We start from the raw sequence: 144,179 nt of genomic DNA, 5'->3' as shown, positions 1-144,179 counted from the left end.
CTTTGCCAACAAAGGTCTGTCTAGTCAAGGCTATGGTTTTTCCAGTGGTCATGTATGGATGTGAGAGTTGGACTGTGAAGAAAGCTGAGCATCAAAGAATTGATGTTTTTGAACTGTGGTGTTGGAGAAGACTCTTGAGAATCCCTTGGACTGCAAGGAGATCCAACCAGTCCATTCTTAAGGAGATCAGCCCTGGGTGTTCTTTGGAAGAAATGATGCTAAAGCTGAAACTCCAGTACTCTGGCCACCTTATGCGAAGAGTTGACTCATTGGAAAAAACTCTGATGCTCGGAGGGATAGGGGGCAGGAGGAAAAGGGAACGACAGAGGATGAGATGGCTGGATGGCATCACCGACTCAATGGACATGAGTTTGAGTGAACTCCAGGAGTTGGTGATGGACAGGGAGGCCTGGCGTGCTGCAATTCATGGGATCGCAAAGAGTGGGACACGACTGAGCAACTGAGCTGAACTGAATATACCTCCTACAAAGAGACTGTACCTTTTCTTTTTAATGGGTAGTCAGATATGGCCTCCTAGAAAGAGTGACATTTGATAAAAGCCCAGTAAACAGTGAGACAGCCAACTCTGGAGATACTTGTGGGAGGGAAGTGCATGGAAGCAGATGGAACAACAAGTACAGAGACTCTGAGGCAGCAGTGGATCCAAACGTTCAGAAAACAGTTGAAACTTGTAGCAGAATGAGGATGAGCAAGGGACAATGACACAGGGGCAAGATCAGAGAGGTGATGGGGGAAGGGATAGCCAAATTGGTAAGGTCTTGTAGGCCACTGTGATGACTTAGGACTATCTTAGGTCTGTTGGACAGTGACAGATGAAACAAACACTGTTCCAGCTTTTTCAGAGACTATCGGTGATTGTGAAGCTGTAAGCAGCCAACAAACTATGTGCAGTGCGAGAAATGTCATAAGTGAGGGAGGGGTACTTACAGGAGTGATGGGTGAAAATGTCATAAGTGAGGGAGGGGTACTTACAGGAGTGATGGCTGAGTCAGCAAGAGACTTCTTCCAGCCCTCCATCTTGGACATCTCTCTCCTGAGAGTCTGGTTATTTGCAGGCATCACTCAGAAAAGTGTCCGACCTCCCCTCTTTTCTGCCCTTGCGCATGCAAGGTAACCCTCTTCAGTTGTGCCTGCTTTTTTGCCTCTGTATGGACCATAGCTTACAGGCTCCTTTGTCCACGGGATTCTCCCAAGAATACTGGGGTAGGTTGCCAAGCCCTGCCCTAGGGGATCTTCCTGACCTACGGATTGAGCCCACATCTTTTATGTCCCCTGCATGAGGAGGATATGTCAGTCAAGTTCTTTACCACTAGCGCCATCTGGGAAGCCCCTTTTTGTATTTAATGTAGCTTAAACCACTGACAAACTTGAGAAACAAGAAATATAAAAATGGACATAGAATTTAACATGGTACAATTTCACCTCTCATATTGGTCTAAAGAAATGTAACTTTATGTTGTTAAAAAATATATGATCCTCTGATTCCCTTGATTGCTTTTCTGCTTTTACAATATGTAATCATGAAGATGGTCAAAAGGTACAAATTCCAGTCATAAGATAAGTAAATACTAGAGGTAAGATGTACAACATGATTAATAAAATTAACACTGCTATATGTTACATATGAAAATTGTTGAGAGAGAAAATTCTGAGTTCTCATCACTAGAAAAATCTTTTTCTTAATTTTTGCATCTGTATGAGAAGATGGGTGTTTACTAAACTTATTGTAATAATCATTTTGTGATGCACTTAAGTTAAATCATTATGCTGTATACCTTAAACTTATGCAGCGCTGTATGTCAATTAGGAAAAAGTGGAAAAGAAGAAATTATTCATATTAAATCTTTTTTAATTAAAAAATAAAATATGTAATCAGATGATTTTATTTGTTTTGGGGAGAATATCAGTTTCTTTTAGTTGTTTCCAGTTTTCTCTGCCATTTGTGCTTCTCTTTTAAGTTCAGTGTTTCAAATACCATTTGTTTTTAAAGATTTTAAAATACCAAAACTGTAACTGAGTACGGTGGAATTTGTTTCTGATATGATGTTAATATTATAGAAGGAAATGTTTACAGCATTGTTAATTGGATTACTGACACATACAATAGGTTTACAAATAAACTATGGTGTTGATCCAAAAAGGCAGGGGGTGGTGGTGGTGGTCTGGAGGAGACCTCTTAGGAGGCAAATGGTGTTTCCAAAGATGGACAAGGCCAACGAAAGAAGGAGACAGAGAGGTCTGTCTGACTCTGAAGACTTTTACAGTGAAGAACCTCCTGATTGCATCTCCCCACATCCTTACCCCCAGTCTCTATTGGAAATGCCAACTGGAAAGGCTAAAAAATGAAATGGGATTTGAGGTCAAGGTGGGAGAAGGTAAACATAATACCATATCATAGAGGTGAAGGATCAACTTTTTTGGGAAAAACTTACAAGTCAAAACCAGTAAAAGAAGGCATGCGGTTCCCACAGGTCAAGGCACCATGGATCAGACTATGGAGTCATGCTCTAAGGAAAAGATGCTGCTTCCAGTACAAGCAGAGCAACACGGCAACAGGATAAACAGGCCGACCCAGGTGCCAGGCAGACTGCATGTAAATGCCAGCTGTGTAGGCAGTTATCTAAGAGTGCCAGCTGTTAGCACCTGGAAACTTTGTGAAAAGGTAGATTTGGGCTGCTGGGAGAACAGGGACTCCAGTCCCATAGAAAGTTGAGTTAAAACCCAGTCCCTTCTGTTAGAAGAAGGGAGCTCTTGCTGTCATCGGTCCATTCCCTGGCGATCTGAGCTTCAGGAAACATCCCTGGACAATCTACTTGTCTCTCCTGTTGGAGTAAAGACAGACCCTGAGCAAAAAATATGTCTTTTCATACTGTTCTGTTCGTGGGGTGCTCAAGGCAAAGCTATGTATTTTCCAGTAGTCATGTATGGATGTGAAAGTTGGACCATCAAGAAAGCTGAGCATCAAAGAGTTGCTGCTTTTGAACGGTGGTGTTGGACAAGACTCTTAAGAGTCCCTTGGAATGCAAGGAAATAAAACAAGTCAATCCTAAAGGAAATCAGTCCTGAATATTCATTGGAAGGACTGATGCTGAAGCTGAAGCTCCAGCTGCCACCTGATGGGAAGAACTGACTCATTGGAAAAGACCCTGATGCTGGGAAAGATTGAAGGCAGGAGGAAAAGGGGACAACAGAGGATGAGATGGTTGAATGGTATCACCAACTCAATGGACATGAATTTGAGCAAGCTCCGGGAGTTGGTGATTGACAGGGAAGCCAGGCATGCTGCAGTCCATGGGGTAACAAAGAATCAGACACAACTGAGCAACTGAACTGAATTGAGCAAAAATTACTGAACCATAGCAGCAAGAAGACTGATGCTCCCGTAGCATCTTAGAAAGGTATAGACAACCTTGTGATGGAAGACACTTTAGGAAGCTCTGTGTAGTAAAGGGGGCTTCCCAAGTGGCCCTAGTGTAAAGAACCCACCTCCCAATGCAAGAGATGAAGGAGACGTGGGTTCACTCCCTGGGTGGGGAAGATCCTCTGGGGGAGGGCATGGTAACCCACTCCAGTATTCTTTCCTTGAGAATCCCGCGGACAGAGGAGCCTGGTGGGCTACAGTCCATAGGGGTTGCAAAGAGTCCGACATGACTGAAGCGACTCAACGCGCAGGCGCATGTAGTAGAGAACTATGCAGGGGCCAGAGTACCACTGGCTTTCATGCCAGAACTGGTTCTTAGACTTGGAGAACATCATTTCACTGTCTGGCCAGCCAACTCTTTGCCTTTCAAATAAGGCTTTTCAGGCTCTGGGTTTAGAAATCCAGGGGCTCCATTAGAAGTGTTCCCTGCGGTATAAGAGGAGGCCTCAAGGGAGCCCCCTGCAAGCATTTGGAAACAGCGCTGTCTTCCGTCCAGAGAAGTACTACTTTGCATTTTCTTTTTCTGTGGAAGTTTCCACCTGAAGAGATGGTTATGATGGATTTTTAAAAATAGCTTGAAAACTCCTGAACTATGTATTCATGTTCCACCCTTTCCCCACCCAACCACTCCTGCCACATCAAAGCAGTGCCATGCTTAACCTACTCATCCCTTTGGCTGAGAGTCCTAAAGAGAGAAATGTCTTAACTTCCCTATGCCATTAATTCCATCGTTTTTCTGCCTGGTTGAAAGTTTAGCCTAAGTCTTTCCTGCTACAGGAACACTAAAATTTGCTGGAAAATTGCCACTGCTTTTGTCTGAAACACCTTCCTGCTGATCCCTCCCTCCCATCTTCACTGGTTAACTTACAGCCACTCTCCAGCTCAGTATAACTGCCACTCCCTACAGGATGGCCTTCTGGGTGGTCCCTGGGCTCCTTCCCCCATACATTGCACTCAAATCACCTTTATCTTTAGTTCTCCCATACTAGACTGTGATTGTTTTGAGAGCAAAAAATAAATGTGTCTTAATTATCATTGCCTACCTAGCCCAGTGATTGCCATGTGCACGCGCGCTCAGTCACTTCAGTCATGTCTGACTCTTTGCAACCCTATGGACCAAAGCTGGCCAGACTCCTCTATCCACGGTTATATTCAATAATAGTATTTCTGCAATAATACCTATTTATCTGTTAAATTTAGACCATATTCCAGGAAATGTAGCAGGCAAGTAACACTCACTGTTTTACCTACTTATCACACCAACCCTTGAGGGTAGGTATTATTTTATAGATGAACAGACTGGTTTCAGGAAGCTTGAATGGACCTATCCAAGGTCACCAATGAATAAACAATATCATCATCTACATCTTGGCTTTTGAAAGGTCTTAAAGAGCAGGATCTAATTATTTCCACACTCTTCTATTCTCCAAAGTGGGAAATCAGGCCAAGGTGATCCATGTTTAGGCGAGCGTCTAGGGTAAAGGCTAGTGGTAAAGATCCCGCCTGCCAGTGCAGGAGACATAAGAGATGCAGGTTTGATCCCTGGGTTGGGAAAAATCCCCTGGATGAGAGCATGGCAACCCACTCCAGTATTCCTGCCTGGAGAATTCCATGGGCAGAGGAGCCTGGTGGCCTACAGCCCACGGGGCCGCAAAAGGCTGGGCACAGCTGAAATGACTTAGCATGCCCACATGCACTAGGGTAAAGGTTGACCCCCTTACTCGAATGTAAGAATGCGGGTGGAATTTTAGTCTGTCACTCACTGTTCTCTGGAGAATAAAGAAGTGGAACAGAGAAATCCTTGAGGAGTTCATAATGAACATGTGGAACATACCTAGCAGTCTTGAGAAGATTTCCAGAACAATATACCAACAATCATTCTTTAGCTCACAATAGAATGCATGAACACCTGATATATATACACCCCAGTTCAGTCAAGTCAACCAAATATTTAAAAATCACTTTTAACAAATGAGTCACTGAGGACTTATTCAATTAAATAAACATTTCCTGCAGCCGCAATAAAGGCAGGGCACTTTGCTCTGTATTACAAGATACAAAGGGGCTTCCCTGGTGGCTCAGCGGTAAAGAATCTGCCTGCAAGGCAGGAGCAGTAGGAGACACAGGTTTGATCCCTGGGTCAGGAAGATCCCCTGGAGGAGGGCTTGGCAACCCAGTCCAGTATTCTTGCCTGGGGAATCCCATGATCAGAGGAGCTTGCTTGGTACAGTCCAGGGGATTGCAAAGAGTGGGGCACGGTTGAAGTGACTTAGCACCACACACAGGATGCAAAGGAGACCGAGCCACAATAACCTCCCTTCCTGTGCTTCCTGCAGCTCCACGTGAAGACCTCTGGCTCTACTCCAACATGCTGGATTGTAACTGGGCCTTTTTGGCTTCTCTTCCTCCTTCAGAGCCAAGTCACGATGTTACACACCTCAGTATCCCAGGACCTATCGTGCGTGCTGCACAAAGCATCGGTTGAATTGGATAAGGCAGATCTCAGCCCCCAGGGGGCTAACAAGAGAGACAAAACATGGATCAAGTTTATATTCAGGGCAGAAAGTGATGGTCTTCCAGAGAGCTAGAGCATTCCCTGGAAGTCCAGGGACAATGCTAACAATGGGAGACAGGGAGAGCCATGGTTGCCGCTACTTAAGCAAAAAGAATGGTGGAAGCAGGGTGTGGAGATTGTATGCAGGGTGAGGACTGCATGGGCGAGGCAGCGGTGGACATGGAGGACTGACTGGAAGACCCTGCAGGCCAGAGCAAGAAGGCAGGCTTTACTTGAGGCAGGGGATCCTGCTTGGTTTTGAAGAGGGAACACGGCACGGGAGTCTTGATGGCTTAGGAGGGTCACTCTGCAAACAGTGGGCAGGGTGGGCACAGCACAAGGAGTCTGGGTAGGGTTGCTGGTTGGTAAGCTACTGCAAAAGAAAACAAGAGCGGTCCTTGCAGGGAGGAGAGGAGGGACAAAGGAACGTGGAAGTGATAAGAGGGGAACTGTGGTCACGTCAGCAGACTTGACAACTGGCTGAGTGGGCAGGGCAGGAGAGGAGGCGAGAAGAAACATTCTGCTCTAAGGTTTAGCCCTGCCCACAAATGGGAGAACTGTGCTGGACAAACGGGTAAGAAAAAGGCAGGCTTACACAGACTAAGGTGGGACTAGGACGCATCTGATTTTATGCGCCTTGACTTGGAGCTGTCAAACGTCATCTTAATTCACCACTTGTGACCCGTATGAATTTCTCTTTGTCTTAGTCTCTTTACCTGTTGCTGTTGCTTATATGCCAAGTTGCATCTGATTTTTTGTGACCCCATGGACTGCAGCTTTCCAGGCTCCTCTGTCCATGGGTTTATCCAGGCAAGAATACTGGAATGGGTTGCCGTTTCCTTTTCAGGGGGTCTTCCGGACCCAGGGGGCAAACCCATGTCTCCTGCATTGGTAGGGAGATTCTTTACCACTGACCACCAGAAAAGCCCCCTTTATCTGTTAAATGAGGATAATATAGGATTTATACACACGCTTGTGGTGGGAAAATTACACACAGGCACACCCACCCATGCATGTGCCTGGCACACAACAAACAGCCAATCTGCTAGTATTGTTAGTATTGCTGTTAAGCAGGGGGACATGTCCAGCAGAAAGACAGAACTGCAAATCTGCTGCTCAGAACTAGAACAACTCTTCGTGAAAGGATTTATCATAAGATTGCTTTAAGTAGAACATCTCTAGGCTTTTAAAAGGATTTTTTTTTTCATTTTACTTATATTTCAGAAATCTATTCAGTGCGTTAAGTGAGGCACCCCCCTAGTTAAAATGACACCACTTCAATTCCTCAATGAAGACATTCTTTGAAACACATCCCCTCTTGAAAAAGTCAGCCAGAACAGTGAGGAAGGTGAGAACTCCTCAGGGCTGGTGGCTTAGAGAGAGGTGGATGGCGCAGGGGCGGGTGGGGCAGGAGTAGCTAAAAGCCCTTTTGAACAATGAGGACCTTGGAGGGTCTGGTGCCTGAGAGAGAAGGAAGAACCCAGGGGAAACCCAGGGGAGCCCACCCCAGGAGAAACATCAGTGTTCCGGGTCCCTCCTCATCCACAAAGACCCGATCTGTCTACATATGAGCAGGAAGTGACTCCTAAGAACACAAGTCACTCCTTTATGTATTTATCCTCTGATAAAGTACCTGCTTTGTTGTTCGCTGTTGCCGTTTGCTAATATTGCTTGGCCCAAAAGTTCATTTGGGTTCCCAGAGGCTGTTACAGAAAAACCTGAACGCACATTTTCGCCGACCTAATATAAATTCTTATATGTGATGTTAGTTAGAGAGGACTTCTTGGAGGAGGTGGCTTCCTAAAGGAATAGAGACAGGAAGGGAAGGGACTGGTGGTGACGCTGCAGCAATCGGGAAGTCCGCGGACACCTCCGGTGTGGGAAAGAGGAGCCGGTGGAGACTACAGCAGGGACCTGGGGGTGCTGGAGGCTCCTGTGCCCTGTGAGGTCGGCTGGCAGCACCCAAGGGTTAATGTGGGATGAGAACTGGGCAGGGTGTGGAAGTCTGCGTGTTCCCCGCCCTGGGAGCTCTACAGGAAACTGCCTAATAAACCAGCCCAGAATCCATCTCCTGTTGCCTATTTTCTTGACTTGAAAAAATTTTTTTCATCACTGGACTCCCACAGCCGGATAGAATATAAAATAAATAAATAAAAAGACTCCAAGGCAAACCAAGGAACAAATCAGCCCTGTGACTCCAGCCCCTCTACGCCACCCCTCCTGGCCTCCCAGTCACAGTATCCCTTCTTTATTTCCAGCTCTCCCTCCCTAGACGTGTGAGGTCTGATTGATCAGGAAGGATTGTAAGTGTGAGATTTATAGGAAGAGGGAGACAATTTATACCAGAAAAGTTTCTATCTGAGATGGAAGTGATTTATAAGTTTATTTTTTAAAAAACAAACATGAAGACCCTTGTAAATAACAGCTTTATATATTAACTTTCTGATGCAGCCTCCTACCTATGAATGAGTGAACAGCATTAAGTTCCCATTTAGGAAACAAGAGCCTAAACCCGCTGGATTGAGGGACATGATTTATCAAACGCAGCCTGCTCCATTCATCAGAGCCCAGCTCCAGGATTCAGTGGCAGTAAGACTCTGCAAGCTGCTCCAGGGTTTCCTCTTTGGGTGGTATCTCTTGCCTTCATCTTTATTTATTTCCAAAAGAAAAAAATGTTGCAACTGATTGAACTGACTGATTGATATGTCAGTGCTGAGATTTATGAGGCTGGGCCCAGCTTCCAGGGCTGTCTCCTTATCCCGAGTCTTCTCTGATATAAGCTTGGCCCCTCACCAAAGATTTGCATGTGCCATGCTCCATCTTGTTCACCGTCTAAATCGGTGTATTTCTGGTCAAATCTTCCCCTCCTCTGAATCTCTTCCCAGAGGAGAGTTCCAGATTGGCCCTCCAAAGTTTTTTACCACCAAAATATCCTATCAGTGATGGCTATGGGAGGCTAAGAGCCCCAGAAAATCAGAACTGTAAAAGGCCAGCAGGAACTCCTCTTTTCACCAGTGGGGACCACAGCTCAGAGAGGTGGAGAGGCTGCTCAGGGTCACACAGCAGTCAGGGGCCAAAGTGGGAACAGAAAAAGGTGGGATGTGCATTTGTTGATACCATGTCCAGCCTTCTTCCCACCACACTGAGCTTCACCAGAGAGCACTTACTTCAGGGTCTATGAAGGAAACTTCCCTTATAGCTCAGTTGGTAAAGAATCTGCCTGCAATGCAGGAGATCCCAGTTCAATTCCTGGGAGAAAGGATCTGCTGGAGAAGGTATAGGCTACCCACTCTGGTATTCTTGAGCTTCCCTGTGACTCAGCTGGTAAAGAATCTGCCTGCAGTGTGGGAGACCTGGGTTCAATCCCTGGGTTGGGAAGATCCCCTGGAGAAGGGAAAGACTACTGATTCTAGTATTCTAGCCTAGAGAGAATTCTGTGGACTGTGTAGTCCATGGAGTTGCAAAGAGTTGGACACGACTAAGCAACTTTCACTTTCATGAAGGAAGCTGAGCTCTCTGGAAGTTTCCCCAGATGAGTGCCAGAGTAGGGGGCAGGAGCCTGAGCTTTGGGGAACTGTCATTATTCACAGTGATGTCCTCCTCTGCCTGCACCCTGACCCCTGGTGACCAAGGCTGGGGATCCCAACCATCACTGCAGAAAGTCTCCCCCATTTGTCCATGCTGATCTCACAGGGACTCCCTCCCCTCCACAACTGATCTACGCATGGTTCTCAGACTTGCTCTTGTCCCAGGGCCTGAGATAGTATTACCCCCTCAACAAGCGTTGTTTTGCCCTTTCGTCCTTTCTTATCTGCCCTCCTCTAATCTCTGACAACACTTGTCTCTACCCCTCAGTAGACACTTGATCACTATCACACATAGTATCCGCCCTGCAATTAAATGCTTCACCAGGTTCCCCCTATGTGTTGGCTTTTGTCTTATGGGTATGCCAGGCACTGTGCTCACCAACTGACCCTTGCCAGCCAACGATCCTCGCCACTCTTGAGCGGGGCCATGTAACCGGCTCTCACCAATGGACTGGCCAGGGCAGTAGGAGCTGGCACACCTCTTCCAGCTCTACCTGCCTCCCTGTGATAGCCTTGGACACCATGAGCAACAGAAGACACAGCCCCAGAATGCAGCAGAGTCCCCTGGTCCCCTTCTGACCTTGCATAAACAATCAACAACATTTCTTATGCCAAGCCATTGAGATCTGGGGGTTTGTCACTGAAGGATATACCTTCCTCTACTAATTAAATCAGTTATTGCTGCTAACCCCAGTTCCGCCACTAGTGAACAGTCATTTTTCCACTTCTGGGCCTCAGTTTATTCACTTTTTTTAAAAGAGGCCATTAAAATGTCAGCTGCTGTATATTTTACACGTGCTATATCCCAGGCCATGTACTATGTACTTTATAAGCATTAAAGCACTGACTGATAATGACTGTGTGAGCTAGATTTCATTGTACTCTTGGAATGAGGAATTTGAGTTAGGGTGGCGCCGGGTGCAGGATGGCAGGCACCTCTTCCAGGGTTGCACAGCTACTAAGTGGTGATCTGAAGTCAGAACACAGGCAATCTGACCCCAGTGCCCCATATTCTTACCACCATGCTTTATGACCACTCAAAATCCCTCAAGCACAAGTCTTCCAGAATATTAATACTGAGCCCTCACTCTCTGTTGGTATGCATAACTTACAAATCAAATTGTTATTTATTTGAGAATAGAAGTGATGGGCTGTAGCCCTCCTCCTGAGCCTAGAACCCGGTGAACGTGGAGAAGGTGTCTCTCAAATCCTGCTTGAATTGAATTGCACAACTCTGAAGTCAACTGAGATAAACATATCTCCTGCTTGGCAAATCTGACTCCAACCGTGGGATCGCATTAGGACTAAGACGATGAAAACTAGAGTCATTCAGCCTGATGATTTGATATGTGTCCCTCATTCCTCTGGCATACAGCAGACGTGCAGCTGCTGTAGAAAAAGTCCTGGGCAGGCTGTGAATGCAAGTCACAGCCTCTGCTCGCTGCGAAATTACAGTCCTGCCAGACAGTGAGCTCCACCTGAGAGCACCAAGGTGACGTGTACACAGAAGCATTGACCCCCAGGTTCCAGAGACTACTGCTCTCCACGACCAGCAATGTTAAACCCCTGTTTGTTTCTGGGAGGAAAGAAAGCCCTAATCTGCGGCGTTAGCCCATTTCCACGGTGTAAATACTCTTACCATGACTGATTGTTGTTTAGTCACCAAACCACGTCTGACTTTTTTGTGACCCCATGGACTGTCATCTGCCAGGCTCCTCTGTCTATGAGATTTCCCAGGCAAGAATATTGGAATGGGTTGCCATTTCCTTCTCCAGGAGATCGTCCCAACCCAGGGATCAAACCAGTATATCCTGCATCTTCTGCTTTGGCAGGCGGAGTCTTTCCCACTGAGTCATCTGAGAAGTCCACCATGGCTGATTTCGAGCTACCAAAGGGATGTCATTGAACGCAGAGTTAGACGAAGCACAGTGAACTCTGGAGATGTCTTCATGAGCAAGATCCAATGCCTACTGCATACAACATGCAAAGGGTTCTTCCTTCCATCTCTATTGAGATATAAATCAAAGAGAGAATCATTTGAGAGCAAGTGGAATACAGATGAGCGCTCAGAAACAACTGTCTCAGGGTTGAGGAATATTAGATACTAAGGCTATACATGAAATGTCCTTCTGTGTGTGAAGGTTTTTGAAGGCAGGGAGAGAGAACAGATTCTCATCTGCCTCAGCTGGTTTATGTCCAGGTATGCCTGCAGGCAAATGGCTGGACCAGGTGACCTCTAAATGTCACACTCAGCCTAAGGATTCTGTGATGCTGGCAGAATTTGCTCCTAGCCTTCTTCTGCCACTAGAGACATGCCAGGCTTTCTGGGGACCAGAGTCAGTAGTACCAGTATACCCAGTAGAATGCCATCAGCAAACATTCCCTGCAAAGTTGCTGATCTAGTCTTGAGCAGGTTAATTGTGGCCAGTGGGGTGCTCAGCTGCCAGGGGAATTTCTAAGACTCTGGAGTCCACACTGCTGGAGAATGCAGACATACCAATGACAGCTCCTCACTCCTAAGGATGGCTAACGGGTCTCTCTGTGCTGGGCTTCTCTCCCAGGAAGCTCAGACCCTGGGAAAAATCCCCCAGGCCAGGCCCTGGCTAACTGCACCCTGCAAGGCTGGTCCAGCCCAGCCCATCGTCCTAGCTCAGCAGCCCCCGTGTCTGGCACAAGAGCCCTCCCCGCATATTTATCAATCTCAGGGCTCACAACTGTGGTCCGGAGTCTCTCCTGGGAGAGAGCAGATAATGTCACAGGCTCCTGGGACCTCACAATGACAGGAGACAGCAGTCTGCCAAGGAGGAGGGCGGATGTGGATGGGAGCTGTTCACTTCCCATACCCAGGAAGCTTCTAAAAGAGGCCGACTAAGCCTCTCTGCAATGAGCTCCCATGCAGAGGCACCACTTCCCCAGCTGGGAGAGGCTGGTGCCAAGGAAGGGCTCTGGTGAAACCTGTCCTACAGACTGCACACATTTCCAGAAGCAATCTAGAAGGGCCCAGGGTCTACTCCTGCTTCTAAGGGGTATGGCTCCTACATTAATGGCTTGTCATTCTGAAGTAACTGAGAAATAAAAAGATGGGTTAATTTTCCTCAGGTCAAGTCTCAGGACGCAGAGTCAAAAACAGAACCCAGCAAAATGGCCTGGCAAGCACCATTAACGCTTGGAACAGAGGCAGAATTAGATGCTCAAGTTCACAGCAAGCTGCTTATGAAGGCAGATTTAGGAATCAGGCCTTTGATCCGTGGTTCACCACTTACATGGGCCCTGGTAAATAATATTCAATACGAATGATGACCCACTGGAAGCATAGTTTTTCTTGGAAGAGTCTATGGATTAATTCAGTGGCAGAAGGAAAGCTGGGCTCAGCGGTTGTCTGGCTTTTCCTCTGGTTCTCTCCCCTACCTGATCAAAGATGAGCTTTTGTAAATGCCACACAAATTTTCCCCTGAGCCTGTCTCTCTCCTGCAATCTCGATTTCTCCCAGATACCTTAGTTCTACCATCTATCCATCCACCTATCACTTGTCCACTCATCCCTTCATTTGCCCATCACTCATCCATAAACTCACTCATCCATTTAATTTCAATTTATTGAAATTCTACCATCAGAAATTCTGCTGGAAACTTGGGATGCTTTAGATTCTGTAGTGTTTAAAACCAGCAACCCTGGAGCCAGATTAACTGAGGTTACAATACAGACCCTGTCGGCTTTCTAGCTGTGTGGTCTTTAACCCTTTACTTGACCACCCAAAACCTTGGTTTCCCTATCTGTAAAATGGGAATAATACTACTCTCTATTTAAGGTTATGCTGAATAGTAAAGAAAATACAGGGCTTCCCAGGTGTCACAGTGATAGAGTCTGCCCATCAATACAAGAGATGGAAGAGATGTGGGTTCAGTCCCTGGGTCAGGAAGATCTCCTGGAATAGGAAATGGCAATCCACTCCATTATTCTTGCCTGGAAAGTTCCATGGACGTAGGAACCTGGAAGGCTACAAGCCACAGGGCTGCAAAGAGATGGACACAACTGAGCGCAAAGAGAATATATATGCGTATAAAATAGTACAGTTCCTGGAGACTAACAGTACTCAAGAGCCTGTCCTTACATGCTGCGGGAGAGAACAAGGGAGATGGGATGTAAACCTTGCCTTAGGGAGCTTTGAGTCAGACTCCAGATCCACACTGGCGAGTTGGATCCTGACGACTGAAGGAGCCAGAACACTAGCTCCTCGTCTCTCAGGCTGCTCCCCTTTCCCCCTTGGCCATGGCGTCTCTGCACGTGTCAGATCAGCTAGACCAAATGAGCCTCATTCCCCAGAACTCCTCTCTGTGTGTTTCTGGTTAGACAAGCCACGAGATGCATTTTCCTTAAAGCGTTGGTGGGCAGACACAGAGCCACAGCCACGGTGGTTTTGACACTCAGAAGCTGGGACAGGAGATCTTTGGGTTCACTCACTTATCTGCTCTCACCTCTCTTTGATGCTGGGCACCTTCCTCTGGGCCCTCCCTTAGCTCCTCCAGCGACTGGATCCGGTAATTTTTTACCCCATCGTGAGAGCAGCCACCTTCGCTGTGGGTTACCTATTTCTTCATGACTGGAGGCGGCGAGAATGGGCACAGATTCCAGCGGGTCCATCCTTGCAGATTACAGCTTTTCTTGGAAGTTTGATTTGTCCTTCTTTCCCACGTTATGTTTTTCTTCCCTTCATGGCTTCCCTGGTGCCTCCGACGGTAAAGAGTCCACCTGCAATGCAGGAGACACAGGCTTGATCAATGGGTCAGGAAGAGCCCCTGGAGAAAGAAATGACAACCCACTCCAGTATTCTTGCCCGGAGAATTCCACGGAACGAGGAGCCCGGCAGGTTACTTGGGACTGCAAAAATTCGGACACCACCGAGCTACTTTCACTTCCTTTCCCTTCATGACTGCCTTCCTGTGGACATGAGGCTCCAGCATCAGATGAAATTTAGCAGCCTTACAGTGACTAAGCAGTTCCCACAATTGTGTAAGGTCCTACTCTTGTAACAAATCACTTAGACTTGTAGGTTGATAGGTACATAAATAGATGGGAAGATAGAGATGTGTAGATATAAATGCATATATATGTATATATGTGCATATATGTCTATAGGCATGTACATAAGTACATACATAAATGCATGTATGCACACACACACACGCACCCCTCTTAATGGTCTACTTCTCTGGCTAACAACCATCATCTTCAAGAATCTTCTTTCACATAGCAGCCATGTCTACTAATATACCTCTCTCCTCCCCTGGGGGTGGGGAATATCTTCAGACTGATTCCTAGGGCCCTGCAGAAGGAATTCTCAAGAGAAATATTGCTTCATGCCTTCCCTCTTCCATTGCTTGCCCACTCACCGCCTCCTGGACAACCGGCGGCTTCCATTCTGGAGTCTGTCTTGACCTCTCTGTGGACTCTGGCTCCCTTATTTCCTGTCTTCTCTTGTCCTGCAGAGGAATAGCAATGGCAAAATTAGATCTTGAAAATGACTAGATAGCCCCAGTGCTGGTCAAGAGCTCCCCATTTATAGGAGCTACGGTGAGGCAAAAAGGCAGAGTGCCTCCTGAATAATGGCATCTCCGTCTTAGCCTTCTCATTTTGCTTTACCCTCTGCCCTTACTGGTCTCATCTGCTCTCCTATCTCACAAGGAACTATCTGGAGACTCAGGCCCTTGCAGGAGTTGTAGGTCTTTCGAGACTGGAACATTTCATTCATCCTCCACACCCATGGCCCACTCTCAGTCAGTCTATCTTTGTGGCAGTGTTACTTCTGGTCTGTTCAAGGCTCAGCTCATGGTACCAGTTACCAGGGCTAACAATATGGGTGCCATCTTTGACTCTCTGCCTGAGTTAGTGGCCCTCAGTATTCATGCATCATATCCAGTCAGAAGCCCACAGTCCTGCATGTTAATCTTCCCTCTTAATATCTCTAAGAGGCACTTATTTCTCTGCAGTCCCACTGCTAGACTAATTCAGGTCCCTAATTCAGACCTTCCTTCTCTCTCTTGTGTTTTATTTCAAAAGCTCCCCAACTGGTCTTCTCAATTCCTGCATGTCTCCAATTTTGTCCTTTGTAAATTCTGCTGCCGACTTAGTTCCCCTGAAATGTAACTGGTACCTTACTCTTCCTCTGATTAAAAGCTTTGAATTATCTCTCCATTTCCTAGTGAATTCATCCACAACTTCTTTCAAGAAGTTCAAGACCTCATGCAATTTGACCCCAACCCACCCTTTCAGACTTCTTTCCCACTACTCCACTGCGTGTGCCTGATACTTCCTCCCACCCAACTGAACTGTCCACCCTACACTGAAACTTCCTCTGTTTCCCTATCTCCCACCACTGTGTTTCCAATCTCTGCCTATGAAATCCGACCCATTTTTCAAAGCCCACCTCAACTGCCCCCTCTTCAGAGAGTCATCTGAATCCTCCCAATTTGTCCCCCATAGCACTGTGCCCTCCTGCAGGACTGTTCACCTCAACCCTTCTGTCATGTTTATAAACCAGTCAGAACCGTGGTTCTCTTCATTTTTAGTCCCACAGTGCATAAACGCTTGTTAGTTCAACCAAGCTGCTGCCCCCACCAAGCCTATACCCACTCAATCTCACTTCATATGTCAAGGTTGTCAATTTTATTACCAGGAAATCATCTGCATATTCCTGCCTGCTTTGCTCACCATGCTTTATACCTCAGATTAGAGGTAAGTTAGACTTCGGACTGGCTTTTAAATATCCCCAGCTGATTCTACTACTGCAGCCGATGCCTGTAACATTTATTTATAACTTTACAAAATTGGTCGTGGTTAAGATATATAAACCCGAAGGGGACTCGTGCATTTCCAATACATTAAGGTATATTTAAAACATGCTGTGTCTTATCAGAGGCTTTAAAATACACATTACTGCAGGAGCTGGAAAGACAGGAGCAGGGTAATTGGCTAATGAGAATTCTGAACAGTGACTGGAAATATGGCAGAACTGCCCTTTGAGAACTGTGCTCGCACCTATTAATGAACTTTATCCAAGGCTCTAAAACACAGCCCTGTGTTTCAAACACAAGCCCAGGAGGCTGTGCAGCATGAATGCTGTTGCGTTAATTCACACCTAGTTACGGTGACTGGCACCAGCCATCAACACTGGTCAGAAGAAAGCTGCTGAGAAACCCTTGAATAATTACTAAGGCTGGGTTTATATTATACCAGGTGCCAGGTGTTAATAAGGAAGAACGTGTTTTTCTAACTCAAAGCTTGTACGTATGTTAGCAGGGATGTGGGGATGTATGTGTTTACATGATCACAATCATGCTTGAGCATGTGACTGTGGACACCACATTCTGCCATTTAGGAAGGACCAGGATGTAGTAGAAAGAAGGATGATGTGGAAAATCCAACAACTTTCCATCCTGGGACAGAACTATAGATGCCAGATAGAGCTTCCCATGGCTCACAGTCCTGCAGTGAATATTCCGATTAAGAGTAGTTCAAGTCTAAGCCATGAGACTGTAAAGGTGGCAAACAGTTGACCTTGTATTGCAATGAACAGCCATTCCCTTCACATTAGGAGGGCAAATGGCAGCTTCCCACTGAGCCTCTGCAGTGATCATCCAGAGCACATTGCCGTGTGCACTTGCCTTATTGGGGTGCTGTTTGTTCAGCTTGCCAGCTTGCAATGAGTTCTCTGAATGCCCTCCTGTCATCTCTATGGGTGGCCTCCCCACTGCCTTGTTTGTACATCAGCCCAGTGCTTTGGTCACAGACCATTGGACTGAAGAGGACACTGGGCCAATTCACTCAACTGTGCCCCATTGTTGCAAATCCCACTTCTCTACTGCTGGTTACAAAACCTGTATCTCCATCCCATCTCTCTCCCTACAAGTTCATTTTTGTCCATGGTCCGTTGGACAGAGAGATCTACCTGATGTGCCTCAGGTAATAACTCATGCAACCAGTCCCAACATAACATATCCTTTTCCTTTAGTCTTAGATCTAAATACCTACGTCTGTTTAGCCATTTAGGCTCTTGACATGGATTCCTGCAACAGCATCCTGGCCCAGCTCCCTGGCTCCAGCCTCGTGTCCCTCGAGTCTGTCTTCCATGAGGGTTTAAGCACAGCTTTCCCTAAGGGTTATAACCTGAACATTAAAACCCATTCCCTTTATCAGTGTCTCCCTAGCATTTATAAGCTCCCCTTTCAGGCTTCAGCCTACTCCTCTACGTTCTTACCCCCACTGTGTGCTTTGCCTTTTGATAACACAGGACTACTTCACTTTTTCCAGGTGCTCTTTCACCATGAAGCCCTAGGCCTCTGAGACTGAATTTTCACGTGATCCCTTCTTTATCTCTCCATTTGACTAATTCCATCTCAGCCTTTCAGACTCCGCACAGTTACCATCTCCTGGGAGACTTGCATGACTCCCAGGCCCCTAGAAGCTGACTAGGGGCCCTTTTTCTGTAGCCTGGTTACATCTCCATCATTGAACTAAGCACATTGTAATAGAATGATTTTTTTGTGTGGCTTTTCTGACCCAATAGACTGTTAGTAACTTGGGAATAGAGACTATATATACAGTTCTTTTCCCTTTGTATCTTCAACCCTTGACAAATATTTTTGAGTAAGTGTATGAATAAATGAATGGTGTGTGTGCATGTCAGAGATTGCTCCATAGCTATACGAGGGGAGAAACAGCATATGTCAATGAATATTTTTGAAGCCATTGGACTCCTTGAATCTTGATTTTAACCCTGGAGAGAACAAGAAGGAAGCAAGGTTATTTTTTTCAGTTTTATTGAAGACATAGTTGATGTATCACATTGTTTTATCCTAAGCTGTACAACATAATGATTTGCTGTACGTATATTTGCAAAATGATCACCATAGCAAGTTCAGTTAAGATGCATCACCCCATATGGTTACAATTTTTTTCCTTATGGTGAGACCTCTTAAGATCTATTCTCTTAGCCACTTTCCAATATACAATAGAGATTATTAACTATAATAATCATGCTGTACATTACATCTCTAGGATATTTTTTATTTTATAACTAGAAATCTGTGCGATCTGCTTCCCAGATGGCGCTACCAGTAAAGAATCTCCTGCCAATTCAGGAGAACCAGGACACACAGATTCGATCCCTGGGTCGGGAAGATCCCCTGGAGGAAGGCATGGCAACCCACTCCAGTATTCTTACCTGAAGCACTGCATGAACCAAGCAGCCTGGCAAATTACAGTCCATAGGGTCGCAAAGAGTTGGACATGACTGAAGCTACTCTACACAAACACACACATACCTTTTGATAACTTCCACCCATTCCCCCCACCTTCTACCCCTGCCCCTGACAACTACCATTCCCTTCTCTGTCTCTACAAGTTTGGTTTCTTAGATTCCACATATAAGTGAGATCATACAATATTTGTCTTTCTCTGACTTATTTCACTTTACATAATGCCCTCAAGATTCATTCCTGTTGTCACAAATGGCAGGATTTTGGAAATTACTTTTCCTTGGCAATTCTGGAAACGGAGGCTTCTGACCATCTAAAAAGTAACCAGTTCCTTGTTCTGTGCTTGGTGCTACCCAGGCAAGACAGAGTTTCCTGTCTAGCGGGGCTGCAGGGAGCCGTGCTGAGAGTGGGATGCGGGAGAAGCCCAGGGCTGAGCTGACACAGGTCCCATCACTCACTCTGCCAGGGTGAAAGTGAAAGTCACTTAACTGTGTCTGACTCTTTGCGACACCATTGACTATATAGTCCATGGAATTTTCCAGGCCAGAATACTGGAGTGGGTAGCCTTTGCTTTCTCCAGGGGATCTTCCTAATGCAGGGACTGAACCCAGGTCTCCCACATTGCAGGCGGATTCTTTACCAGCTGAGCCACAATGGAAGCCCAGGGTGGTGGTGGTTTAATTGCTAAGCCGTCCAACTCTTGCAACCTCATAGACCGTAGCCCACCAGGCTCCTCTGTCCATGGGAGTTTCCAGGCAAGAATACTGGAGTGCATTGCCATTTGCTTCTCCAGGGGATCTTCCCGACCCAGACCTCCTACATTGCAGGCAGATTCTTTACCTATTGAGGAGCCACCAGGAATGTCCTCTGCCAGGAGCACTTTGGCAAATTTCAGTACCTCCTTAGTTTCAGTTTCCTCATTTTGAGTTAGAGTAATAATTCTTGCCACTCAGGGTTGTTTTGAGAACTGAGTCAATGAGTGTGATGACTTAGCACTGTACTCAGTAAATATTCAACAAGTAGCAGATGTTATCATGAATTGTGACATCAATTTTAAAAATCACCAGCTCCTCCTCTAAGAACAATATCCTTGCATCAGAGTTTTCTCAACCTCCACACTTTAACACTTCAGATAATTCTGTGTCTTGGGAGACTTTCTCTTGTGCTATAGGAAGTTTGGTGACATCTCTAGCCTCTACCCACCAGATGCTGGTAGCACTGTGTTCCCCCGGTAACCCAGTTATAATGACAAAAATATTTCCAGGCGTTATCAATATCCCTTGAAAGCACAACGACCTCTAGGTGAGAAACACTGCTTTAAAGAGGGAGGTAACGTCTGTTGCTTTGATTTCGGGCCTCAGTTTCCCTATCTGTAAAGTAAGGAGAGCAATGTCAAGTCTTCTGTTACCATGGGAAGCAGAAGGAAGATGGCCCCATTATAGAACCAGGAAAATGTCTACCATAAAGCTAAGCCAACTGAGCTATCAAAGTATTTGGTGGAAGCGGAGTGATCCCTGGGCATAGATGGAAAGGCAGAAGACAGCAAGACAAGCAACTGGTAACAACAACAGAGGTCCGTATAGGCCGGATAGTCAAAGCTGTAGTTTTTCCAGGAGTCAAATGAGAGTTGGACTATAAAGAAGGGCTGAGTGCCAGAAAATTGATGCTTTTGAACTGTGGTGCTGGAGAAGACTCTTGAGAAATCAAACCAGTCAATCCTAAAGGAAATTAACCCTGAATAGTCATTGAAAGGAGTGATGCTGAAGCTGAAGCTCCAATACTTTGGCCTCCTGATGCAAAGAGCCAACTCATTGGAAAAGACCCTGATGCTGAGAAAAATTGAAGGCAGGAGAGGAAGGGGATGAGAGGATGAGATGGTTGGATGGCATCACCCACTCAATGGACGTGAGTTTGAGCAAGCTCCAGGAGATGGTGAAAAGGATAAGGGAGCCTGGCATGATGCAGTCCATGGGGTCAAAAAGAGTCAGACACAGCTGAGGGACTGAACAATGACAACAACTCTAGTTAACTTGATTTTTTAGATTAGGTAGACTTTCAGCCAGAAGCACTTACATGCCACAAGCCAGAGGCCTGATATACAGCCACACCTCCCACAACATTCCCAGCTGGTAGGCACAAGGGTACAGGAGGGTCTCCCTGTTCCAGGCAGCATCATCCACTAGAAAACAAAAAAGGTACAGTAAGTGCCACTGAGCTCCTCCATTAATTGCTAAGTAAGGGCGGGGGGGGGGGGGGCGGAAAGAGAAGAATAAAGTGCTTTTACCTGCTCAGTTGGATAATTAAAAGCTGCCTGAAGCACTGCTAACCTTTTTCATTATGGCAGTGTTCATTATAGAGCCAGAAAGAATTAACTACACTGCATTATCAGATATCGAAAAATATTAATAGCAAAAGTGAGAAAGGGAAAGGAGGAATTTGGGGCGAGTTAATTAAACCACACGTCCTCAATGACTTATTAAGTGACTGGTCGAGCTTCCTGGAGCTCGGTGAGTCCCAGAGAGCTTGCAATGTGCCCCTGGCTCCTCAGGAAATGAGTTTTCAGCCCGTGAAGCTGTATTTTTTTTTTTTTTATCCTCTATTGCAAATTTTTCTTTCTTTCTTTCCAAATCTCACCAAGTGTGTCAAGTCTTGGATGGGGACCGTCTTGGAGCCAATAGCAACGGGAGCTCATTGAGAGCTCATAAAGGTCACTACTTCGGAACTGCTTCGCAAGCCAGTTCACTGCATTGTTCGGCAAAACGCTTTCAGCTCTTCTGTAACTGAACAGGTGAGAACAGCTTATAATGAGGTCCCTTTGCTGCTTCTGTAACCAAAGCCCATGAATGAGTTCAAGACAGGCCCGCCTCACCTATCGGATTCCCTTCTACAAGACACAGTGCTACAGCCTGGCACAGTGCATGGGGTTGGGATGGGACCCTGGGGCCTTGAGAGCTGCTTAGAGTAAGTGTGCCACTATTGACTCCAGAAAAATTGGAGCAGCCAATAGTTTCATGGAGCAGTACATGTTAGGGCCCTGCGCAGTGGCAGAAAGTCCTGCCGAGCAAGGTCCATTGTACTAGGAAATCTTTGGGGCATTGAGATGGCATCCTCTGCAGTTTAAATGCTTATTACAGAAAGGCATACCTATGACACCGTTCTCCATGGAGCTCTTTGAATGAGCACAACTGACATGACAGTACGGGGTAAAGATAGTACATGTGCAGAGAAAACATCTTTGATGGCACAGGGAACAAGAAAGGGAATAAAAGCATTTTCATTTAGCAAAAAGCAAAAATTGATGAGGAAGAAAATGTAGTATTGATTTCTTTTTTCTTCCTGCTGGCACTGGGGCTTTCAATGAAGTCATAGAACAACTGGGACTCCAACTTTAGTCCTGCTTCAGCCTAATCTTGTTTTAAGAGTTTAGTTTGCATGATTACTGGAGACAGGAAGAAGGTTCTCTTTTAGCAGAGTGAGGGTATCTTTACTCCAACATGCCATCGTGACAATCAGACATTGTTTGGTTGACTCCCATCCTGCCCTTGACTCTGGGCCATACCTTGGCCTCAGTATGCGCTGCTCAGAAACTCAGCAAACAGTGCCACTTGCCCACGGAAGAGCTTTCTAGGAAGTGGGTGTGAGCGATGGTTTATCAAGCTGCAGCCTAAATGGTTCACAGGGACAGGAAAGCTTCAGCTTATACATGAAAGAAAACGAAAATGGCTACAGGGGCAGGAACAAAATGTTGGGTGCAATTAATAAAGTCTTTGACATGGGCCCAATGCTCATGTCTCTTCCTGACCATTATTAAGAGCTATGTTTGCACAGATAGCTTCTTGCATTTTGCCAGCCCAATGTTTGTTTGTTTTCATTTCTTTTACTGAAGTGTAGTTGATTTACAATGTTATGTTGATTTCTGCTATACAACCAAGTGATTTAGTTATACGTCTACATACATTGTTTTTCATATCCTTTTCCATGATGGTTTATCACAGGATACTGACTGCAGTTTCCTGCAGTATATAGTAGGACCTTGCTGTTTATCCATTCTATATATAATAGCTTGCATATGCTAACCTGAAACGCCCCTTCCATCCCTGCACTACCCCACCGCCCCTTTGGCAACCATCAACCTGTTCTCTATGTCTGTGAATCTGTTTCTGTTTCATGGATAGCTTCATTCATGCCATATTTTATACTCCACGTATAAGTAATATCATAGGGGGTCTGTCTTTCTCTGTTTGACTTACTTCACTTAGTACGAGTGTCTCTAGGCCCATCCATGTTGCTGCCAATGGCGTGATTTCCTTCTTTTTTATCAGCCCACTATTTCTAAGCTACAGGCAATGAAGGCTCAAGATGTTCATCAACAGTGTCTTCTCCCTGTTAAATGAGTTGTGGATGGAAAGTATTGAGAACAGTGCCTGGCACTTAGTAAGCACTCAATAAACATTATTGATTCTTCAACATCCTGTATCTTTATCTGGAACTTTTCATGAACTTTCAATATCTTGAGATACTCTGAAAGAAGAAATCCTAAGATTACACAGAGTAGGATATGAACACTGAATTCTGACAAATTCTTTGGAGGCAGATTTCTGTATGGAATGACACAGGCATATTCCCCATATTGGCAAGAGTCTTAATTTTCTGGTTTCTAATCTATCCTTCGGGGGGTGTGCGGAGTGAAGAAGCTAAGAATCGCTTGTAAGTGATTTCCAGATTTGAGATCAGGGTTAAAGTGAGTCACCTCCGTGGATGTGAGCCATTCCACAGGGTCTCTTGATCACCCTACCTTTTTCTAAGGAATGAACATAAAGATGGACTCCTTTACTCAAAGGTCAAGTGAAATCATTTGGCTTAGGGCTGTGTGAGAAAACTTTAGAATTCAGTGACTTAGAGCTTGAAAGTGAAAGTGAAAGTTTCCCCTTTCCAGTTGTGTCCAGCTCTTTGCGACTCCATGGACTATAGAGTCCATGGAATTCTCCTTGCCAGAACACTGGAGTGGGTAGCCATTCCCTTCTCCAGAGGATCTTCCCAACCCAGGGATGGAACCCAGGGATCTTGAAGGAAGTAGAAAAGAGGCTGCCCAGGGCTCTTCATGACCAGGCAAGGCTTCCAAACACATCATGCTTATTCCCACCTCCTTAACTCAGCTCACTTCCCACAGATCCCTTATCCTTCCTTATATCTTTCAAGTACCATCTTCCAAGTTCAGCACAAGGTCTACAATCCCAGAAAGTCTTCTCTGAGTGAACCGAGTCTTGGTTGACATTTTTCCCTCTTAACTTCCATAGGATTCTCTGAAATGTCCATACCCAACTACTCCAGATTGGTCAGTCTGTAAGTTTAGTCATTCTGGAGAATTTGACAGCTATGATATAAATCTCTTTTCCATCCTGTTGGACTCTGGAATGACCATTATAAGTGCCTCTCTGGTTGGGTCCACTGAAGTCTCACTATCTTTCATTCATGCCATATTTCAGCAAGTATTTTACAGTGTTTTAGTGAGTTATTCAGCTGTTGTCCATTCTATTCATGAGCACTTGGAGGGAAAGCATCATTTATTTATCGTTATATATTTATCATGCCTGGAACAAGCACATTCAATACGTGTTTGTTGGGTCATGGTGAACTGAATTGAATTGAACTGCACTTGTTTTTTTCCATCATAGGACCAAATTCAATACTGGGCAAAGTGTGGGCACATACCAATTATTTGCTGCTGGGCCTAAATTAAACCTCTCAATCCCCCGCTCAGCCCCTTGATACTGTGACTTCATGAGTTTATAATGAAGAAGCACACGGTTTTCCAGGCTTCAGTAAGCTTACTTGGACTTCCCCGGTGGCTCAGTGGTAAAGAATCTACCTGCAATGCAGGAGATACAAGAGACGCAAGTTTGATCCCTGGATCAGGAAGATCCCCTGAAGGAAGGCATGGCAACCCAATCTGGTATTCTTACCTGGAGAATCCCATGGGCAGAGGAGCCTGGCAGGCTATGGTCCACAGGGTTGCAAAGAGTTGGACATAACTGAAGTGCCTGAGCATGCACGCACAAGCTTACTTACCCTAAACCTTTCTGGCCACCCGCCAAGGAGACAACCCTAAATAGTCAATAGCTTCTATTTCCCCTCTCATCTCTATAACTTAATTTACTTCTGTATTCTTGAAACCACATCAGTTCAGTTCAGTTCAGTCGCTCAGTCACGTCCAACTCTTTGCTACCCCGTGAATCGCAGCACGCCAGGCCTCCCTGTTCATCACCAACTCCTGGAGATCACTCAGACTCACGTCCATTGAGTCAGTGACGCCATCCAGCCATCTCATTTTATTTCTCCGCTGACATATTGGGCACCTACTGACCTGGGGAGTTCCTCTTTCAGTATCCTATCATTTTGCCTTTTCATACTGTTCATGGGGTTCTCAAGGCAAGAATACTGAAGTGGTTTGCCATTCCCTTTTACTATCTAAAAAGAAAATACAGATGTGCTTTGCAACTCGAGGTTTCCAGGCATTCTGTACAAGGGAGCTTTCCTCAATTGCCTCATCACCCATGTGAAACATGGAGACAGTCCACTGATACCTACTTCAAGCATGGAAGGTATCGCTCACTTCATTTGTGACTTTGGACAAGCAATAGCCTCTCTGGGCCTCCTGTCTCTTTCTACGAGGTTAAACCAGATCCTCTCCAAGATCATCACCTTCCTGTTCTAATACCAGTTGCCTCTGACACCCTGTGGAAAACCTGGTTGGTTTGCTCACACAGACATTTCTAACTCCTTTCCCTCTTGTCCTCTAACCGCTATTAATGTTGAAAAAAGACAAAAAAAAAACAGACCTATACTTATTCTCTCGGGTGCTCACACAATATGAGCAGACATGTGACGAATTCTCAACAGGGGCTTCCGGGAATTTTCTTTTTTTTTTTCCAAGGTAAAATGGACAGATGTGATGTCCTTTCTTTCTTCTTCCTGTCATGAGTGAGGAGTTGTTAGCTGTGTAATGATAATGAAGTGGCAAGAATGAGGATGAAACATCAACATACCAAGGACAGCAGCATGCCTAATTCCTTGTTAACACATAGACACAGAAATAGTTAATGAAATGATAATACCAAATTAAAAGTGGAACTGCCTTAATTCTTTACATTATTTTGAATGTACAGCTATGGTCCAGATCTGCATGTGACTAGTATGTTTACACTGTGACACACTTCTAGCTAGTTTTTTTTTTTAATTGAAAAGTAACACTTGCACATGCTTAGGAACAATATTTCAGAACTATATGAAGTTGTGGGATCATCTCAGTGAAGGACTCTCTTGTGCCTTCAAGAATTTAAATTCCTATTTAGGCAGGAATTTTGCTGAAAGTTTTGCTGAAAGCCTCTCTGACACATACCAATCTAATTTCTAGTCAAGTGGGTTCATGAGATTAATCACTTGATTCCTTTGGGTCCTCTCCATGAGTATAACTCCAACTTGACCAAGTTCACAGGAACACACACACACACACACAATTTGCAGAGTGCTTTATATCACACAAATTTCCACGTACATTATCACATTTGATTCCTCTATTAGTCCTGTGAGATTTGTGGTTCTATAATTCCCCGTTTTGTACATGAGGAAACTTAAAGAGAGTTCCATGATCTCACTCAAATGCAATGAGCTTCCCAGGTAGCACTAGTGGTAAAGAATCCGCCTGCTAATGCAGGAGACTCAAGAGACACAAGTTCTATCCCTGGGGAGGGAAGATTCCCCTGAAGAAGGATATAGCAATCCACTCCAGAATTCTTGCATGGACAGAGGAGCCTGGTGGGCTATAGTCCATGGGGTCACAAAGAAACAGACATGACTGAGCATGCACGCACTCACCCAAATACAATACTTTTACATAAGTCAATGGCAACTCAGGTTAAAATTGTGCACCCCGTATCATCAACAATGGAAGCTGCCAGCTTTACCCTTTCCCTGTGCTGGGGCTAAGGCTCAGAGTTTTTAGAACCTTAGAGGAAGCTCCAAGGACCATAAAACCCCATGGGAGGCATCATGTCAGAGAGGGTGATTCCCCTGCCCCATGGAGCTCAGCAACCCTCGGTGGGAAGGAAGCAAAGCCTGTCCCCACTCCAGGGCCTGGAGCACAGGTTAACTGCGGAGCTGGACAAATGCAGACTGACGGCGGGCTTACCTTCCCTCTAACCTACGCCTCGGCTAACATGAGTTGTACAGCCAAACCCGGCCTCCTTGGCATGTTGTTCCTTCTCATCAATAAATAACTGCCCGAAACAATTACACTTCAGGAAACTAATCTTATTTTTCTCTTTCCCCCTGAAAGCTACCAAAAATTAAAAGCAAAAATGCTTAAATCAACTGGAGGACTTCTGGGCAGACGTTCCTAAGTGCAATCTGTCTAATGGGAAAGAGCTTTGTGGGGAAGGGCTGTCACTCTGCAGCAACCCTGGGCAGGCCCACCAATAGGTAAAGACAATACACGTTTCCTTCATGAGAGCCTGGCCTTCTGCATATCTCAGGATCCACCTGCCTAACAGATGCAATTTACCTCCTTATTCTAGCTCCTTCTGGAGCTGCAGGCATATGTCATTCTTTTTTTTTTTTTAAGCCAAAATAGTATCATGAAAAGATTGCAACACTTCAAAATCAAGCAGTTCCAAGTTTGAGTCAGAATTGTACCATTTATCAACTTTCATTTAACCATTTTGTATTATTTATCTATTGTCGCATAACAAAATACTCCAAAACTTAAGTGGATTCAGACAACATGCTTTTATTATATTTCCATTTCTGTGGGTCAAGAATCTAGACACAGCTTAGCTAGGCCTCTGCTCAGGGTTCCCCAGGCTGCAATCAGCGTGTCATCTCTCGCATCTCCACCAAAGAGGACGTGCATCAAAGCTCCCTCACGTGATTACTGTCAGGATGCAGTTCCTTCCAAGCTATTGCCTGGAGGCCTCCCTCCGTCCCTTGCCATGTGGACTTTCCCATAAAGCAGCTCACAACAAGGCGGCAGGCTTCCATCAGAATGGACCAGCAGAAGACAAGACGGAAGTGACAGTCTTTTCACGACAATCTCAGAAGTGACACCCCATCACTTCTGCTGTATTCTGTTTGTTAGAAGCAAGTTTCAAGGTACAGTCCACACTCCAGGGACACGTGTTATACAAGGACATGAGTGCCAGGGAGCAGGGATCCTGGAGAGCCACTATGGTAGCTAGCCACAGCATCTCCTGAACCACGGTTTCTTCATCTGTAAGGGAGCATTGTAATAGCTCCCTCAAGGTGGGGAGAAAGAATCAGATGACACAGTGTTGAGAGCAGTGCTTAGAAGAAGGCACGGCACACTGTCAGTGACTTCCAGAAGTTAATTGCCTCACCTCTCCTCAGCCTGTCATGTCTCAGTAATACCTTTAGAGATTTATGTGCAAAGAAGGCTACAAAGTCTCCACTTCCAAGGATGAAGCAAAGGGATGCAGCGAGCAAGTCAGAGGGTCCCAGAAACAAAACTGAAGGCAAGAGGAGCATTTGAGTTCTCTGGATGTGTCAGAGGCAGGTCTTCTCCAAGGAAGATGTTCAGAGGGAGTCTGGCTAAGGGGGCTGAGACCTCAAAGCCTGGATGATGGTGAGGGTTTATAAACAAGGACCAGACTAAGAGCAAACAGCCTCATGACAAGGACCCCTGACTCCCTATCACTAGCCTAGCCCACCGCCCTCCCTAGTGGTATCAGATAACTCTATGAACATTCTAAATTGGAGGTAGGGCCGGGAAGGGGGGTCCAGACATTCCGAGGTCTCCCTTCCCCCAAGGTCAGTGGACTGTGGAGCTGGCTCCGAGCATTGATCACTTACAATTTCCTCCTCTAATTCTCATCAGCTCATTAAAGCTTGACCTTCTGGGCTTCTCTGGCTACTCTGGATGTCCAGCCTGAGAGACCATTATATTTTAAAGGCTGTTAAACTGTCCAATGATATTTTAGCTTCTTTTTTTTTTTTTAACTTGATAGCGAATCATCCATCACCTGTGTAAACTTCTAAGTAAAAACTCGGAAGAAAAAGATGGAGAGTTATATAAAATTATTGTGGGATGAAGCAGTTAAATTTCTCTCTATCAGCTGAGGCGAGGCAAGGCGAGGTGAGATGATGGTCAATTATCTTTTTCCACTCACTGATAAATCGCCCGCACCATTGAGACTGTCAGGGCCTGACTCATGACAAGTAGAGGAGGGTGTCAACGTGACCAGAGGCCCGGGAACATGGAACGGTCTTGCAGATGGCTTTTCAGCTTCTTCCAATCCAAACCTTGACTTCCTGGCCAGGAGTACTAGTCCGGGGCCTGACCATGTCCTGGGAGCCCCCCACCCACTTCTGACCACTGCCCCAACTCTATCCTTCCACCCTCTCATTATGCTCAGAAAGCAGCGGCACCCACATGAAACTCTTCACCAAAATCTCTCAAATTGACCTCATTATTTTTCTCTGCCTTTCCTTATCTGACTTAATGGTACCATCACTCACCCAAGTTATTAACTAGAAACTTCATCATAATCCCAAACACCTCCCTTTTCCTCACGTCCCACCCCCCTTGCATCCATCTCTGAGTCTGTTCTGTTGTCTAACACAATGATTTGTCAACTCCGGCCCCTCCTCGCCATCCCTGCTACTGCTGCCTGGTCCAGACCCTCTCATCTCTTCTGTAACCTGTGGGAAAAACCTCTTAAGTCTTTAGTGTTTCCTCACAAACACACGAATACTTGGGGCTGCCCAGGTGGTGCAGCAATGAATCCGCCTGCCAATGCAGGAGACACAGGACAGGCAAGTGAGATCCCTGGGTCGTGAAGATCCCTTGGAGGAGGGCATGGCAACCCACTCCAGTATTCTTGCCTGGGGAATCTCACGGACAGAGGAGCCTGGCAGGCCACAGCCCACAGGGTCACAAAGAGTTGGACACAACTGAGCACAGGACACGACACAAATACCCATGCATACACGCCGCACGCCTTTCAGTGAGCTTTTAAGGCACCTTATGATTGCATCTCCTTTCCACAGACTTCAGGAAAAGGCCGAGACTCCTCACCCAGCATGTGATCTCCTGACACCCTCGTGCCATCACCAGATGGCGGAGTCTGTGGTTTCCCTCACATGCTCTGTCTTATGTCCACGGCTTTGTCAGTGTTTGTTCCCCAAACCGAGTTCTCTCTCCTTCCTTTGTAGTCTAACTGCTCAACTTCTCCCAGTCTTTGAGATTCGGCTGCAAAGCCACCCCCTCCACCAAGTTTCCCTAACTTTCCTCTAGCAGTTAGCCAAGCTCCTCTTTGTGTTCTCACAGAACCATGCAACTCTCCCACTGATTTATGGCTTTGAGGGATATATATCTCCCCGCTCCTGGACTACAGGGTCTCTGAATAAAGATCATGGCTTGTCTTCCAGCACCTAGCACCATTGTTGTCTCAGGGGCCGGTGAGTGTCTGAAAGTGAAAGTCACTCAGTCATGTCTGACTCTTTGTGACCCCATAGACTCTACAGTCCATGGAATTCTCCAGGCAAGAATACGGGAGTGGGTAGCATTTCCCTTCTCCAGAGGATCTTCCCAACCCAGGGATTGAACCCAGGTCTCCCACACTGCGGGCAGATTTTTTTTACCACCTGAGCCACAAGGGAAGCCCAAGAATACTGGAGTGGGTAGCCTATCCCTTCTCCAAGGGATCTTCCCAACTCAGGAATTGAACCAGGGTATCCTGCATTGCACTGATCAGTAAATTGCCAAGGACAGTGGAAGAAGAGAAACCAGATTAAAACATTGCTCTACAATCTATCTGTGGCCTCAGGAAGATTTCTGTGTCTCTGAGCTTCATTCCTTATCCATAAGTGTAATTGATATCTACAACTTATGAGCATGGTAGAAAGAAAATAAATATGCCTTAGGAAATAAATGACTATTAGGAGAATGAGAAAACAGGAGGTGTTTGAGATGAAGCTGAAATTTCTATAATGACTTGGGTGAATGAAAGTACGATAGAGGAGAGAAGAAATGTTAGACCGGAAATAGTGTAGTAAAGAACTCAACACATAGTAGGCATTCAAGTCTCCCTTCCTTTTGGGAGTCTATCAACTGGAGAATAGGAAGAAATAGTGTGTCCCTTACATGTCCACCATCTCATTTCTTTCCATCACTACCAGTCAGTGAGTCAGTTCAGTCACTCAGTCATGTCCGACTCTTTGCAGCCCCATGGACTGCAGCACGCCAGTCCTCCCTGTCCATCACTAGCTCCCGGAGTTTACTCAGATTCATGTCCATTGAGTCAGTGATGCCATCCAACCATCTCATACTCTGTCGTCCCCTTCTCCTCCTGCCTTCAGTCTTTCCCAGCATCAGAGTCTTTTCCAATGACTCAGTTTGTTTCCTTTTAATGACCTGGATGGATGCCAAGGCCTGTGGCTGGGGCAAAAACCCCTCTGTTTGATATTGCCATCCCTGATAGACTCAAACAAACTCATTGAGACATCTGATCATCTCCCAAAGTGACTCTGAACTTGTCTGGCACTGTATCATGTGTACACGCAAACACAGCTGTGCAGGCAGGTAGGGAGGACACGCCATAAGCCAGCCCCTGCCAACATGACGCCGGGGGACCCCTCCTGTGACAGAAGGACGGTGCAGCAGACACACGAGTGACAGTAGCTGATCTTGGACCCCCAGTTTCTGGCCCTGACACAGCTGGACCTGCCCCCAGTTAGGAGTTGCTGCCTGGGGAACAATGTGGGGCAACGTAAGAAGTGCCAGCTGAGAAAGCAGGGCATGGAGGTAGAAGGGTTGGATCAGGCTGGAATGGCCCCATGAGCAGGCAGCAGTGTTCAGAGAGTTCCAACAGTGGAGAAAGAAACTAGGAGGACACAGCCCAGGGCCCAAAGACAGAGAAAAAGCAGGAAGACCAGATAACCCTAAGAGCAGAGAGAACCCATGTGTAACATGGAGTGTCTGGCAAAGAAACAATCCAAATGCAGAATTTGGTGGGCTGAATGGGGCAGAGGATACTTACCTACAGTTGATGCTGAGTCTTTCAGCCTTTTTTTGCAAAACAGACAAGCCCTGCCTGGATTGATGATTTAAAGGCACTGGACTGAACAAGAGAAATGGCAGTACCTTCACCCATGAGGGTAGGTCCCACCACATATAAGCATCCCAATGAGTGTGCGTGTCAGTCTCCACTCAGATCCACAGGCATCAGCAGAGAAACTGGCATAAGAGGATTTTGATTCCTATTGCATTACAGCTTGAGAAAGCAGCTGGGTTTTCTTTTTAAATTTTTTTTTGTATTTATTATTTTATTGATGCATAGTTAATTAACAATATTGTCTTAGCTTCAAGTATACAGTAAAGTGATTCAGTTATATATAATCTCTTTCAGATTATTTTCCATTATCTGGTTACCACAAGACATTGAATATAGGTCCCTGTGCTTTACAATCAGCCCTTATTGTTTATATAGGTTACATACAGTAATTTTATCTGTTAAAACTCAGCAGTGGCCATAGGACTGGAAAAGGTCAGTTTTCATTCCAATCCCAAAGAAAGCCAATGCCAAAGAATGCTCAAACTACCACACAATTGCACTCATCTCACACGCTAGTAAAGTAATGCTCAAAATTCTCTAAGCCAGTCTTCAGCAATACGTGAACTGTGAACTTCCAGATGTTCAAGCTGGTTTTAGAAAAGGCAGAGGAACCAGAGATCAAATTGCCAACATCACTGGATCATGGAAAAAGCAAGAGAGTTCCAGAAAAACTTCTATTTCTGCTTTATTGACTATGCCAAAGCCTTTGACTATGTGGATCACAATAAACTGTGGAAAATTCTGAAAGAGACAGGAATACCAGACCACCTGACCTGCCTCTTGAGAAACCTATATGCAGGTCAGGAAGCAACAGTTAGAACTGGACATGGAACAACAGACTGGTTCCAAATAGGAAAAGGAGTACATGAAGGCTATGTATTGTCACCCTGCTTATTTAATTTATATGCAGAATACATCATGAGAAACCCTGGGCTGGAAGAAGCACAAGCTGGAATCAAGATTGCCGGGAGAAATATCAACAACCTCAGATATGCAGATGACATCACCCTTACGGCAGAAAATTAAGAAGAACTAAAGAGCCTCTTGATGAAAGTGAAAGAAGAGAGTGGAAAAGTTGGCTTAAAGCTCAACATTCAGAAAATTAAGATCATGGCATCCAGTCCCATCACTTCATGGGAAATAGATGGGGAAACAATGGAAACAATGGCTGACTTTATTTTTCTGGGCTCCAAAATTACTGCAGATGGTGACTGCAGCCATGAAATTAAAAGATGCTTACTCCTTGGAAGGAAAGTTATGACTAACCTAGACAGCATATTAAAAAGCAGAGACATTACTTTGCCAACAAAGGTCCGTCTGGTCAAGGCTATAGTTTTTCCAGTGGTCATGAATTGATGTGAGAGTTGGACTACAAAGAAAGCTGAGTGCCAAAGAATTGATGCTTTTGAACTGTGGTGTTGGAGAAGACTCTTGAGAGTCCCTTGGACTGCAAGGAGATCCAACCAGTCCATCCTCAAGGAGATTAGTCCTGGGTGCTCATTGGAGGGACTGATGTTGAAGCTGAAACTCCAATAGTTTAGCCACCTCATGCAGAGAGCTGACTCATCAGAAAAGACTCTGATGCTGGGAAAGATTGAGGGCAGGAGAAGGGGACGACAGAGGAAGAGATGGTTGGATGGCATCACCGATGCAATGGACATGGGTTTGGGTGGACTCCAAGAGTTGGTGATGGACAGGGAGGCCTGGCATGCTGCGGTTCATGGGGTCGCAAAGAGTCAGACTTGACTGAGCAACTGAACTGAACTGAACCCCATACTGTTAATTTATCCCTCCCCCTCCTTTTCCTTATGATAACCATAAGCTTGCTTCCTATGTTTGTAAGTATATTGGTGCTTTGTAACCAAATACATTTGTAATTTTTTAGATTCCATATATAAGTGACATCATATGCTATTTGTCTTTTTCTGTCTGACTTCACTTGGTATGATAATCTCTGAGTTCATCCATGTTGCTACAAATGACAACATTTCATTCTTTTTTATGGCTGAGTAGTATTCCATTGTATGTATATGTGTGCGTATATTATATATATAGAAGGCAATGGCACCCCACCCCAGTACTCTTGCCTGGAGAATCCCATGGATGGAGGAGCCTGGTAGGCTGCAGTCCATGGTGTCGTGAAGAGTCGGACACGACTGAGCGACTTCACTTTCACTTTTCACTCTCATGCACTGGAGAAGGAAATGGCAACCCACTCTATCTTATATCTTCATCCTTCCATCTGTTGATGGACACTTAGATTATTTCCATGTCTTGCCTATTGAAAATAGTGCAGCTAGATTTTCTTATACCTCGTGTCACTGCCCCATCACATCTTGTCTACTAACTCTTAGGTAAGCAGAGGGCTAGAAAATAACATATAATTCATCTCATTTTACAGATAAAACAAAGTTTCTAGAAAGATTAAATGACTGCTCAAGCTATTATGACTAGTTTTTGATAGAGAAAGAACTGGAATTCATTCTTCTAATATTCAGTAGAAATTTCTCCCCACCCTACCAATCAGTCAACCATATGTCAATGGGAATCCACTGGAGACTGGAACTTAACTTTGGGGGGGAAATATACCTTTGTTTGGAAAAAAGTCATCAAAAGAAACATTTTACCAATGCAAATTTAATACAAGGACACATTAAGATTCTTGAAGAAGAACTGGGACCTATAAGGTAACCCAAAATGTTGATGCTTCCAATTGAGCCTTCAAGTTTATTTACATACATTTATAGTAATTATACATTTATAGTAATTGATTACATTTATAGTAATTGATTACGTTTATGGTAATTTAATTTACCCTAACCATTTCCCTACATATTTTGCTAGAAAATTTTTCTTTGTCTAAATCTAAATTTCAAAAGAGAAATGCCTGAAAATTCCTGTTTGTGTCCTTATGGAATGATTTGCTCCTCAAGGATTAAGTATGGAGACTGAAAGTAGGAAAGCATAGACTTCCAATTTGAAGTGAAGGATAGAACTGGACTAAATCTAATACAACACAACTTAGACTAAACTGGTTGTGTCAACATATGGCATTATATAATACTGAACAAAATGGACTTTGGTTATTGCCTTGTGGAACCACTGTATTGGTGCTTGGGATTATGTAGACAGAGGCAACCTTGTGGATTTCTTCTGAAAGTCAATCTTGGGATAAGAAAAAAAAAAAAAGACTCAAGTGGAAGAGAAAATTCGTCCTTTACCATTTGAAAAATCAGAGTCAGTTGGTCTGGAATCAGGAAAGATGGGAAAGACATGCACCTTCCAGGGAAACAGAACAGCAGCTTGTCAGGAGTCTAGCCGAGAACAGTGCTATGAAGTTTGGTTCATGCTCATGGATTCTGAGGACAACCAATGCTAGAAGCAATGAACTGCTATTATTCAGGGGACCCTGAATTTTTGCTTTCGTCAGTTGCCCACATATCGTAAAGGCCATCCCACTACCTTGCCCTGTGAGTTTCCTTCAGTGTGGTGGCTTACTCCATCAAGCCAGCAAGGGAAATCTCTCTCCCAGGGGACACCTTATTGTTGTTGTTCAGTTGCTCAGTCATGTCTAACTCTTTGTGACCCCATGGACTACAGCATTGCCAGGCTTCCCTATCCTTTACTATCTCCCAGAGTTTGCTCAAATTCATGTCCATTGAGTTGGTGATGCCACCCAACCATCTCATCCTCTGTCACTCTCTTTTCCTCCTGCCCTCAATCTTTGCCAGCATCAAGGTCTTTCCCAATGAGTCAGCTCTTTGCATCCGGTGGCCAAAGTATTGGAGTTTAGATTCAGCATCAGTCCTTCCAATGAATACTCAGGGTTGATTTCCTTTAGGATTGACTTGTTTGATCTCCTTGCCATCCAAGGGACTCTCAAGAGTCTTCTCCAACACCACAGTTCAAAAGCATCAATTTTTTGGCACTCAGCCTTCTTTATGGTCCAGCTATCACATCCATACATGATTACTGGAAAAACCATATCTTCGACTATACAGACCTGTGTCAGCAAAGTGGTGTCTCTGCTTTCTAATACACTGTCTAGGTTTACCATAGCTTTTCTTCCATGGGGACAGCTTAGCTTCTCTTTTAAGAGCTTTTACCTATTGAATTTAGAACCACTCCCTTCTGATTAACTCCCAATCCACTGATTTGTAACCTTAATTACTTCTGCAAAATCCCTTCACCTTTATCGTGTTCCACTGACCAGAAGCAAGTCACAGGTCCTGCTCATGTTTAAGGGAAAAGGATCATACAGAGCATAAGCCTGAAGGGGTGGGTATCATGGGGCCACCCTAGGGTATATCTGCACAGGGACTTGGAACCAATGAGATGGGTAGGGAGTAAGGCTTTGATCTCCTTCTTAACATGCATATTCTCCCACATCTCACCTTTTCTCATCTTCCTACACACAGGTCACAAGATTTCTTGTCTCCTCCATGTAGTAAGCTCACCAGGGCAGGCCAGCAGTCTCTCCATTTTCTACCTACGACTAGGAAATTTCAATCCAGGAGGGAAGGAAAGAAAACTCATGTTCCAAACTTCATTAAGCCTCAGATCCAAACTTTATTTTCCTATTCAACTTTACCACCCACAAAACCGATATATTGATCCCTGATTCCTTTCCACTGGTTTCAGAACTCAGAGAGGAAAGTTCTGATTTATTAGAGTCTGGAACACCACTTGTTATTCTGAGGTCTGGCACCAAAGTCGTGAAAACCATTCTCAGTTAGACAGCCACCCTAAGATGCACCTCCCCTACGCCCTGACAATTTGGATGTAGAGGAAACAGATAAAGGTTTTGCTAGTTGCAGGCACCTGACACTTAGGACACTTTAATATAAGGGAGGAAAAGCACAAAGCGTGTCACTTGTCTTGGAGATTTAAAGGCTCCTTTACACCTCATTTTCACCCTGATTTTGGAAAGGGTATAGCTGCTACAGCAAACAGCTAAGGTATTTATTAATGTAAGAAGGCCTTTTCCTCCATATCCCATCCAACCATAAATTCCCTCCATCTCTGTTTGTTTGTGTGTTTTTTTGATCCCTCCACCTCTTCTTACAATAGGGAGGACTAGGCGGTGTGTGGTGGCCACAAGCACTCCTGCGTCTGTCACAACTCCAATACCCTCTAACGTTTCCTGGGGCCACAATCTCAACCCATCACCCCGTCCCACAAGTCAGGAACAGGTTAACTGAGAATGAGGCAGTTCAGACTCTAAACCTGCATCACTATTCCCCAACCAGGAAGAAGCAAATTCACAAGAGCCACCACATACAAGCATTCTGAAGAGAAACTGAAGCACAAAGAAGCTGAGTAACTGTCTCAGAACACACAGGAGTCGGCACCCAAGTGGAGAGTTGGATTTGTTTGTTTGTAGCTCCTGACACCACGTAGCTCCCTTAATACAGAGCTGAGGTGTTCAACCCCCCACATGCTTAACATCTCCTGAGAGACGGGCTGCTGATGTAAATAAACCAGGAACCCAGGGGCTCTTGGGGGGTCAGCTCCTGGGACACTTTAGTTAAGGCGGTTAATAACCACAGCAACATGATTTATTACTTAGCACTCGAAGGGAACCGGCTGTCACTGCAGTACCTCCTGCCCCAGTCCAGCTCCTTCATTTGCGTAGGTAATGGTCATGTTATTAACAGCTCATTAGTGTCAGGCCCAGGTGACCAGAAAGACAGACTCAGTGGACCAGAGGGAAAGAGCCTCTTGCATTTCAAAGGAAACCCTATCAAGAGTCGTATTCCAGGCCCAAGAAGGGGCTGGTATGACCCAGACATGGCTGGGGAGGGTTCTAAATGAGGAGGACGCTTTCTCAGTGACAAGGTATAACTCCAAATAGCATTGCGTGCATGCACGCTCTGTCACTCAGTCGTGTCTGACTCTCTGTAACACCATAGACTGTAGCCCGCCAGGCTCCTCTGTCCATGGGATTCTCCAGGCAAGAATACTGGAGTAGGTTGCCATTTCCTTCTCCAGGGGCTCTTTCCAACCCAGGAATCGAACCTGCATGTCCTGCACTTACTGCATCTGCAGGCAGATTCTTTTCTACTGAGCCACCTGGGAAACCCTCCTGCTGCTGCAGCTGCTAAGTTCAGTCGTGTCCGACTCTGTGCGACCCCAAAGACGGCAGCCCACCAGGCTCCCCCGTCCCTGGGATTCTCCAGGCAAGAACACTGGAGTGGGTTGCCATCTCCTTCTCCAGATAAAACCTAGGGAAATTCAAATAAACTGTGAACTTCATAATAAAAATTTGTTAATATTGGGCCATTAATTGTAACAAATGCACCGTACTAATAGAAGATGTTAATAATAGAAGTAACCAGGTGTGGGTTATGTGAGATCTCCCTGAACCATCTTTTGTGTAAATCTAAAACTGCTCTAAAATAAACAGCTTGGTTTTATAACTCTCTTACTATATGTGATACAGTCCAGCCCAAGCCTTGTTATTGTTCAATCAGTGTTGGTCCTCGATGCCTTAGTAAGGTAGGGAGAATAGATATCTTTACCTTTTCTTTACAAATGAAATAACTGAGATCTAGAGAAATTAAGTGACTTGCCCATGATCACATAGCTATTAAGTGTAAGAGATTAGTTTCATTCTCAGGCCTTTCAACTTAAAATGAATGTTATCATCTCAGAGAGAACAAGGATAAAGGAAAAAGACAGTGCAGGTTTCTCTCTAACAGCCAGAGCAGTTGGCAGTAGGGGCTGTTGATAGGGACAGATGAAAGGTCAAGGTCAGCCAGCAGTTGATGGTCATTCTTACAGGTCTCATATTATGAAGCATTAGAGTGAGAAAAAAAATTCTATGTATCCCTCTTTCTTTCTCATCCTTTCCCAAACCTCCCCCACATCCTACATGTGGAAACACAATCCAGAATACTTGTGGAAGTATTTTTGTTGACCCAGAAAAGAAACTGACATGATGACCTTTCATCCTCTTTCTCTTTACTTGACTGCAAAACCTCATCCCGCAGAATGTCAGTAACAGAAAAGAAGTGGTCCAGGTTTGCACAAAATGAGTCAATGGGCAATGAGGACCCTAAATCTAGCTCCATGTCAGCCTCTCATACTTTCCTCCAGCCCCTGCTGTTTTCTAATCCATCTAGAAGCAAACAGGAGAGACTCGGCTGTGAGCAAGTTTGGAGACGTGGAGAGAGACATTGGTGACTAGGCCCTGCTGTTGCCCAAAGAAGAAAATGATGTAAGAGGAAGAAAAGAGACTGACTGTACGTGAGGCAAATACACTGCAATGCTCCTGATTTTGACCCAAATCCAAACCAGTTGTTGGCTTTGGGACAGGTCATTTTCATCTCTCTGTGACCCAATTTCCTCTTCTGGACAATGACAGATGTGGAGGAGCCAGTCTCTAAGCTGCCTCTGAACTTGGGCCTTCTGAGGCCTAGCTCACGATCACAGATCTCATTCTGCTGATTAGGCTGGGCTCTCCTGGACTGGAAGAGAAGCCGATGAAAATGCAATCAGAGGGTGATAGACACACTGAATCAAAGTCATAATGTGCTTATTTTGATGAGGGGGAAAGTCCCTGGTCCCTTCTCTACAAGAAGAAAATGTTCAAGTAACCATGAAACTCACCACAGATTATTCAACAAATGCCCACTGCCTTTATTATGCTATACTGCACAGAGGATTGGAGACGAAAGGGGTATTGGGGACGTCAAAGAGGCATAATCAATTTTTTAAGAGCTTACAAGCTCCCCCCATACAACCCAACCCAAGAATTACAAATATCAAACTGTCTGCTGTGTCCTATACGTAAATATTTTGTAATGAAGATGTACGTGAAGGTGGGGGAGGGGAGGATTGGGAATCTGGGATTGGAGAAGTAAACTGCTATATATGGAACGGGTAAACAGCAAGGCCCTTCTGTATGGCACAGGGCTTCCCCTGGTGGCTTAGAAGGCAAATAATCCACCCGCAACGTAGGAGACCCAGGTTCGATCCCTGGGTTGGGAAGATCCCCTGGAGAAAAGAACGGCATCCCACTCTAGTATTCTTGCCCGGAGAACTCCATGGACAGAAGATCCTGCTGGGCTACAGTTCTTGGAGTTTGAAAGAGTCGAACATGACTAAACAACTAACACTTTCACATGCTAGGGAATATCAATATAAATACATACTCAATATCCTGTGATAAACCATAATGGGAAAGACTATGAAAAAAGATATACATACATATATGTATAAGATATTTTGTGTCTATACAGTACATATACACAACTAAGTCACTTTGGTGGATAGCAGAAATTAACACAACATTGTAAATCAACTACATCTCAATAAAATCTTAAAAAGATGGACATGAGAGTACACATGTGAGCGTATGTGCTTGGATGGTTGTGTGCACAGTCCTCCTGCCCTGACTCACGCAGTATCTCCACTTGCCTTATCATGAATAATCTCCTGGAGGAAGTAAGCCCTGCGAGATGAGCATTTATCCTCTGGGATGCACTCAAGCCGAGTGAGGCCTGAAGCTGCAGGAGATCTGAATATCTGATGACGTCTTCATCAGATCTTGGCCTGGGGAGCTCGGGGTCAACTGATAGTGGTGGGGGCCTGGGGGGGGGGGTCCCCTGCTCTGCTCTGTGTCCCTCCCTGAACATGCTTTCCTCCTTACTTTCTATTCCTCCCCCAACCCTGCTGCCTGCATGCATTTCCCTCCTCTTCTGGCTACATACTGCCATGTCCCAGACTCTCCTAAGGGCAACAAATGACTCCTATCATTTTTAAAATGTAATCAACTGCATTTGATCCAGCAGGTGCTTTTGTGAGTATGAGTTTAAAAAAAAAAAAAGCAGATTGAAAAAAGTGGATAAAATATAAATTAAAAAAGAAGAATGGGTCTGGTTACAATCAATAACCCCAGAATTATTGACTCCTCTTCCCATTACACTGTGATGCCTCTGTAATCTTGCTGGCAGATTCTATAAAGGACGCATCTGTGCAAGATGAGATGTCCATTGTCAAAAGTTATAATTCTCTCCAACACAACTCCCATAACAGCAGTCGGGCAGTTTCTGCAGAGCGATCTGGTGTCTGGGAACCACATGACATCACTCTCTAAAACCCATTTTGTGTCTCTGCCCTGGGCCCTCTCTGTCCTCAGCAAGTTGGCAAGAGGAAAGGAAGCAGAACCAGAAGCTGCACCTTGGCCCAGTCTGGTGTCCTGAGTTCATGCATTTCAGGCTCTCCTTGGCCCTTCCAAAGCCCATTTTGGAGAGGCATATGCCTCTACCCTTAGTAGGATGAAGTCCTACTGGAAACGACTGGATTATGCACTGAGAAAAAGCTGAAGCTAATCTCTATTTCCCTGTACAAATTCTGCACATGAGACTGTGGCTCAAAAGAACAATTTGGCTGAGGGGCAGAGTTTGGAGTTGGTTACCATAGGTTGCTCCAGGGCAGGTGAGAGCAGGTCATAGTCATATATCAACTAGGAGAAGTAATTCGCCAGTACAAGGACCCAGGAAGCCAGACCCCTTGACAGGAGGGCCCCAGACCCACCAGGAGTCAAAGAGAATCTCCAACTGGGAGCCACAGACCCCGGCAGGCAGCCGCTGGCCCAAGGGGTCCTTTGGCACTCCATGTTGACTCCCCAGGAGACGGTGTGGCCGAATGTGAAGGGTACTGGTCTGGGAGCTGTGTGACCTTGACAAAAACCACCTCTCTGAGCCTCAGCATCCTCACTGCAGAGGAGAGTGTTGATGGGACAACCTCACAGGCCCTTCCAACTATGTGATGAGTGACTGTCTCTCCTTCGATGCTGGGTGGCCGTAGGAGCTGGAACTTCCATCACCTCTCAGCCTTCCCAGCCTGCTGGCTGATGCCCTCGTTCTGACTCCAGGAAGAGCCCCCTTCTTCTCCCCAGAGGGGTTGGGGAGTCCCCCTGCTGAAGCAGGACACTGGAAAGTCTGGGTGGGCCCTGCCCTCAGGGACGCTCTGTCCAAACGGCAAGCAAAGCTCTGCTGGTTTTGATGATGAAGATTTACAGCCAGAAGTGAGTTTCCCTGGCAATATTGTCTGCTGCCTTTATGAGCAGCAATTACATAGCATTTGGTACCTGGGAAGGCAACCGGCGAGAGCTGAAATGGTGAAATGCTCTATCACTCCAAGGAGCACAACGCCTTTGGTAATAAATATTGACGTTCATTAAGACAAAGCCAGAATTCAATCTGTTCCGGGGAATTCTCTGCTTCCGGCCTCCAGAATGGCCCTTATTTACAAGATGTCCCTGAGGGAATGAGACAGGCTGGCTCACCTTGCTCCCCAAGATACATTTTATTCCACCGACTTGTCCTGGGCAAACGTGCATCTGACAAGCCAATTTGAAAATGAATTTGGTGCATTGTTTGAGTTGATTATTTATTCTGAAAATGAATGCCTGCTCTGGTCAGGCTGACAGCTCTCAGGATGAGAGAACCCATGCTCCCAGCTCCCATTCCTTCCTTCTTCCCCAAGCAAAGGGGCACAGAATCCAGAGACCCAACTCTCCCAGCACTGGGGCAGGTGGGCCCCTCCAGCCTCACTCACCAGTACCCAGCCCAGCCTATGTTCATGCTGCTGGGGGAAAGCCAGTGTGCAGAGCCCAGGCTTGTGCCTGGGAGAAGTGGCATGGTGTGAAAGCTGGGCAGAGGGAGGGGGTGTCTACCCGCTCTACCCTCCTAGATGGTTTGATTGGACAAACACTTGACTCCCCCTGCCTGGAATCATCATGAGGTCCCCAGGAGAGACCCAGGGACAGGGTGTGGAGAAGGGAGGGTCTTTCTACACCATTTAACTTCCAGTCTCCCTGTTCCTTACTTTCATCATTGCCTCTAGACCTCCATCGTATCAAGATGATACCTTGGCGAATTTCACTCAAAGGTAACATTTTAGAAGGATGAGCTGAGAGGGCACCCCTTCTGTCCCTTCTCCTCCAGGTGTGCTTCCCAGAACTCTCAGGGATCCTGGCTTTCTAGTATAGTCCTGGAAGACTTCCTGTAAAAAGAAGACTGTGAGGCAAGGATGTAGCAAGCATGTTTGGGAGACTCTGTGCTGCTTGTGGCTAAAACCTCCCTGAGGGGAGTTAAGGTCATAGAATGCAAGGCTAAGAAGCCTGGACTCAAAATTTGCCAAGGTAATTAGGTAGCTTTTGCTCAGTGGCTTTCAAGTTACTTCAAGATCATGAGACTGTTTGTTCTAATGTACATTTTTCCAGAGCCTCAATGTGCAATGTAGATAAAAGTGAAGCTATTACAATTAAACAGATGGAAGACCCAGAGATCTACCCTTTTCCCTCACTCAGAATCTGGTCCCATTAATATCAGGATCACTTGAGCTCTTTGTTGAAAATGCAGGCTTCTAGCACCCTTCACCAGACCCACTGATTCATATCCTCTAGAGGTGGTGCCCTGGAATATGCATTTCTTTGTACCACTCTTGGTGGTTGGCAAAGTGCATGGAAGTTTGAGCATCATACTCCCTGGCTTGGCAGGACAGAGGATAAAAACAGATGTATACCTGACTGGCAGGGAAATCCTCCCCTTGGCTTGACTGTATCATGACCTGTGTTACCCACCTCCCTGCCACACACTGGTGAGTGTGTTCCAGGGCCTCATGTAGCTGTTCACGGTGCTGAATCTGGAAAGGCAAGGAGAAGAGGGAACAACAGTTATGAAAACCCCACCAACCCCTTAAACCCACACCACTGCTCAGGGCCTCTGTGACACTAGACACCACAGGCTCTGAAAGCACATGTTTTTAAAGCACCTTGAAATCTACACGCCCACTCCCAACTCCTAGTGTGAAAAGGGTCATCCATTTCACAGCCCAGCTGCAAATAGTTCAGGAGGTTGAAATCAAAGAACCTCAAACCAAAGCTCTTCAGAGATCTACTCTCTATCGAGTAGGTGGGGTGGGGGGGCGGGGGTGGCCAGGCAGATCCAAGGGGCCCACACTCAGGGGTGCAGCATGGCTGGAGAGCCATTTTTCCAGAGCACCAATCTCCAAGCCAGAGCCTGCATAACCCCCACCTGCAAAGGGGCAGCTCCTACCCGCTCTGTCATGTCATTACTCTTCTTTACAGATGGAGGGTGAGGGGAAGCGGCCCTGAGCAATTAAGTGTCTAGCCTAAGGTCACGGAGCAAGTCAGCTCAGGCCCTCAGAAAGCACCAAGTCCTCCTGTGGATTCAGGCAGCGAGTGGGCAACGTGCCCTCGGGCATCTGCCTCACGGCACCTTCATCTTGCCTGCCTCAGCAGCCCGGGCTGGCTTTGCCGCTGCTCCCACACGGCTCAGCCAGCCCATCACTGCCCTGATCTAAGCCTCCCCTGCCACCCCCAGCCTGGGGCCTCTGGAAATCAGGAGACACCTGCCCAGGTAGGTGATGGCTGTCACGAAGAGAGCCCAGAGAGGAGGAGGAGGAAGAGGGGAAGCCACAGTATTCGGTTTCATCTTTACTTCTCAGCCCACTAATTGGGGCAGTGATGGGAATGTGAGAAATACAGGCAGAGTCTCACTAGGATGACAGGACAGCTGTAAGCCCAGTAGCTGGGGTGTCGTTGGACAGCCTGTTGTTTGGAACTGACCCCCCAGCACCATCACCTACCGCCATCAGTCCTCCTCCTTTTGAGAAACCACTTCCCTGCCACATCAGCTGTGTAATTCTAATGGGCTGTTGATAACCCCAAAGAGCAGAGATGGTGTGCAATCCAGGTCCAGCCAATTACAGCTCCTCATGCCCTTGGGCATAGCGATGGTTTAAGGACAGGCCTCGGACCACGTCTGGCCTCGGACCATGTCTGGCCACTGTTCTTCCCTGGGATTTCTTCCAGTCCAAGTATTGTGGAGGAGGGTGTAGCTAGAGATGGGAAACTTCCCTGACACCTAAAAAAGACCTCTCTGCAGCAGGAAATAACATAGCCAAGCAGAGACAGGTAGGGTGTAGACATAGAGAAAAAGAATCCTGGTGACACTGTCTGAGTTCCTTAATCCAGTAGAAGCTGAGGTTCTCAGACACATGTGCCAGTAAATTCCCTTTGTTAAAATAATATAATTCAAACTGAGTTTCGTTACTTGCATCCAAACAGTCCTAATACATATAATGAGCGAGAACCATAGGGCCGGCGGTCAAACATAAAACGAGCTGCTGAAGTTGGCATTGAACTGACCACAGAGGATAGCAGACAGCAGGCCTAGAAGAAACTGATTCTGAGCTGCACCTGCTTTTATTACTTGGGTGATGGGATTTCTTGCTCCTTGAGGTTTCACCAAAGGTCAGTAGCCCCAAGGGCTCTCTTGTGCCCTGTGGAATTGGAAGAGGGAGTGGGTAAGTCTAGCCAAGAGCCAGCCATGGAAGGAACAGGGACGGCGGAGCCTGGTGGGCTGCCCTCTATGGGGTCGCACAGTTAGAGCCAAAAAAAAAAGGGGGGTGGGAGAGAAATCTTCAAAAATGGTGCATAAGGATTGAAAACCCCTACTCTAATTTGAGGCCTGATGAATGGAACTGAAATAACACTCCGCTGCTCATTGAAACTGCTCTTTCCAAGGTCAACAATGACAATCTAACTGCTTAATCCTACAGCACAACATCAGCTGCAATGTGTCCCCACCTGTCTACAATCCTAGAGCATAATTCTCAGTACTTCCTTTCTTATTTTTAAAAATATTTTATTTATTTTTAAAAAATATTTATTTATTTCCCTGGTGGCTCTGCCTGAAGAGCAGAAAGTGCCTGCGATGCAGGAGACCTGAGTTCAATCCCTGGGTTGGAAAGATCCCCTGGAAGAAGGCATGGCAACCCACTCCAGTATTCCTGCCTGGAGAATCCTATGGACAGAGGAGCCTGGCTGGCTGCAGTCCATGGGTCACAAAGAGTCGAACATGACTGAGTGAGTAACATACACACATACATTTATTTATTATTTGGTCTTAGTTGCAACATGTGGGATCTCTAATTGTGACATAAGAACTCTTCCTTGTGGCATTCAGGATCTTTGATCTCAGTTACAACATGTGAGATCTTTAGTTGTGGCATATGGGATCCAATTCCCTGTTCAGGGATCGAACCTGGACCCCCTGAATTGGGAATGGAGAGTCTTAACCTCTGGACCACCAGGGAAGTCCCAGTGTGTCCTTCCTTAAAAGCCCCTCTCCCTTGAATTCCACACTCTGTGCTAACTTAATCCCCACAGTGCCAGGACCATTCTTGTGTCTCCAAGGATGGCTGGTTTTTCTTCTCCCAACACTAACGTATAGGCACTGCTCCAGATCCTCCACTTTTCACTTTCATGCACTGGAGAAGGAAATGGCAACCCACTCCAGTGTTCTTGCTTGGAGAATCCCAGGGACGGCGGAGCCTGGTGGGCTGCCATCTATGGGGTCGCACAGAGTCGGACACGACTGAAGCAACTTAGTAGCCAGATCCTCCCTTCCAGCCTACATTTCTGCAGAAGCCACTCCTTCTGGGCCAGAATTGCTAGCCCTGGTCCCTCTTGAAAGCACCGATTCCCACTCCTAATTCAAAGACTCATCACCTTTTATCACATCCAGAGCCTGCCCAGAATTTCTCGGTACAGAGAGTGGACCCACAGCTCCCCCAGTAACTCAGGTTCCAAACTTGAGAGCCAACAAAGACTCTTTTCTTCCCTTCTCCCTGCACAGCAGGTCATCCTGGTCCGTAATTTCTTCCGTGAATGTCACAACCTTCTTCCCAGGCTCTTTATTTCTCACTGTTAGTTCCTTAATGTCTTTATCACCTTGTACCTAGACTTTTGCAACAATCTTTTCTTTGCTCTAGTCAAACATTTTATTCAACAAGCATTTACAGTACAGGGTGCCTTTTATAGACCAAACCCTGTGCAATCTTCACATTCTCTAATTCATTCCAAACACTATAACCAAATTCATCTTCCTCAAGTACTACTTTGATCACATCATCCTGGGGTGCTAAAGCCTTCAGTGGCTCCCCATTGCCCACTAAGTACAACTCCCGTTCATCAGTCTGTCATTCAAAGTCCTCCATAATTTGTCCCCAACCTACCTTTCTGGCCTTATTCCCTACTATTTCCTCTACATAGGCCTTATACTCCAGTCAACCTGATCTATTTATTTTTCCTTAAACAAGCATTGCAATTTTCCACTTCTGAGTTTTTGCCTACTCCATTTCCTCTGCATGAAAGTGCCCCCCACCTGTCCTGTGTCTGCTCTTATTCATGTCTCAGAGCTCAGTTCAAACATGATCACCATCTCCTCTTAACACACCTGCCAGAAGTGATTGCTCCACCCTTTAGAATCCTGTTTTTAGCATTTGGATTTGATGCTTTGCATTGTGGATCAGTGACCTGTGTTCTGATTCCCCATCATCAGAGTTCTTACCTGAAACATCTGTATGAGAATCACAAAGGGGCTCGCTAGAAATACAGGCTCTGGGTACTCCCCTGAAGGTCTAGTGGTTAAGACCCTGTGCTTCCAGTTCAGGGCATACAGGTTTGATCCCTGGTCAGGGAAGCCAAGATCCCATATGCCATGTGGCATGGCAAAAAACCAAAACAGGCTCTGGCACCATGCCCAGAGAACCCACATTTTCAGCATGTACCCCAGTGACTTGTGCACCCAGATCTGACAGCAGCAGCCCTGTGAGACTGTAATTTCCTCAAGGGTAGGGACCACATCTTACCTGGCTGCATAAACATCAATGCACCTGGAAACTCAAGTGGAAGGGAAGCTCCAAGATCACTGTGTTCAAACACCAGTCCAGTGCTTGACTATCCTCTCAACATCCCTACTAAGTTAAAATTTACTAAACTTTTCTAACAGCATGAGTTTTCATAAAGAACGTTCATCAGTGTTTAGTCTAAGATTACTGTGGAGAGCCTATTTTATTAGGAGAACCTAGGTCAAGACACAGAAAAAATCTGTCTCTAATATTGGTACCTTAATGTTGTAGTTTTCACGAGAAACTCAGATTCATTTTTGTCTCCTGGATACTGAATTCTGTAATTAATTTCATTCCCTTTTTGTGTTGACCATCGGATACCCGTGGTAAAATCCATGACCACCACCAACAGATAGATGGGACTTCATGATCCCACAGGGAACCTCACGTTGGTCTCATCACCTTCTCCTAACCTTGTTTTACTTTTTATCTTCTTCTTTTTTCAAACCAATTTTTTGTTTATTTTATCTTGCCATATCATTTGCATCTTTGCAAACTGTTTTAAATCCTTTGGTAAGAAGACAAGTTACAAATAAATAAGATAAATTCCTGAATCTATGGATGTGCAAATGCTTTGTGATTATTTTTTTTTTTAAGATGAGGAGAGAAATTGGGTTGAACGATGAGTCCTTGGATTGGCACTTCTGATAGAAAGCAGGGCCAGAAAGAATATATGGAGTAAGTGATGCTCTAAGGTCAGAGTTGTAAAATATTAGGACTTGCAGAGAAAACATGGATTCAGAAAGGATGGTGAAGTTTTAGAACAGGAAGAAATGAGAGTGGTTTTAGAGTATAGTCATAAAAGGCAGAAGGCAAGGAAAAGCTTTTAGAGCAGGAAGAAGTAGGTAAAACAGGGGCAGTTACAGAGAACTAACTGTGGGGTCTTTATACCCAGAGAACGGAGGTCCTAATGCAGTGTAATTCTGAGACTCCAGTACAGAAGGATGCCTGGTGGGTTCAGAAGGCTGTGTGGAGGAATGAACTTAGGGTCCAGGGAAAAAAGACCTTACCTTCCCAATGATTAAGAAAACAAAAGGAATGCTTCTGGGCTAGAATTGGAGGTTGAAATAAGAGTAAACAAGAAGGAGAGTCAGAAACAGTAATAGGAATCTGCCCCATATTGAAGGCATGCCAAGCGAATTGAATACGTGTGCCTGTAACTTTGGTATATTGAGGTCCATCTCAGCATAATTATAAACTGTGTGAAGTTGAAGTACTAGAATAGAGGTGGAGAGAGGGAGCAAAGCAGTTATAGGAGAAACTTTTTTTTAATTGAAATATAGTTGATTTACAATACTGTGCTAGTTTCAGGGGTATAGTGAAACAATTCATATATATATGCCATGCTGAGTCACTCAGTCATTTCTGACTATTTGTGATCCTTTGGACTGTAGCCCACCAGGCTCCTCTGTCCATGGGATTTCCCTGGCAAGAATACTGGAGTGGGTTGTCATTTTCCTCTTCCAGGGAATCTTCCTGACCTAGGGGTTAAAACCATGTCTCCTGCATTGTAAATATATTTTGCAGATAATTTTCCTTTATAAGTTATTATAAGATATTGACTATAGTTCCCTGTGCTGTACAGTAATTCCTTGCTGCTTGTCTATTTTATGTATAGTAGTTTGTTAATTCCATCTCTCCTTCTCCCTTTCTTAGGAGAAAGTCTTGACTTCAGAAGGGCAGAGAGTGTCAGACTATCACCTGTGTAGCATGGAAGATGCCTGGGCCCATGGCCTACACTCCCACAGATACTGGTAACTGCTAAACACCTTTGGGCTGCCCCAACTCAAGATCACAACACTTCAAGCAGGCACCTCAGCGGGTATAAACTAGTCTTCATAAGAGTATCTGATTCCAGCTCACAATCCAGGGCCCCAAAATATCATCAAACATAAGAAAAAAGAAAAATATTTATTGAATGGTTGCTCCTTTTTTCATTCAATACTTATTGAATATTTAATGATTACTGAGCACTGCAGTAGGGAATGGAGATATAAAAGATACTAACACATATGTCTTGCCCTTAATAAGCTCCAAGCTTAGGGAGAAAATCTACATGTAAATAAAGTATTACAATGTGTGGTATGATTAATGCCAGAGTTATACAAAATGCTACAGTATAGATAAAATCACAGAGGATGGAACAACTAACCCTGCCCTGGGAAGGTAGAGAAAGGGGGCATTTTTAACCAGGGTTTTGAAGGATGAGTAGGAGTTGTACAGATAGAACAGAGGGAACAGCAAACACCAAGGTACAAAGGCCTTAAAAAGAAGGGGATGTTTTTGAAACTCTGAGAAGTCTGAAATGATTAGAATAGTGTGGAATAAGAATAGCAGGAGATTTGACCAACTTTGGAGCTGGACTGTGATATTTCCTAATATGATATCTGAGAGTTTAGACTGTCTTTCAGGCAGAACAGTAATCGCAGACATGTTAAAAAAAAAAAGTGACCCTCGAGTAATTAGCATCACCTGCTGGGAAATTTCCAGGATTCTGATATCTCAGAGGGGCGGGTGGGCGGGCGGGGTCCACCTTGGAGCTACCATCAGAGTGGCAGCCTCTGCATGCTTGAGGTCCGAGGGGAGGCAGAGAGGCTTAAAGGGAACAGGCCAGCTGCAGGGTTCACACTGTTAATGTAGCAGAATGTAGGGTGGGGTGTTTTCCCTGGCTGGGAGCCAGGAATGGGCTGAAAACCTCTTGGTTCTGAAGCCCCAGTGTGGGCCTTCAATCCTTGGGTCCAGTTGCTTTGCATAAGAGCAAGAGTGAATTCGCATGCCAGGGAAAAATGAAAGGCTGTACTTCCTCCTTGGAATCAAGTTGTTATTGTTCAGATGCATTATTAATGACCAGGGCTGCAATCATTTATAACACGGTCATCACAAAAGCAGCTGTTACCATTTACACATAGCTCTCTGCGAGTGTGTTATTAAGGTAATATTTTACCATGCATGCGACTTGCTCAGGGGCTGCATGCCTAATGCTCAGCTTGAACAGAACCCCCACTCCCTTCTCAGAAGTAATCACTCCTTCCCCTTCTTAATGGAGACGCCAAATGCCAGGGAACAGAGGCAGGAAAAAGAGATGAAAACAGGGAGCCCTGAAGAATGGAAGCAGAGAGGCAGGCCATGTTTCCCCACACCCACCCTCATCCTTTTCTCCTCCCCTGCCTTTTTTTTATTTTTTCTTTTGAATGAAAAATAAAAATGCAGAAAACCTCAGGAGCCTTGTAACTTCCCAATTTTTATTTAAAAATAAACCCACTGTCGCGGCTGTCACCACCCTTGTCCGCAGAGTGTGAGTTCCAACCCCACAGCCTAATATTTATATATAAGAAAGTAAATGCTCTAAAGAGAACAAATAAATCAACTTAGATTCTGCAAAAGGAGTCAAGAATTTGCCAAAAAGGAGAATTTGGCTGCCAGCATAGTCCTTGGAGGACCCCACCAGGCGGGAGACCCAGGGTGACAAAAGGTCCTGGTGGCAGGTGCAGAAGAGCGTGGGGAGTGTGTGTGGCCTCCCCAGGCAGGGCGAGCCTCTGAGCCTTTCTTATTCCAATAGGACGGACCTGAACATCTTCATCGAGGGTGCTAGAAGCACTGGTTGGGAACAGCCAGGACAGACCACAAGACTCAAGAAAGAATTCAGGCAGCAGGGAAAATCCTAGAGGGAACCACACCCTAAGGGCAAAATAGGGACGGAAAACGCCGAACTTGCCTGAGCTTTCGCCTGATCACCGAGAGGGTAGCCTCTTCCCCGTTTCCAGCCAGGAAAATAAGGGCATCATGAGAGGACCTGAGGTGTGACCCTCATGGCTGATGGTTGAGTGCGTGATGAAGGGGTAGGTCACCCAACAAATGGTGCAGAGTGGAATACAGGGGCCAGAGTGGTTCTGCACACTGGGGGAAAGCTAGCTGCATGGCACAGACCTCATCTGATCTGAGAGATCATGGAAATTTGATGCAGGTCAAGAGCTGGAGTAGAAGGTTAGCTTGGCAAACAGGAGAATAGCAGCCTGTGCACAAATCCTGGGGCAAGAAGACTGAATTAAGGAACTGAGGGAAGCATATGCTGGGGCTTGAGAGGTGAGGGGAGAATAGTGCATGATAAGACCAAGGAAATAGTCTGACCAGCTTGTGCACAGCCTTGGTAAGGATTATGATCTACATTTTAGGAGCAATGGGAAACCAATGCAAGATTTCAACCTAGAAGGACAGCATGGCCAAAGTGGAATTTTGAAAACTGCTCTTGGACCACAGGATGGAGAACAAACTGGAGGGTCAGCCTGTGTGAGGCAAGTACAGAAGTTGTAAGCAGCGGTTCCATCACCAAAGGTGGTGGCCGAGGGGAGAGGAAAACAAAGAAATAATGTGGAAGTCAAGTCAGCAAGGACATGGTGATCAACTGGATGAGGGTTTCAGAGGGGGAGGAGTGCCCCAGTTTTCCGGCTTGGATGGACAGAATCCCAGCCTTTCTGTACGTGCAGAAAGAGAAGAGTGGGAGAGGCCAAGACTGAAGACATGGATTCCAATTTTGAAAATGTTGAGTTAGAGCAGCTTTGAGACAGCAAAGTGGAAATTCCAAGTACACCACTGGAAAGACAGCTGCAGGAAGGACAGAGAAGTCTGGATTGGAGGCCCATGAGGGAGCCAGTGCACAGAGATGATGGCTGAGGCCAATCCCATGGGGAGTCAGAATAGATAGAGTATAGAATCAGAAGAAACCAGGGCCAAGTCTTGAGGAGTAGGGATGGCAGGGAAGGATGAGCCCAAAGAAGAGATGGCGAAGCCCCTAAACAGGAGAAAGAATCCAAGTGAACACAGCATCACAGGGAATGGGGGCAGTGTGTGCTTCAACTAGAGAGAGTGATCGAGGGGGTGGACTATCACCAAGAGGTCAAGGGAAACAAGGGGCAAAGCATATCCATCAGACAGATACAACAACACCAACCAGTGACTCAGACCATGGCCTAATCTGCTGCGTATCAAAGCATTCAACACAGTGACAGGCATACGTGTGTGCTTAGTCGCTCAGTCGTGTCCAGCTCTTTGCGACCCCATGGACTATACAGTCCATGGAATTCTCCAGGCCAGAGTACTGGAATGCATAGCCTTTCCCGTCTCCAGGGGATCTTCCCAACCCAGGGATCGAACCCAGGTCTCCTGCACTCCAGGCGGATTCTTTGCCAGCTGAGGCACAAGGGAAGCTGGACAGGCACATAACCAGCCCTCTATAAATGTTGGCTCTTGTTAAATTCCCTCTCTCGGGTCTTTAAATCTAATATTCTCCTATTCTACTGAAGGGGGGCAGGATAGGAGGAGACATAGGCTAACATTTTAACAGGAGAGCTTTAAGATTTAAACCCAAAGAATTTCCTGACAGGAAGGCCTGTAAAACACCCATAAAAGCTATTAAAGAAGATGATAGAATCCTGGATGAAATTAGGATCAGAACAGATTCCTGCGTGTCTGGGACAGGTTGGACACAGCCCTTTCTTGAAGCGGAGGGCAAATCAAAATCTCAAGACAGGTCACTTCTTCTCTGAGTGGCCCCCTGCTTCCTCCCCTGCCCCCAAGGAGATGTGAAGCGGAGCCTTTTCATTTCAATAGGCTGGTGCCCAGGTTAACGTGACCACAGCCACCAGCAGAAAGAACCCAGAGGACAAGCACCAAAAAAAAAGAGGCTTGAAGGGTCACTGGGTGGCCAGGTTTACAATGTAATGCCAGGCCTCGGGTCAGTAATGGGGAGGTATTAGTCATCCCTTCAGACCTCGGCTCCATTATTTTTGCCGGAAATGTGAGAATAGCTCTCACTAATAACGTGTGGAATCACTTCCAACTATTTGCCTTTCAAGTCAGCCTCCTCAGGTCGGGTGACATATCTCGTTTAACAGGGGGTGCCATTAGAGAGAAGATTTAACGTGCGGCTAAAAGCATTTGTAGCGGGAGCTGTGGGTGGGTTCCTTTTTAAGCTTCTGTGGCTGGTAACTTGTGTCTCTTCCCTCCGTGCTGTTGGGTTTTGTTACCGGAGCCTTTTTCTTATCTGAAGAAGGTTGGTCATTAACCCTCCCCTGCCCAGCGCGTCCCCTGGCATGGCCAGGGCAGGTTGAGAGCAGAATTAGAAAGCTCGCCCGCTGTCAGCCAAGCCTGCAGTAGGCTCCAGGGCTGGCAGGATGACTGCAAGCATCTCTCCCTCTTTATGTCCCTACCCCTCATCCTGTTTGAATGACCTGGTGTCTCCTTTCCCTGACCTCTTGCAGAAATAACTCCAGCTTTGCAAACAGAGCCACACGTCCACTGGCCCACGGAATTTGTATATCTACCCACAAAATGAATCATGCCTTTTGCCACGCACTGACAGGCCCAAAAGCCATGCCAAGAACTGCAGGAAGGAAGGGGTGAGACTTTAGAAGAGGAACTTGTCACTTGATTGAACTTTCTCTTTTTTACTGAGACTTAATTTTTTTTTTAAGTCAAATCCCCAACCAAAGTGCCTAAACAAAGAGGGAGTTGGACTGTGAAGAAGGCTGAGCACCGAAGAATTGATGCCTTTGAACTGTGGTGTTGGAGAAGACTCTTGAGAGTCCCTTGGACTACAAGGAGATCCAACCAGTCCATTCTGAAGGAGATCAACCCTGGGATTTCTTTGGAAGGAATGATGCTAAAGCTGAAGCTCCAGTACTTTGGCCACCTCATGCGAAGAGTTGACTCATTGGAAAAGACTCTGATGCTGGGAGGGATTGGGGGCAGGAGGAGAAGGGGCTGACAGAGGATGAGATGGCTGGATGGCATCACTGACTCGATGGACATGAGTCTGAGTGAACTCCGGGAGTTGGTGATGAACAGGGAGGCCTGGCATGCTGTGATTCATGGGGTCGCAAAGAATTGGACACGACTGAGCGACTGAACTGAACTGAATGTTTTTTTTTCCTCCTGAAGGTAAGGAGCCTTTCAGACCCTACCTGAGCTTCTTAAATCTTTGCCTCCCTTCCCAACTCCTGGAGTCCTGACCTCTCGAGCCTCAGATTCTTCATTGGAAAGATGGAAACAGTAACTGCCACCTATCAAAATAGAGGCTGTAATTAAAAATAGTGAGCACAGAGCTCAGTTCAGTTCAGTTCAGTCACTCAGTCGTGTCCAACTGTTTGCAACTCCATGAACTGCAGCACGCCAGGCCTCCCTGTCTATCACCAACTCCCAGAGTTTACCCAAACTCATGTCCCTTGAGTCGGTGATGCCATCCAACCATCTCATCCTCCATCATCCCCTTCTCCTGCCCTCAATCTTTCACCACATCAGGGTCTTTTCAAATGAATCAGCTCTTTGCATCAGGTGGCCAAAATACTGGAGTTTCAGCTTCAGCATCAGACCTTCCAATGAACACCCAGGACTGATTTTCTTTAGGATGGACTGGTTGGATCTCCTTGTAGTCCAAGGGACTCTCAAGAGTCTTCTCCAACAGCACACTTCAAAATCATTAATTCTTTGGCGCTCAGCTTTCTTTATAGTCCAACTCTCACATCCATACATGACTACTGGAAAAACCATAGCCTTGACTAGACAGACATTTGTTGACAAAGTAATGTCTCTGCTTTTTAATATGCTGTCTAGGTTGGTCATAACTTTCCTTCCAAGAAGCAAGCGTCTTTTAATTTCATGGCTGCAGTCACCATCTGCTAAACCTATATCAATTATCTCTCTTTTGGCTACATGTTACAAGGGATCAAATCCCCAACCAAAGTGCCTAAACAAAGAGGGAATGTATTGGATGATGTAACTGACAAGCACAGAGCCTGGCTTCAGACACATAGAGGGGGACTTGGGGACTGTCCCCAGGACAGTTTCTCACTCAACATTCCATTCCTCTGTCCTAGTTCCATGTCATACAAGACCTGGTGGCAGCAAGATGGCAGCAGCTGCTTCAGAATGGCACCCTCAGGATCCCAAGCCCAACAGAGAAGGAGCTGTTCTTCCCCTTAATGACTCACCTAAGACCTGAGCTGGACACACGTCATGTGAGTTGAGTCATTCCTGAGCCAATCACCATGCCCTTGGACTTGGAATGTGATCACTGGTAAACTCCACCAGGAGGGGAAGAATGGTGGTGGGAGGGAGCTCTACCTACGTCAAAGCACTGAGAGTTGCATAAAAGATGTTTTCCCAAAGGAAATTTATATCATTACCAAAAAAAGTGAAGAGAAGAATAAGCAGGCAAGGAGGACATGAGGGGTTCAAATATAGGACTATTCACTGCAAATAATAATTTTTCATCCTTCTCTGTGTGCAAGAGAAGGATTATTTGATAGCAATGTGTACTAAAGGAAAGCTCCATGAAGTTCTCCCCCTCCCCCTGAAAAAAAATTATTCAGCAAAGAACCTCCTTCTCCATATACTAGTAATATATTGATTACACCCTTTGTGGCACTTTTCTCAATCTGCCTTCTATTAGAGTTACTTACTCCAAGTGTCTATCTGCTCCATTGTAACAGAGCCTCTCAAGCTAAAGGACTAGGTCTTATTCACCTCTATACCCCTCACAGCACCAAGAGCATAAGGGGACATCTGCTCGCATAGGAGATGATTCCAGACCCACACTGGCTCCCAGGGTCTGGCTCACTTCTCTTCTCTTCCCTCCCCTCATCATTGCATCTGTGTGGAGGAGGGAGACTCACAGAGACTATTGGCCCAGTGAACTCAAGGCAAAATGTTCCCTGAAGCCCCCTCTTCTGCTAGAATGTGCTTCTACTACAGTTTCTCTCATATTGTACTCAGATGGTTTTCCAGATTCCCCACTACAAAGAAAAATCTCTGGGAGCAGACAGGACCTTATCTTTCCATTTTCTTGATCCTTGGTACCTGGAACAGCATCTGGCACAAAGAAACTGCCCTAGTAAGTGGTGTAGCTACCCCAGATCTCACTCACCATCACCCCCAGATTCTCAAGAAGAACTTCATGGTCAGAGCTACAGAAAGGGCAGGTACCCATCCAGGTGAGGGCTTACAGAGCTGGAGGAACACACAAACCACGGGAACAGAACAGGCAGACACAGAGAGGGTACAAGAAGCCCAACAGGCTATAGGGTGTAAACTGAGCCAATGGGAAAGGAGGCGAGGTAGGGTGGATGTGACTTGATTCACAATCAGGTTGGTATTCATGGGGAAGAGGGAGGCCTAATTAGTGAGGAGCTGGCAGTAGAGACCCTCAAAGGCAGATAGATAACACAGCTATGGCTTCGGATGGTCATCCTGGTCAGAACAGAACCCCAGTGGCGTCAGGAAGGCGAGAGGAACAGGCTCAGCTCCCTGGGATGGGGGTGGTAAAGGGTCAGAAAGGAGGTCAGTCCTAGCATCTGTCAGGTGAGACTGAAGCTCTGGGGCAGGAGAGCTGAGAGGGAAACTGAGCAGAATCCCAGTGGTATGAATCGAACACTTAAGTAACAATCAAGGGAAGGGTGTTTGTTCCCCAGTGAACTGGATCCTGGGCCTGTGGGCAGACATCTGAGCACATCTCTCCTGCTGGTAAGATGGAGATGCTGGTACCTGCCAAGCCCAGTTAAGGCCTGACGCACCTCAGGAGAAGGCTTGGGTGACTGCGCCCTGGGGGGCTGGGGAAGGCAGGACTGACAGGCTGGCCTGGGTGAGAAAGGCTTCCTGGCAGACTCCCAGACTGAGCGTGTGTCCAGGGCCAGGGACAGAGTCACTGCCAGCAGCATCTGACCTCACGGATCCCCCTAGTCAACAAGGAGCAAAAGCAGGAGGCTCCAGAGGCTCCCTCGGCTTTGGAGAAAGCTCTGCAAACAAAACTCAGTTTTTAGGGGTTAATCCGCAGCCCCAGGAGGAGGTGGGGGCCTCCTCTGCAGGGCAGAGCCAGCGAATGGGCTGAAACTAAACGAAAAGCACGGGCTGCCGGCCTGAGATTAGTCTGGCAGCAGCTCCAAAGACCAGCCCTTCAATCACCGGGCTTGTCCGAGCCCTCAAACGCGCCGGCCGCCTCACACCAGCCCAGCTAATGGGGCTGAGCTGCGGAGGCCACCACCTCTGTCTCCCGGCTAACGGTGCTGGTTTGCTGCTCTGAATCACAGCTCCCCAGCAGCCGCAGGACCCCGGACTCCGTCTAGTCTGTGGGCCTGACCCCTTGCATGTTTCCTCAGCGCCTACCGTGTGCAGAGCATCCTACCTCCTCATTCCCCTGCGTCCTGCCACTCGCACCAGCCTCAGGGTGAAGGGCTGGGGCCAAGCTCAGACAGCCCTTTGTGCAGCCATTGATTTGGGCTATAGATTCTATGCATGGTGGGGGTGCCAGAAGTAGCGTGCCCAGCGGTGAGAGGAGAGGAGAGACAAGACGCGGTCTACCTTTTCTCCTAAGCCCTGAGGCCCTGTGCGTGGGTGCTAAGTGGCTTCAGTCATGCACGATACTTGTGACCCTATGGAGGGTAGCCCACCAGGCTCCTCTGTCCATAGGATTCTCCAGGCAAAAATACTGGAGTCTGTCTCTACCTGCTCAGGAACACAGGGAGCATGGAATCTGAGCAGTTCCCATCCCATTTGAGAGACCACACACACACACACACACACACACACACACACACACGCAGAGCCAAGGGCCCCCAGGGCACGGATGGAAACTGAGATTGAAATGTACCATTTGCTCAAGCACGGGACCAAGCTCTGGTTTCTCTGGGTGCTGGATTTCTAAAAGGAAGGGGGGGTCTCCTTTGCCAGGCCGGGTGGCCCCCATCCCTCGACACCCGCCGCCACGCCAGCCCTTCCCTGGTGGGTCCCTTGTGAGGACGCACCCCACACATCTCCGCCAAGGCCCGGAGGCGCCCTGGGACGGGGTGTGGGCAGCAGAGGCGGTAGGGGGGCGGGTGGGTAGCGAGGAGGGGCTGCCTGGGCGCCGCTGTCCCCGAGGACCTCCCCGAGGGAGGGAGAGAAGCGCCGCAGAGGGAAAGGGGGGCAAAGGGCGCCGGCGCGAACAGGACGAGCAGCCGCGGCGAGGCTGTTCCCTCGAACCGGCAGGCGGCTCCGCCAGCGCTTCTAATCACCCACCGCGGCGCGGGCCGCTCGCCGCGCTCCGCAACCGGCCCCGCGGACCTGTCAGCTCGCGGACACTGACGGCCCTCGGACGGGCGTGCGGGCCCGGCCGCCGGCTCCCGGGCAGCCCCTGCCGCGGCCGCGGTGCCCGGCTGCCTCCTGCCGTAGTGAGCGCCCGGCGGACGCCGCATCCGTCCCGGCGCCGCGTCCAGGGCGGCGCGCGGGAGAGCCCCTTGTCACCCCGCGCGCCCAGCCCGCCCGCTGCCTTCACCCGCCTTCTGCCCTCGCCTCAGCTCTGGGAGGGGGAGCCCCGTGCGACCTCAGGCCTCCCCTCAGGGTCGGTGCCCCAGCCCGCCGCCGCACACACAGATCGGCTCCCGGGAGGAGCAGGGAGCGGCCGCAGCAGGGAGCCGAAGCCCAAAATCAGGTGGGAGGCGAGCTGGAGAAAGGGACACAGGGAAACCCGAGGGAGGTCCCTCGGCATCCTCGGGAGGGGACAGGAGCCCCGCCGCCCGGTCCGGCATCTGCTCCCCGTCGCTGAAAAGACAGCTGATTATCGGCAGCCCAGTAGGGAAGGCCACTCTCCTCTCTTCCAGCCTCCCAGCTCGCTCACCCTGTTGGACCCCCTGCGTCCTGCTCCTCCCCTTGCCTATGGGCAGCTATGGCCTCTTTGTGCCCCAAATTCCGAAGGTTGGCGTCCGTGCTCAGAGTTCCCAGGGGGTGCAGATCAGTGATGTCCCACAAGGTTCTTGACAAGGACAGACAGATGCTTTCTCAAGCTTGTGTTAAGCACAGCTTGGACCTAAAGGCCTCTTATCACCTTCCCACCAGATTGCCTGGCCTCAGCTGCTCTGAAGAAATAAAGGCACCACTGCAATATTAGCCAGGTCTCCCAGCTCTTGAGGAAGACCCCAGGGCACCCATCTTTAAGGACATTACCTCATGCTTGCAGCCAGTCCACCCCACCCCAGCAACTCACCCACCTGGAGGACGTACCTGGTCACTGCAGTCCACAGGGATGCTCCCCTAACCTATGCATTGATGATCCGCTGCTCAGGAGGCCATGCCTCTACAAGCATATTCTAGCTTTGTTCTCCAGGAGTTTCGAGTGCCTGTGTTTGACTCCCCCAGGGAAAAGTAAGGTCCTCACAAGCAATAACTGCTGCTCTGCTTGTTTTGATTCCCATGAAGCTGAGCTTAGACTGATGTAGCGTAAAGTGAAAGTGAAGTCACTCAGTAGTAGCGGACTCTTTGCGACCCCATGGACTGTAGCCTGCACCACATCTCTCCATCCATGGGATTTTCCAGGCAAGAGTACCAGAGTGGATTGCCATTTCCTTCTCCAGGGGATCTTCCCGACCCAGGGATCGATCCCAGGTCTCCTGCCTTGCAGGCAGACGCTTCACCCTCTGAGCCATCAGGGAAGCTTAAGCACTTCCCTGATGTAGCGTAAGCACTCAATAAATGCCCATGGACTTGGCTGATAGATGCATGGACTTGCAAAGGGGGCACTGTACCCTCGAGAGAGAAAGATGGCCTTACTCTTCTCTTCCCCACCAGGAGTAAACTAAGGTCATGTGTCCTCGGGCTGTCTCAAAAATCAGCAGAGCCCAGCCCTCCTCTCGTCCCTGCTTCCCTCCAGCCACCTTGGCCCTCTGAATCCCTGTGGGTTTAGAGAGGCCAATGCTTGTGGCTCTTACCAACATCAATTTGCAGTCACCAGGACGTAACTTCACCCTATGCTGCGTTCATAAATTAATCTCCTGGGATTAGATTCTGTGTTTTAGTAACACTCCTGAGGCATTGTATTTACACATTAATAATAAAAGAAAAGAGTGAGACAAGTTCTGACAACTTTCAATAACATTCAGAAATAAAGTGTGAGGCGAGGAAGTGTCCAAAGTTAATTAAGACCATTTGGTGGTGACGGGGGTGGGAGGCAGTGCCTGCCGCTCTCTGACAGGTGCTATTTCTGAAACCCGTTTTCCCTGTCTGCAGTGTACCTGATGCCTGCAGAAAAGGAGGTGCTGAAATAAACAGAACTACTGGCGTGAGCTGGGACTGCCTTGTGTGTGGTTTACACTGCTGTGGTCTACAGTGTTGTGGATACTTGGCTGGAATTTGTGGAGGGTCCCTAGGAAAAAAAAGGAGCGCTTTGGCCCTTCCCTGTGGTTAGCAGATGGTGTGTCCAGACTGTTCACATCTGCTCCATGTAAGTGGGGTCCTAGAGGAAGTTAAGGGGTGCCCTATTCCTTGGAGAAGGGCTGGCAGCTCATTTTCCCACTTTTAGTTATAAGAGCCTTCCAGACACTGACCTAACTAGAACGTCATCCCAGAACAGGAGGGGAAATGGCTCTAGTACCGAAAAAGAGAGACTCCTAAAATCGGGTATGGAGTGGAGCTGGACATTCCTGCATAATAACAAGTATGATTTATTGCACAAATGCTTGTATTTTAAGCCTGCATGGGTGCATCAGTCACCCAGTCACGTCCAACTCTTTGCGTCCCTATGGACTGTATGTAGCCTGCCAGGCTCCTCTCTCCATGGGATTTTTCAGGCAAGAATACTGGAGTGGGTTGCCGTTTTCCTCCTGCAGGGGATCATCCTGACCCAGGATTGAATCCGCATCTTCTGTGTCTCCTGCATTGCAGACAAATTCTTTACCTGCTGAGCCATCAGGGAAGCCTGCATACACCGTGCATTGTTGTTGCTCTTGTTCAGGCGCTCAGTCATGTCCGACTCTGCAACCCCATGGACTGAAGCACGCCAGGCTTCCCTGTCCTTCACTATTTCCCAGAGTTTGCTCAAACTCATGTTCACGGAGTTGATGATACCATCTAGTCATCTCATCCCCTGTACGTTTTTGTATTTTCTTCATTTCCCTTTTAGCTTCTTTCAGTTTTAGAATAGGTCCTTTTTAAAAAATGCAGAGCCTTTCTTTCATAAAGGACTTAGAAGAAGAGGAAGTAGAATTCTCTTTGTTTCTTTCTTGAGCCCAAATGGACCACTGTGTGTTGGGCCTGACAGGGACAAAAGGGAGATGCTCAGAGAAATGTTTCCAGTGCTACCTATGGGGCCCCTCCAGAGTGGATCTTCTCAGAGTTCTTTTCTTCACTTTCTCTACAGTGTTTTGTCCATGTAAGGGACGAATGAATTCCTTCCTATCCCAAGGGATTTCCTTTGATTTTTATTGGCAGTAGAAATTAAATTGGCAGCATCAAACTGTTCAGCTGTATCCCAAATGATATGTAATCCCAGCTCATCATTCTCCATCTTTGATGGAGTCTATCGTCTAAAAGAGAGAAGAGGAAGGACAAATGGAAATGGGAGTTTGGAAGAGAATGATCATCCAGGTTCCCATCACAGTCTGAGATTTCCAACTCGATTAAGATTTTTAGCAAGTGACCGCAGTCTTGTTTTCTGTTCTGGACTTCTTGCTCTTGGCTTCACTAAAGGGCTTTGCAGTAGCCAGGCAGATCTCATCTGTCCTTTGAAACATGATGTTTCATGGGCAAGTATATTTCAGAAGGAAAATGAGGGTTGGGTCTAGCCAGGTGCTTTCAATACACCTCCCATTCCAACCTTCTAACAGGGGAGAAAATGCAAAATAAAAAGAAAGACCACCTGAGCAAAAGCCCTCACAAGCAACAGACTCAGTTCCTCAACAGGGCCTCTTAGAAATTGACTCCTCTCTCAGATCTTAGGTTTGCCCTGATCTCAGGCCTGCTTGTTCTCGATCACCAATGCTGCTGCTCTGTGGCTAGGTTTCCAGGAGAAAGTAAGTGATTGGGAAGCACAGGGACTGGGCACAATGAAAGATCCATCAGCTGAGCTATGCCAGGAGGCTGTCTGCCCAGTGGACGGGCCAAGGGAGAAAACCTGTTAACTGCGTGGGAGTTACAACACGGGACTTTGCACTAACTAGTTCATTCATTCACTCCAAACAGCTCGCAACAAGCGTCAGTATTGTGCGGTCCACTATGGAGAGAGGTTTCTGAAAAGAGTAGAGACAGTGCTACAGGTCCAAGGCTGTTATTTAAAGAGATGAGTGGAATGCCACCAACAGATAGCTTCTGGGCAATCAGCGCAGATGCCATGGCCACATCTGTTTCTTGGGGACTAGCGAGGCAGAGGATGGGAATTCAGAAAGAGAGACTGCCATGCTTCCAAGATCTGCTGTAGGATATGTCCTAGGGAGCCCTAATCTCATGGCCACGCTCACCCCCTACTCTGCCACCCTGCTCCAGTTTAGATCCCCTCAGAAACTCACTTCTTAGACATTAGAATAATTATTCCAGCCGCCCTCCATCTTCAGCTCTCCCTTACCTGGTCTACACGGCTTCCTAGGAAGAAAGGAAGTCAGGAATGATGCCACTGAATTCTAGGCTTCAGAATTTCAAGCATTTTTTTAAGCCATTTCTATGAAACAGCCCTCGGGGACTCGGTGATTTTCTCATCACGTTCAATACGATGTAGACATTAAGCATGAGGGTCTGGAATAGAGGATCTGGATTTGACTCTTGGTCAGAACACTTACCGGAGAAGGCAATGGCACCCCACTCCAGGACTCTTGCCTGGAAAATCCCATGGAGAGAGGAGCCTGGTGGGCTGCAGTCCATGGGGCCGCAAAGAGTCAGACACGACTGAGCGACTTCACTTTCACTTTTCACTTTCATGCATTGGAGAAGGAAATGGCAACCCACTCCAGTGTTCTTGCCTGAAGAATCCCAGGGACGGGGGAGCCTGTGGGCTGCTGTCTATGGGGTCGCACAGGGTCGGACACGACTGAAGCGACTTAGCAGCAGCAGCAGAACACTTACTAGTTATGAGACCTTGGGCAGGAAGCGTAACCTCTCAGCTGTGTGTCAGTTTCTTTATCTGGAAAGTGTGGTGAGTGATAGCCGACCTCCCAGAGGTATTGTGAGGTTATTGAGTTAATTAAATTAGTTGATCCACATAAATTGTTTAGAAGAGTGCCTGACATTATTATTAATAAGAATAGTTTAAGTCCTGCCAGCTGAGAAGGAGATTCTACTTCCTGGCCTTCTCTTTTCTGGACTAGTTGACCCCAAGTTTTTTTTAACCTGTGCAACATTTATCCCAGGCTAGTAAGGAATTGCTCCTCCGCACAGAATTGATAAGGCCACTAGAACACCTGGCAACTAACCCGAAAGAGAGAGGAAACAGTGCTTCTCATAATTTATAGGTTTATATTCACAAAGCTCCTGATCTTATCCCTATGAGCTTCTGCCATCTCCAGCCCTGCCTACCTAAAGATACTGATAATTTTCAGCTGGCAGACTCAGACCTGCCATGTCCCTAACCCTGTCCCGACCAAGCCCAGTTGTTTATTAGGGAGCCAACTCCACCTGCAGTTGAGAGGAGATAATTGATCTCGTTTCATTAAGCCAGGTACCCAGTGGTCCCAGAGCTAAACCCATGAGGCTTTTAAAGTCCAATGAGCTTCACCTTTCCCACAAGTGCTCACCTTGTCCTCCCAGAGAGTATGGCTGGGTTCTGTCCACTTCTAAATTTACGCTCTGATCCTCAGGTGGCTCAATGGTAAAGAATCTACAATGCAGGAAGAGCAAGTTCAATCCCTGGGTAAGGACGACTGGAGAAGGAAATGGCTACCCACTCCGGTATTCTGAAGCCTGGCAGGTTACAGTCCATGGGGTCACAAAAGAGTCAGTCATGACTTAATGACTAAACAACAACAGCCTCTTCTGGAACTGTCACCTTGCCCCTAAATCTCTGTTCTAGAACCTTCCAATTTATCCATTTTATGCCAGTCCTTTTTCCAGATAAACTGAACTCTATGTCAGTACCCAACCGAGCAAGAGTTCTTGGCCTGGCTCATCGCCAAAGTGTCCACAGTGCCACCGCCACCTGTACCAGGGGATGAACTGTGTCGACACTAAGCTTACCGTGACCGTCACTTCGTCTGGAGTTTCCCTGTGCTGAGCTCACGCTTAAGAGCCTGCCTTACCACCAGCGCAGACTCCACTACTCCCTACCCTGCCTGGAGTTAGTTTCTTTCTCTTTCTTTCCCAGTTGTCCCATAGATTAAGTTGCTACATGCCCTGTGGCCAATGCCTGGATATTATGACAACTGCAAACTAAGTTTTATATGTGCAATTTGTCTGAGCTTTCTGCCTACCTGACGGTTCCACTAGGGTGCTTGCAAAGCACATCACACTCAATAGTCCAAGACGAAACTCACAATCTTCTGCTCCAAACCAAACTCCCCTTTCACTCTGATGCCCTTCTAATCAGTTTTCCACGCTGCAACTAGAGTGATCTTTTCAAAATGCAAATCTGTTCATCACACACATACACACTTATAACCCATTAGCTTCTCATTGTCCTTCGGATAAAGGCCCACAGAAGGGGGCTTCAAGTCTGGCTGCCTTTCCAGCGTAACCTGGTCTCTCTCTTTCTCTCTCTTACTGTGGTCCAGACACCAGGCTGAAAGCACTCAAGGCACTTTGGACGGGATAAGATAAAGTGCTCCTTCTGGGCAGCCCCACTGGAAAAAAGATGCCTTTTCCTGTGGGCACAGCTGCTCATGGGACTCTAGCTTAGCAAGTGGAGCAGGGCTGGATGTCAGCTCCCTACGCACCTTCCTCAGCCCCACTATTCACGTGTATCCGCAGCACAGCCTTGATCTGCTGGGCCAGTCATCCTTGCCTTTTGAGTTCCCCAAAATCCACCATGCTGCCTCCTACCAGCAGGCTTTGCTCATGCCACTCCTTCAGCTTGGGATTCTCCTGCCTTCTCTCTTTACCCAGTGATCTCCAACTTGTCCCCCAAAATCCCAGCTCAGCCATCACATCCTCACGGAAGCCTGCTTGATCTCTCCACCCCTCCAACTCACCAAGTTCGTTTGGGATGAGCTCTCATCAGACAGCGTTCCGTGCTTCTTGAGATGATCTCATCTCATAAGCTTTCCCCACATTTGTATAACTAATGCCTGACTCTGTCATTGTGTTACAATGCAAGCTCCATTAAAGAAGGAGCCATATCATTTTTTTTTCTCTCTTTTTGTGTCTCCAGAATGTAACACAGTGTCAGGCACATAATAGCTGATAATTAAATATTTATTGAAGACCTACTGAGTGCAGGGTGCTCCATGGTAGACGGTAGTGTCTGGACTTTATAATTGGAACAACTTAAGCTTCCCAGAGGCGTGATTAAGCGTGTCAAAGAGGAAAATATTCCATTCCACTTAATTATGCATTTTATTTAAAAATAGAAGTCTTTATTAAAACAACAAAGCATAAATATTAAAGAATGTATTTAAATAACTTGTACAATTTAGTGCAAGCTTTAAAGGTGCATAAACACTGAAATGCAATTCAATGTCTTTTTAAATCCTTTTCTATCATTATCTTGACTTTATCTAATCTGGTCGCAACGTAGGTTGGGAGAAGTAATTCATTTTGACTTTCCTAATTTTGTCTCAAAACTTGCTAAGGCTTGTCCACAACTGCAGCAGGTTTCTGGCCTCCCAGGTTTTAGATGAGATTAGAGAAAAAGCCTTTATATGTGGCTTGCATCTTTGCTCCTACAGTTTTAGAGGGGAAAGGTCCTTCTCCTAAGGGTAAGAACTTTGAATATATATCACCCCACTCTTTGCCTGGTCTGGCTCACGCTGGTCCTGCAGAAAATGACAGATGGCTCAGAAAGGGCACAGTGTGACTTCCACACCGAGACCCATACCTGACTTCTGCATCTGCCTCTAAGAGAAGCTCTTTGTGTACAGCTTCTCTTTCTCTACTGTCAGGATTTCTGATCGATAACTTGATCTCCATACTGGTTAGACACCTTCCTAACAATTACAGCCCCAGAACTTAATGTTGCAAACAGAATTGAACTAAGCCCAGGACAGTTGTAAAGGAGCAATAGCGGTGCCCTATGCAAGGGGTGGCCACCTGCCCTTTGGAGACTGATGGCTCATACCACCCAGGTGGGTTTGCTCCTGAGCTTAACCTGCCCTAGGATCTTTTCCCACGGTTGTCTGTTTACAGGTACACAGAAAGGGAAGTCTTCGGGGTGGTGAAAGCTGGAAAATAAGAAGTCCCCCCATTGACAGAGTCGCTAAGAGGCCATTAATGTTAAGCTTCAGCAGTGGAACACAGAAAACGGCATTAAAGGATTTACTTTTCATGACCATAATTCACAGCTAATGTACATTTGATGTTTAATGTATGAACCAGAGGTGACTTCAAACTCGCGGGCCTTTTCTAAATAGCGTTTTAATCTAAGTTTTTTTAAAAAAATAGAGGTTCATACACTCTGTCTGTCAGACAAGAGGGAGGGGAGAAAAGGCAAAGCTAGGTGTGAGAATCCAATGTGGGAGCGGGCTTTTGTTCAGTCCTTTATTGAGGTTTTACCTCTAATCTCTCCCTTTTTGATGCAATTTAAGATTAAGGAAATGAAAGGCAAGGCTGACTGTGAATGGTTTTACAAACAGGACAGCCAAGGGGCCCTCAGAAGACAGTTTTGTAAGAGGCTTTGGCTTCAATCCCTAGAAAGGACGGAGGTGGGAGGGTGGCAGTACCCCTGAGCTTGGGGAACATGGCCCTGGGATGACAGCCCATCTGTCTGCCGGCGAAACTGACCTTCAGGGTTCAAATAGGAGCTGAGGGTGGTCACGGGCTCACCATGGGCCAGGGCCAGGCTTGGAAGGCTAAAAAGCACAGCTGTCAGAGCAAGAGGCGCCCTGCTCTGATGAAAAGAGACCCAGAGTAAGCATTCCTAGTCTTGGGTCTATTGTGTAACTTCAGGTAAGTGGTTTGCCTCTCTGGACCTTGGTCCCCTCACCTTGACAACAAGCCTCTCAGGCTAAATCAGCATTTTCAAACGATGGAGCTCCAGGAGCAATGGATGGTCCAAACTGAAGGACCCTGCCCCTCAGCACCTCTTCAGCAAGACCTCACATTCATCTCTTTTATAAATAATGAAAAGTGAAAGCGTTAAGTAGCTCAGACATGCGTGATGCTTTGTGATCCCATGGACTGTAGTCCGCCAAGCTCCTCTGTCCACAGAATTCTCCAGACAAGAATACTAGAGTGGGTAGCCATCCCCTTCTCCAAGGGATCTTCCCGACCCAGGGATCAAATCTAAGTCCGCTGCCTTTCAGGTGGATTCTTTACTGTCTGAGCCACCAGGGAAGCCCCCAATAGTTTTATGTAAAAGGTTTCCCACTTCAAGGTAGCAACACCTTGAAATGTACAAGATCATCTGATCCTTAAGATGCCCTCCAGCCCAAGTGTAGAGAGTAGATATGCAGAAAACTCACCCAGGTGGATGTCCTCCAAAACATATTCTTTTAAAATGGGCAACAGAAATAGGACAGGACCTACAGATTGCAGAAGCCACATTACTAGAGATCACGGTGTGAGGTGGGGCCAAGGATGTGTTCCTTGGAGTTCAATTGATCTATCTCAAGGGGAGGAAGATGCATTCCAGCTGAACCGCTTTAAAGAAGACATAAAGTAAGCAGGTGGGTGGGGTTTTCTGGTGGGTGCAGTGGAGGAAGGGAGGATAACGGGAGTTAGGGGTGTTCGCAAGGGAATTGCTTTGCAGAGCTGGGTTATGGAAAGAAGGAAAGGAAAGGAAGGAATTTATTGGAGTGGGAATGCAGAGAAAATAAAAGTTTTTTTTTTTTCTCTTCAATAAACTGGGGAGATTTCTAAAGCTCTCTTCAGCTAGAATCATGTTATGTGTTTGTGATTCTTTCCTATTTCTTAACACGGCTAGATAATGGAGAGTTCGCTTCAGTAGGAGAAAGGTGGTCACAACTAAGAAAAGGAGTAGCAAGAGTTTCCAAACAGGCCAATGAATGGAACCCATCAACAGAAACCTCAGGGCAGGCACGATCTGAATCCACTGATTCTTTCTTGGTTCATTCATCCAGCCCATTGTTACTGCACTCTGTACTAGGCTCTGTGCATGAAGGATCGGAAGACGCACATGGACCCGGCCTTCAGAGCCCATGAGGAAGTCAGGAGCTGAGCACATGGTTATGAGTAGGATGCAAGGGAGAAGTGTGGAGATGCAGAACATTCTGGGGTGTGATCAAGTTGTGCTGACTCACCAGGAAGCTCGGGGGGAGCGTCTCCCCTCAAGACTTGCTCCGAGATCAACACAATGAGGTTTAGAGTCCCTCCCACATCAGTGGTTGCCTGTGTCCTCTCACCCAGAGCTGCTCCCCAAAACATTAGGTTTCTCTGTGATCTCTTCCACCTCTTCTTCAGAGGGAACCCCAAACCTTTCTTCCATCCCCTTAAAAAATTTCTATTTCTTAGGTTGCATTATAAAACAGTATTTTTTGAAAGAAAAGAGAGAGATCTGTTCCATCACATATTCAGAGATACATAAAACAAGCCTTGGTCATAGGCAGGTGACTAGGGTGGAGGGCATGCTTGGAACCATCACTCATGAAGAGCATATAAAGAAATGGGATGTTTAACCAGAAGATTCAGGGTGAATAAGAGCTCTCCTTTCCAAAGTTTAAAGAATTGTCCTAAGGAAGAGGACCTATACAAACTGATGCCCCCCAAATAAGAACAAAAGTCAAGGGGCAAATGGTCAAGAACAGATATTCTTGTCTCGATTTTTTTAAAGGCATTTTATTTTAAAATGACTGGAAATGGAATGGAGGCCTTTAGGACATGAAGGAGGGGTGAGTTCCGCAAGGAAGACATGTAAGCATGGACTTGGTAGCCATGGAGAAATGAGTAAAGAGCAAGCCCCAAGGTCTCTGAGACACTGCCCACACTTGACATTGCCCGACTTGCTGTGCATCTCAAATTATTCTGCCTTCTTTCTCCAGCCTTCAGTCCTTGTCATTCCTCTCCCTGACTCTCTATCAAGCCCTCCAGAGGTCCCTCAAGATCCAGTAATAGAGAGATTTCGGCCAGGGCAGACTCAGCCTCCCTGAGCACTGAGCCAACCTGGTCTCTCCTCGTAGCACGAGCTCCCTGATCAAGCTCAGTTCTCCCCCGGTTAGACCCACCACATCTCACCCAGGCACACAGGGCCATCTCTCCCATTGCACTGTGCAATATGATTTACAATGAGAAATAGGCATTTGGTCTTGGTCCCCTTCTGTCACCAAGCTTCTTAAACCCTTGGTATTTCCTAAGTGACAAATGCCAGAAAAGTCAGGTTCATGAGCTGACTCTTAGAAAACCCCTACACCACCTAAGGTTGCCAGTGGAACCAGTTGCAGAATTAGAGGGATGGGACTTTCAGCCCCACCTCCCTGACCCACAGGGAAGGGAGAGGGCTGGAGGCTGAGTTTAATCACCAATGGCCGATGACTTTATCAGTCATGTCTATGTAGTGAAACCTCCATAAAAACCCAAAAGGATGAGAGTGTCTGGTGAACACGCGGAGATTTGAGGAGAGGAGGGCGCTTGGAGGGGGCGTGGATACTCAGTACTCTTTCCCCATTCTTTGACCCATGCATCTCTTCCATCTGGCTGTTTCTGAGTCCTTTTTTATAATAAACCGGTAGTCTAGTAAGTGAAATGTTTCTGAGTTCACGAGCTATTGTAGCCACTGATTGAACTCAGGGAGGAGGTCCTTGGAATCTGTCTGCTCCGGTCCATCAGAAGGCACAAGTGACAACCTGGACTTGGGACTGGCATCTGAAGTGGGGGATAGACTTGTGAGACTGAGACTGAGCCCTCAGCGTGTGGGATCTGACACTATCCCCAGGTGGACAGAGTCAGAATTGTGCTAATTGCCTGGTGGTGGGAACCGCCCCTGCCACACACACTCACACACACACACACTCACACACACACAGGAATTAAGTATCAGAACTTTAACACTGAAGGTTTAAAGAAGAGGATATACACCATCCTTCCTTAAACCACTGACCCACCTCACCAGTGCGCAAGTCCACGCACCCGGGAGTCAGTCCTTCACTGAACGCATGTGTCAGCCCGTCTGGCCCACTTCTGTCTCCGCCACTGCAGCTCCTGCACGTGCTCATGGCACGTGGTACCTTTCCAGGCAAACTTCGACAAAGGCAGAGAGCAAAATGGATTCCGTCCAGGAGAACTAATCCCCCCAAATCAAAATCTTCCACATGGGGGTGATGATAAACAGATGCCTCTCATCTCGACAAATGAAAGGTCACCCACAGACAGTGCAGAGTAATTATTAAATCACTTCCCCATTTGTTCAGGATCAGTAGCGACCTCATTACCTGGATCCAAAGACAATATCTCTAAGTCCTGGGCATGGATCCAAAAAGGTCATTAATAACAGGATAGTCCCCAAATTTGCAGGAAAAGAAAGATCAGCTCTAATTAAGGAAGCAAAGTACTCCAGACCAGCCCTTTACATCAACAGTTTGCATGGTAATAACAACAATTTTCATTTCTCAGGCACCGACTTTATAGCCTCCAATAACAGTAGCCAGGCTCACCAAGCCGTTCCCTCCTCCACAAATGGGATGGGACAGGATGTGTTACAGGCAGCCAACTGGAGGGGGATTTTCTTATTGTCGCTTCTTGTGGCTTCAGATCAGAGGCCAAAGACTGGAAACAGAGACTCAGATTCTTGGCTCTGTGCCGACATCTGGACTTTAAGAAGAGCCAGGCACATGTGGGTCACCTCTTGGCAAAGAACAATACTTAGTCCCCATCTAAGTTCTCCAGGCACCTGCCTTGAACAAGTTTATCCAGGAGCTGGATTTCAAAGGGCAGACTCTCTTTCTCAGCTGCCAGAGGTTTCATGCAGGAGGTAGATGCCAATCCCCGCCCCCAACTACCCCATGGTGAACAGTTGGAGTTCATTCCCTGTGGATGGAAACTGTAAGATGAAGATAGCAGGACCATTGAGGAAGGAGGCTCGGCCCTGCCCAGATAAAAGATACAAGACCACATATTTCTCATTCTTGAAGTCAAGGAGACCTTCCTGACTAGAGAGTTCCTTGGAAGTCAAAACGGGAGTGGTGTCAAGGCTGCCCAGAGGCCTTCTCCATGGAACCCATCTTGGCTGAGAGACGCACGTATGCATATGGGAGGATCCTGAGATGTACCAAATACAGAGTCTGAATCAGGCAAATCAAAAGGATGGCCCAAAGAAACCTGAAAGAAACGTCCCATATAAGTGATGAAAACTAAAGGCGCAACACTCTCTCTGAGTCTGCCCGTGTGTCTATCCACACATACTGTATTCTTTTTTCCTCCTAATGAATATTTTATTTATTTCACTACTTTGCTTCTTTGTGGGAATTCTTTTCTGCAGATCCAAAGGGCCAGGGCCTTGTCACTGACCACTGGTCTAGCGGCTAGGATTTGGTACTCACCGCCGCAACCCGCCTCAATCTCTGGCTTGGAGCCAGAACCCTCCTTGGAGCCACTGCAGGCCCAGGCCCCCAGAGATCAGATTGACCAGTCAGTCAACAGGCATCTTCAAACTACTTCCTAAGCTGGGTGCCCCCAACCTCTGACTTCCAGCCCCTACAGAGAGATTGCGTTTTGCTGCCTATCAGCGGAGCACTAGCCCTGCTTCAGCCTCCCCTTCAGCTCCGTCCCCTGCCTTTCCTCTTCCCTACCAGCCCAGAAGCAGGAGCATCAAGAGTTCAGATTCCAAACAGAGCCAGTGTAAAACCTGGTCTGCCCCTGACCAGCTGGGGACACTTAGGCAAAGCGCTCAGCCTCAACTCCTCATCTACAAAGTGGGTACAATCATTTACGGTCCAAACAAGAACTCATTTAACAGTAAAAGGGAAGGGGCTTAAAACTGACTCAGAAACAACAGGCCCAGGATGGCCATGTTCAGATCATGATGCATGGTCACCCTATTTAAAAGGGTTATTGTGAGGATCAAACAAAAGAATGCATGTAAAATGCTCATCACAAGCCTTGACTCATCCCAGGCAGCAGAAATCATCATCATCGCACTATCGCAGACGGCCAAAAGCTGAAGAGTGGCCAGGATGGACCGAGGGAGACTTCCTGCCTCCTGCAGGCCTGTCACCACGCTCACTCCACACCCAGTGGGGCTGACTGGGCGCGAATTACTGCAGCAGCAAGGGTAGCGATGAAGGGGCACACCAGTTCTCGCCAAAGCAGAGCAGCTGAGGGCCACAGAACGGCCCTGTCAATGGGCTGACATCCCCCATGGCAGCTCTGGAGGATCCACGCACACACACACGACCCGCCTCTGGGTTACTACAGCCGATAGATCTGATTAATCTGATTAAACATGGAACATTCCATTTCCACCTCACTCAGCTCCATACTCACGGGGGCACCAGGCTAGATCCAGGTTGGCCCCCAAACAGGCCTGATAATTAAAACAAGTTCTGCCCTGGCTGACTGCATTCCCCCATTACTCTCTCCCATTACTGGAGATGCAAACAATAAATAATTTAATAACCTGGGTTGAGTCGAATCTGATTCCAAAACAAAGTGTTTTAATTCTCCAGTGTGCCGGCTTTCAGCATTACTGTAATTCCATTTCCCTTCACTTGACTGGGCCTTTTGTTGCTTTTTAGGCTTCTCGTATTTCTCCCCAAGTTTCCCCCATGGGGCCCTGACAGCTGCATTATAGCAGGGCCGGCCGGGCAGCCAGCATGACATCACTCACTACTCAAGTCCGGCAGCAGCGCAGCAGCAGGCACGTACTCATTAGCTCAGCGATCAGCCTGGGTCTTGATGGCCATAGAAAGCTGTCTGTGTGGCCTCAGGCAGGACACCTGGGCCCTTGCCTTCCCCCTCCATCCTTTTTCCTCTTTCCCTGCCTCCCTCCAGCCCCTTACAGTCTCTGGCAGCCCTGGCTATGAGAAAAGGACGTGGGGGTGGGGGTGAGGGGAGCATTGGAGGGAATGGCGGGGGACTGGCCTCTACCCGCTGGCCCTGTGGTCTGATCCCCCATCAACACCCCCTTACTGGCTTTACAGGGAACTGCACTTAGTCGCTCAGTCGTGTCCAACCCTCTGCGACCCCATGGACTATAGCCAGCCAGGCTTCTCTGTCTTCAGGGATTCTCTAGGCAAGAATACTGGAGTGGGTTACCATGCCCTGCTCCAGGGGATCTTCCCAACCCAGGAACGGAACCCAGGTCTCCCACATTGCAGGCAGATTCTTTACTGTCTGAGCCACCAGGAAAGCCCGAGCTCCCTAATCCAACTTTCATAACAACACACAGAGTGTTAGCTGCTCAGTCATGTCCGACTCTTTGCGACCCCATGGACTGTAGCTTGCCAGACTTCCCTGTCCATGGAATGCTGCAGGCAAAAATACTGGAGCAAGTTGCTATTCCCTTCTCCAGGGGATCTTCCTGACCCAGGGATCAAACCCGGGTCTCCTGCACTGCAGGCAGATTCTTAACCATCTGAACCATCAGAGAAGACCTTCATGAACACTCCCAACCCACAAAGAGAGATTAGGTTTTGTTACCTTTCAAAGGAGAACCAGAACCACCGCAGGCCCTCACTCTGGCCCAGAACAGCCTCCCCCTCCCAGTCCTCCCCCTCCCCATCCCCCACTCTGCCCACTGCCAGTCCTCCCCTCCTTCGTCTGGAGCCTCAGACAGAATATGCTGGTGTGAGAGCTGTGCCCTTGCCCTCAGCCCAGCAGCCAGGGGCCCAGAGCCACCGCTGCAGGGGAGGAGCAGGGGTACAGGAAACGCACCAATGAAGCTTTCCTTTAAATAAAGAGCAGGCAAGCATTGTGCTCCATTGATTACAATTTTTTTTTCCTGAATGTTGTGACATTTGCAGGAAGGCTAATTTATTCAAGCATGGAAATCTTTAAAAACTTAATTAAGTTATTTCTGTGATTTTCCATGCCTTATTGTTTCGAGTTCACATTTACTTTCATCCTTGTTAATAAAAAATAAAAAAGTGGGGAGGGGGCAGGGAGGGAGGAAATAGAGAAAAATGATCTCATGGAACCTCGAGAGATTGTTTCTAGATGTTCCCTTCTCCAGCAAGAGGCCTCTGAGCCCTGGGGTAGAGAGGTGAAAAGGAGGGATGTGTCCTCCAGTGTCAGGATCTGAGTCAAGGCCCCACTTCCATGAGGAACGAAATGGGAATAACACAAAAACCCAGGCTGATCTTCCTCTGTGGCACCTGTAACCAGCTTTGCTGTTGTTGTGTAACCTCTAAGACACTGCCTGACTCTTTTGTGACCCCACGGACTGCAGCCTGCCAGCCTCCTCTGTCCATGGGATTCTCCAGGCAAGTACAATGAGCAGGTTGCCATTCCCTTCTCCAGGGGATTTTTCTGACCCAGGGATCGAACCATGCCTCCTGCACTGGCAGAATTTTTCTTTACCACGGAGCCACCAAAAAAGCCCAGGGAAGCAAGCTTAGGTAAGTATAGACTCAAGTATGGTTTTTTTCTAAAACACTGTTGATTGCATAGTGGTGGACAGCGCTCCCTCAAGGCCAGCTGGATACTGCCTCCTGGAGAGTATCAAGGCCTGGGAGGATGGGAGCATGAAGGAGGCAAGTTTGGAATTCAGAGAGTCAGGCCCAGTTTTCTAACAGCCAGATGTCGCTCCAGGTAGCTGTGTTGCTTAGAAAATATGAGTCTGCGGCATATCAAAGGCTATTTTTTTTTTCTCCAACATGGGCCCCACATCCCTAGAAGTTACATTCATTCTTTCTCTCAAAGACAGTACCAAGAAGGGTTCCTTCATCCGCTCACTCAAATTAGTTAATGGCCCTCATGAGTCACAAGAGTGACTGGGGCAGGGGTGAAGCAAAGAGCAGAGGGAGCCAAGAAACACAGGGGTGAGAATTCCCGTTAGGAAATTAAAGCCATGCTGGCAGGAAGACTATGCAGAAGCTATTTTGTAGTAAATATTAATTCTTCCAAATATACAAAGAGAACACAGTGTGATTAAGTTGATTCCCATCTGGGGGTAAGTGCCTTGGTGAGTTGACAGGAGGGTGAGTGAAGAGGCACCAGGTTTCATGTGTGGACAGGGATGGTTGGGGTAAGGAAAAGCAACACTTCTTGGCTGCTAATCCAGGAAGGCTGAGCAGGTGAGGATTAAAGTGTGAACGTGTTTGTTAGTCGCTCAGTCGTGTCTGACTCTTTGCGACCCCGTAGACTGTAGCCCACCAGGCTCATCTGTCCATGGGATTCTCCAGGCAAGAATACTGGAGTGGGTTGCCATGCCCTTCTCCAGGCAATCTTCCCAACCCAAGGACTGAACCCAGGTCTCCTGCATAGTAGGCAGGTTCTTTACCATCTGAGCCACCAGGGAAGCTCGATCTGATGCGGAAGCTTATTAATAGAGAAAGAAAAAGTAGTCCAAAGAGAGGCAGCAAGAACAGCTCCAGAGCCTGGTTGGAGTCTTCTGAAGTAGAGGAAGAGACCACAGAGAAGAATAACTACAGAGAAAGTAAAAGAGCTCCTCCCCCTAGAAGGAGCCAAGTGGGGAGGACGGGACCCCTCCAGAGTCCAGGCTGTGCTCACTGCCTTCCCACCAGGGTCTTGCCTGGCTGGAACCCTTCCTACGAGTGATGTCAACTCAGAGCAAGTGGGAACCAGAACCCTGCACTGAGGGTCTCCTTGCATTTCCTTTCCTGGGGCTTCACCTTTAATTTCAAACTGCCTCCCAAAGCAAATACTATCTCTTCACATGTCTTTGGAGTACCTCCCTTTGATTGAAAAGAAAACATTCCCACTATGTATAGAAAGTATCCTGCCCCAGCCCCTAAATGGACTCTCTCTTCTTTTTCCAGGACATCAGACCAGCTTCCCCTGCTGGGGCCACAGCCCAGGTCATCTGCATTCTGATAACATTTGCACATATTATTTTTAAGTCATTAGTCTCTGCCTGATATTGTGAGTCAAGAACTTTAATGGGAGAAATTTATGGCTTGTCTCCTCCAATCAACACAATAATTCATGGTTGTGTTGGGTGTGTTACGCTAATGGAGATTGCTTTCAACTGAGTGTTGGTTTTTTGTTTTTTTTTTCTCCTCAAAATCATTAGCTAGTTTCTCCTGATCTATTAGCGGGAGTGGCAGCGTTACCTCCACCCATGCTGTCTGCCAGCACAGAGGGTCTCCAAGTGTGGCCTTAAGAGGCCTCCAGGCAGTCTGCCTGCTAATTCAAATGGAAAGTATAGAAAATGCCTTCTCTTCAAGTGCAAACTCCAGAGCAGATTTGAATCTCTATTCAAAAGGCCCAAAATGAACATTTTCAAAATTGTAAGTATAGTAATGGTTACTTACTATAGGCAAAGGTTTCCCTGGACCATTATAAGGAGTATTTTTGTAGCAGTAAGTGAGTACAAGGAGATGCCCACAGCTGGGCCTTTCTGTGCTGCCCTGAGGTCTGGGGTCTCTAGGAACCCTGTCTGTGCAGAGCGTCGAGGCATCGGCTGTAAGTAAGGCAACCAAATGTCAGGGTTCAGAGAGAAATGTCTCCAGCTGTCAGTCCATCCATCTCCTTCCAATGTCAGGGTGGACAGAGAAGTAAAATAAAAATCGATGAAGATGGAGGAGGCATTCATGCACTGGTTATGTAGATACAGAGACCTGGAAGGCCAGGGTCGTCAGCCCACCTCCCTCCCCTGAGCCGGCTCCTTGTCCTGCTCTTGTTGGCACCAACACAAATCCCTGGGCTCAGTGGCACTTCACTCCGTACACTGTAACTCTGGTCTCCCAGACCCTCATAATTAGAGCTTACCAGAGCCTCCCTTGCTGAGGGAAGAAGGAAAAGTTAACATCCACACAAAGGGATCTTTGGGCATGTTGGACCTCAGGTTGAATTTCTACCGTGGCAACAAGAAAATGGGGTGGAGACCACGCAGGGGACCCCGAATCTCTGGGGTGCCCTCCTGTGATGTCTCCTCTCTGCACTCATGCTCTCCCCAGCCTGGCGGAAGCTTGACATCCAGTTTCTGGGGAGGATGGTGAGAGCTCCAGCACCGTCAGCACCCTTCATTGGCCCTTTAATGGGCTGTTTCGATCCTGGGCTGGCTGGTGTCTCCTGCTAGCCTGCCCCCCTTCTTCTGTGTTCCAGCCTGCTCGCAGCCTCTCAGCCTCCTCTGATGAACCACTGCCATCCCCATGGCCTCCTCGCAGCCTCTCAGCCTCCTCTGACCCCATGCCCCATCCACCTGTCCTGCTAGCACAAAACTGCTGTCCTCTGTCTTTTGCCCCCTTGGACACTGAACTTGCCTCCAGACTTCTATGCCGTCTTGATCTCACCTCCTCATTTTCCCTATCCCTCTACACCATCTTGATTCTCAACCTCTGTGTGTTAACCTCTCAGTCATGTCCAACTCTTTGTGACCGCTTGGACTATAGCCCACCAAGAGCCTCTGTCCACGGAATTCTCCAGGCAAGAATACTGGAGCGGGTGGCCATTTCCTTCCCCAGGGATCTTCCCAACCCAGGGATTGAACCCAAGTCTCCTGCACTGAAGGCAGTTCATTACTATCTGAGCCACCAGGGGAGCCTAAGGGCTTGTATCACCCAAGTGTGTATCACCCAAAGGGCTTGTGAAAACACACAATGTTGGACTGAGCCACAGTTTCTGATTCAGAGAGTCTGATGTAGGACCTGAACTCTGCATTTGTAACAAGCTTCCAGGTGATGCTGATGCTTCTGGTCCCCGAACCACACCTTGAGAACCACCACTCAACATGCATGCGTCTTACCTACTCCTCTCAAAGCAGCCTGGGGCATGAAGGAAGCAAGTTTCTCCCTCTATTGGATGCATCTCACCCTTGAGTCACCCCCGGGGCCGTGCTTCCCTCCGCTCCAGCCGCCGAAGCCATCAGGCTCGCCTCTCCCTCTCCTCTGATTGGCGGCGGCCCAGCTCCCGCCGCTTTTCCATCTCCCGGCCACTCTGAGGCATCTCTCTCCACCCATGCATGTGGCTTTTTGCCTTTTGCTTTTCTCTCACTCCCTGTGTTTATTCACATCCATCTCTGTCTGCCAGATTCTCACATCCAGGCTTCCTCTGGCATCTATCCATCGTCCTCATCCATCGAACTGTGCAGATATTTACATTTCTAAAGCCCAGTGTGTTTTCATGATTCCTCCTACTTCAGCCAAACAAGGATTTCCCTCTCAAACCTACTCATCGTTAGACTCTGTGGTAGGGGGAGGGTGGATGTGGTATCCACTGCAGTCACCCCTCTTGAGGCTGTTTCTTCATCAAGAACAGAAAGCAGACAAAGCGGCACCCTGCCTTGGTCCAACTGTCCTATAGATCCTATCAAGCACATAGAGCTGAACTGAGAGCCCCTCCCAGGGGCTTTGTCTTGAGTATTGATTTGTAATACTCAAGGACCAAGAGGCAAAAACAAACAAATACGCATTCCTTTCTGGAGCAGAAGCCCTTGATCGCTGGGAAGCAGAATAACAGGGTAGAGGTCGAGAGTGTGTACTCTGGTCTGGGAGTGCCTGGTTTGAATCCCACCTCTGGCTCTGACAAAACATAAACAAGCACCGCACATCTCGAAACCTCAGTGTCTCCATCTGCTAAATGGGTATATACCCCAGGTCAATGCCTAGAGAATTAAATGAGCTTAACACCTATGCATGCCTGTGTGCTAAGTCACTTCAGTCATGTCCAACTCTTTGCAACCCTATGGACTGTAGCCCGCCGGGCTCCTCTATCCATGGGACCAGGGAAGAATACTGGAGTGGCTTGTCATGCCCTCCTTTGGGGATTTTCCTGACATGGGGACTGAACCTGGGTCTCTTAAACCTCCTGCATTGGCATACACGCTGTTTACCACTAGCACCACCTGGGAAGCCAGCCTAAGACCTATGAGCCTCAGACCTAAAAGGACTCAGTGAATGCTAACATTGGGTGCCCCAAAGCTTGCAGTCTCGACATTTAGGTACAGAGATTGAGCAAAACCATGGATACAAAACTTTCTCCCCACGACTGTTCCCACACTGGACCAGCAAACCCTGGATTTTCTCAGCTAGACAATAACCATCCCCCATTTTGCCCTGAGCATTCAGTCCCCCAGCACTTAACTTAAAAGCTTTGTGCTTTGTGTTTTTGTCTTTTGTTTTTTTTTTTTTAATAGAAAAAAAAATCCTATTCTTGTCTGTCCAGTGTTTTTCCAGCAAAAGCACGAGTCAGCACTAAGAATTCTCCTTGGTCAGCAAAACATATGTTGCAGTGGGGGAATTTGGGGGAGTTGGAGGGGGGCCCTAATGAGAAGAGAAGCCAAGAATTGGCTAGGAAACTACCCAATTTCCAGGTGTCCCAGAGATTCCTTAGAAATAATTCCTTCCCTTTTCTTCTGCATTGACTCTGCTCCCTGTCACCCACAGAATCCATCTGTGAAAAAACAGGCCAGAGGACTTGAGAGAAATCAGTTCCAGAAAAACTGGTCTTCCCGGCTGCAGCCTGGAGTGTGAGGACAGGCAGGTTGCAACCCTTCCCTGGACACTGCTTGCCAGCCTGTCTTCCAGGAATTCCGTGCACGTGGCTTTCCACGGCAGGAAAAGTGGGGGTTGTCTCACCAGCCACCCACCCCACCACCAAGGTGATTTCTGGGAATATCCTGCCTAAAGAGACTTGGCTCAACAGTCACGGGAAGGACATGTCAAGACCCGTTGGCCATTTATCACCCTAAGGACACTAGCTCTTACTTCTGCCACTTTATTACAGGCAGGGTGTGGCAAACCGCCTAAGAAGCCTGTCCCCTCATACCAGCCTGGGCAGCCAGCCTTCCCGAAGACTGCCAGGCCTAGCCTTTCTGGCTCATGGACTGCAAGGGCTCGTCATCCCCCACCTCCACACCGAAGAATCTGGAAATCAGGCCCCACTCAGACACAGAGTGGCCAGAACACAGGCAGTGAGCCAGTGAAGCCTGATTTAAGATCCAGGTTCTGCCACTCAGATGAACTAGGCAAGCGACTTAATCTCATTGTGCATCAGTTTTCTCATCTGGGATATGGGGATAATGATTCCTGCTTCAGAAAACCAGTCTGAGGCTTAAATATGTTTTATAAAAGCAACTTGCATGTGTGGAAAGGAGGCACCTGGTCCTCTAGCAGGGGTCCCCAACCTCCAGGATCTAAGGCCTGATCTGAGATGGAGCTGATGTAATAATAATAGAGATAAAGCAAACAATAAAAGTAATGCATTTGAATCATCCCAAAACCATCCTGCACACCCTGGTCCATAGAAAAATTGTCTTCCACGAAATCGGTCCCTGGTGCCAAAAAGGTTGGGGACTGCTGTTCTATTGGGCTCACACAATAAATGGTGGCTCTGGCAATTATTTAAAATAAGTTATGATAGCGATAGGTTTATCTATCACTGGAGTCAGGAAAAAGGTCAAAGTCAGCACCTCAAGGGCCTTCAGCTTAAACAGACCTAAGGGTGAGAAAGCAAGTTAGTCCAAAGTTACCAGCGGCTGCTCCCGCTCCTCTGGCTGAAGTCCAGGTGCATTTGTATTCTTTTGCTGCCAGAGGCCTGTGCATATGGAATACATTTTCTCTGGGTGTCTCACCATTAACGTTTTCATTTCTGCTTAGCATCAGGGGCTTTGCCCGTCGCTGGCCTTCCAGACCACTAAGCCTGCCTTTGTCTGGCTTGCTTTGTTCTCTCATTTCCTGATCAGCCAGGGAGCGTTCCCTGGCAGGGGCTCTGGGAGGAGGGGCTATGTATGGCAGTTCAATAGACTGAGTTTTGGAAAAGCAGGAGTCGAGCCACACCTCACACAGGGGGCCCCTCATTCCCTCCCCAGCACTTTATGCTGCTTGTAGATCAAATGTTCTTTTCTTCCCAAGTTTTCTGACTCCCCTCACATGTACATGGGCTGAATTCTGTCAATAAACACAAAGGCGTCAGCTGACATGTTTGAAGCTCATCAGTAAGCTGAGCATGGCTCTGGAAAGATGACCTTCCACTTGAAAGAATATAATAACTCACACTTGCGGCAAGTGGGCAGTGAAACGACAGCACTGTCATAGCCACTGATTAATGGAAGTACAAATTGGGATAACATTTCGGTGGACGGGGAGGGCTGGAGAGAGTGAGGGAAGCAATTAGCCAATGTATAACAAGAGTCTTTGAAACATTGACTCCACTTCTAGGAAGGTACCCTAAGAAAATCGACAGAAATGTGGTCAAATGTTATCGTGATGCAAAGATGTTCATTGCAGTAGTATTTACAATAGTGCCCATTTGCAAGCTATCAATGAAAATTGATTAAATATATTTAATCATTTATCCACAGAATTAAATCATCCACAGAATTAAATACTATAAACCTATAGAATAATATTTAATAGGATGGGAATAGGCTTATGATATCATCTTAACTGAAAAAGATTATAAAAATGCAAATATAATGTGTCATTCCAATTTTAACTTGAAATTTGTACACATAGAAAAAAACAGACAGGAGGGCAATTCTCTCCCCTCCAAAGATAAATATGAATAGCAATTTATCTTTAGTGATATGATTGTGAGTGTTATCCTACTTCCTTTTGTATGTTTTGTACATTTCCAATAACAAACATGTATTATAGTTGGAAAAGAATGAAAACCACATAAATGAAAGTGATGCTTTCCTCTCCAGGGTCCGGGATAGTAAAAAAGACAGACTTGCACCAGGAAACCCTCTTCACCTCTGACCTCTTAGAGTGTGGCTTCAGAGATGCTTTCTGGTCCTGACTTGCCTGGTCCACCCTCACAATCATAAGACCAGAACCTAGTTGTCCAAGTGAACAGAGCTGGCTTGGCTGTGATCTCCTGCAGTCCTGCACATTCTAGGAGCCTTTTTTAAGCCTCCTGTTAGCAGGCTTTCCTCCTGTCTATTAGGTCACTGCAGATTGATTCATCTCACTTCACTGTGGTTTACAGTTTGCAGTTCTTGACCCTGACATCCTCCCCTGGTGCTGGAGCCCTGTTTCTGCAATACCAACAAGCCAGTGGCAGCCAACGGCGGGTCAGCTGCAAGCCTTGTATCTTCCTGGCCTCCTAGCAGGCTCCTCACCCTCTCCTTTCCTCTCTGTGCCTGTCCAGCATCCACTTACACAAGGCTGCAGCTTCAAGGGACCCTGTGGGGTCCTGACCATGATTCAGGGGAAAAAGAAGGGCAGGCTGAGACGAGGCCAATGGGAACTCAGTTCTCTGCAAGAGTCCTCAGCTCTGGCCAAGCTACAAAACAAGAGGCTCTATTTGCAGAGTCCACAAGGTCTGGGACCCTATGCCTTACCTTTCAATGTGGAGCAGGGAGCTCACAACTGAGTGAACTCAACAAGCTGAAACATTCTGGGCTTCTAATTAAAAGGTAGGGTATTTGTAGAAAAATTCATTTTGCAAATAATATTAGCAAAAACCCATGGGAGACAAGAAAAAGTCTATCCCTCTGTCGCATGTTGCCATTTATGGAAAAAAAAAAAAATTGTTCCCTCACCCTTCAGGGTCTTTGGCCACCTGCCCTCCTCAACGTTTCTGCCCAATGTTTCACTTCTCCTCCTCAGCATGGACCCCATCTATAAAGTCCACTCTGCCCACTCCCTGCCTCTGACATCGTTTTCAATTGGTCCTTTCTGCCTCTCCTTCCAGTGTAATCATAAGACCCACTGGACACAGAGGGAAGGAACCTGAATTCTGCTCCTGCCTCTCTGGCTCAAGAGTTTAGAACTGCAGGCCAGCCTAGAGCCTCCCTGAGCCTGAGTGTTCTGTCTGAAAATATACGGCTTGAATTAAAATTCGAAACACCGTTCCAGTTCTCACGTTCTATCGTGTGTCAAACTGCCAGAAGTTTCCTGGGTGAGGCTGTCCCCGACCCTGAGGTCCACAGGCGCCCTCTGAAGTCCTCCCAGGGAGAGGGGTTTACTCTTCATTCCCCATTGGTTTGCACAGGATTTGTGCTTTCTTGTTTGTCTTCTCCTGTCGAAATATAAAGCAGCTCTGAATGCATGACTCTGCTTCTTCTCGACCTCCGTCTATGTGTGCAGAGTCAGGTGAGGTGGTTAGTCCTCTGACTAATGCCTCTCCCTCAGGCAGACTTGAAGAGATACCCATTTAAATTTGGTTTTCCTGCCAGAATTGTTAGGCCTCAGTGGCCCTGGGAAATCACCTAGGAAGAAAATCACCATTTATCCAAACAACTCTGCCATCTGCACGAGCTGCCACCATCTCCGAACCTCTGCCTGGTCCGCTCAACTCCCCTGTTCCAGCGCCTCCCCCCAAGGTCATGGTCATGCCTGGCTAAGTGTGGGCCTGTGCCCTCAGCCAGGATGGCCCATCCAGGGAGCTCCAGACTCATTAAGAGCCAGGGCTTGTGTTTGCAACACAGATGAGCTGGAGAGGCACCCACCCAGGCATCAGATGCTTCGCACTCTGAGAACTGCAACTGTCTTTGCAGTGTGATCCTGAAGAAATCACTTGACATCTCTGAGTCCCATACTCCCATTTCCCTGGAGTGGACATCATAACACTTACCTTGTAGGGTTACTATGAGACTTAAATGTAATCAATTATGTGAGCATGCATTTTTAAATGTGAATATTTTACACTTGTTACACATTACAGGTGTTCCGAATTACCTGACCCAACAACACCTCCTTGCCACAAGGCCACTGCCAGGGGAGCTACATCAGTGAAGCAGAAGCATTTGTCTTGACACACAGAGTTGGAACGCACAACATATTCTCCCATTGAAAGGCTAACATGCATGGTATTTGGTTGCTGGGGATAGAAATGACCATAGTTAGTACATTAGTTATGTGTGAGTTAAACAGATTTTCAAGGAGTTCCCGGAAAACCTCTCCCTCCCACTGAACATTTTTTCTATGAGAGAATAGTGTTCCCAATTCATAGAAACTAATTTCCAGGCAAATCTTTGGAACCCTGCCCATCTGTAAGTGGGAGTCTACCTTTGTTAAATCATCTTCAGATGCAGTCCTTCTGTGCTACCTGGTGGGCTCATACACATGTGTGGATCCCAGAAGGTCTGCAATATTCCAGGCACAGGTATGGTCTCCGGCCTTCCCCTACAGAGTGAAGAAGGGGTGGAAGGAAGGAAAGAACAGTCGCTTCCTCGGCCCCTCATTCTGCAGTCGGTGAGCTTTCTGGGCAGGACCTTCAGAATCTGACAGCTCTTTCCAGGTAAAGGAACACCTACAAAAGACAAACACACCATCACAGTTCCAGGTGAAAGGAAACCTCCGAAGAGACACCTATTTCTCAGCCAGAAACAGAAACAGATCCCCATCCTAAAAGCAGCCTTCAGGAGGTAAGAGGCAGGGGTTCGGGAACCCCAAAGCTGGTGGTGTGATTTACCCAGTGATTTCGGGTAAAGACAAGAGTATTTAGAGAGGGTTTGCACTGCTTCAAAAACCTAGCAGGTTCCCAGTTTCACTCCTTTGTGAGGGGCAATGGCCAGAAGGCCATCCAACCCACTTTTTTTTCTCCCAAAGGGCTACAACCGAAGATGCAACTTGCCAAGTTGTATGCTTGAGTCTGAATTCCACCCACCCCAGCCCTGCAAATGCGTAAGTTGAAGGCCAGCTCCCACCCTCCCTCCAGCAGCTCAGAATGGGACGGTAGTTGGAGATTTGGGGGTCTCTAAAGAGGTCATGAAGGTTAAATGAGGTCATTAGGGTGAGCACGAATCCAGCTAGACTGGTGTCCTTGTAAAAAGCGGACATCAGGACCCAGACACACAGAGCAGAGACCGCATGAAAACACGCAGAGAAGATGGCCACCTACCAGCCGAGGAGAGAGGCTGCAGAAGAAAGAAACCTGCTCACACTTAGATCTCAGGCTTCCAGCCTCCGGCACTGTGAGCAAGGAAATGTCTATTGTTTAAGGCACCCAGCCTGTGGTGCTTTGTTAAGGCGGTCCCAGCAAATACACAGCAGAACAGCACCAGGGGCAAATAGCAAAGAAAATGAGATACAGACTCCAGGAGTCTGGCCTCCCAGTCAAGAAAGCAGGCAGACTTGGATGGACGTGGTTAAAGTACTTCCAGCTCTGAATCAGCGCCTGGGCTGCAGGGCTCACCCCCACCTAGCTCTCAGGCTCCTGGTTCCTTCTTTGATCAAGGCAGCTGGCCTGCCCCTCCATCGTCCCCTGCCTCGGCACAGCATCTGCCAGCATCCCTGTTCCTAGGAGCCATCCTCCAGCCGCTGAGGGGGTCCCGTGCCATCCAGAGAAGGAGAAAAGATGGGACCAAGTAAACTCTTATCAAGGCCACACTGTCTAGTTTCCCAGACATTCAGGACAGCTGAAGGCAGAACAGCTTGGGTGTGAAAATTTACCCCTCTCTCCCCCTCTTCTTATCCTGCCAGGCAAGCAGGTTCTTGTCCTTAACCGACAAGGAGAGTCTGGCTGAAAAGAGGAGCTGTTCGTTTGTGCACGTGTGTGTTTGTTTCACTGACAGCTTATGAGTTTTGGGTTCAAAGCACAATTGAGGGGACCATGCAGAAATTTCCCATACACCCTGCCACCCCATATACATAGCCTCCCTTGTTTTTCAGCTCAATTTCCTTCTGTTTTTTGGCAGGCCACATGGCTTATGGGATCTTAGATTCCCGACCAGGGACTGACTCGTGGCCTGTGGCAGTGAAAGTACTGAGTCCTAATACTGGACCTCCAGGGATTTCCGAGCCCAATTTACTTCTACTTGTTAAATCACCATCAGTCTTTCCCCTTCCTTTAAGTGTCCTCAAGCTCAGAAAACCTATAAGAGTTGGTAGCATTTTTCAACAGCCTACAATGTGCCAGACACTGTGCTAGCCATTTAGTTACATGACTTCTGATTCTCAGTCACCCTTGCGTATAGGAAAGAGCACTCTCTTCTTTGTTTTTTTTATTTTAAAAATATTTATTTTAAGGCTTCCCTGGTGGGCCAGTGGTTAACAATCCTTGCTTCCACTGCAAGGAGCACAGGCTCCAGCCCAGATGGGGAAACTAAGATCCTCAGAGAGACCAAAACAATTTTTTAAATTAAAACCTTTTTTATTTTATTAAAAAATTGTCAACCATTAAAACTGACCTTTTCTGGTGTGCACATCCATGAATAATTCTTGAATTATAGTTGATTTACAATATTGCTTTACTTTTAGGTGTACAACATAGTGACTCTGTTTTTATCTCTCTTTTTTAAAAAATTATATCCCATTATATGTCTGACTCAATGAACTTGAGTTTGAGCAACTTCCGGGAGATAGTGAAAGACAGGGAAGCCTGCTGTGCTACATAGAGTTCATGGGGTTGCAAAGAGTAGGACACAACTTCACGACTGAACAACACTAGGTAATTGTAAGACATAGAGTATAATTCCCTGTGTTATATAGTATATCCTTGTTGCTTTTAATTTTATGTACAATAGTTTGTATCTGCTAATCCCCAATTCCTAATTCGTCCCTCCAGCCTCCCTATCCATTTGGTAACCATAAGTTTGTTTTCTAAGTCTGTCTGTTTCTGTTTTGTATATATATTAATTTGTATTTTTTTCAGATTTCACATATAAATGATATCTGGTATTTGTCTTTGTCTGACTTATTTCACCAATTATAATATTCTCCAGGTCCATCTATGTTGCTGAAAGTGAAAGTGAAGTCGCTCAGTCGTGTCCGACTCAGTTGTTTCCTTCTCCAGGAGATCTTCCCAATCCAGGAATCGAACCTGGGTCTCCTGCATTGCAGGCAGACAGACCCTTTACCATCTGAGCCACCAGGGAAGCCCCTGGAAATGACAATATTTCATTCTTTTTACAGCTGAGTAATATTCCATTGGATACATATACATATATACACACCACATCTTCTTAAGTCAGTCATTTGTTAATTGACTTGGGTTGCTTCCATGTCTTGAATATTGTAAATGGCGCTTCTCTGAATACTGGGGTTCATGTAGCTCTTTGAATTAAAGCATCCCTGCTTAAAGAGGGTTTCCCTGATGGCTCAGAAGGTAAAGGATCCACTTGTAATGCAGGAGTCCCAGGTTCAATCCCTGGATCAGGAAGATCCCCTGGAGAAGGTAACGGCAACCTATTCCAGTATGCTTGCCTGGAGAATCCCATGGACAGAGGAGCCTGGCGGGTTACAGTCCATGGGGTCGCAAAGAGTCAGATACGACTGAGCAGCTAAGCGCACACACACTGATTAAAGGTGAAAATTGAGGTACAGGCAGGTGAGGCACAGGCAGGCAGCTGGTGGGAGACAGAGCAAAGCCAGAAAGTTACCTTCATCTGACTCTTCGCACTTTCCACTCCGCCCCTCTGACGAGAAAACATACCTATGAAAACTCATTTATAATGTGAAATACTATGTGATGAAAGCGTTATTTCTGTTTCGATCCTTATTGTTAATAACTGGGAGATATAAAAAAAGAGACAGAAAGAAATCTTCAACAAACATACAAATCCCATGACTTCTGAAACTGAGATCTGATCTCCAACTTAAAAACCTTCTATGTCTTCGTTTTGCCTGAAGAGAAGTCTAAATTCCTTTGGAGACTGGAGTGGCTCCCCAGTGCCTGCTGTATCAGCATTCAGTAGCTTTTCTTCGTAGCACCTAGCACAATTTGAAGTTATATATTGTATTTAGATGATTGTTTGATTAATATCTGTCTTTCTGCACCGAACTGAAGCTCTATAGGTAACATGACCAGATAGTCTCTAGTATAAACAGAAACACTTTTGAAACTCAAAAGAGGTGCTAGTCATAATTATTCCAGGACAAGAGCAAAACTGGGACACATGGCCATCCTATGTAGAAAACAGAACCTGACTCTGGTTTTCTAGCCGTTAGAGTCCCAGTGCCAAGTCCCATACTTGGCACATAGGAGATGCTCAATAAACAAATCTGCTGATTGATTCAGCAACATGTCCTTTGAAGATCTCTCACAATTTTGTCCCACTGTTGGGTTGCACCCCACAAGCCTACAAGGTTTACAAGTACAGCTTCAAGACTAAAGAAAGAGCCCAGAGTCAGCAGTAGAGATATTAAGGGTTAATGGCTGGGGGAGCTCACATATCTGAGACAAGGTCCTGGAGCAACAGCCCCCAACCCCGCTGTGTGCAGCAGAAGGCAGGAGGGCATGGCAGTGGTCTTCCTTCCTGGGGGAGGGACGTGGCCAGTTTTAGGAGAGAATTGGCAGCAGATTGGTTCATCGGTTACTGGGGCAACTAGAGAGGGGCACGCCCTCACTGTCCCTTTGATAAGCTATCACAGTGGAGACATTTGGCTCTAAAGACTAGAACAATCAGTAATGGGAGTGAAAGGGTGGGCCAAGTAGGTAGAAAGTCAGTCATGTGAGTAAGGTACAGGTGAAGCAGGCACTGGTGGAGCGGGGTATGCACAGACAGCAGGAGAACAGCCATCCTGGGTGGATTAACCATCCACCCACCATACCCTTCAGACCTCATCTACTGCGACTTCTCACATATCCAGCCCTAGTCACACAGGGGTCTCCAATGAAGCCCACCTTGAACACACCATACAGTCTCAAACCTCCAAGATTTCACCAGTCTGCTGCTGCTACTCACAATGTCCTCCCCTCACACTCTACCTACCTGAATCCTCCCATCCTTAAAAGTCTTCCCAGCTCAAATACTGCCTCTTCTCTGGATTCCTGCTCCAGTTTCCCAAAACACTTGAATATACCTCCTAATGACAGACATCCCTCTGCATCATAGCTATTTACGTGTCCTGTCCCTCATCAGACTGTGAGGTCCTTCAGGTTGAAGCACAGGTTTTATTCATCTCCGCAGAGTCCATCCTGGTGGCAAACACAGACGGAGCATAGAATGAATGCCCATTGAGAGAGTAAGAAAAGGTTGGACACCTCTGGGGTGTCCGCAGTAGAGAAAGGTTGAAAAGGAGTGCCCTTGTGTTCTGAAAGAATCATGTTTACATAGCTGAGACTAGACAGCTGGTCACTTTGAACATCACACAGTACTGGGCATATAGCAAGCACATCTTCAGTCAATATCATCACCATGCATCAGCATCAGGATTCACACTGTCAGTTCCTTATGGATGACAATCTTTTATGGATGTATCCCCTCGTCTCCATCCTTCCTGTCTTCTACAGCTCTAACGCCAAGCTTCCACTGGCTCCTCACCTCCCCACCAGCACTTCCTTGTAATGGAACCAATCTTCTCCCCTGCCTTCTGTCAGCCTGGATAAATTTGAGGAGTCTCTCCTTGACAGACAGACTTCCTGGCACATATTCTTCAAAGCACATGTGATGGAACGGCTGCTGTTGGACTCCTTGGAGTCTCCATCTTTCCCTCGGCCAGGCTGTTTGTATTCTTTAAAGACCTTTCTTGTAATGCTTGTGCTAACATTTACATCCCTGCTTAACTAGGCTGGCCTCTGCTGCCCTGGGCATTTCTTAGACTCATGCAGGATGGAGTTGCAATCTTTCCAAGCTATTCAGTAGCTCTTTTCCCACTCAGAGCACAAAGCATGCTAAGAGCTGGAAGTTGCTTAGTGCGCAGGCTGCCTGGGGGTTGGGTTGCCGCTGCTGCTGCTGCTAAGTCGCTTCAGTTGTGTCCAACTCTGTGTGACCCCATGACCCCATGGACTGCAGCCCACCAGCCTCCTCTGTCCATGGGATTTTCCAGGCAAGAGTACTGGAGTGGGGTGCCATTGCCTTCTCCGGGGGGTTGGGTTACATCCAGTGAAAGTTGTGCTAGGTTAACCTGTGTGCGTGCTTGCTCAGTCGTGTCCTACTCTTTGCAACCTCATGGACTGTAGCCCACCAGGCTCCTCTGTCCATGGGATTCTCCAGGCAAGAATACTGGAGTGGGTTGTCATTTCCTACTCCAGGGGATCCTCCCGACCTTGGGATCGAACTCACATCTCTTACATCTCCTGTACTGGCAGGCAGATTCTTTACCATTGCACCACCTGGGAAGCCACAGGTTTAGCCTAGCCTAGATATAAAGAAGGGCTTTGGAAACAGTTCTGAGCTACAGCAATGCTCAGCCACTTATCAGCCCTGTGACCAGCCAATAATTTAATCTCTCCAGATCATTACTTTCCGCATCTGTTAAAAAATGCAATCACATTACATAGGGTTGGTGTGAAGCTTAAATGGGAGAAGGAAAAGAAAGAGGCACATAGTAATTGCTCACTAAATGGTATCTATTGTTTTAAAAGATAGAAACAAATGTACTGCAGACCTACTATATATAAGGTATGTAGAGTATTAAACTCTGGTATTGAAGAAGATAAAAAGATAAAAAAGATATAATCCCTGCCTTCTTCCAGTTCAAAATCAGAACTCAAAGGGAGCATGATAGCAGCTCTAAGAGATACAGGCAGCTGCAGCAGGAGCAAAAAAGGAGAGGGTGCGTGGCACTGGGGTGAAGCAAAACTGGGGTGTAAACTGAGCCTGTAAGACTGAGAAGAGCCTTGACTCTGACATGATAAAATCTTGCAGAAGCAAACATTTCTGCAAAATCTCAGAGAGAAACTGGATAAAAGCAATAGCAATGGCTTCTATTTTCATTAATTGCTTCTTCCAATGTTTCATATTATCTCACTTAACTCTCCCAACAGCTCTGTGGAGACAGGTGCTACTAATATTTCCATTCCATCAATAATCCTGAGGCTCCAAAAGGTAAAGGGACATGCTCAGGATTACAGGGCTAGAAGTAGCCGAGCAGAACTTGAATTCAGATCGTTCTGACTCCAGAGCCAGAGCTCATAATCCCACACTGTGTGTGCCTGGTGGGGACACGTGGGACTGAGAGGAAGACCAGTGTGGCTGAAGCGTAGGTCTGCAACGCATGCCAGGCATTTAGCGCAGGGTTAAATCTGAAAGAGGAAGTTTGAAGAAGAAAAGTAGGAAACTACTGAAGAAGATTCTGGAGTCTAGATGGAGGGGGCAGCTTCAGTTCTTATCTCTGTTTTGCGTTAAGCCACTCCCCCCGGGGGGGGGGAGGTATTAAGAGCAGCCCTATGAATACCCTATCATGCTAATAACAACAAAGGGAAGAGCCCTGGGAGGGAGGGCGGTGCTTCGGGCGGTGCACCATGCACTGCGCCCTCTACTGGAGGAAAAGGCCTCCAACGCCCGTTTTGCTGGCTTCCGGGTCAGGGCCAGGCCTTCAAATTGACTTTGACTTCACAGGAGAGCTCAGCAAATTCTGCAAAAGCAAAATACCTGGAGGAATATCTCTTCTTCTCTGGAGTTTTGGTAAACTTATTATCCCAATCAATATCTGAGTAATTAGAATCCCCTGTGATCAAAGTGGGGGTGGTTTTCCTTTTCTTTGGCCTCTTTACAGGCCTCTCTTATCTGGAGAAAGATTTCTTAATCTACTTTCCTTAAATGCCCTGAAGGTCTGCGTGCCACAGAGGCCCCAGAATTCCCCAGTTACTTTTTACTTCTTCCCTGCTGCCTGACCCAGCTTGCAGGCAGGCGGTGCTGGTAGGAATAGGCCTTTCAGTTCTGGCCCCCCACAGAGCCCCCAAAGGGCAGAAGTAGTCGGGGAGCTGGGACTCCAGGAGCCCAGAGAACAGAGGTGACTTCACTTCCCGCTCAGTCTAAGAGGAAGTGGGGAAGGGCTCGTGGGCAGGGCCGGAGGACCACACCAGAAAAGAAGGTAAGCTAGCTTATTGCTCCGTTTCCACTCTGTACCAGCCAGGCCTTGGGGAATTGGAAGGAAGTCGGTTGGAAGTTTTCCTTTCAGCCCCTGACAAGGGATCAGGAGGCTGAAAGGCATTTTTGTTCAGTCACCCCCGCCATCCTTCTTCTACTGCCATGCATGTCCCACCTATACACCACCCAGACAAAAAGCAGTTATTCAGCCAGCAGGGCCCCACCTCAGGCAGTAAGACCACTTCCTGCCTCGGCCTCCTCAAGCCCCTCCGGGACCAGAAGTTTTTTCTCATGTGGGTCTCCAGAGGGCTGGATGTGATATATGAACGTGAAAAGAGGGGCTGCTCCCCATTTGAGGAAGGGGTGGGGGGCCGTGGAGGGGGCCCTAGGGCTCAGTCTGGCCTGATGTATGATTTAGAGACCAGGTCCTCTCTGTGTCTCATGATTTAAGAAGTCCCCCCACTCCAGCAACCTAATTACCCCCCAAGATTTTTCTTACGTCTTCTCAGCTTTGCTTCTGAAGAGGCCCTTCCAAGAATGCCACTGGGTTAGAGTCATTACTCTGCCGACCGCTTGCCGGGCCGTTTATTGTATTTTTATGAGCAGAGTGCTGTGCTGCCTAATACATTTCCCAGGAAAGATTCTGTGGAGGGGGCTCCGGGACCGCAGCTGCTAACGGGGGAGGAGGAGGAGGAGCAGGAGCAAGATCAGCGTGGACCAGAGCTCACACGTGTGCCCCCAGCCCCCCACCCTGAGGAGGGCGGCGTGAGCCCAGAGAACATAAATGACCCAAGCAGGTCCTACACACTTCTGAGATGAGATGGATAAGCCAGCTGAATACCCACTGCTGGGACACCTTGATAAACATTCCAGAGGCCATCCTGTCCAGCCCCCTGCCTCCAGGCAGATCTGTTCCAATTTACCCCAGACAGCATGGGACTCCACATCTCTGAAGCAGGCAATTTTGCCGTTCCAATGGTAGACCACTCCAGTGTTTAACAGCCTTCTCTCACAAAGCATTTTCCTTCTGGAATTACCAATGTTTGTGCCAGAAGGGAACTTGGAAATCATATAGACAAAGCCTCTCATTTTAGGAAGGGCAGAATCCAAGCGTCTCCACTCCTGGAGAAATCACTCCATCCTATAGTACAGATATGCTTGGCCTGGAAAGGGATCAGTCACCCTGCAAACCCATTCAGCCCAGCTCAGAGCTGAGGGTGGCCCTGTGAGCCAGCCCAGATCGTGGGTAGGGGCATCAATTTTCATAAGATAATGACAGCCCTACCCCAGGGTTGACAGATTCTAACCGTGTATGTGTATGTCTAAGGCGTATGGGGTTTGTACTTAATTGGCAACCCAATAGCTGCTCTTTAGGTATTTGGCAGGGCATATGATCTCCAACTCACTGCCACATAGTGTCCATCAAAAGCCTGGATGAGAGAAAGAAAATGCATCAAAGTGACTGAAGGATGTGTAGTCACTCCTTGCTTCTGGAAACATGCAAACAGAGGGCCTCCGGATTAAGCCATGTCAGCAGGGGACCATGTCCTTCTGGCCCCCTGTTTTCCTGAGCTGAAGTTTGGCCTGTGTGGAAGGACGATGCTGCAAGGAGTGGGCTAAAGAAATGAGGAGTTGTGTCTGCTGTGAGGCTGTTGTTGAGGTCCTTGATCATCTGGTCACACGGAGTTCCCTTCAGGAAGGACCCCAGGGAAGCACCTTCCTGGGTCAGCTGGCAGAGCTGGGTTTCTCCTCAACAATCTCCTCTCTTTTTGCCTCCTCTGCTCCCTTTTTTCTTCCTTCCCTCCCTTGTTTGTTCCTTCCTTCCCCTTCCCTCCTTCTCTCCCTTCCTTCCTTCCTTTTTGTTCTCCCATCTTAGAGGCACTATAATCGTGAGATAATTCGGTTACTGGGGTCTCAGACTCTTTATGCTTCTAGTATCCTCTGTCCTATCGCCTGTGACAGTCCCTCCTTTGCTCTCAGATTTTCTTTTCCCATTTGCTTCTAGTATATATTTATCTCACTCTGTTTCACATATCTGTGTAAGACGCCAGAACTCCACTTTGGTTCAGGGCAGCTATAAGTTAAGTATGTTAATGAATTAATACAACTCAAATGGTGCTGCACACACAGATTATGTTTACAAAAGAGTGTATTTAACAAGCTGGTACTGGAAGGCCTCCCAGACCACATGGGCCTCGAACTAAGAGTCTTGAAAGATGTATAAGATATAGAAAAACGGAAGGAAGTGGGGAGGTAGCCACAGTCCAAATTCTGTCCCTTCACTATAGCCAAAGACTGCATCTTCTCAACCTTCTCTCAGCACTGGTGAATCTCCAGTAATTTTACCCAATCTCCTATCTCTGCAGGAATTTGAAGGCACAGATTTAAAAAAAAGAAGAAGAATTATAAAATCATGCGAGGTATAAATCAACTATGTTTCAATTAAAAATTTTTTATTTAAAAAATAAAATCATAGAAGGCAAGGGCCTTGGAATGAAAATGAAGCCTGCTGCTGCTGCTGCTAAGTCGCTTCAGTCATGTCCGACTCTGTGCGAACCCATAGATGGCAGCCACCAGGCTCTGCTGTCCCTGGGATTCTCCAGGCAAGAGCGCTGGAGTGGGTTGCCATTACCTTTTCCAATGCATGAAAGTGAAAAAAGAAAGTGAAGTCGCTCAGTCGTGTCCGACTCTTAGCGACCTCATGGACAGCAAACTACCAGGCTCCTCCATCCATGGGATTTTCCAGGCAAGAGTACTGGAGTGGGGTGCCATTGCCTTCTCCGGAAAATGAAGCTTAGAGAGGCCAAATCTAGTTCCTGGATCGCTTAGAGCAAGTTCTGTGTAAGGACTCTTAGTGGTGGCATTGTAGTTGAGGGGGAAGAGTGGTAATTTCCCTATTTTACAAATGAAAAACAGCAGCCCAGGAGAATGTAGTAATTTGGCCAATAAAACTAGCAGAACTCCTGAGCTGTCTGCTCCAAAGTGAGACCTTCTCTCCTTGAATCCCTAGAGTGTTAGAGCATCAGCACTTGGATCTCCCATTTCCAGATCCCTCCTTGCTCACCTCCACCCTAGCTCTGGTCTCTTGTGGATCCCACAGCAGCCTGCCTCTGCCCACCAGCTAACTCCCTCTCCATAGACCCCGTTTGCCTAAATACCAGTACTGATACCAAAATGCCAAAATCTAGGTCAACATTTGAGCTAGTAAGCAAAGGAGATTGCACCATCTTTGAGGGGCTCCTCATTCTGGGTCAGTTTAAGTGAGATCCCAGTCAGAGGCAGGAGGATAGAGACTAAGGAATTTTCCAGGCATGTTTTCAGGCTAGGGACTCCAATGGTTCTATTTTCTTTTGCCCAAATGTAGGTAGCTGAGACTTATTTTGGTGCCTTGAGTAGAAATGTGATCATCTGGAGCCTTTGCTGAGTTCACACCATAGGCATTTCCCAAGTGCACTAGAACTGCTGTTTGTCTTTATGGTCAGGAAAAGGAGAGAGTGAGAAGCAGCTCCTGACAAGAGACTCTTGTGTCTGCCGCACGAGCACACGTTGCCTCCGAGGCTTGGTCTGCACTCGCCTCCTGCACTACTCGGCCACTTCTCAGAGCCTCAGCATTGCTTGGTGGCAGCTCTGCTCAGTTGGTCACACCCAAAGGCCCAGGGTGAAAGGAGAGACGAGTCTTTCTGCCCTGGCCCAGAACGCAGTGTGACTAACCAACTCTCAAGGCTACAGTCTGTGGCTTACGTGTGACTAAGCTAGACCCAGCACATCTCTCACAGGACATATCCCACCCCTCAGGCAGCCTGCACACTCAGCAGTCTCCACGTCTTAGCATGCTTTGTGCTCTGAGTGGAAAATAATTACTGAATGGCTTGGAAAGATTGCAACTGCGTCCTTCTTGAGTCTTAAGAAATGCTCAGGGCAGCAGCAGCCAGCCTAGTTAAGCAGAGTTATAAATACCAGCTCAGGCATTACGTGAAAGGTCTCTAAAGGATGCAAACAGCCTGACTGAAGGGAAGATGGAAGATCCAAAGAGCCCAACAGCAGCTGTCGCATCAGAGGCCTCAACCTTACCTCACACCGTATACAAGACATCACACCAAAAGGAACTTAAAAGCTAAAGTTAAAGTTAAAGTTATAAAACCTTGAGAAATAAATAGAAAACTTTTGTGACTTTAAGTAATACCAAAATTAGGACCTGTAAAGGAAAAAATTGACAGATTGGATTTTATCAACACTAAAAACTTCTCTTCAAAAGACAGTCTTGAAAGACTTAAAAGACAAGTCACAGACAAAAAACTATTTCCAAAACACATATCTGCCAAAGAACTTGAATCAGGACTACATAAAGAGCTTTCAAAACTCAATAATAAGAAAATAAACTGCCCATTTTAAAAAAAAATGAGTAACAGGCATTTCACCAAAAAAAAGATACATAGATGGCAAACAATCACATGAAAAGATGCTCTATGATCTAAAGTGAGATAACTCTGCATGTCTCTTAGAGTGGCTAAAGTTACAAATGAATGAATGATACCAAGGGCTGTGGAGGATATAGGGCAACGAGGATGCTCTATAATTGTGGAAGAGAATGTGAAATGATACAGCCAATTTGGAAAACAGTTTGGCAGTTTCTTATAAATTTAAATATATATTTGTCATATGACCTCACAATTCCAATCTAAGTATTTACCATATGAAATGAACTGACATGTATCCAGAGCTTGTCTATGAATGTTAAAAGAAAGTTTTTTCACAATCGCCAAAAATTGGAAACAACTCAAGGTCTAGTGGATGGGTGTACCAACTGTAGTATACCCATACAGTGTAGTCCTACTCGACAATGAGAAAAAATGAATTATTGGCATACACGACAACATGGGTGAGTCTCAAATATTGTGTTAAGTGAAACAGCCAGACTCAGACTACACACTGTACAATTATATTCATAGGATACTCTGAGAAAGGCAAGCTGTAGGAACTAAAAGCAGGTCAGTAGTTGCCAGGGGGCTGAGGATGGGAGAGCAGTTGAATGGAAAGGTACTCAAGAGAAATATGGAGGGTTGCTGGAATTGTTCTGTATCTTTATTGTTGTAGTGATCACATGACTTTATGTATTTGTCAGGGGTTTACTGGTGACTCAGATGGTAAGAATCTGCCTGCAGTGCAGGAGACCCAGGTTCAATCCCTGGGTCGGGAAGATCCCCTGGAAAAGGGAATGGCTTCCTTCCTGGAGAATCCCATGGACAGAGGAGCCTGGCAAGCAAAGAGTTGAACACAACTGAAGCAATTTAGCACACATGCATGCATATTTTGCCCCACCCATTGGATTTTAACCAACTTGAAGATACAGTCTAAATCATCTTATTTGTGTTTCAAGTACATGAGAATAATCTGAATATTGTCATCTTTAAAACATTCAAACAGAAACAGAGTGCAGAGGGGAAAGCCTACCCAAGCCCCTTCTCCAGGAACGTTCTTGTTGAGAGGATGGCTTTCCACCATGGTGGATATACTTCAGTTCAGTCGCTTAGTCGTGTCTAACTCTTTGCAACCCCATGGACTGCAGCACACCAGGCCTCCCTGTCCATCACCAACTCCCAGAGCTTGCTCAAACTCATGTCAATCAAGTAGGTCATGGCCTCCAACCATCTCATCTTCTGTCGTCCCCTTCTCCTCCTGCTTTCAGTCTTTCCCAGCATCAGGGTCTTTTCCAAGGAGTCAGCTCTTCACATCAGGTGGCCAAGGTATTGGAGTTTCAGCTTCAGCATCAGTCCTTCCAGTGAATATTTAGGACTGATTTCCTTTAGGATGGACTGGTTGGATCTCCTTGCAGTCCAAGGGACTCTCAAGGGTCTTCTCCAACACCACAGTTCAAAAGCATCAATTCTTTGGCGCTCAGCTTTCTTCACAGTCCAACTCTCATAACCATACATGACCACTGGAAAAACCATAGCCTTGACCAGACAGACCTTTGTTGGCAAAGTAATGTCTCTGCTTTTTAATATGCTGTCTAGATTGGTCATAATTTTTCACCCAAAGAATAAGCGTCTTTTCATTTCATGGCTGCAGTCACCATCCACAGTGATTTTGGACCCCAAGAAATAAAGTCTGTCACAGTTTCCATTGTTTCCCCATCTATTTGCCCTGAGGTGATGGGACCGGATGCCATGATTTCAGTTTTCTGAATGTTGAGTTTTCAGCCAGCTTTTTCACTCTCCTCTTCCACTTTCATCAAGAGGGTCTTCGGTTCCTCTTGGCTTTCTGCCATAAGGGTGGTGTCATCTGCATATCTGAGGTTATTGATATTGCTCCTGGCAATCTTGATTCCAGCTTGTGCTTCTTCCAGCCCGACATTTTGCATAATGTACTCTGCATATAAGTTAAATAAGCAGGGTGACAATATACAGCCTTGATGTACTCTTTTCCCAATTTGGAACCAGTCTGTTGTTTCATGTCCAGTTCTAACTGTTGCTTCTTGACCTGCATACAGATTTCTCTGGAGGCAGGTAAGGTGGGCTGGTATACCCATCTCTTAAAGAATTTTCCAGTTTATTGTGATCCACACAGTCAAAGGTATGTGACTTTTGTGACTCCATGGACTACACAGCGCATGGAATTCTTTAGGCCAGAATATTAGAATGAGTAGCCTTTCCCTTCTCTAAGGGACCTTCCCAACCCAGGGATTAAACCCAGGTCTCCCACATTGCAGGCAGATTCTTTACCAGCTGAGCCACCAGGGAAGCCCAAGAATACTGGAGTGGATAGCCTATCCCTTCTCCAGTGGATCTTCCCAACCCAGGAATCAAACCGGGGTCTCCTGTATTGCAGATGGATTCTTACCAACTGAGCTATCAGGGAATCCCCAGATATACTTACATATGCAAATCATTTGCATCTCCAGTCGCCCAGTCAGTCTCTAAATACAGACACGTACTTGACTTGGAAACAAAAACCATAATAGGTTCATATCCTTGCTTTTATAGACTAGCTGTATGACCCAAGGGAAGGTAGGTCACCTCTATGCACCAGTTTTTTTACATTTCTAAAACAGAAGTAATAATACCTACGTTTAATAAGGATAGATCCCATATCACCTAGTAACAGCTCAGTAAATGCTGTTTAATCCAAATGTGTGGGTAATTGGATTGCAAGATGGCAGTTGCAATTTAGCTGCAAACACCAGGTCTCTGTTCAGTCGACTACTGAATGAGGGTGATTCACACTCAGCTAGGTCTGATTTCAGCACCTGTTTCGTTGTGTTTTTTTTTTTTTTTTCCAACAATCCACTACTCAATCCTAACAAGCAATCTGGGTCCTATGTCACTCAAGGTATGACTGTAGGAAGTGACGGGATGGGAAATACTTAGCCTAGAGAAGCAAAGATTCTTCAGGGATGTGAACATTGGTTTAAAATATTTGAAGAGCTGTCATATAGAAAGAGAAGGTAGATTTGTTCTCAGTTGCTGCAGGGCAGAACCGGAATTAATCTGAATGCAGATTTTGTATTATGGAATAAAATTGTCCAACAACCACTCTTAGCCAGCAAAGGAGGAGCTGCCCATGAGGCAGTGGGCTTCCCAGCACTTTCAGGTTGATCAAGCTGTGCAGTCATTTGTCAGAAAGCCAAAGAAAATCCCCAGCAAGTCGATTTCGGGATCCCATGCTTCACAAGGATACACAGGTGCACCTCCTCAGAACACATGTAGGTGTATATGAACATGGAAAGGGCCCGTGTGCCCCATCCATCCTTTCACCCTCCCTAACAATAGGGGTAAGTGGAGTTACATGCACCAGGAACCAAGGCAATACACAGATAGATGGTTTCATCAGCTGGCCTTGCATTAAGAAGGGGAGCTAAGGAGAGAATGTCCTGCCCTCCAAAAATGCAGACCTATTTGGATCCTAGCTGAGGTCCCTTGGCAGCTGACACACATGCCCATCTGCCATGCTGGCACAGTGCCCCCAGCAACGGGAGCTCTGCTTCCTGCTGGTGGGTGTAGGTGCCAGGTGGTTGCATATGCCTGCAGAGCGGGCCTGGGTCCCACACAGCACAGTACACTTACAGTCTCCATGCTCACCCTCTATCCCACTCACCCCCCACCTTCCCCGACCTGGGGTGTGGGGGTGTCCCAAAGTTACAGAGAGTTTAACCCAGAAGCCAGGCGCTGGAGGGGCTGGGGCTGCCAAGTGAACAGGCCTTGCCGCATCCAGCAGGCCATGGAGCCAAGACCACCCAAGGAACAGCCAAATGGACGCTTGGAAGGAAAGGCCGAGGCACAAATCACACCAACTCAGAGGGCATCACACAGGGTCAGGCCCGCGAGAGAGAGACATAGGGTAATAGAGGATGCCCTGGGCTCTGTCATTCTTCTCCAGGAATGCAGAGGAGGAGCTCTGGGGGAGGAGCCTCGTGCTTTCCTACATCTGCCCTTAGTGGAGCAGTTCACCCTCTTCTGCGGTTGGATGGGAGTGTCTGAGCCAGTGGTCACCTCTGCCTGGCTGTGTGGGAGTGTGCGCACACGTGTGTGTGTGTGTGGGCGCACGTGCGTGCATGTGCGTGCCCACATCTGAGGGTTGCAGTCATTGCATATTGCTGATACTGCAGAAGCACGTAAAGGCTGGACAGCTAATCCAATCATTCATGCTTCCCTTGTTCCGACTCTTGGATCTGATAGATAAAAATGCCCAGGCAAATGACCAGTTTCATGGACTGTTTCCTCTTTTGTCAATACAAGGAATTGTGAGCTGTCATCTTGTCCCTCCTCTCCAGAGAGAGAACTCAAATATTTATGACCTGCTTTTATAACACTAATTGTATTTCTAATTGTTTTTCCCTCTCAGCAGCATCGCTTCCCTCACCCCAGTGACAATCGGCAGTTCTGGGGTTTATGAAGAGTGGTTTGTCGCAAATGAAACTCAGAGGAGGTTTGGAGCGAGGCGGCCACGTGTCCTGCTTGGTGGCCTTCCTCCGCTGGAAGACTGGGCTCTGGCTGGAGGCCAAGGCTGCGTGTCCAGAGGGCTCTACAGCAAGGATGGGGTTGGCTCTCACCTCCCAGACCCCAGAGATGAGGCCGTCAGGAAACGTCAAAGGTAGCTCCTTGCGCTGGGTGCCCTTCAGTCGCAAGCCCAGGCAGGCCCCTGCCTCAGTTTCTCCACTTCAAAATTCTCTTTCCTCTCCCTGCTCCCCAAACTTCTTCTTGTGTTTCCCCTCAGCAAAGAGCCCATGGGTGTTTTGTTTTGTTTTGTTTTGTTTTGTAAGGTATGAAAACTGATTTTTAGGCTTTCAGATCAATGAGAGTGGTGTCCTGGGAGGCACGTTTAACTAGGAATCGGGAAAGCTGAGACCCAGTCACTCAATTATTCATTCATTCATTCATTTAGATATCAAACATTTATGGGGGCTTCTCCATGAGAAGCATTGCCTGCATCCTGGGAGCAGAGAGACCACTGCCTCCTAGACCTTTTCACCTCCCAAACCACAGCCTGTTCCTTATCTCATGGACGAGGACCACCAGGACCCCACAGTCCCCACCAACACTGCCTTTCAAGAACCACCGTCGCCATATTTCACAGACAGCTGGAGGAACAACTTCACTTAAGTGAACAAAGGTCCAGACCAAGAGTTGGGAAGACCCTGCTAAGCTTCTTTTCTAGTTCACGACCTTGAACAAATCACCCAGACTCTCTCAAGTCCAGTTTCTTTATTTACAGGATAGGAAGCAAAGTAATCTTGGACCCTACATTGATTTTGAAAGTTAGATAAGATAATGTAGGTAAACACTGTCTGTGAACTACATACATGTGAAGCAATCCATGTATATAAGAAACCACTATAGTAATCCGAGAGTCCTAGCTATCTCTTCCAGTCTCCCCATGCAAGGCAAAACATTGGACATTAGGGGGCTTTCCATTGGTCTAGTGGATAAGAATCTGCCTGTCAATGCAGGGGACTTGGGTTTGATCTCTGGTCCGGAGATCACGCCAAAGGGCAGCTAAGCCTGTGCACCACAACTACTAAAGCTCCCATGCCTACAGCCCATGCTCCGAAACAAGAGAAGCCCCTGCAATGAGAAGCACGTGCCCTGCAACAAAGTGTAGCCTCCACTCGCCGCAACTGGAAAAAGCCAGGACACCTCAAAGAAGACCCAGCGCAGCCAAAAATAAATCAATTTTTTAAAATCAATTTTTGAGAAAAATGGACATTAGGATGTGATGCTGGGGAAGGAGGTCCCTATTGGCTGACCCCTTTTCAAAAAAGGGAGAGAAATCTTCTCTCCAGTAAATCTTGTAGGGTCTCTCCTGAGACTTGGGTCAAACCATCCAGCACTGCATATATAAGCTCAGTCACAACTGGAAGAATAAAAGGCAGAGTTTAACCCCATAGGGTCTCAAAGAGTCAGACATGGCTTAAGTGACTTAGCACTCACGCCACCCTAAGACGGAATCTTTGGCTACTGGTGAGATGTGTAACCCCGGCCTCACAAAGCCCTGGATCTGTCATTCAAATAAGGTTCCAGGGAGCAGGTAGAAGAGACTCTGACTCCTCTCGGTGCACCCCCACCCCCAGACCCAGCCTCTCTGTATCTCATTTCCAATGCTCTTTCATCTGGAAGCACCAGTCTAATTGGTGGTACACGAAGAAAGGAATTCTCTAAGCAGGTGAGCTTGGAAAAGAAGGTGAAAGTCACACAACATGTTTTATAAAGAAAAGACCTCGGATCTCCGCTCCTCCCAGTCCTCCCCAAGGCTGGGATGATCTGAACAAGCAGGGGTGTTGGCTGACGGGACTTACATAATCTATAAGACCTTGGATCAGTCTCTTATTTCTCTGAATCTGGAGGTTTTATTTCGTAATTGATAACGTAGTGGTCACAATGGTAGCCACCTTATGGGGTTAGAGAGATCGTATGAGGTAATACTGTGTCAAGTCCTTCCAGAATGGATGGCCTAGAGGGAAGAAGCATATAGAACTTGCCAGAGAGCCTGGATTTATAGCTCTATTGTTCCATCTGACCGTGGCCTTAGTGAAGTCATTTAATGTCTCTGAGCTGTACTGTTTTTACCTGTGGAATAGAGATAATGATGCCTACCTCCAAGGGTGAAGAATATCAAGTAAGATGATGAAAGCCCTTGATGAGCTGTGAACTGCATTTCACCATCAGTGACTTCCCTTCTGATGAAGAGACCAAGGGCCAGAGAAGCTCTCTGACCTGCCCAAGGCCCACAGCTAACATGGAACCTGACCCACATTAAGAAGTCAGCCAGGCGCTGACTCCCAAGAGGTCCCCTGTCCACTCCTGCCTTCCAGGGAGGAGGAGACTGTCCCCTCTGACAGCCCAGACTTGCTGCAGAGGCCTGCTGGCAGCCACCCCCAACCAAATGTAGTGGGGGTGGGGGGTGGATTTTACATCGATTTGAATGCTGCTGTTTATATTTGCCTTCCCTCAGGAGTTAACTACAGTCCTTCCAGCATTGATTAGCTCCATCTGGTTTCCTAATGGAGTCAACACAGGGCCCCTTGGATATCGACAAGAATTTAACAAATATACCCCTTAGAACACCAAAATCGGCCATGGGACACAGCATCTACACACACAGGCCACTTCTGCCTGAACCCAGGTGGGAGTACACTGTGACTTCCCTTTGGCAGCTGCTGCAGAGGCTGTGAGCTGAACTCTTGTCTCCATGGGACTGTTTATAGTTTTTCCTTTTTAATTTTGAGGCAGGAGTGATTAATTTGAGCCTTGTTGAGGCAGAGGACAAAGACATGTTGATCATGGCAAGGCAGAAGAGAGGCTGAGCACCTGTCCGTCTCCAGGCCTCCGGGAGCTTCTCTGAAGGGTCTGGGTCCCCTTGGTCAGCCCCTCCCACCCCCAGCCCAGGGACCTCTCTGAGCAGGAATCTTGCAGCCTGGAGCTTGGACTAAGCCCTTCAGCCACCCTCCATCTAAACTCAGTCTCCCCGTCCCCTGCTCAAACACCCCACTCTACAGGCCCTTCTCCCCTTCAGCCTGCTCACCCAAGCCTGCAGTCTTCCTGGGCCCCCACCCTCCCCCAGCAGAGTCCTGGCCTGCCTTTTCAGCTGCTTGCTTCTGGCAGTGTTTCCTGACCTCAGCCTCAGTTCAGTTCAGCTCAGTCACTCAGTCTTGTCCGACTCTTTGCAACCCCATGGACTGCAGCACATCAGGCTTCCCTGTCCATCACCAACTCCCAGAGCCTACTCAAACTCTCCCAGAAAGACTGGAGCAAGGCTGGGGAGGGCCAAAGGCTGGTGAGCTGGGCATGGTGAGGGTGGGCGCTCCACGACTCTCACCTGCCCCACAGGGAAATTTTAGATTAGGTTCGGGGCCTGTGATCAGACCTCAGCTTTTTGAAACCAATCTTTTTTTTCATTATGCCTTTGAGTTGCTGGTGCGTGTGTATGTTCCTTCTCAGAATAGCAATAAAATAAATTAGGAGGGGAAAAAAAAAGCCCCAGTAACAGTGGACAGGAAAGAACCTCTGGCTTGACTCACTAATGAGGTGCGGCTCATTTGGGAGAAAGAGTCCCTGCTGTCTTTTGGGGAGCAGCACCTCGCACAGGGTCTCTCCAGGCAAAACCTCCCTTCTGGGGCCTCCTCATCTCATTTGGAGCAGAGATTCAGAGCCAAGCTTCTGAGCATCCCTGAGGGTGTGCAGGTAGCCACGTCCTCCTTCCAAAACAAGGCCCATCCTTGGAGGGGGCGGGGAGGGAGGGATCTCAGCCTTCTCTGCCTGTCCCCTGTTCCCCGCCTGGGTTCCACCTCCCCAGGTCCTCAAGCACTAACCCACTCCCATGGCTTCTTAAGGAGCCGCACAATAGATTTATTGAGGGGAGCTATACGTTTCACCAAGGCCGATCCTGGGAGGAGGCAGTGACCTTCTGAGCAGGCTCCCTCTCTACTGATTGTATCCAACACAAGAAGGTGTTTCATAACCCTCAGGGCCGGCCCGTGCAGGGGCGGGTGTTGAGCGCACCCCTGACCCGCCTTATCTGCCCCCCATCCCGCCCCCACCCCAGACGGCAGCATCCGGAGGGCAGCGGTCACGGGAACAAGCGCTTCTGCCTTGAAGGAGACTCTTCGGACGGCTGCTCCTTTGTTTCCCCCATGCTTTGGCCTCAGACCAAAGTCGAGTTGAAGGAAGGATGGAGAAGAATAAATAACTATATCTCGCAGGCCTTTTTTTAAAGTTATGACACAATAGGAGACGCCGGGAGGGGCATGGGGGAAGGGAGAAGGACCTTTTCCCTCTTTTCTGGGGGGTGGGGGTGAGAAAATTGCTACATTTTCTAATAACAAGTAACTAGAAAACAGCTGAACCTGAAAACTTCAAACTTCAATCAAAGTCATTCTTACAGAGGAGTAGGTGGTTTGAAAAGGCTAGAAAATAAGAAAGAAAAAAGAAGAACAATTGGTCTGGAATTAATCAAGATATTAATATTAGAAAAGGTGGCAGAGCAGACAGGCTGTGCCCAGGTGGCTAGGCGTCAAGAACCCAGAGCCTGGGGACCTTCTCAGCCCATCCCCTCCCCTGCAGAAAAGCTCATGCACTAAGGACAAGACCTTGACTGGAGAGAGGTCAGGACAGACTTAAAAAGACATCCCTCCCAGCACCAGCCACTGGCCACCAATCACTCCACCCTCTCTCCCACCCACACCTCTTCTCCTCAGCGACAGGCCAGTGGTGTGTGTCGGGGGGACATCTGTCCCCAAGGGCAGGTACCCCTGGGGCAGTGTTTGACTGACAGCTACAACCTACAAAGGGCCTTACATGGTGGGAAGCAGACACTTGGTCTCCCCATGACTGTCAAGCCATTCCCTGGCTCTCAACTCATTTAAACTGAAAATCCAAGTATATTTATTCCCTCATAGACCTGATACACTCCACTGCTCCTGCCAACTTGCTTTGCAACTTTGTACACAGCAGATCAATGTGTGCAATTTAGGAACAAAGAAATGAAGACCTCGGTGAAGATGAGCCGGGTAGGGAGGGGGCAGGCTGGGTGATGGGGGGTGGCGCTTGGCTCCTGCTCACTGCCCCCCATCCCTCCCTCTTAAAACTCTCACTTTCCCCCTCTACCCCCACCCACCCTGTAGCACTGATCTCTGAGCCTTTAAAAGGGAGAGAAGGTCTTTGAGGCATGACCACAGAAGGACAACTCTTCCACATTACCCAGAACTAGCATCTTTTCATGTGCCTCACATGGAGTACAGGACCGTGGTCATAAGTTCATAGAAAATCCATGCATATTTCCTGCCCTTGGGCACCCCATAGAGCTCAGGTCCTCACTCCCCCTCCCAGCCCAAGGAGTTTCCGATTCCTCAGCAGACATTGAACAACGTGGGGACAGGTGACATTGTGTTGAACAAACACAGGTGCTATTTACCCTCCATCCATTTTTCTGACTATTCTTAGGGGGACTCAAAAAAAAAAGTTTAACTCAGTTCTGTTGTGAAAGGAGGTTGCGGAATCTGCTGTGTTTAAGAGAGCGAGGCTAGCATGTTTGGGAAGATCCTTCTCCACGTTTCCAACCTCTCCTATCAAGGAGGCAACTCAAGGGGAGACAGTGAACTCAGCTCTGCCGGCAGGTGTTAAAACCACAGACCTGAAGCTCATTTTCATAAGGTTGCCAGCAAACTCCCTCAACACCAGAGCAAGGCCTTCTGCCCACTTTCACATATACCCTCAGGCTGAACATGGCTCCTTTTCCCCACCAACCTTGCCCTTGATGTTCACTTTCATCTGAATTTACTAGAACAGTGACAACAGGGAGAGGGGCATGGTAAATTTTGCTTTGAGCTCCACACCCCTGCCAGGAAGGGCATGAATGCCTCATAGGGTTTAGATGAAACAAAAAGGATTCTGCATCTGCTGAGCGTGGGGCTCTGTAATGTGATTTCAGGTACATTACCAGAGCCTTCAAGCAGCATCACCTCCCCACCCGTAACCAAATTCCTCAAAACACAGATGCAAACTTCAAGAACCAGCTAGATTGATTTACCCAAGGTCACACAACATGTGGGGCTTTGCTGGTTGCTCAGTGGTAGAGAATCTACATGCAAATGCAGGACACGCAGCGTGGACCCCTGGGTCGGGAAGATTCCCCTGGAGAAGGAAACCATCGCTACTCACTCCAGTATTCTTGCATTCCTCTCACGCCTTGGCATTCCCAGGAAGTGCCTGGCGGTTACAGTCCATGGGTTCGCAAGAGCTGGATACCACCTAGCGACTAAACGACAACCGTTGCCAGCACACAACATGTGAGTCACGGCAATAGAACTCAAAGCTAACTGTTCTAACCCCAGCACTCATGTTCTTTCGTTGAAAGCACTGTGATGTGGAGGGAAGATGGGCTCCTGGCCCAGGCAAATGTAGATTCAAATCCTAGGTCTCATTTGTTCCAGCACTTGCTAATAGCGTGGCCTTGGACAGTTACCCTTTTGGGGTCTCAGTTTCCTCATCTGTGAAATGGAGGACCTAACACCTATCTCATGGGATGGTTGGGAGGATTACATGAGTTAGTGCCTGTAAAATTTAGCAAGACAGCAGGCTTGAAGTTTGTCTAAATTGATGTTACCTCCCTTTTTCTTGACTTTCTTCCATTTTACGAGAGAAAAATAAATTGAAGATATGTTTTATGGTAGCTTAACATAATTGTACAACGCAATGGTTTTCACAAAATGTACCCTGAAATCAGACAAAAGAACATTTCCACTCATCCCACCCTGGGCCCCCCATCCCTCCCTTCCCAGTTACCATGTCCTTTCAAAGGTAATCATTATCCTAACTTCTAACACTGTAGATCCATTTTACCTGCTTCTGACTTAAATAAATGGAATCATCTAGTATATTCTCCATTGTGTCTGCTCGCTTTCACTCACCGTATTTATGAGATTCATCCATGATGCTGCATAGGTTATAGTTTGATCTCTCGTTTCTATATAGTTTCCCAGAGTGTGAATATACCCAATTTATCATTTCCATTGTTGATACATATGCTTTGTTTCCAGTGTTTTGCTTGTACTAAAATACTGCTCTGAACATTCTCCTATGTGTCTTTTGATAAACTTACACGTTTTTCTGTTAGTTCTAAGAAATGTATGTTTTGCATGAGTAGAAACTGCCAAGCTGTTTTCCAAAATAGTTGTTCCAATTCTTACTCCGACTAGCAGCACTGGAGTTCTGATTGGTCCATAGCCTCACCAAATACTTGGTATTGTCTCTTTTTTCTTTTAAGCACTCTGCTGAAAATGTAGTGATATTGCACAGTGATTTTAATTTTCATACCCCTGATTATCAAAAGAGTTGAGCACTGTTTCATATGTTTATTGGTCACTTGGAGATCTTCTTATGAGAAAGCCAGTTCAAATGTTGTGTTCCTTTTTTCTACTGAATTATCTGCCTTTTTCCTATTGATTTATAGGGATCCTTACATATTCTGAATATGAGTCCTTTGGGAGATATGTATTTTGCAAATATCTTCTCCAACTCTGTAGCTTGCCTGTCTGCTTTCTTAGCTGTGTGGTTTTACTTTTTATTATCAATTGATGTTATTAATTTTAATGTAGTTTAATACATCAGATTTTTTCCCCTTATGGTTAGGCATTTTGTGCCCTGTTGAAGAAATCTTTATTTAGCCTGGATCCAGAAGATATTCTTCCATGTTTTTTTTTTTTTTCTAAAAGCTTTCATTTTAGAATTATAGTTTAATTTAGAATTAAATTTTCATTTAGAATTATAATTTATCTGTCTGGTGTGAGGTAGGGATTTAATTTTTTTTTTTTTCAAATAAAGATATCCAGTTAACTTAGCATCACTTATTGAAAAAGGTCATCCTTGCCCCCACGACATGACAGTCACCTTTATCATAAGTGAGGTGACTGAATATGTGTGGGGGTCTGATTCTAAACTATGCCATGTTTAAACAGTCTAGTTCTCTATCATTTCACCTGTAGAACACTATCTTTATTATTACAGTTTTAGGTAAGTCTTCAAGATACTTTTAAAGAAACCAGTACCAATATCTTTCCAACCCAGGAAATCTGTGCCCCCTACCTTGTCCCAGGTAGATCGTGCTGGTGCTAAGTCATCCTTCCAGTTAGTTGGGTGAGAAGAGGAAAAGGGATAGGGAAAGAGTAGAAAAATGTGTTATAAAAGTTTCATCTTCAGACTAATGAGATTGGAGCAAGTTGTCATGTGTTATTCATGGTGAGAAGAACCCAAAGATGTATGAAATTTCACAGAGCAATGAGAAGAGGATGGGAATAAGAGTGAGAATTCCTGAATTCTAGGCTCAATCATGTCATTCACAAGTTGTGTGACCTTGAACAGCCTGGTTCCTCTGTCTGGATCCCTTTTCCTTCTGTAAAAGAAGGGGATGGAACTACATGTCTTCCTTTGTCCCTTCTATCTCCGAGAGTCTCCAAGAGAAAGAGAAATTGGTATAGGAAATGCCTTTCCAGTCTATAAAGGTGTTTTCTATTACAGCAATAGAACTTTCTATCCTTATTTATCCCCATGCAATATCTATTCAAAGATATGAACTCTGGACTTCCCAGGTTGCACTCAGTTCAGTTCCGTTCAGTCACTCAGTCGTGTCTGACTCTTTGCGACCCCATGAATCGCAGCACGCCAGGCCTCCCTGTCCATCACCAAATCCCAGAGTTCATTCAAAGAATTCGCCTGCCAAGCAGGGGACCCAGGTTCAATCCCTGGGTTGGGAAGATCCTCTGGAGGAGGACATGACAATCCACTCCAGTATTCTTACCTGGAGAATTCCATGGACAGAGGAGCCTGGCAGGCTACAGTCCATAGAGTTGCAAAGAGTCGGACACGACTGAAGTGACTTAGCACAAATGCACACATATGAACTGTGCTAGGCTGGATGTCTCCTCTGTATTCATCATGGTCTTGTTCATGTCTTCCTCTGAGCTGGGATTTGGTCTCAAAAGGGACAGGTGTGGTTTTGGTGTGAGACAGACATGGGTTCAAATCCTGATTGTGCAACTTACTTGCTGTTTGACTTTGGAATAATCACTCCTCAACCTCCAGCCTCGGTTCCTTTGTATGTAACATGGAGGCTAAGAACATGTCCCTCCTCGTGCGCTTTTGCTGCCCTAGAGTATTTCCACAAGGACAAGCACTTTTTACAAACTTCATAGTGTGGCTACAGTTCTAAACTCACTGTTAGATGTCTCATCACCTCTGACCTGTCCAGTTACTTAATTACTTCCCATCCCCACCTGCCACAGTCCAGCCAATAAAGGCATCAACCAATTAATCCTTTACCCGGAGCCAACCCAAGGTAACACACACCTGCTCAGAGATTACCTGGGGTTTATTTTCAGTCTGAGTTCCCAAATGCTTCAATCCTGGGGAATGTGGTTGTGAGGGTTTTTGAGGTCAGAGGAGGAGGGCAGCAGGAAGAGCTAACATGGGATCAGAAGTGACTATGTCCGCGGAGTATTTAGTCCAGGCCTGAATGCAGGGCAAACACTACGTAGTGATATCTGCTGGTATTTCTATCATTATTACACCTGTTCAGTTAAAGGACAGCACAGGTGTTCTTGGTAAAAGACACCTATGATTCTGCCCCTTAGGTGGGACACAGTTAAGGTGGCATTACCTCTTCCCATGATGAGAATAACTACAGGATTCCACCCTCCCAGCGGAATTCAGCTTTTGGTTGAAACAAAACCACCGCAGGTTATTTCTTTGGCAGGAAGTGGAGAGAGAGTGAGAACAGATGGGTAAGTCAAGAAGCTGTCTTTGTCCTCCACCCAGTGGCTCCTAGGGAATGTTTGCCTTCCCTTTAGGAAACAGGAGTCTCCTGTAACCAGACTCTGAACTGTCATAAGCCCCTGCGGCCAGAGAGCAGGTCATAGCTTCCACTGGTCAAAAGAGGACCACTTTATCTTCCCCACTGCAACTCTGTGCCCTGCAGAGGCTACTGCCTGCTGCTTTGTGATGGCTCTATACTAGAATCGCCCCCACACTTCATCAGATGTCACAGAGAGGTCTTGCCTTCTCCTGTGTCTCTCCTTCTGTGTGGCTGGAGGGGCGCAGGCCGGGCACACAGGCCCTCAGCAGGATATAAGAGCAGATCTGTGCATTGCATGCGGTTCCCAGCATATTTGTTTGATCCGTGTCCAGTTTCGCTTAGACATCTGCTTCTAAGCTGACAGCTGAACATAAAAGCCGTCCCAAGTGGCTGTTTTCAGGTCTTCAGCACTGGTGAGCCACACTTGGGAAAGCTTTTCCTTCCCTGTGCCCCTAAGTGAATTATCACATGTTATCAAGTCAGAGCTTCAGGGTGGCCCGGCTCTGCCGCTCCTCCTCTGATGATCCATCAGCCACCGAGTGGGTGATTAAGATATCCTCTGCCCAGAAGTGTGCATCAATCTGCCGCTCAGCTGTCCTTTCCAAGGGGCATGGCAGAGGGTGCCAGGCATTTCTGCTCCCTGAATATTTGTGCCACACACTCTGTACCTTGGATCCACCAAAGGATCCTGACTCTAATCACCAATCCCACCTCCAGCCCGTACTCACTTCCTCCCAGTCATTGCCCATGTATCAGAGCCATTCAAGGGCCTACTTCCGATGCCAGCCTTCCCAGAGCACTGGATGCCTGGTCCATCCGACAACACCCAGAGACAGGCACTCTAGCCCCTCCTTGCCCCTCTGTAACCAGGTCATCCCTGCTGCCCTCAGCCTCAGGCCGCATAGAGGATTAGATTGCACATGAATAAGCAATATTCACTTGGCTCTGAAAGCCTAGAGTAAATCCCTTGAGCTGCTGTACAGGAGCAGGGCAATATTTCCCATCTCCTCCCCCTCCATGGCCTCCTCGGGCTCCTATTCCATTTGAAAGCCACCCCCCCCCCCACCCGCAACTCTTTTCTTTTTTTCTGGTATGTACTTGCAGGTGGGTAACTATATTAGAGCACCACCATCAAAACACACCATTTAGAGCAGAAAAACAGATCCCTGGGAGCAGTCATTCAATTAACAATGAGGAGGGGTGCGGGAGGAGACACCCTCCATCTGGCCTCTCACTCGGCCGGCCAGGAGGAGGAAGGCAGTCAGCCCTTCACTGGTCCCCAGCCCATTTGTGGAAGGAAAAACCTCCCAGAGGCTTCACGGGAGCCACTCACTTTGTGAAGAGCCAGTCCTTCAGAAAGAGTTAGAGAGTCAAGGCACCCCTGTGATAGGATGTCTTAGTCAGCTCAGGCTGCCAGAACAAAATCCCATAGTCTGGGTGCCTTAAACAACAGACATTAATTTCTCACAGTTCTGGACGCTGGAAAGTCCAAGAGCAAGGTGTGGGCAGTTTGGGTTTCTGCTGAAGGCCCTCTTCCTGGCTTGCAGACAGCTAGCTATCTTCTTGCTGGGTGCTGTCACAATCCTTCTTTGCTTCTTGTGCATGAAAAGAGTAGGATAATTCCATTTTTTAATTTTTTCTGTTTTTAGGAAACTCCATAGTGTTTTGTATAGTGGCTACACCAATTTACAATCCCACCAATAGTGCACAAAGGTTCTCTTCTGGGAAGACATCCTTGCCAACACTTGTTATGTGTTGTATTTTTTATAATAGCCATTCTGACAGATGTGAATTGGTATCTCAGTGTGGTTTTAATTTACATTTGCTGATAATTTCTGATGTTCAACGTTTTTTTCAGATGCCTATTGGTCACCTGTATGTCCTCTTTGGAAAACTTTCTATTTGGGTCCTCTGACAATTTTTTAAACAGATTATTTGTTTTTTCAATGTATGGGTTCTTTGTATATTTTAGATATTAACCCCTTATAAAATGTATTGTTTGCAAATATCTTTTCCCATTCAGCAGGCTGTTTTTCATTTTGTTGACAGTTTCCACTACTGTGCAAAAGCCTTTTGGTTTGATATAATCCCATTTGTTTCTTTTGTTTTCCTTGCCTAAGGAGACAAATTAGGAAAGAAAAAAAAAGACCAGCTAAAATCACTGTCAATGAGCATATTGCTTGTGTTTTCTTCTAGAACTTTTATGTTTTCAAGTCTTACATTTACGTTTTTATTACATTTTGAGTTTATTTTTATACATGTTATGAGAAAGCAATCCAGTTTGACTCTTTAGCATATAGCTGCCCAGTTTTCCCAGCACTATTTATTGAAGAGGCTGTCTTTTCATAGTAACTCTTCATACTGTTTCTCAGAGATATCTTTTCCTTTTCTGGCAGCTTTCACTGTAGTTCACAGCTCCACCATCTCCCCTCCCCACAATGTGATCTTCCTGCCTCTAATCTGTGTCCTCACACCCCATTCTGTCCAGTGCATCCAGTTAATCTTTTTAAAGCACCATTCCCATTGTATTATCCTGTTTCAAAAACTGATGGCGGTTTCTGTTTCCCATGGACCCATATGGCATCCCAGCCTCATTCTCTGCTTCTCTTACAGACGCCCTGCTCCAGCCTGATTTGTCTTCTCTCTGGCCAGGACGCTTTAAGTGCATTTGCATCACGAAAAACTTCAATTAGATGCTAGACCTAAACTGCCTGAAACAGTAGCCGCTAGCCACACATGGCTATTGAACAATTGAAATGTGGCAAATGCCACTGAGAAACTGACTTTTTAATTTAATTTAGATTAAAAGGCAGAAGCATTAGTATAAAATATTTTGACATTAGATACAGTTTTATTGTAAAGTTTAGTAGAAGCACATTTCACTTTAACCATCATATTCCATAACATATTATTGCTGTACTGTAGTACACGGATCAGCAACATGTATCATTTCTAGTATTAAAAACACAATACAAAAGGAGAAGGGATAAATTAGGAGTTTAGGATTAACATTTACAAACTACTATATATAAATTAGATATACAACAAGGACTTACTGTGTAGCACAGGGAAATACACTCAATGTCATATAATAACTATAATGGCAAAGAATTTGAAAAAGAATATGTGTATATGTATATATATACATATTATTTTTCAAATTATGTATATTATACATAATTTGTATCTATATATACATAATTTGTATCTATATATACATAACTTGTATCTATATATACATAATTTTCTATATATACATATACACATATATATGTATATCTCTATATACAAAGAGATATATCTGTATATACATATACATATTCTTTTTCATATTCTTTTCCATTATAGGTTTTTATAAGATATTATACACATACATATGTGTGTATAACTGAATCACTTTGCTGTATACCTGAAACTAAAACAATATTGTAGATCAACTATACTTCAATGAAAAATGAAGATAAAGATAAACATAAATAAAGAAAAACAACGCTGTCAGTGTCAATGGATGATTTAGTTGGAATGATTTTGTTTTTTACACACTGATATGCCACTGTAATGTGATTTTTTTAAACTATTTTTTACAGAAGGTATGAGTTTCAGTGATTTCTGTTTCTTTTTATCTCACTTAATATACCTCATAAAACGTGTAAAATACATATGTGGCTTGCATTATATTTCCATTGAATTGTTTAGCAGTAGCTCTGCATGATGATGACAGATGGGCACTTAATGGAAAGGAAAGCAGGAAATAGGAGATGGTAATGGGAGCCTCCATCTTGATCTGGTCCTGCCTGTGGCATCTAGAAACCAGCTTAGGCGCAGTGGAGACCTTCAGTAAATGTTGCAGAAGGTGGTAAAGTGTGGTGTGTAGGAGGATAAGCTTGTGAATCCAACTATCCCTGAATTTAAATCCCAGCTCTGACAACTTTATGAATGACTCTGAGCCTCAGTTTTCCCATCTGCTAAACTGGAGTGTTAACATTACTAAATTCAAAAGGTTATGGGGCGATTACATAAGATTATACATACTCTGTGAGCATGGTACTCACAGATAATGAGTGCTCAATCATTGTTAGCTATTAGGCAACTGGATTTAATGGAATAGAGGCAAGAGGTGTATAAAATTATTTCTGGAGGCCCTTTGATTCCTCTTTTCTCTGACTCCCAGTCACATGGTTGCTGCAGAGGACGACCTTCTGACTCACAGAGATGAGGTTCATTGCAGCAATAAAATCAGCTCATAGAGAAGTATTTTTTACCCATAGACTCAGCACAAAATGCATTCTCAAATGCCCATCAACTAACCACAATGACCTGCCCTTGCAAATCCCATGATCAGCTCTGAGCTCCACCCCCAGCCTCTCTGGGATAGGGCGTGGGGGTGGGGTGAAATGGTTCCTGTTTTTATGCAATTACTGAGTTTGTCAAAAAATAATCTTCAGGATGCCTAGTCTTCCTCTTAAAATATACCTCCAGGGTCTCCCAAGGTCAACCGAACCCCATGGTTGGATGTCACCAGAATTATGGCACAAGTGACTCTCCAGAGAAGAGCCAAGGATAGACTCTTCTCCTAATTCCTACCTTGCTCTCTGCCAAGCTAAGAGGGTGTGCTGAGTCCTGGCACAAGCCAGGCAGACAGACAAACGTCTTGGAGATCTCTTCTGGGGTCCTGCCAGGCAGGAGGAGAGGAAGCGGTTTTATAGCTTGAGTCACTGGAGCTCAAATTCTCTTCCAGTACTTCTGAGTGGAGAAGAGAAACAAAATTAATTTCAGACAACACTGGAAGAAACAAGAAAGCAGAAAGCTCTAAGTTCCCTGTAATGTTCTGGGACCCACAACCCAGAAGAGAGCCAAAGAGTCTCGGATTTAGGACCAAAGAGGCAGAGAGTGACTGAGAAAGCAAAACACCACAACATTTCCACAAATGAATGCACATGGGAGCCTCTAGTTTAAAGTAACCACTAAAGCTGCAAGAGCTATTAAAGTCCCTCCAGTGTCTCAGGGAGCTGTAAAGGGATCTTAAAGGAGAGGAATATTAGGACCCTCATGGCTGTGACTGACACTTTTTCTAATGAAAGGGAGAAAAGAAGGAGTTTATTAAAAGAATCTCCCATAATCAGAGCTAAGATTAAATAACCAAGCCATGGGAAATATAGAGATGTGATAACAGACCAGATTTCTCCATGTGACAGAATTACTCCACGGAGCAGAAATTACTGATAGCCTAGTCCTACGTGCATTTTTTTTTCCTTTCTTCCTTAGTGACAGAATCCTGGTTTCATTGGGCAGCCATGGTTACCAGCCAAAAGACTACATTTCCCAACTATCTTTGCAGCTAGGTTTGGCCATGTGACTAGGTTCAGGCCAATGAGATGTAAGCAGAAGGGTTAGGCCTTCTAAAAACGGAGGGCCTTTTTCTCCCTTTTGTCCTTCCAACTGCATGGAATTCAAATAAGGTCACTGAAGTTCCTGCACTCCTAATGGAACAGGAGATAACTTGGAGGCTGGAAATTGCTCTGAGGATGGAGAAGCAGAAAGATCAGGGCCTGACCTGGGAGCTCTCAGTTGGTCCTGCACAATCTACTTCTGGAGTGCTTTTGCAGAAGAGCAATATATATGTCTATCTTATTTAATTACTATTTTTGTTTAGTTTAGTTTTTGGGTGTGTGTGTGGCATGGGTTGTGGAAGTTTCAGTTAAATGCAGCAAAATCCAATCTTAACTGTTATACTACAATTAGGGTGCTTTCTATTTACAGTATCTTTAAGCAGAGATATCTTCCCTGGTGGCTTAAATGGTAAAGCATCTGCCTACAATGTGGGAGACCCAGGTTCAATCCCTGGGTTGGGAAGATCCTCTGAAGAAGGAAATGGCAACCCACTCCAGTACTCTTGCCTGGAAAATCCCATGGACGGAGGAGTGTGGTAGGCTACAGTCCATGGGGTCGCAAAGAGCAGGACACAACTGAGTTACTTTGCTTTCAGTTTTCACTTTAAGCAGAGATGGTCTGACTAGCTTTTTCAGCTCTTCATTGAAAATCCTTGGAAAGTCCTCAGATCGGTCCAACCTGGGTCAGATACCATCCCTGCACCAAGCAGCTGTGGTCATGGGAGCATATTCTGAGAAAACCAGGAGCTGGGGGGAGACAAGATGGGTCCCATGCTGAACTTTGCCCACAGAGGGAGGGCTAGCAGGTCGTAGAGGTAAAGACAGAAATGAGTAGACAATGTCCGCAAGTCTGTATAAGAAGACTTGGGTTTAAATTACCTTAATCTTGGATGGACCTAGAGATACTCATACTAAGTGGAGTAAACGAGTAAGAGGAAGACAAATACTATATGAAATCACTTATGTATGGAATCTAAAATATGACACAAAGGAACTTGTCTATGAAACAGGAACAGATTCATGGACATAGAGGACAGATGGTCGCTAAGAGGGGGAAGGGACTGGAGGAGGGATGGAGAGGGAAGTTGGGGTTAGCAGATGTAAACTTTTATATATAGACTGGATAAACAACACAGTCCCACTGTATAGCACAGAGAACTATATTCAATATCCCAAGGTAAACTATAATGGAAAAGAATGTAAAAAAAGAATATATATATATATACACACACACACATAACTGAATCACTTTGCTGTATAGCAGAAATTAACAGAACATTGTAAGTCAATTATACTGCAACAACAACAACAAAGAATCCTGTAAGGTATTTATGTAATATCCCCATTTTACAGAAGCAGAACTGACACTCAGAAAGATTAAGTCACTTCCCCAATGGCACATAACCAGGGAGTATCAGAGCTAAATTTTGAGCCACGGTGCAGTTTTTATTGCATTAACTTTTTGTCAAGCTCAATTCATTATTGAGCTTCCCTTATTATACAGAAAACTGAATTAGGGGTGACATATCTCCTCTCCCATCCCTACCTCCACCCCATAAAAAAGACACAGCTCTATAGTCGTGACACGTGGAATCAGCAGGGAGGGAGCAGACAACAGAGGGACCATCCTTTGGCCACTTGACATGAAGAGCCGACTCACTGGAAAAGACCCTGATGCTGGGAAATACTGAGGGCAAGAGGAGAAGGGGTGACAGAGGAGGAGATGGTTGGATGGCATCACCGACTCAACGGACATGAGTTTGAGCAAACTCCAGGAGATTACTGAAGGACAGGGAAGCCCAGTGTGCTGTAGTCCATGGGGTCGCAGAGAGTCCAACATGACTGAGCAACTGAAAAACAAGTTAAATAATGTCTCCAGGAGGAATGGATGCCCACATGTGAAGTTAGGAATAGTCAGAGCTGGCCTGGGGACCCTCCAGGAGAGTCAGTCCAGAGAATCTTTGAAGCTGGCAGCGGAGCTGTGAGAGCAACAATATCTTTATTGGAACTTTTAAAAAGAGCTTTTGATTAGCCTAAAACATTAGTGTGACTTATTTTCTCAACTCTGGTAAATATTTAATTATCAAAAATAATAGTATCTTTTTTTTTTTTTTTTACCTTTTTGAATCTAAATCACAGCGAGAATTTTATTAAAGCTGTCTTGGCAGTGAATGGCATCCTAGCGTGACATCTTTTAACTGACATCCCTATAATTAGAAGAAATTGTCTTTTCATACCACACATTTGAACTGGCTAATTACTCAATGAATATTTAGCTTCTTACATAGGCAAATATTATGTGAAGGCAGGAACTTTCCTGAATAAGTATTCAATCCAGAAAACTTCCCAGGAGCCAGCTATATGACCTAGTCTATCTGAGGTCTTTGCCACCGCTCTCTACCCCAACTGTTCCCCACCTGCCTCCACCATCTGAGACTCACACACATGCATGGACACACACACACCCACCCACACACAGGCATACCATGTTCTGGCACTTCTGTGAAAAACCAAGGGGGTCTTTAATTTTTGTTTGGATTTCTACATTTTTCTTTCTTAAAAAAAAATTTCTTAAAATATTTCAACCACTCAAAAAAATTAAGGAATAATATGATAAGCACCCTTACGCCCGCATCCCAGTGTCATAAATAAAACATGACCAATAAGGCTGGATGCCCTTGTACTGCCTCCCGTTCTTGCCCACCCTCCCTCTCACTCTCTATTTCCAGGCTCTTGAGTTTGGGCATCGTTGAATTTGGTGTCTGTATTCCTATGCATTATTCATAAACAGTACCTGGCTTGGTTCTGCATAGCTTACAGCTTTTAGAAGTGGTATCACAGTGGATATACTCTTCTGCAGCATTCTTCTTTAGCTCTGTGATGTTTCATAGAATCATCCATGTTGATACATGTAACTCCACTTCATTCATTTTTACTGCTGAAAAGAACTCCATTGAACGAGTACTTCACAACTTACTCAACTTATTCATATCATTTCCCTGTTGTTAGAAATTTTGGTTGCTCCATCTTTTGTGTTTTTTGTTTGCCTGTTTTGCTATTACAAACAATAGTGCTATGATTTCTCTGGTATATGTCTCTACACACCTGTATGTTTCTCTACAGCATATGCCTAGAGTACAGTTGCCCAACTGTAGGGCAATGTATCTTTAACTTTACTAAATACTTCCAAACATTTGTAGTTCAATGGCAACAGACAAGCCACTCAAGAAAAGCTAATGTTTTTAACCCACCTTGTGTTTTTTGGCCTAAACGACTGTGTCAGCATTCCTTTCCAATACTCTCCTGTGGCTCCGATAACTTTCCAGAAACCTCTTTTGTGTTCCTTTCTCAAAGAGTGCTGGTGTCAGTGAGCCGTCAATCAAAGGCCCAAAGCCAGGTCCCAATGAGAAGGCTAAGAAGTCTTACCCACTTCATGTTCAAGCAAGTCACTTTTGAGCTCTCGGAGATGTGCAGCGGGCAGGGGGCCGTGATAAGCAACTCAGCCTGACACCCACCACCACCAGGAGTACAGAAGATCAGCAACATGTCCCTCAGCTTCCCCGGGGCCTCAGCAGGGGCTGTGAGTCCTCAGGTAACTCAAACATAGCTCCAGGGGAGGAATAGATTGCTTCTACTCTCCTAAGGAGAGTCAAAGAGTCTTTAAGGACTTCCCTTGTCTGGGGCTTCGTTGAGGTAGGGGGATCTCAGAGAGTCACAAGCCCTCCAGATCAGAGGAACAAGTGACTCTCTTCTGAAGGATGGACGAGCACTGTGGGGATGGCAGCAGAAGAGAGGTGGAGGGAGCACAGGGTGGCCTGCTCCCCAGGAATCACCTTCTGTACTAAGCTGCTGGGTCAGTTCGTCCCTAGACCCTGAAGCATGGGGAAACGGGCTCGTATCTGGAGAACTGACCGATGGGCCCAGGCATCCAGGAGGCACTCTAGCAGCATCACCCCATCCAGGGGTTCCCTTCCTCCCAGGTCTGCCAACTCTCTGGGAGGCCGACTTCCACCCCTCTCAAGCACACGGCCAGGTCCAAGTTCACCAGGGCTTTGGGGAGCTGACTGCCAACACTGAAGGAGCCTGGTCTCTCTGCAACCTTTCACACCAAGAGGGAAACTCCCAGAGTGAGCTGCGCCTGACCCCAGGGGCCTCCAACGTTAGGTCTCCTGGTGGCTCCGCAGCCCTGAGATCCACGCTCCACCTCTCCCATCACATCAGCCCCCAACCTCTCAGAGGACCTAGTCCCTCATCCTGCAGCTGGGGTGGGGGAGTGGTTTCTTTCTTTCTTTTTTTTTTTCAATGTATTTTTTGGCTATGCTGGGTCTTCACTGCTGCATGGGGCTTTTCTCTAGTTGCAGCTAGTGGGGGATCCTCTCTGGTTGTTGCGTGGGGGCTTCTCGTCGGGGTGGATTCTCTTGCTGCGGAGCACGGGCTCTGGGCACTCCGGCTTCCGTAGTTGCTGCTCCGCAGCCCTAGAGCACAGGCTCAGTAGTTGTGGCACACGGGCTTGGTTGCTCCTTGGCATGTAGGATCTTCATGGATCTGCGCTGGCAGGCAGACTTTCTAGCACTGAGCCACGAGGGAACCCTCAGGGCTGGTTTCTTTATGGACTTGGTGGTCTCAAGATTGGCTGCCTCTTTGCAAACCTGGAGAGACCGAGTCACAGCCCTCAGAAACTAGGTACTTCCCCTGCGCTGAACTTCCTCCCCTCCCACTGAGGTAAGAACTAGGCTTTCTGAGGGACCCTGTGAAGCTCAAAACAGAAGCCAGTTCCCAAGCCACTAGCCAGTAGCAGGGCTGGAATTTGCCATCAGAGACACATCCACAGAGACAGGAAAGTTCCAAGATGTTGGGAGCTGAACCCCAGGGGACCAGGGGGCCCTTATCTCTGCCCCCTGCCTGTGCAGCCCCACCCCCACCCCCACTCAGCTCCGCAACAATGCCTGAACTAATTTCATCCAATTCTACTTTAAAAAAGAAAACCCGGGAAATAATTACTTTAGTCAGACATTATTTACTTAAGTAATTCTTTACTCAAACGTCTTTAGGCTTTATTTTACTAATACTACATAATTACGTAATTGTGTAATTAGGAAGAAATTAAATGACAAATGTTTGCTAAGAACAAATGGAAAAAAAATAGATCCTTTATTTCCCCCAGTGGTCTCAGCTCAGTACATTACATCTTCTTCCCCTCCTCCCAGCTCTCCCCCGTCTTCCTGCCCCAAGCCTCCCCCAGTGCAGATCAGGCAGGTGGGGTACCTGGACACGTAGCAGCAGATGTGGGCGCTCTGAGCAGAAGGCGAAAAGCAGATGGCTTCTAGAACTAACCTGTGTGTCTCCCTGTACACAGCCCGACCTCCCTCCCAGGTTTGGGGGCAGGAGTCAAGCCTCCTCTGGGAGATCCATGCCTTCGTCCCAAGGCAGCCTGAGAAAAGCAAGCACAGTGGGGCCTGCAGATTATCCTCCTGTAAGCAAAGTCCAGTTTAGCTCATGCTGCAGGCTCCTGGGGCGCCCCATTTCTCAGGCTGAAGAAGAGGAGTGGAGAGTCCCCTAGGAGGAGAGGGAGGTGGGAACACATCTGCTTTGCCACCTTCACGGGGACCCACCGTGTCTGCTTGGCACTCTACCCGAGGAAGAGGCACAGCAAGCACCCCAGGACTGAGTAGCTCATGGGGGGACCCATTCCCTTGGCCCACCACTCCTCCTCCCTCCTTTCCTGCTGCAATCCCAGCAACTGTGAAAGCCAGTGGAGCTTCCTGCGGCTAAAACTCCAATCAATCAACCACCCACCCAATGCCTGGCGAGTGTGCCTTTTGTTCAAGTTCTGAGGGGGACACGAAAGACCAGCCAGGCCACCGCTATGCTCATTAATACATCAGCTGCTTGAAACTTGGCATGTAGAGCAGTGTTATTCACGGTAGAAAGTTTCCTTGTCCAGCCTCCCCCCGCCCACACATGTAAAAAAATCACTTTAAGCGTCCCCAGCATCCTGTACCAAGAAGGCAGAGTTTGAGCCATGGACTCGGGTCGTGGATGTTCACATCTGTCTCCAGCACTTTTAGGCTGTGCCCTTGAACAAGTCACTCATCTTGCCCGGCCTCTGTTTGCTCATCAGTAAAATGGGAATAGTGCACACCCTACCAGATTGCTGGGAGGATGAAATGAATTGGTAGCCATAAGGCATTCAGAACAGCACCAAGGGCTAATAAGCAGGAGCTATAGAACCCAACCCAGAGAAGAAGGGCCATGGGAAAGTGCCCCTTCCACCCCCACCAGCTCTGAGCTGATGAGGACTCAGGAGCTGGGGCAGGACCAGCAGGGCAGGAGGCTGGGAAAAAGTTGGAAAGGGACTCTGGTCCCCAGGGGCACTGCCCTGGTACCCTGTGGGAGGGACTTCCTGCTGACGGAATGTTCCAGAGAAACAAGGAAAGAGCACAGCGCCCCGCTCTGACATCCTTGAAGGAAACACTTTCCGAATTGATCCTTCTTTTTTTCCCATCAACACAAGGGATCAAGGGATTAAAGTGACTTCCTCCAATGTCTCTATTCGCTTGTTTAATATAAAACAAAGACCAAGTCTAAGCACTAACAGTGGGTCTTTGGGTGTCCACCAAGGGGATGAAACCCTGTTTCTGGCCATCTGAAGTGGGACGGAAGTAGGGGAGGGGGTACCTGATGGGCCTGGACACCCTGAGCCCTTGTGACAGCAGAAGCAGGGGGTGCGGGCTTTGCTCTTCCTTCTCCCTAGTCTTCTCTGGAGGAGAAAGAGCAACCCCCTGCAGAGTTTGAATCCCGCCATAGCAACTTGCTATCTGAGTGACCCTGGGCATGTTGTGTGACCTCTCTGAGCCTCAGTTTCTTCTTTTATAAATCAGGTCTCATAAAATGATTAAACAGTCTTTCATGAGATTGACAAAAGGATTCCATGAAATAATGCACTGAGCTCAGGGCCCTGGCTCATCAAAGAGCCTAACACATGGCCATCCATCCCTTCATTATTGTTATCGGTATTATTTCATGGTGCCATGACTAGTCCTGCCACCGTAGATCAGATCTTAGAGGGGTGTCAGGAGCAGGTGCCTTGGGAAGGGGTGGGTTCCGGGCCACTGCACATGGCCCTAAGGTCTTCAGAGGAGAGGGGAGGAGGCAACCAGGAAGAGACAGAAATAAAGAAAATTCTAACAGTTGCAGAGGATGGGGCAGTTTAGAACCAGGGTTGCTGTCCCCGTGAGTTGCCCAGATATGAGAGACCGACTGGGACCTCTCTGAAGAAGGCAAGCTTCCACCCAATAGGGAGGAAATTCTACCCTCTTCTTTCCAGCATCCTCCATGTGCTGTGCTTAGTCGCTCAATCATGTCCCACTCTTTGCAACTCTACAGACTGTAGCCCGCCAGGCTCCTCTGTCCATGGGATCCTCCAGGCAAGAATACTGGAGTGGCTTGCCATGTCCTTCTCCAAGGGATCTTCCCAACCCAGGGATGGAACCCAGGTATCCTGCATTGCAGGAGGATTGTTTACCAGCTGAGCCACCAGAAAAGCCCAGCATCCTCCATAAAGCTTATTTCCAGGAGATCCCTTGTGGTCTTGGGGTAAGAGCCACTTGTTCTCTGAAAGAGGCTAGCCTCAGAAAACTGCATTTTTAAAGATTTTTCTGGTATTGACCTTCGGCAAACCGCCTGCCCATGGCTCATCTCCCTTCTTTGTCCTCTTGGCTCCAGTTCATGGGGCTCAGCCTGGGCGTGTTCTGCTAACCAGGGCTCCTGCTGTGGCCACGCTCCCACCCTGCATTTGCTGGACAGCTGGGTCTAGTGTCCTCCGTCTGCTTTCGCAGCCCCTGATGCCAGCCTGGCCCCTCTGTTGCCTTTGCTGCTGCCCCCTCATGGCCTCAGCCACCTCCCAGCCGAGGCAGGTGTCCCCACCTCACTCTGTGTTGTCCTTTTTCCCAAGCAGCTACAAGGTCAAGCAGCAAAGAAGCCAGGGAAGCCAGAAGGAGATCAGCCACACCCCTAGTCTCTGGGTCCAATTTCAAGTTTAATTCAATGCAATGGATATTTATAGAGCGTCTAACACCACAAGGCTCAGAACCTGTAAGTGAGTGTGTATGTGTGTGTGTGTGTGTGTGTTAAGGGATTCTCTGAGGGGATAGATGGAGACTTACCTTTGTTGGTTCAACTCATATCTTTCAAAAAATGAAATTCAGGACTCCTTTGAATGTTCTGTAGAACACACTGCAGCCAGCCAATACTGACCGATAGATGAACTGAGTTTTTGAATCCCAGGGCTTTCTCGCAAGTTGGGTCCCCAGGGTCGGTAGGAAACCCTACCCCAGCAGACTCCAGCTGCTCCAAATCTCTCCACTCAGCCTTGGCTTTGCCTCCTGTGGCTCACTGGCTGAGAGCTGGTAGTAATCAGGATAAGTCTGCAATTAACAAGGTCTCCCTCCTGGTCTAACCTTAAGAAGGACAGAGACAGCCAGCGCGCAGCCTGCCCTCGCCGCCTCCGCAGTGCTGTTTGTTAGCCTCACAGATTATTATTAGAGGCGCCGCAGAGCTAATCACCTCCCTGGTGGACACCCCGCCTCCCCCTGCCTCCCCCGGCTCCTGCTCCTACATCGTCTGCGTTTGACCTGACATCCCTGGGCTCCCAGGCTGCCTGCTGGCAGCTCCCAGGGAGGAGCAGAGGTGAGCCCACCTGGGCAGGCTTGCAGGATCATCTCCTCCAGGAGGATGACCTTTGCCTGGAGCCCCCAAGGACCGGGGCTGGGGACATAGAGGGGTGGGGAGGAAAGGGAAAGGAGGAAGGAGAGGGAGGAGGGATTTTGGAGAAGTGCTGTAAGCTGGAAATGCCTTGGCACTTATTCATCTCTGGTTAAGCCCTTGTTAGTACATCCAGAGGGATACACACAGGCAAAGGCAGGAAGACCAGGCGACGGCCGTCTCCCCTCCCACAGATCAATGTTGGGTAATGGAGGAAGGTTATTAGCAATTCTCTCCTTCCCCCAAAGACTGCAGAGGAGAAAAACAAACTTCAGTTCCAGCAGAAGAAATTTAAGTAACCCAGGGGAACGACTTCCTCGTTGTGAGGAGGATGTGCATCCCTAGATAATTTCCATGCCTCCTTCTGCAGCCCAGCAAGCTCTCACCAGTTTCCACCTGGCTTTTCCCTTGCTCGGACCTCCTGGGTGGCCTCCAGTGGGTGAGAGGAAGTCCAGAGGCAGGAGCTTAAATCTGATATAGCCATGCCCTTGTCATTGTCACTTCAGGGCACTCTTTTAGCCTATCTAATCCCCACCATTCCTGCAAAGCCAGCTCAGGATCACTCCAGCGTTCTTCTGGCCTCAAGCTCATCTGCCCCTCAGCCTTGTCCCCAGGGTAGGACCCATGCCTCACACATCTCTAAGCCTCCTCCCTCCTAAGAGCAGTATCTCACACAGAGAACGTGATCAACAGATACATGTGCTTAATATGAGGGTCAGTGTGAGTCCTGGTGTTCTGGTCATTTGTAGGATGTTATAGAGTTTTAGAATCACATGGAAGGAGAGCAAGAAAGGGAATGATCAATCAGTGACAGGACTTTATTACCTCACATCTTCCTTGTGACCACCCTATTGGGTAGGCATTATTATTCCCATTGATGGGCTTCCTTGATAGCTCAGTTGGTAAAGAATCTGCCTGCAATGCAGAAGACCCCAGTTCAATTCCTGGGTCAGGGAGATCCGCTGGAAAGGGGATAGGCTACCCACTCCAGTATTCTTAGGCTTCCCTTGTGGCTCAGCTGGTAAAGAATCCACCTGCAATGCAGGAGACCTGGATTAGACCCCTGGATTGGCAAGATCCCGTGGAGAAGGGAAAAGCTACCCACTCCAGTATCCTGGCCTGGAAAATTCCCTGGACTGTATAGTCCATGGGGTCGCAGAGTCCGACTCAACTGAGCAACTTTCACTTTCAATTTCACTTTGATGTATTTGCAAACTGAGGCTTAGAGAGGTAATTTGCCCAGGGCCATATAGCCAGTAAGAAACAGAGTTCTGGAATATGAATTGAGGCCTAACCCAAAAGCCTAAATTTCCTTCACTATGGGATAGTCAAAATCCCTTAGATGTGAGGTCAACTTGACCTTGTTGTTTAGTCACTAAGTTGTGCCTGAGTCTTTGCAACCCCATGATCTATAGCCCATTAGGCTGCTCTGTCCATGAGATTTACCAGGGAAGAATACTGGAGTGGGTTGCCATTTCCTTCTCCAGGGGGTCTTCCCGACCCAAGGATCGAGCTGGGGTCTCCTGCATCAGGCAGATTCTTTACCACTGAGCCACCCAGAAAGCCCTGACTTCACCTAGCCTCCTATTACAGAACTCACACAGGATTTACAAAAAGGTGAAACAAGTGAGATATCACATTTCATATCACATCCATAGCATCACCAGCCCTTTGGAAGAATCCCATTTCAGTTAGTGATTTCTGAAAGTGAAAGGTACTCACTAATTCAACAAATGTTCAGTAAGTAAACTGAGTGCATACAATGTGCCAGGTTCTGCTGCAGGTGCCAGGAATACAGCAGTGAACAAGACAGATAAAATGCCCTACTCTCTCAACAACAACAAAACAAATAACCTGATTAAAAAATGGGCGAAGAACTTGAATAGAAATTTCTTCAAAGAGGAAATACAAATGGCCAATAAGCACATGAAAAGATGCTCAACATCACTAATCATTAGGGAAATGCAAATCAAAACCACAATGAGAAATCACTTTACGCCCATTAGGATGGCTATTACCAAATAAACCAACCAACAAACAAAAACAGATGAGGATGTGGAGAAATTATAACCCTTGTGTCCTGCTGGTGGGAATGTAAAATGGTACAACCCCTACAGAACGCAGTGTGGCAGTTCCTCAAAAAATAAAAATAGAATTGTCACTGAGCCCACGCCTGCACTACTTGCCACAGGACAGGCCGATAAATTGAGAGATAAATTTGGGGGGGGGGTGAGGAATAGCAACTTTATTTGCAAATCCAGCAGACAGAGAAGATGATGGACTAGCATCCCCAAACACCATCTCACCTGAGTCAGAATTCAGGCTTCTTTTATACTACAAGGATAGGGGGTGTGGTTGGTGGGTGACAATTTCTTGGTGCCAGAATCCTTTGTTCTTGCAGCTATGCATGTCGATCTGGTCATAACGTTCCTCAATCAAGACAAATGTTATTCTCTCTTCTGCAACTTTTTGTCTCTGTATGAATGAGAAAGGGTTATACCTTTCAAGGTCAGAGCCCTGAGAATAGGCTGCCCTGTATATTTCAGGCTATAGGTAACATTCTTTTACAAAGGTGCAGAGCCAGCATGACTAAGCAGAGCAACAAAGCACAAGGGTTAGAGCTAAAGCAACAAATCCAACATGGAGTCAGGTTTGTTCTGTTCCAGAATCATCGTATGATCCATCAATTCCACTTCTGGGTATTTATCCAAAAGAATTGAAAGCAGACTCTTGAAGAGATATTTGCATACGCATGCTCACAGCAGTATTATTCGCAAGAGCCAAGAGGTGGAAGCAACCCAAGTGTCCATCCAACTGTAAACAAACAAAATGTGTGGAATTTACATACAATGGAGTATTATTCAGTCCTAAAAAGGAAGGAAACTATGATTCATGCTACAATATGGATGACCCTTGAGAATGTTATGCTAAGTGAAATAAGCAAGTCACAAAAAGTCAAATACTGTATGATTATACTTACATGAGGCGCCTAGAGTAGTCAACTTCATAGAGACAGAAAGTAGAGTGATGGATGCCTGGGGCTGGGGGAGGAGGGCTGCAGAGTTACTGCTTAATGGATCCAGAGCATCAATCTTACCAGATGAAAAACTTATAAAGATTGGTTGTACCACAGCATGAATATATTTGACACTACTAAACTGTACACTTAGGGACAGTAAAGACTGTAAATTTTATGTGTCTTTTCCATAATTTAAAATTTAAAAACAATATTTTAAAGAAATCCCCTGCTCTCATGGAGCTTCCATTCCTGCACTGAGTGCATGCCCTGCTGACTTTCTCCTCCCAGACCTCTCCCTTCCTTTCCCCTTCCATGAATGGGAGAGGTCAGGCAGGAAGTGAAACAGCCATCAAGGTTCAGAGCCCTTCCCTGCACACTCACATGTGATACCTCCACTTTCTTTGTGTTCACACGTGCTAAGTCACTTCAGTCGTGTCCTACTCTTTGCGACCCTATGGACTGTAGCCCACCAGCCTCCTCTGTCCATGGGATTCTCACAGCAAGAATACTGGAACGGGTTGCCATGCCCTCCTCCAGGGGATCTTCCCAACCCAGGGATCGAACCCTCATCTCTTAAGTCTCCTGGGTTGGCAGGCGAGTTCTTTACCACTATCGCCACCAGGTCTCAACAGACTGGAAGGGTCAGGCCAGCTCCTCTCCTGACCCCCTGTTGTTTGCTCACTCTCACTGGTGACCCCTGGAGGAGAGTTATCACAGCCAGTTATCACCTCCACTATCCTGGAGGATAGTGGTCATCACAGCCCCGCTGGAGGCTCCTTGAAGGCACAGCTCGAGTTCACCTCTGGAAACCAGAGGCCTTCTTGTTCTCACACCTCCAGACTCTTGGGGCCAGGAGTTTGTTAGCTTGTCACAATCACTCGAGGTGTGTGTATGTGTGTGTACACACACAGCGTAGGGGTGGGAAGGTGGAAGAGGAAGGGGTCCTTCCAGTAGGACCACAGATGTAGCCAGCTGCCCGCAGGCCTCCAGCAGCCTGGCCACTCTCCAGAGAGCCCACCTGCCACTAATTGTTTGTTGTTCTGCAGCCGAGGAAGCCTCTCCCCCAAAGTCCTCTCTGTCCAGATGTTGTCGTCGGCCAACCCCATCAGGCGGGGCCGGCCTGGGGTCTGGCTCTCGCCTGTCAGCCCTGACATCTTCAGTGGATAATGGAACACAAGGATGTGAGAGGCAGAGCAGGTGCATGCTAATGAGGAGATCAATTTTAATTATGATTTTAATTAAACACCCGATCCAGTAGGAAATATGACAAGAACTGGGCTGGGGTTGTGCAGCCTGGAAGGAGGGAGGGCTATGGGGGGAGGGAAGGCACCTCAGTCATCCTCAGGATTTAAAAGAATAAAGGGCAGCACTGATGGGAAATCGAGAAAAACCTGTGCCACCTGAATTTTGCACCCAGTGAGGCTTTTCCTTCAAAGAGCGCTCAGAGATCTCGACTCCCGCAGAGAAAGTATCAGCTACAAAGAGACCTCGGAGAGGGCCAGGCCTGCTCTCTGTTCACCTGGGGAAATCGAGGCCCCAGGGGCAAGGGGATGTGACTGTCTCTCCTCTGTCCCTATAACGTGCTGTCCAGGCCTCTGATCAAGTACTGATCACAAGCATGTTCCTTACCTCCTCCCAGCTCCCATCTGCTTATATCAAGTGTCTACAAAGCAAGGGCTGTTTGTGCGATGCAAGCCCTTTAGGGGCAAAACCACGAGCGGACACAGACAGTAGCTGATGCTCATGGTGGTCATGCCTCCTCTACCACAAAGGAATTTGGTGTCATAAAGGATCATCCCCAAACTCCACCTTCCATGCTTGAACAGTACCCAGCATGTAGTAGGCTTCCAGGAAATGATGTGCAGTGAATAATTACATGACAAAGAAAGTCCCTGAAATATAAGGAGAAGTCAGGAGTGCACCTGATTAATCAGTTATTCTCAAGTCAGGATGTCAAACTTCTCAGCGCTGCTTCACGGAAGAAAGCACCATGTGCCCTAGGTGTGTGCAAGTCTGTATGCACATTGCTATGTGTTGTGTGCTGTGTAAGTGGTGGCAGATGACAGCAGCTGGTGGGGTGAAAACCCAAGGGGCCAATGGAACTAATGCTGCAGGACTCTTGATAGCAGATAATTCAAGAACAACAGAATGGCAGAATTGCCAGAGACCCGAGTAGAACTTTTAGCAGTGACAGAGATGTTCCATGTCTATACTGCCTGATACACAAGTCAGTGGCCACATCTTACTACTGAGCATTTGAAATGAATTCTGTGACTGAGCACCTGAATTTTATATTCAATATCAATTCATTTCAATTCAAATAGCCACATGTCGCCAGTGGCTACCATATTGGACAGTGCAGTTGTAGATCACCTAGTCAAATTCTCTCTTGGTCCAGCAGAGGAAACTGAGGCCCAGAGAAGTAGCCCTTGGACATCACCCAAGCTCACGCAATGGCCTTCACAGGCAGCATGTTAAAACTCCTTTCTGAGACTTCCCTGGCAGTGGTTAAGACTCCATACTTCCAATGCAGGAGCGTGGGTTCCATCCCTGGTTGGAGAACTAAGATCCCACATGCCTTGTGCTATGGCAAAAAAAAAAAAAAAAAGACTCCCTCCTGTGTAGATTTCTGGGTACATAATCAGAATGCCTGTCAGGGGGTTTCACTCCTGGGAATGTTGATAGAGTCCCTTTGTAAGGCCTAAGGACCACTGCCAAAAAGATTCTCTTCAGTTCCCCAGATAAACTTGCCAGAGAACTGGCAAGAACCCAGTAATTGCTTCTGCCTGGTCTCCATCACCACCAGTGCCCCAGCAGGCAGGGCCCATCTGGTTCTTCCCATCTAGGTAATGTGAGGTCTTCCTAGACTCTCAACTCACAGCTAAATTCTTGTCACTGGCGTGAACAGAGAAGCTGAGATTGGAAATGGTGGCAGAAGTTAATTGGGATTAGATGTGCACGTTCCACGGTTAACAAAAGCACAGATGGTCCAGAGTTACTTAAGCCAGATCATCTTCTAACTACTCTCCTCTCCTCCCTCTCTGCTTCTTCCTCGCCCTACCTCCAGTGATCCACCTCCCCAGGTGCTCTGAGAGGTATCGATTGGGCTGTTTCTCCTTCTTGCAAGCTATGACTCAATATCAGTTAAACCTTTTCCATAATAAATGAGGTCATCGCAAGAGGAACGGAGCAAAAAGGGACTTCAGGCCTCACTCGGACACACCCATCAACCCCTTCTTCCCTTCCCTCGTGTCTCCTGCTGTCTGCTTCACTCCTCAAGCTGCCAGTGGAAGAGACAAAGTCAGGAGACCCAGAAATCACTACTTATAGTCAGGACACGAAGGATGTCTGCTGTCAAAACACATTTCAGACTCCCAGATTGGCAGCGACCGCAAGTCAGGGAAAAGCATTGGCTACAAATCCCCAGAGAATTCCCCCAGCCTTCCCCAAGGCCCCTCACTGTTGGGGCAATTGAATTCCAAGCTTCAAATGAACTCTGGTTCTCAGTCTGGGAGCCAGTTCACTTTCTCAGGAAAGACCAGTTCCAAATTCACTGTTTCTTTCATGTAAGTAAGGGATCAAGAGGGCTTCCCCGGTGGCTCAGTGGTAAAGATTCCACCTTCAGTGCAGAAGACTCGCCTAGACTCACCTTCCATCCCTGCGTCAGGGAGATCCCCTGGAAGAGGGTATGGCTCCTACTCCAGTATTCTTCCCGGAGAATCCCATGGACAGAGGAACCTGGCTGGCAAAGGTCCGTAGGGTTGCAAAAAGTCAGACATGACTGAAGCAACTGAGCACGCACACAAGGGATCAAGAAGAACAGAAAGTTAAGCAATTTCCATCTGTGATCCAAATTGTTCTTCCAAGTCTGAGCATGTTCTCTAGCAGCTGGACCCTGGGGTGTGGTCACATTATCCTTAGACCTGACTCCAATTCGTGAGTTCAGGACTCATCCAAGCAGATCCGAGGCAGCCTCGCTGTGGACACGGCAGTCTTCCTGCAAAGGAAGGACCCTGCCTATCAGAGACCTGTTAGCAGAAACAGACAAAAATGTAAGAGACAGCCCGCTGACCTTCTGGAGCACGAGGGGAGAGAGGCGCATGCATGGCGAGAAGGCAGCGTGTGGCGGCAGGCAATGACGTCATCATCGCGCGAAGGGCCAGGGCCAGACAGAGCCAGTCACCTTGCGCACTGGCCCTTCTCACTCTAAGTGGGGGTCTCCGTAGAAGAAAGAAATTCTCTTTTTAAAAGAACTGACAGAGAGGTTTTACAACTCCCAATCAGCAATTCCTTTTATCTCTGTCTTAAGGAACTCCTTTCTGAGAGCAGAATGTCCAATAAAGGAACCAGTCAGTGACCCTCTGATGCCGGGGCCCAGCGCTCCTGCCTTTTCTCAGTTCATTTCAGTAAAGTCATGGAGCAACTGCTCTGGGCTTTCTTCTTCTTCCCCACACCCAAGGACCTCTTCCCTTGCTAGAACAATGTCTATTTCTTTTTTAATAGGATTCCAGGCTTCCCTGGTGGCTCAGATGGTAAAGAGTCTACCTGCAATGCAGGAGACCCAGGTTCAATCCCTGGGTCAGGAAGATACCCTGGAGGAGAGCATGGCCAGTATTTTTGCCTGGAGCATTCCCCGGACACAGGAGGAAGCTACAGTCCATGAGGTTGCACACACTTAGTGACTAACATGCGCACACAATAGGATTCCACTTCTGGAGAACAATGTCTCTGGAGAGCAAAGTGGGAGTGGGGCTGTGGGTGGGAAAGCAAAGGGAAGAGCAGAAATGGAAGCAAAGAAGAGGAGTGACGGACACCATGTCTTAACTAGTGTTCAGATTCTTGCCTGAATCAGTTTTGTCCCCAGCATTAGCCTGTCTCCGAGGGTTCTTCTGCTTTGGTCGACCTTGAGCACCCCTGAAGGTGAAGGCTAAGCTCTGGAAGACCTGGATGGCCACCCCAGCTCACTTGCATGTACTCAGTCAACTGGAGATGACGCCAGGCTCCAGACCAGCTCCAGGTGGGCATGCTTGCCACACATCTCCAGGGTACTGCTTTCAAAGCCAAACAAACACACTGTTATTTTAAACTGCACGCCTACACAGTGCTCCTAGGAGAATCTTGGCAGGGAGACCGGCAGAGAGACGAAGATTTCAGCCTGACAGCCAGAGAGACCCACATCTTGCCCCTGACCCTGAACGAACATGTTTTTTTTTTTTTTCCTGCCTGGAACTGTCTTCCCATTACCATGCTTTGCTGGCAATTAGCAAGCCCTGACTAACATGCAAGAACTTTATTAGGACTGATAACATCTTCCATCATCCCAGGCTTTCTGCCCAAGATCACCATATGCCCCATAGGCAAGATCCTCTTCTGCCCCTCTCCTCTGGGTGGGGCAGGTATGAATGGAGTTGCTTCTCTCCCAAATAGACGATGTTGCAACCAGGGCTCAGAGTTTAAGGAAAATGCTGCCAGTGAGAGAAGAAATCCAAGTGGAGTCTTGACATCCTCATCTTTGAGCTTTTCTCACACCTACTGACTGCAGCAAATCCATCAACTAGTATTTAATAAGCACCTATTACAAATGAATGAGGCATCACCGGAGACTCACAGATGTGTAAGATGAGACACCCCTTCTCACTTAAAGAAATTTACACTTTTTTCTGAGGAGATATAACCAGGGCACACTGGTGGCTGCTGCTGCTGCTAAGTCGCTTCAGTCATGTCCAACTCTGTGTGACCCCATAGATGGCAGCCCACCAGGCTCCTCCATCCATGGGATTTTCCAGGCAAGAGTACTGGAGTGGGTTGCCATTGCCTTTTCTGACACTGGTGGCTATTCAGGTGCAAACTGGGGGATCCATTCACATGGAGCACAACACAGCTGTTCTGGGGGTGATGCCCATGCCCATGACCCCCTGACAGTGTTACTCACAAGAGGAGAAGCCACCAAGAGCCATAAGAATGAGAGCAGATGACTATGGGGTGAAGAGATGGAAAGCCTTCCCCAAAGCCATGGGGACTGAGTATAGCTTGAAAGTGAAAGAAAATGAAAGTGAAGTCGCTCAGTCATGTCCGACTCTTTGCGACCCCATGGACACCAGGCTCCTCCGCCCATGGGATTTTCTAGGCAAGAGTAGTGTAACTTAGAAGGTTGATTTGGGATGATTTGGTTGAATTGGAAGGAGATGGGTACAGAAGACATTGCAGTGAGTAAAGTCCCCTGAGACAGGAGATCTGGTTAGAAAAACCCAGAAAGAGTTCAAGAGCCACTGAAAAGAACCATTTGGCTAGAAAGATGAGCTTATGCAAAACCTGTTCACAAATGTAAACTGAGGGCCAAACAACCACTACCGCACAATTGCACTCATCTCACATGCTAGTAAAGTAATGCTCAAAATTCTCCAAGCCAGGCTTCAGCAATATGTGAACCATGAACTTCCTGATGTTCAAGCTAGTTTTAGAAAAGGCGGAGGAACCAGAGATCAAATTGCCAACATCCACTGGATCATCGAAAAAGCAAGAGAGTTCCAGAAACACATCTATTTCTGCTTTATTGACTATGCCAAAGCCTTTGACTGTGTGGATCACAAGAAACTGTGGAAAATTCTGAAAGAGATGGGAATACCAGACCACCTGACCTGCCTCTTGAGAAATCTGTATGCAGGCCAGGAAGCAACAGTTAGAACTGGACATGGAACAACAGACTGGTTCCAAATAGGAAAAGGAGTATGTCAAGGCTGTATATTGTCTCCCTGCTTATTTAACTTCTATGCAGAGTACATCATAAGAAACGCTGGACTGGAAGAAACACAAGCTGGAATCAAGATTGCCGGGAGAAATATCAATAACCTCATATATGCAGATGATACCACCCTTATGGCAGAAAGTGAAGAGGAACTAAAAAGCCTCTTGATGAAAGTGAAAGAGGAGAGTGAAAAAGTTGGCTTAAAGCTCAACATTCAGAAAATGAAGATCATGGCATCCGGTCCCATCACTTCATGGGAAATAGATGGGGAAACAATGGAAACAGTGTCAGACTTTATTTTTGGGGGCTCCAAAATCACTGCAGATGGTGATTGCAGCCATGAAATTAAAAGACGCTACTCCTTGGAAGAAAGGTTATGAACAACTTAGATAGTATATCCAAAAGCAGAGACATTACTTTGCCGACTAAGGTCTGTCTAGTCAAGGCTATGGTTTTTCCAGTAGTCATGTATGGATGTGAGAGTTGGACTGTGAAGAAGGCTGAGCACCGAAGAATTGATGCTTTTGAACTGTGGTGTTGGAGCAGACTCTTGAGAGTCCCTGGGACTGCAAGGAGATCCAATCAGTCCATTCTGAAGGAGATCAACCCTGGGATTTCTTTGGAAGGAATGATGCTAAAGCTGAAACTCCAGTACTTTGGCCACCTCATGCGAAGAGTTGACTCATTGGAAAAGACTCTGATGCTGGGAGGGATTGGGGGCAGGAGGAGAAGGGGATGACAGAGGACGAGATGGCTGGATGGCATCACTGACTCGATGAACACGAGTCTGAGTGAACTCCGGGGGCTGGTGATGGACAGGGAGGCCTGGCGTGCTGTGATTCATGGGGTCGCAAAGAGTCGGACACGACTGAGTGACTGAACTGAACTGAAACAACCACTACAGAGCCCCAGGCTGAACTCTGTCCTGTTAGAGACCTGCGTCCTAGACCTTCCCAGAAACGACAAAGGGACCTTGGGTTTGAGTTGAGCCTTGAGGCTCAGATGGGGATTAGTGGCAGATCCCCTCAGGTGGCTGCCCATGGTCCTTGGGCTGCAGGGCTCTGTTCAGCCTCTGTCTTGAGGCCATCTCCCTGCCTCCTCCTTGCCTGGAGCTTCATGCCCAGCATCTAAGGATGGCAGGAGCAAGCTTTGCCATTCACCACATTTCCACACTTCCAGTAGAGCCCTGCCTCTTCTTTCTGCCCAGCAGCTCCCTGGCCTCTGTACCCTCCCTGCCTCCCTCCCATCCCAGTGGAGGTAGAGGCCAGCCCTCTCTCTGTTTCAGATCTCACTCAAACCACTGATTTTGAGTGAGGGACCTGTTGCACTGATTATGCTTTCTCACCCTCGAATTATCAATTTCCCTTCCCTACTCGAACTTCCCCATCACTACTCAAATATGCTGTAGAATCCCCCTTCTTAAAATCAAATCGTTCATTGACACTGCATCCACCTCGATCGTCCTATCTCCGTATTTACTCCCTTCACAGCCAAACTGCCCCCAAAGGCTCAGATCCCGATGCTTCTCCCAGTCTTACTTCACCCTCCCTCCCACTGCGTCCTCCACATTCCCTCCCACACACACCGCACAACACACAGGCCTCGGAAACTGCTTTTGCCAGGACTACCAGTGACCTCGAGCTGCGTGTTGAGTCACTTCAGTCATGTCCGACTCTTTGCGACCCCATGGACTGTTGCCAGCCAGGCTCCTCTGTCCATGGGATTCTCCAGGCAAGGATATCAAGCAGATTGCTGTGCCCTCCTCCAGAGAATCTTCCCAACTCAGGGATCAAACCCACATCTCTTATGTCTCCTGCACTGGCAGGCAGGTTCTTTACCACTAGTGCCACTAGTGACCTCCAGGTGGGTAAATCCCATGCCATTTGTGGTATCTGCATCCTCTTGACTCTTCGATAGCATCTAACCGGTGAATCCCTCCCTCCTTCTAGAAACACTCTGCTTTCAGTTCCTATGATGTCACATTCATTCCCCTGGATTTCCTTCTAATGCTATTGCTTTTTGCAGCCTTCCTTTTCTTGAACAAATATGACTCCCTATTATTTACACAATTCCAAACACTTTATATTTTAACTTCTTTAATCCTCCAAACAATACTAGGAGATGGATAGTTTTTCCCCTGTTTTCTAGATGAGAAAAGCAAGACACACAGAGAAACTTTCCCCTAGCTTGCTTGGCTGGAATTGCGAAAGACAAGGTTTGAACAGACAGTTAGGATCTGATTTATGTTATTGGTCTCTACATCTGGCTGTCTCTTTAACAGACGATATTAATAAGGACAGAATAGAATAGGCTGCAACAATAAACCACCTCAAGATCTCAGTAGCTTAATGGAATGAGAGTTTATTTCCATCTCATGGTATTTATCCAAGACATCTGTGAAGGATCTGCTCCACACAGCCACAAGGACCTGGCAATAAAAGTCTTGCCATCTTATAACTGCAGGAAGGAAAGGAAAAGACTGGGGAATCATATTTGGGGCTTTCTCCATCATTTCTACTCATATTTCCTCGAATAGAACCAGTCACAGGGTCTCACTTAACTGTGAAGGGATGGGAAATACTGGGGCGTAAATGGCATATCTACCGGGATCACTCCACTTGCAATCACAAACTTTAAATGCTGGAGCTTCTCCAGCCTCAGTCTTAGGCCCCCATCTTTCTTCAGTCTGTACTCATCTGTCCCCGTGGCTTTGGTTCTCTCCATACTGAGACTTCCCAAATGGACGTTTCAGCCCAGACCCCAGCCTCATTTCTGAGCTGCAATCTTGTCTGCTTACTTGATATTGTTTAAAACTGTACCTCAAAATCTTCTTCAAAAAGAGGAAATGCAGATGGCCAACTAATCGTTAAGGAAATACAAATTAATCGCAATGAAATATCACCTCACATCTGTCAGAATGGCTATCATTCAAAAAGACCACAAGTAACACGTGTTGTCAAGGATGTAGAGAAAAGAGAACTCTCCTGCACTGTTGGTGGGAATGTAAATTGGTGCAGCCACTATGAAAAATGGTATGGAGATATCTCAAAAAGCTAGAAATAGAAGTACCATATGACTGAGCAATTCCATTTCTGGATATATATACCCGAAAAAAACCCAGAACAGAAATTCAAAAAGGTGCACATACCTCATTGTTCACAGTAGTGTAATTTACAATAGCCAAGGTATGCAAGCAACCCAAATGTCCATCAATGGAGGAATGAATAGAGAATATACCATGTGTGTATATATATGTATATGGTATATATGTATGTATATATTCTACTGTATATATATATGTTGCTACAAGTGGCAAAATTTCATTCTTTTTATGGCTGAGTAGTATTGTACTGAATCTATACCCATATACATACTGTATATATATACATATATATAGCATATATACTGTACTGTACTGTGTGTGTATATATATGCGGTATATATACATATATACATACTGCATTTATATGTCTATATACTGTGTGTGTATATATACAGCCATTAAAAGAGTGAAATTTTGCCACTTGTAGCAATATAGATCGACTTGGAGGGCATTATAAGAAGTGAAATAAGTCAAACAGAGAAAGACAAACACTGTATGGTAGCACTTACATGTGGTATCAAAACAAATACAACAAATTAGTGAGTAATACAAAAAAGAAGCAGAATCACAGATATAGAGAGAAACTAGTGATTGCTGGGGGGGAGGGGAGGGGGAGAGGCAAAATAGGGGTAGGAAACTTTAAAAAGGGGTTATTATGGGTTATACGAAATAATGTGTGCATGAAGCCCTGCAGAATTTAAAGAATCTTTCATTCAATAGAAAAAAATGTTTTTAACATTTATTTTATTTAAATATAGTTGATTTACAAACGTATTAATTTGTGCTGTACAGCAAAGTGACGCAGTTATATATATATATGTGTATATATATATATACACACACATACATTCTTAAGAAAAAATATACTGAAAAAATAAAAAAATATATATCTGAAGCTTCTTCAATTTAATGTAGTCAAAACAAACCCCCTGGAGCTTTTCCCCCACCACACTATCTCTCCTCCCCCAACCTGTCTCATTTCATCCATGTTGTCGCTTCTGTCAGGAATCTAGAAATTACTCCCGCTCCCTCCCTTGCTTCCCATATCCAACCTATGGTCAAGTTTGGATGAGTCTGTTTTCAAGATAATGTTAAATCTACTCAGTTATCACCAACGCTGTCATTTTTCTCTAAGCCACCGCCATCTCTTGCCTAGACTTCTCTCGTAGCCTCCTTTCTCTTCTCATTATTTCTTTCCTTATCTTCTTCTGGAACATCTTTACAAAGTCCCATTTGGACATGCCACTCATTTTTCTCCATAAAGATGCACATAGAGCTCAGGGTTGTGTACAACACCCCCTACAGTCTAGCCCTTGCCAACCTCCCCAGCAGCATCCTATGGTTCTCTTCTGCTCTCGCACCACTTTCCAGCCCCACAGGTCTTCTTGGAGGTCCTGGACTACGCCACACTCTTAACCAGATGCAGGCCTTCCGATATGATGTTCCCATTACTTGGAATGTTCTTTTCACACAAGTCTTTCTTCCACATGGGTCCAAGCCTAAATGTCACTTCCGAAGGGACCTTCCATGAAACCCCCAATGTAACTGAGGTCCTCCGGTTGTATTATCTTATCACACTCTGTTATTTTGTTTTGTAGCACTTACACCAGTTTGTAAATATACATCTACTTTGACTTTTGTTTAATATCTCATTGCCACAGAACCATAAGCTCTATGACAGCCGTGGAGGAGTACACAACCCCTCACCATTATATCTCCTGCACACAGCGTCTGACATATAATACGTCAACTGTGGATAATCGTTAAATGAACAGTCCAATGAAGAAATCACCGCTTTCCCCAGAATATAACGTTAATGATCAGCAGATGCAGCCTGCAGCAAACTGGCTTAGCATCTCCCTATCCCTTCATTCCCATCTGATGTGGTTATGACCAAGTAACAGTGATCTTTTGTTTCTGAACTTGCAAGTCTTGACCACCTAGAGTGGGCTGGCTGAGCCTGGCTCATGGGGGAGTTTGGGTAACATCTCTAAGGCTGACCTGCTCTGGGCCACAGACAGACTCAGCAGGGTTGCAGCCTTTTTATTAATTTTTTAATTGATTAATAAGCAAATTCAGTTGAATATGTAAAGTCTTTCACAAGCTGACCCATTCTGCTTTCCAACTCCACTGCTCCTATAAACAGTTGCTACAAATGTAGTGACTTAAAACAACACAAATTGATTGTCTTGTAGAGAAACATTGGGCTTCCCTGGTAGTTCAGATGGTTAAGAATCCGTCTGCAATGCGAGACCCCAGTTCGATTCCTGGGTCGAGAAGATCCCCTGCATAAGGGATAGGCTACCTACTCCAGTATTCTTGGGCTTCCCTGGTGGTTCAGACAGTAAAGAATCCACCTGCAATGAGGGAGACTTGGGTTTGATCCCTGGGTCAGGAAGATCCCCTGGAGGAGGACATAGCAACCCACTCCAGTATTCTTGCCTGGAAAATCCCCATGGACAGAGGAGCCTGGCAGGCTATGGTTCATGGGGTCATAAAGAGTCGGACATGACTGAGTGACTAAGCACAGCACACAGTTTCCAGGGTTCAGAAGTCCAAAATGGATCTTACTGGGCTAAAATCAAGATGTTGGCAGGGCCACATTCCCTTCTGGAGACCAAGGGAAGACTCTATCTCCTTGCCTTTTCCAGCTGTTAGAGGCCACTCGCACATTTCGTGTCAAGCCCCATTCTTCCATCAAAGCCAGGATGATGTGACGATGTGATCACGTCAAGCCTGGTGGTCGAGTCCTTCTCATACTGCCTTCTCTCTGCTTCTCTCCCTTCTGTCTCCTCTTTCTACTTATAGGGACCCTTGTGATTTCACTGGGTCCAGCTAGACAAGCCAGGATAATCTCCCACCAAGGTCAACCGATTAGCAACCTTAACTCCATCTGCAACGCCTTTGCTACATAACCATTTATCCACAGGTTCTAGGGACTAGCACAATGATACCCTTGGAGAACCATTATCCTGCCTACCATCAAGCTCACTTCCCTCTACCTCTTATTCCAAACTCAACATTTAAAAAAAAATTTTTTTACTGGACTATAGTTGCTTTACAATGTTGGGTTAGTTTCCACTGTATAGCAAAGCAAATCAGCTATATGTATACATGGAACTCCCTTTTAAATTTCCTTCCCATTTAGGTCACGCACAGAGTAGGGTCCTGTCTACATTTTAACCACAAAGAATTCGAGACTTTGAGCCATTGTTCTGAAGAGCCAGGGTTTCAGGAATGAAGATCTACAGAAAATCACATAAGTTATCTCTGAAGATTTCTCTAATATCGTCTGCCTCTTTTAACTCTTCCTACTGTGGGTCATCATCTCCCACTTCCAATTTTCTCACCTGAAAATGAGGAGAAAGATGCCTGCTTCTCTGGGTCATGTGAGGATTAAATGTATTAACATTTGTACAGTGCCTAAGAAGTCAGTACAGTGAATTTAAAAAAAAGCTTATGCTCTGACTTCAGAAGTCTGGGTTACAATTTTGATTTCCAACACTTAAGACTTATGTGACCCCAACAGAGTATTTAATCTCTGTAAATTCCCTTGAAACCTCTATTTCCTTAATTGTAAAGAGAGGGTATCAATAATACCTATCTTAGAGGGTGCAGTGAGGATCAAATGAGATAAATTATGCAAAGTGTTTTGGCATATAGTAATTGCTCTATAAGATTGGGTATTATGATTATTACACCAGAATCCCTAATAAATTGTAGCTGTTCTTTGTTGTGATGGCACTTTATTTCATTCCTTTATCTAACAAACTCTCAAATCTCAGCTTAAGTATTACATCTTCAGGAAAGCCTTCTCTGTCTCTCCCAGCCAGAGGTAGGTAGTTATTTCCCCTGTGTATTCCTACAACACCAAGCCCACGTGTCTATTACAGCATCAGTACACGAGCTTGATTAGTGACTGTGTACACCCCACTCCACCACCACCACAAATGCAGGAGGCTGAGCTACTTGAAAGTAGATACACGCAGTGCCCACTTCAGGCCCTCGGCAATACTGGTGGTCCAGTGGCTAAGACTCTGTGCTCCCAATGCAGGTGGTCCAGGTTCGATCTCTGGTCAGAGAACTAAAATCCACATGCCCCAACTAAAAAGGTCCCGCATGCTCCAACTAAAGATCGCTCATGCCACAACAAAGGTCTAACATCCCATGTGCTGCAACCAAGACCTAGCACAGCCAAATAATAAATAAATACAAATATTTAAAAAGGAATCTCTATTGACTGAACAAACAGAATTCTAGGTTACTGATTAGAAATTACCATAACATAAAATGCTTGCTAATTTATGTGTCTAAACATACGTGTGTATGTTAGGTCGCTTCAGTCACGTCTGACTGTGTGACCCCACGGACTGTAGCCCACCAGGCTCTTCTGTCATGGGATTTTCCAGGCAAGAATACTGGAGTGGGTTGCCATGCCCTCCTCCAGGGGATCTTCCCAACCCAGGGATGGAACCCATATTCCTTCGTCTCCTGTATTGGCAGGTGGGTTCTCTACCACTAGGGCCACTTGGGAAGCCCCTAAACATACATAATATTACTCTATTCATATCCCAATAGGTGAGGTGCACTCTTATTTCCCTGGGAGCAGCATTCCTTGGCAAGTAAACAGAACTGGATCCCCAAGGGAGCTGCAGCCGGAAAGGAAGTTTCCCGCCTGTCCGGCCCCACCCTGAGAGGAGCCCTCCGGGCACAGCTCCCCTGACCATCGCTCCTACCTGCAGCTTTGGGGCTTCCCTGCTTCAGCAACTACGCCCTGCAGAAAAAGTCTGCCCCAAGCAGAACAGGGCTGAAAATCATATTTTCACGGGATGTCAAACCTCCTCTCCTACCTTAAATGAAAGGTATTATTTTTGAGAAAAGAATGTCACACTCTACCACCAAAATTCTGCTTCCTCGGCAGAAACCCTGGCAGTTTCTCTGCACGTCTGGCAGCTCTCCACCCAAGGCCAATGCTGGGAAATTCACCAGGCCCAACGCAAATCACAGGAGCACAACTCCTCTGTGATTCAAACAAGCAAAGCAGAGTCAAGAGGCCTTACTCTCTTTGCAGAAAAGGGGCAGGAACAGGAGGTATGGTCCAGCCACTCCACCCCAGTACCCAGCGCAGGTCCTAACTCTTCTTGGGAAATTCACCCATCATTTTGCCAAATAAATAAATTATCCCCAGCTCAGCAACCTCTGGGCCTTTCCTGTAATAGATGATATCCTTTCAGCTTCATCTTTGGTATCTATAAATTTATACCCTTCGTAGCTGCCAACAAGCTATCAGTCCCTCATCTCTAAGCAATTCATTCTAGAGACTGAGGCCTCTTTCTGATTCACCCACACTGAACCTGCCCTGGGATAAAAGGCTTTGTACGGAGCTGGGAGGGTGGAAAAGGTGTCAGGCAGCGAGTGGATTCGAAGAAATGGGAAACTGTCTCTAATTTTTAATGAGAGAGAAGGTGCCTGGGAGAACAGGACAGAAGCAGCCTTCTGTCCCTTGAGCTTCCTGTTGTGTCAGCTTCTGTGTGTGTGGCCTGGGGGCTGATCAGGCACCAAGCCCCCTGGAGTCCCAGCAGCCCTGGCTGCTTACCTAGCCGCCAGCCCTAAGTACGGATGTGTGGCCACGGTGGTTACCTTTTCCCAGATCTGGGGGATTTAGGCCCTACTTAGCCTCTGCAGCCACTCCCAGAGGCCCCTGTGTCCTGACAGAAATGTGAGTCAGCTCTGGGCAAAACCCAGATGATGAGCTCAGGTGTTCTGTGTCTTCTGGGGCTCTGTGGCTGGGCTCAGGTGCCGACCTGCTCCATACTGGCATCCTCCATGTCATGGATCCAACTGCTCTGAGACCAGGAGGCCAGATGTTTTGCCGAGATGGGTTCAGGGGCACAGGTGGTGACCTGTGCATGGCCTTTGGGCTCTCGTGACGAGGCATCTGCATCAAGATGCTCCCCCTGGCAAGTACCTGGGCGCACCACGTTCTTGCTCAGCGCTTTCCAAGGGACCCATCTCTGAGACCACAAGTGCCTCCCTTAC

This window comes from Capricornis sumatraensis, chromosome 16, assembly GCF_032405125.1.
Source record: "Capricornis sumatraensis isolate serow.1 chromosome 16, serow.2, whole genome shotgun sequence".
Lineage (NCBI taxonomy): Eukaryota > Metazoa > Chordata > Mammalia > Artiodactyla > Bovidae > Capricornis > Capricornis sumatraensis.
This window is presented reverse-complemented; position numbering follows the sequence as displayed.